General features: G+C 42.4%; 2 protein-coding genes across 3 annotated transcripts; both read left to right on the top strand.

Annotated features, from left to right (window-relative positions):
• Positions 1-48543: 48543 nt before the first annotated feature.
• Positions 48544-55205, top strand: LOC139374328 (S-adenosylmethionine-dependent nucleotide dehydratase RSAD2-like). The gene is made up of 6 exons (XM_071115359.1): positions 48544-49151; positions 49312-49473; positions 50397-50626; positions 50771-50920; positions 52704-52736; positions 53257-55205. The coding sequence occupies exons 1-6, from the start codon at positions 48806-48808 to the stop codon at positions 53419-53421; spliced, it is 1086 nt and encodes a 361-aa protein (XP_070971460.1). The 5' UTR covers positions 48544-48805; the 3' UTR covers positions 53422-55205.
• A 13464-nt stretch (positions 55206-68669) lies between these two features.
• LOC139375368 (probable E3 ubiquitin-protein ligase RNF144A-A) lies at positions 68670-136665 on the top strand. 2 transcript variants are annotated; one of them, XM_071117089.1, is made up of 8 exons: positions 68670-68870; positions 106372-106522; positions 112580-112684; positions 117912-117972; positions 121843-122062; positions 128640-128787; positions 129433-129522; positions 132675-136665. In XM_071117089.1, the coding sequence occupies exons 2-8, from the start codon at positions 106388-106390 to the stop codon at positions 132804-132806; spliced, it is 891 nt and encodes a 296-aa protein (XP_070973190.1). In that variant the 5' UTR covers positions 68670-68870; positions 106372-106387; the 3' UTR covers positions 132807-136665. The 2 variants fall into 2 exon arrangements, with proteins under 2 accessions (XP_070973190.1, XP_070973191.1); XM_071117090.1 differs by lacking the exon at positions 68670-68870 and adding an exon at positions 68902-69519 and having other exon boundaries at positions 132675-136659.
• Positions 136666-144179: the final 7514 nt, after the last annotated feature.

Here is a 144179-nt window from a genome sequence, read left to right as displayed (position 1 = left end):
TGACCACCCCCCTGTATTGTGGTTAGCGTGCCAGGTGGTGCTAAAGGTTAGGTAAGTAGTGGGAAGGCTGGTAAGGTAGGAGAGGGGACTCTAACTTTGACTTTCTTTGCTTTGGTTCTGTCCAGCCCATTTTCCCTACTTTACAGTGTTTACAGAATAATAAATTCCCTGTAAACTGTATTTTCTCTGCCTCTGTCGTCCTTCCCCGCACCTACAATCACATACTTTGACATGGAGAAATGTAAAACTAAGACATGTAGACACTAAGAAATGGAGACACTAAGACATGGAGACACTAAGACATGGAGACACTAAGACAAGGAGACACTAAGACATGGAGACACTAAGACATGGAGACACTAAGACATGTAGACACTAAGGCATGGAGACACTAAGATAGTAAGACATGGAGACACTAAGATAGTAAGACATGGAGACACTAAGACATGGAGACACTAAGGTATGGAGACACTAAGACATGGAGACACTAAGACATGGAGACACTAAGACATGAAGACACTAATAAATGGAGACACTAAGGCATGGAGACACTAAGACATGGAGACACTAAGGCATGGAGACACTAAGACATGGAGACACTAAGATACTAAGACATGGAGACAAAAATACATGGAGACACTAAGACATGGAGACCCTAAGACATGGAGAAACTAAAACATGGAGACACTAAGACACGAAGACATGGAGACACTAAGACGTTTAGACATGAAGACACTAAGACATGGACACACTAAGGCATGAAGACACTAAGACGTTTAGACATGAAGACACTAAGACATGGAGACACCAAGACGTTTAGACATGAAGACACTAAGACATGGTCACAGTAAGACATGGACACACTAAGGCATGAAGACACTAAGACGTTTAGACATGGAGACACTAAGACATGGAGACACTAAGACATGGAGACAATAAGAAATTGAGAAAATAAGACATGGAGACACACTAAGACATGGTCACAGTAAGACATGGACACACTAAGGCATGAATACAATAAGACATTTAGACATGGAGACACTAAGACATGGAGACACTAAGATACTAAGAAATGGTGAGACTCAGCCATGGAGACACTAAGACACTAAGACATGGAGACACTAAGGCATTGAGACAGTAAGCCACTAAGACACTAAGACATGGAGACACTAAAATACTAAGACATGGAGACACTAAGACCCTAAGAAATGGTGAGACTCAGCCATGGAGACACTAAGACACTAAGACATGGAGACACTAAGGCATTGAGACAGTAAGCCACTAAGACACTAAGACATGGAGACACTACAATACTAAGACATGGAGACAGTGAGACACTAAGGCATGGAGACAATAAGAAATTGAGAAAATAAGACAGGGAGACACTACGACACTAAGGCATGGAGACACTAAGATATGGAGACAATATGACACTAAGATATGGAAACACTAAGACACTAAGGCATGGAGACAATAAGACATGGAGACAGTAAGACACTTACACATGGAGACACTAAGGCATGGAGAAACTAAGACATGGAGACACTGAGACATGGACACACTGAGACATGGAGACACAAGACACTAAGACACTAAGACATGAAGACATTACACCACTATGACATGGAGACACTGAGACATGGACACACTAAGATATGGAGACACAAGACACTAAGACACTAAGTCATGGAGACATTAAACCACTATAACATGGAGACACCGAGACACTAAGGCATGGATACACTAAGACATGGAGAGAATATGACACTAAGACATGGAGACACAAGACACGAAGACACTAAGTCATGGAGACATTAAACCACTATGACATGGAGACACCGAGACACTAAGGCATGGAGACACTAAGACATGGAGACAATATGACATTAAGACATGGAGACACTATAACATTAAGACATGGAGACACTGAGACACTAAGGCATGGAGACACTAAGACATGGAGACAATATGACACTAAGACATGGAGAAAATAAGACATGGAGACACTAAGACACCTAGACATGGAGACACTGAGACATGGACACACTAAGAAATGGAGAAACTAAGACACTAAGACATGGAGAGACTAAGACATGGAGACAATAAGACATGGAGAAACACTAAGACATGGAGACAATATGACACTAAGACATGGAGACACTAAAACACTAAGACATGGAGACACTGAGACACTAAAGCATAGAGACACTAAGACATGGAGATAATAAGACATGGAGAAAATAAGACATGGAGAAACACTAAGACATGGAGACAATATGACACTAAGACATGGAGACACTAAAACACTAAGACATGGAGACAATATGACACTAAGACATGGAGACACTAAAATACTAAGACATGGAGACAATATGACACTAAGACATGGAGACACTAAAACACTAAGACATGGAGACAATAAGACATGGAGAAAATAAGACATGGAGACACTGAGTCATGGACACATTAAGACATGGACACACTAAGACATGGAGACAATAAGACACTAAGACAATTAGACATGGAGACAATAAGACATGGAGAGACTGAGTCATGGACACATTAAGACATGGACACACTAAGACATGGAGACACTAAGACATTTAGACATGGACATTAAGACATAAGTCATGGAGACACTAAGGCATGGAGACACTAAGGCATGGATACAGTAAGACATGGAGACACTCAGAATTGGAGACACTAAGTCATGGAGACATTAAGGCATGGATACACTAAGACATGGAGACACTAAGACGCTAAGACATGGAGACACTCAGAATTGGAGACACTAAGTCATGGAGACACTAAGGCATGGATACACTAAGACATGGAGACACTAAGACGCTAAGACATGGAGACACTCAGAATTGGAGACACTAAGTCATGGAGACACTAAGGCATGGAGACACTAACATATGGAGACACTAAGACATGGAGACACTAAGACATGGAGACAATATGACACTAAGACATGGTGACATTAAGACATTGAGACACTAAAACATGGAGATACTAAGACATGTAGACAATAAGACTCTAAAACATGGAGACACTAAGACATGGACACATTAAGACACTAAGATATGGAGACACTAAGACACAAAGACATGGATAAACTGAGGCACTAAGATATGGAGACACTAAGACACTAAGACATGGAGACACTGAGACACTAAGGCATGGAGACACTAAGACATTAAGACATGGAGACACTAAGACACTAAGACATTAAGACATGGATACACTAAGACACTAAGACACTAAGGCATGGAGACACTAAGGTATTGAGACACTAAAACATGTAGACACTAAGACATTATGAGAAAAACAATATTTAATTGATATTTAACCTGCAGCTCCCCAGGTTTAGCAGAGGTTTCAGACCTCTGATGTTCCAGGAAAGGATTTATACTAGCCTGTGATGGATACCTACAGTTCTTATTAGCCAGCCGTGTGGAGTTAACCTCCAGAGGTGTTCATTGGTGCATCAGTCCTCAGAATTATGGGCTACACAGTACTTTTATTCTGCTGTGTTGAATGAGTTTGAATTTAAAGTCACTTCAGATTGCTGTAAATTAAAAAGGGGGAAAGGGGGGAATGCAGCAAACAACCTTCAACGTGTTACTAGGCTATCCTAGAAAAGGAAAAGCAGGAGTATTCAGATGTCTGCATAGATTTTGAAGTATATCAGAAAAGGCCAGAATGCTCCAAGGCAGACGTGTGCTCTTTCCTACTGATCCCATAAACTGAACTGACCTGTATTCCTGTAGTCCCTTGACTCTAACTCTACTGTGATATTCAACTTAGATCATTTTTAAAAGTAATTACCGAAAACGGAAAAACGAATAATCGGCAAGTTTATACCTACTGCTAAAGGCTGGTGTGATCTTTGCCATTCTTTTTGCTGATAGAGAATATCTCAAGATTAGAGGAAATGTTGTTGCAATAGTTCATTTTCTTGTTCCATCACTCACAAGTGGTAGCCATTACAATTTTGCTTGGCTCTGGGGGCAACTCAACTCTACTCTCACCAGTATGAAAAGCTTTAAAGCGCAGGCCCAGCTCACCCAACTCTGGCTGAAAATGAGTCTCGCTGCAAACGCTGCTGCATTTTTTATGAGAACATCTGCTGCCCCACTCCTCTGGTAGAAAGCAAGGCTTGCTAAATCACACAGTTTATCCCTCTAGTCCCGCTGACTGGGACAGAGAAGGCAGAGCGATTAGGTAGCTGACTAGCCACTTCACAGACGACCAGGGGAGGAGGGATATTTGATATCTGAACCTTAAACACGTCGGATGACAGTTGAAAGGGGAAAAGAAGGAGGCGGTGGTAGAGTGGAGGTGGGGAAGAGAATGGATGTGTGAACATATAGAGAAGCTCGGCTGCAGGTGTTGGTTTCCCTGAGACTGTTTGGAGTGGAGGGGAAGGGAGGGGAGGGCCGGACATGGTTCTAGACTGCAGCTGGGAGACGTGTGCCCCTGGACCCTACCTCTGGGAGAGGGTGGGGTTGGTTTGCTCCTCCTCCTTTTAAGCCTCAGGAATCACAACCTAGATAAAATGAGAGATTTAATTTCCTCTGTGGGTTATCTTATGTCCTCTGTAGTACCTTTGTGAAATATTGGAATAGACTTCATAACAGATCATCATATACAATAAATCTGTAGGTAATAGGTATGACTCTAATTCTTCCCTTCCTATTTCACCCTGATGAAGGAAATCTGAGGAAAACGCGACAGAAAATCTATCAACACATCTCCTGTGCTACACGTGCATCATGTACCCTGGATCATTGCTACTCTCTCTTCCGGGGTAGCTACAAGGTCCTCCCCCACCTTCCCTTTGGCAAATCAGATCATGGCTCCATTCTGCTCCTTCCCACCTATAGGCAGAAACATAAACGGGAAACAACCGTGGTAAGGACTGGTCAACATTGGTCTGACCAATCAGAATCTATGCTTGAATATTGTTTTGATCATGCGGACTGGGATATGTTTCGGTCTCGTTTGAGAATAGGATTGACGTATACACTGACTTGTGACTGGATTCATCAGGAAGTGCATAGAGGATGTTGCTCCAACTGTAACAATTACCACTCATCCAAACCAAAACCCGTGGATAGACGGCAGCACTTACGCTAAACTTAAAGCTTGAGGTAGTATTGCATTTAACCATGGAAAGATGACTGGAAGCATGGACGTTTACAAACAGACTGGCTATGACATATCAGAGAGGCTATCAGAGAGGCAAACAACAGTACAGGGACAAATTAGAGTTGCAATTCAACGGCTCAGATACAAGACGTATGTGGCAGGGACTCCAGACAATCACGGAATAAAAACGGAAAATGAGCCACGTCGCGGACACCGACGCCTCGCTCCCGGATAAACTAAACATCTTCTTCACCCACTTCGAGGAAAATAACATTGAGCCGGCGATGTGGGCCCCCTACGCTCAATGTGTTCTCTCATTCTCCGTGGCTGACGTGAGTAAGTCATGTTAACCCTTGCATAGCTGCCGGCCCAGATGGCATCCCAAGCTGGGTCCTGAGAGCATGTGCAGACCAGCTGGCTGGAGTGTTTACGGACATATTCAATCACTCTATATCCCAGTCTGTCGTCCCCACTTGATTGAAGATGTTCACCATTGTTCCTGTACCCAAGAAAGCGAAGGTAACTGAACTAAATGACTATAGCCTCATAGCACTCATAGCACATAGCATACTTGTCATCATGAAGTGCTTTGAAGCACTAGTTAAGGACCATATCACCTCCACCTTACCCGTCAACCTAGACCCTCTATAATTCGCCTACCGCCCCAACAGATCCTCGGACCATGCAATCGCCATTGCACTGCACAATTCTCTATCCAATCTTGAGAAATACCTATGTAAGAATGCAGTTAATTAACTACAGCTCAGCCTTTAACATCGTACTAGCCTCCAAGCTCATCACTAAGCTCAGGGTACTGGGTATTAACCCCTCCCTGTGTAGCTAGGTCTTCATGATGGGCCGACCCCAAGTGGTGAAGGTAGGCAACAACATCTCCGCCATGCTGATCCTCAAGACTGGGGCCCCAAAAGGGTGCGTGCTCTGCCCTCTCCTGTACTCCCTGTTCACCCATGACTGCATGGCCATGTACGTCTCCAACTCAATCATCAAGTTTGCTGGCGATACAACAGTGGTAGGCCTAATTAGAAACAATGATGAGACAGCCTACAGGGAGGAGGTGAGAGCCTTGGCGGAGTGGTGCCAGGAAAATAACTTCTCCCTCAACATCAACAAAATGAAGGAGCTGATTGTGGATGACAGGAGACAGCAGGGAGAATATGCCCCCATCAACATCAGCTGGGCCGCAGTGGAGAGGGTCAAAAGCTATTCATGAAGCCCTTTTTAAAACAGCCCATGACACAAAGTGCTCTACAGAAACCCAGTCTAAAACCCCAACAGTAAACATTGCAGATGTAGAAGCACAGTGGCTAAGAAAAACACCCATGAAAGGCAGGAACCAAGGAAAGAAACCTAGAGAGTAACCAGGCTCTGAGGGGTGGCTAGCAGGGCCAAACAATAATTATCACAGTGATTTTAGAGGGTGCAACAGGTCAGCACCTCAGGAGTAAATGTCAGTTGGCTTTTCATAGCCGATAATTCAAAGTTAGAGACAGCAGGTGCGGTAGAGAGAGAGAGTTGAAAACAGCAGGTCCGGGACAGGTAGAACATCCGGTGAACAGGTCAGGGTTCCATTGCTGCAGGCAGAACAGTTAAAACTGGAGCAGCAGCAGGTGGACTGGGGACAGCAGGTGGACTGGGGCAAGGCGTCATCGGGCCAGGTTGTCCTGAGGCATGGTCCTAGGGCTCAGGTCCTCCGAGAGAAGAGAAAAAAGAGAGAAAGAGAGAAAGAGAGAGTTAAAGGGAGCATACTTCAATTCACACAGGACACCGGATAAGACAGGATAAATACTCCAGATATAACAGACTGATCCCGCCCCTTGACACAAACTATTGCAGCATAAATACTGGAGGCTGAGACAGGAGGGATCAGGATACACTGTGGCTCCGTCCGCGTTACCCTCGGACAGTGCCAACCAGGCAGGATATAACCCCACCCACTTTGTCAAAGCACAGCCCACACACCACTAGAGGGATATCTTCAAACCACCAACTTACTACCCTGAGACAAGGCCGAGTATGGCCCACTCAGTGTATATACTGTATTCTAGTCATGGCTCATCCTACAGTATATTATTATTTCTGTACACATTTTCTATTCGTATACTGTCCGTATAGAATATACACACCATTATATATTTATATTCCGGACACTGACATTTCTCATTCTGATATTTCATCATTTCTTTCTTTTGACTTTTTGGATTATGTGCATATTGTTTTGTATTGGTGTGTATTATTACTACACTGTTGGAGCTAGAAACACAAACATTTCGCTACACCTGCAATAATTTATGCAAATCTGTGTACGCAACCAATAAACTATGGCTTGATTTGGTTATGCAGTTATGCATAATGCATTACACTCTTAGAAAAAAGGAGCTATATAGAACCTAAAAGGGTTATTTGGCTGTCCCCATAGTTAGAACCCTTTTCGGTTCCGTGTAGAACCCTTTGTACAGGGTTCTACCTGGAACCAAAAATGGTTCTCCTAAGGGGACAACTTTTTTTCTGAGAGTGTACAGTAACAATTAGACTTGGTCTCCAGAGCAACATGTACAGTACAGTAGCATAGCACAGAGGGCAGATTAAACAAATGCGAACATTAACAAGTGTGTAGCGCAACCAGATAAAATCATTAGAGAATGAAGCATGAAAACATGGACTGGCTGATCCTTTTACAGCGGGAAAATCATTAGAGAATTAAGCATGACAACATGGACTGGCTGATCCTTCTACAGCAGGAAAATCATTAGAGAATGAAGTATGACAACATGGACTGGCTGATCCTCATGTAGAGGGAAAATCATTAGAGAATGAAGCATGAAAACATGGACTGGCTGATCCTCATATAGAGGGAAAATCATTAGAGAATGAAGCATGAAAACATGGACTGGCTGATCCTCATATGGAGGGAAAATCATTAGAGAATGAAGCATGACAACATGGAGTGGGAAAACTCAGCCCCAGCTTTTGAGTAGTAAGTATTAAAAAACAGTGCTCTGGAAAGAGAGAGGGTAGTGTGTGTGTGTGTGTGTGTGTGTGTGTGTGTGTGTGTGTGTGTGTGTGTGTGTGTGTGTGTGTGTGTGTGTGTGTGTGTGTGTGTGTGTGTGTGTGCCTCTGTGTTTCTGCGTGTGCGTGTTTTTATCAGAGAGCGACTGCAGTGAAATATGAGCTGGTGAAACAAGTGAGACTACTAGCCTTTTGGTGACCCTCTACTGAGGCCCACCTCCTACCCAATGAAATAGTTCAGGTAATGCACCCTGAATGATGCTCTGCGCCTGGCAGGTATTTAACCATCCTCCATGTCTCAGGATGAGACACCAGGCTCTGCTGCTCCACACTGGGGGAGAGTTAACGCAAAGAGTATGGATCAGGAACTTATATACACACACACACATTCGCGCTTGCGCACACACACACAAACACACACAAGAAACGCATGTAGACACACACACACACACACACACACACACAAATCTGCTCTCCCACCACAAAACCCTTCCTGTCGGTGAATGTTACACCCATTACACCCCATAGTGCTCCCCACTACATTATCTTATCTGGTTACTGAAAACTGGCCCATGCAGACTTGCTGGAGACGGTGTAGTGTTAAAAAACATACCTCCATATGACTTGTGGTTGATACATGAGATATGCAACCACCACATATCACACAGCTGGTAATATCAGACCTGCCTGACAGCTTCATTGTTCAGTATCGTATACAAGTGCGAGGCCCAGACAGACAGGCATATCAGTGTTGTGGCTTTGGCCCATAATCATGCCGTAAATCACAGTGACTCCTACCGCTGCTGTCTGTTGTTTGTCATTAGAAGTACTCCAAATGAAATCAGCACAGATATGTTATGTTGAGTTGCAAATACACAAATAAAATAATGTATTTCGTTTCTGATGTTCTATACCCACAGTATCATAACAACTACTCTAACTAGAGTATAGTAACAACTACTATGTCATAACAATTACTCTACCCTACAGTATCACACCAATTACTCTACCCTACAGTATCACAACAACTACTCTACCCTACAGTATCATAACAACTACTCTACCCTACAGTATCATAACAACTACTCTACCCTACAGTATCACAACAATTACTCCGCCCTACAGTATCATAACAACTACTCTACCCTACAGTATCATAACTACTACTCTACCCTACAGTATCATAACAACTACTCTACCCTACTGTATCACAACAATTACTCTACCTACAGTATCACACCAATTACTCTACCCTACAGTATCACAACAACTACTCTACCCTACAGTATCACAACAATTACTCTACCCTACAGTATCATAACAATTACTCTACCCTACAGTATCATAACAATTACTCTACCCTACAGTATCATAACAACTACTCTACCCTACAGTATCATAACAACTACTCTACCCACAGTATCATAACTACTACTCTACCCTACAGTATCATAACAACTAGTCTACCCTACAGTATCACAACAATTACTCTACCCTACTGTATCATAACAACTACTCTACCCTACAGTATCATAACAACTACTCCATCCTACAGTATCACAACAATTACTCCACCCTACAGTATCATAACAACTACTCCACCCTACTGTATCATAACAATTACTCTACCCTACTGTATCACAACAATTACTCTACCTACAGTATCACACCAATTACTATACCCTACAGTATCACAACAACTACTCTACCCTACAGTATCACAACAATTACTCTACCCTACTGTATCACAACAATTACTCTACCTACAGTATCACACCAATGACTCTACCCTACAGTATCACAACAACTACTCTACCCTACAGTATCACAACAATTACTCCACCCTACAGTATCACAACAATTACTCTACCCTACAGTATCATAACAATTACTCTACCCTACAGTATCATAACAATTACTCTACCCTACAGTATCATAACAACTACTCTACCCTACAGTATCATAACAATTACTCTACCCTACAGTATCATAACTACTACTCTACCCTACAGTATCACAACAATTACTCCACCCTACAGTATCATAACAACTACTCTACCCTACAGTATCATAACAACTACTCTACCCTACAGTATCATAACAACTAGTCTACCCTACAGTATCACAACAATTACTCTACCCTACTGTATCATAACAACTACTCTACCCTACAGTATCATAACAACTACTCTACCCTACAGTATCACAACAATTACTCCACCCTACAGTATCATAACAACTACTCGATCCTACAGTATCACAACAACTACTCTACCCTACAGTATCATAACAACTACTCTACCCTACAGTATCATAACAACTACTCTACCCTACAGTATCATAACAACTACTCTACCCTACAGTATCATAACAACTACTCTACCCTACAGTATCATAACAACTATTCTACCCTACAGTATCATAACAACTACTCTACCCTACAGTATCATAACAACTACTCTACCCTACAGTATCATAACAACTACTCTACCCTACAGTATCATAACAATTACTCTACCCTACAGTATCATAACTACTACTCTACCCTACAGTATCACAACAATTACTCCACCCTACAGTATCATAACAACTACTCTACCCTACAGTATCATAACAACTACTCTACCCTACAGTATCATAACAACTAGTCTACCCTACAGTATCACAACAATTACTCTACCCTACTGTATCATAACAACTACTCTACCCTACAGTATCATAACAACTACTCTACCCTACAGTATCACAACAATTACTCCACCCTACAGTATCATAACAACTACTCGATCCTACAGTATCACAACAACTACTCTACCCTACAGTATCATAACAACTACTCTACCCTACAGTATCATAACAACTACTCTACCCTACAGTATCATAACAACTACTCTACCCTACAGTATCATAACAACTACTCTACCCTACAGTATCATAACAACTATTCTACCCTACAGTATCATAACAACTACTCTACCCTACAGTATCATAACAACTACTCTACCCTACAGTATCATAACAACTACTCTACCCTACAGTATCATAACAACTACTCTACTCTACTGTATTTTTAATTTGTTTAAATTTTACCTTTATTTATCCAGGTTTTTTCTCATTGAGATAATATCTATTTTCCAAGAGAGACCTGGTCCAATAGCAGCAAGGGGAACAACGTTTCAGACAAAACAACTTACATACACTAACACAACATTAAACAAAACTATAAACACACATACAGTACAACAAAAACATTTTACATTAAAAACACAAACGTCTTGACTAAAAACAGCTGGCCTAAAAACAATTACACTCTTCTATGATATATACATCGATCAAGTGTTTAAACTCCACCAACGAAACTAGATCATCACATTTTAAAATGTTCAGGGGAGAATTCCAGGACCACGGAGCTAAGTCACTAAAACTATTTCTACCATGACCTGTTCTAATTTTTGGTACTGTTAGAAGCAAATCAGAATGGGACAGTAATTTATATTTATTTACTGACCTGACTAAAAATATCAGTGTATACCAGTGTTTAAGCCTACGCAAGGTCAATGACAACCAGCCAACAGCGCTGTAGAGAAATTATGTGTTAGACGTTTCTGATTTGTAATGAACCTGAGGGCTGCATTATACACTGAATCAAGTGCTCTCAGGATAGTGGCGGAGGCCTGCATATATATAAGATCACTAAAATCTTAAACCGACAGTAATGTACATTGTACCAGCTCCTTCCTGGCCTCAAAAGAAAAACAAGCCTTATGCCGGTAATAAAAACCTATTCTCAGTTTGAGCTTCCTTATCAAGTTCTCTACATGTACAGTGAAGCTCAGCTTATCATCAACAAACACACCCAAATATTTGTACACTTTAACTTTCTCTATAGTTTGTCCAGCCAATGTAGCAATGATATGATTTGTAACATGCCTGGCATTTGAAAATACCATGCATTTTGTTTTACCCGAATTTAGAATCAGCTTTAAATCATACAGATTCTGTTGTATGATGTTAAATGCTCTTTGGGCATTTTCAAAAGCTAAAGATAAACTACTACCACTTGAATAAAGAACAGTATCATCTGCATAAAAATTAACATCTGCTGTTTCAATAAGATCCCCAATGTTGTTGATATACAAAATGAACAACATTGGGCCCAAAATAGAACCTTGCGGAACATCTAAGCATACATCTATGGACTCAGATTTACAACCATCCGCCATTACACATTGTGTACGATTTGATAGGTAATTTATAAACCAATCTAGAGCATGACCAGTGTAACTTTTAACAACTACTCTGCCTACAGTATCATCACAACTACCCTACCTACAGTATCATAACAACCACTCCACCCTACAGCATCATAACAACTATTCTAGACTACAGTATCATAACAATTACTCTACCTACATTATAATTAAACTACTCAACCTACACCATCATAACAAATACTCTACCTACAGTATCAAAACAACTTCTCTACCAACAGTATCATAACAACTACTCTACCTACAGTATCATAACAACGGCTCTACCTACAGTATCATAACAACTTCTCTACCAACAGTATCATAACAACTACTCTACCCTACAGTATCATAAAATATACGGGTCGAGTAATTCCACAACATTTTAACCTTTGCACTAACACAGCATGGTCCACGGTGTCAAAAGCCTTCGACAAATCAATAAAAACAGACACACAATGTAACTTCTTATCAAGAGCACAGTGGATGTCATTTAAAACCTTCAATGTTGCTGAAACAGTGCTGTGGCCAGACCTAAAACCTGATTGCATTCCATTGAAGATGTTGTTTTCTTGGAAGTAGACCTTTAGTTGCCTACTAACTAAGGACTCCAGTACCTTTGACAGTACAGACAATTTTGATACGGGTCGATAGTTGCCAAGTAGCGAAGGATCTCCACCTTTCAGGAGAGGCCGTACAAAAGCAGATTTCCATAACTTGGGGATTTCCTTTACATCAAGCGTGAGGATAAAAATACATGTTAAGGGGGAGCAATGATATCTGCAACTAGGTGGAGGAGGCGGGGGTCTAGTTCATCAGGGCCAGGGGATTTTTTACCATCTATTTCTTTCAGGGCTTTACACACTTCTGAAACAGAGAATGATGAAAAGGAGAACCTGGTGAAGGAGTGTACAGGGGTGTCAGGTAAATTCATAGGGGGCTCAATAATACCTTTGACCTTTTCAAATAAACTGCCTGCATCTAAAAAATGCTGATTCAAGGCTTTCAGAATAGAGGTTCTCTCAGTTACAATCTGTGTATCAACCAACAATTGTTTGGGAAGCTGTGTATCTTTTAACAACTACTCTGCCTACAGTATCATCACAACTACCCTACCTACAGTATCATAACAACCACTCCACCCTACAGCATCATAACAACTACTCTAGACTACAGTATCATAACAATTACTCTACCTACATTATAATTAAACTACTCAACCTACAGTATCATAACAAATACTCTACCTACAGTATCAAAACAACTTCTCTACCTACAGTATCATAACAACTTCTCTACCAACAGCATCATAACAACTACTCTACCCTACATTATTATAAAAACTACTCTACCCTACAGTATCATAACAACTACTCTACCTACACTATCATAACAACAATAGTATCATAACAACCACTCTACCCTACAGTATCATAACAACCACTCTACCCTACAGTATCATAACAACCACTCTACCCTACAGTATCATAACAACTACTCTACCCTACAGTATCATACAACCTACTCTACCCTACAGTATCATAACAACTACTCTACCTACACTATCATAACAACAACAGTATCATAACAACTATACTACCCTACAGTATCATAACAACCACTCTACCCTACAGTATCATAACAACCACTCCACCCTACAGTATCATATCACCTCTAGTGGTGTGGGGGATGTGCTTTGGCAAAGTGTGTGGGGTTATATCCTTCCTGTTTGGCCCTGTCCGGGGGTGTCCTCGGATGGGGCCACAGTGTCTCCTGACCTCTCCTGTCTCAGCCTCCAGTATTTATGCTGCAGTAGTTTATGTGTCGGGGGGCTAGGGTCAGTTTGTTATATCTGGAGTAATTATCCTGTTCTATTCGGTGTCCTGTGTGAATTTAAGTGTGCTCTCTCTAATTCTCTCTTTCTCTCTTTCTTTCTCTCTCTCGGAGGACCTGAGCCCTAGGACCATGCCTCAGGACTACCTGACATGATGACTCCTTTCTGTGCCCAGTCCACCTGGCCATGCTGCTGCTCCAGTTTCAACTGTTCTACCTTATTATTATTGGACCATGCTGGTCATTTATGAACATTTGAACATCTTGGCCATGTTCTGTTATAATCTCCACCCGGCACAGCCAGAAGAGGACTGGCCACCCCACATAGCCTGGTTCCTCTCTAGGTTTCTTCCTAGGTTTTGGCCTTTCTAGGGAGTTTTTCCTAGCCTCCGTGCTTCTACACCTGTATTGCTTGCTGATTGGGGTTTTAGGCTGGGTTTCTGTACAGCACTTTGAGATATCAGCTGATGTACGAAGGGCTATATAAATACATGTGATTTGATTTGATTTGATTTGATATCATAACAACTTCTCTACCAACAGTATCATAACAATTTCTCTACCTACAGTATAATTATAACTACACTACCTACACTAGCATAACAACTACCCTACCAACAGTATCATAACAAAAACTCTACCCTACAGTATAATAACAACTGTTTTACTACCAAATCTTTCTACCCTACGGTATCATAGCATCAACTCTTCCCTACAGTATCATGGCAACTTCTCTTTCCTACAGTATCATAACAACTACTCTACTCTACAGTATCATAACAACTACTCTACTCTACAGTATCATAACAACTACTCTACTCTACAGTATCATAACAACTACTCTACTCTACAGTATCATAACAACTACTCTACTCTACAGTATCATAACAATTACTCCACCCTACAGTATCATAACAACTACTCTACTCTACAGTATCATAACAACTACTCTACTCTACAGTATCATAACAACTACTCTACAGTATCATAACAACTACTCTACTCTACAGTATCATAACAACTACTCTACTCTACAGTATCATAACAACTACTCTACTCTACAGTATCATAACAATTACTCCACCCTACAGTATCATAACAACTACTCTACTCTACAGTATCATAACAACTACTCTACTCTACAGTATCATAACAACTACTCTACTCTACAGTATCATAACAACTACTCTACTCTACAGTATCATAACAACTACTCTACTCTACAGTATCATAACAATTACTCCACCCTACAGTATCATAACAACTACTCTACTCTACAGTATCATAACAACTACTCTACCCTACAGTATCATAACAACTACTCTACTCTAATGTATCAAACCAACTACTCTACCAACAGTATCATACAACCTACTCTAAATTACAGTATCACAACAAATTCTCTACCCTACCGTATCATAACAACTACTCTACCCTACAGTATCTTAACAACTACTCTACCTACAGCATCATAACAACTACTCTACTCTGCAGTATCATAACAACTACTCTACCCTACAGTATCATAACAACTACTCTACCCTGCAGTATCATAACAAATATTCTAGCCTACAGTATCATAACAACTACTCTACCCTACAGTATAATAACAAATACTCTAGCCTACAGTATCATAACAACTCCTCTACCTTACTATCATGTTTTAGGGAAGACGTAGATGAGGACAGTGTCAAAGTAACAAAAGTTTATTACTAGAACTTGGGGCTGGCAACACGTCAGGTCAAGGGTAGGCAGAGGTCAGCAATACAGTGTGGTGGGACACGGTACAGGATGGCAGGTAGGCTCAGGGTCAGGGCAGGCAGAGGTCAGTAATACAGAGTGGTGGGACACGGTACAGGATGGCAGGTAGGCTCAGGGTCAGGGCAGGCAGAGGTCAGTAATACAGTGTGGTGGGACACGGTACAGGATGGCAGGTAGGCTCAGGGTCAGGGCAGGCAGAGGTCAGTAATACAGAGTGGTGGGACACGGTACAGGATGGCAGGTAGGCTCAGGGTCAGGGCAGGCAGAGGTCAGTAATCCAGAGTGGTGGGACAAGGTACAGGATGGCAGGTAGGCTCAGGGTCAGGGCAGGCAGAGGTCAGTAATCCAGAGTGGTGGGACAAGGTACAGGATAGTAGGTAGGCTCAGGGTCAGGGCAGGCAGAGGTCAGTAATACAGAGTGGTGGGACAAGGTACAGGACGGCAGGCAGAGTGGGTCAGGTCAGGCTGATTGGTCAAGAACCGGGAAAACTAGAAAACAGAAACTTAAGAAAAGACAGGAGCAACAGGAAAAACGGTGGTAGGCATGACGAACAAAACAAACTGGCAACAGACAAACAGAGAACACAGGTATAAATACACAGAGGATAATGAGGGGAGATGGGAGAAACCTGGTGGGGGGTGTAGACAAGCACAAAGACAGGTGAAACAGATCAGGGTGTGACTCCCTACAGAATCATAACAACTACTCTACCCTACAGTATCATATCAACCACTCTACCCTACAGTATCATAACAACTAGTCTAACCTACAGTATCATAACAACTACTCTACCCTACAGTATCATAACAACTCCTCTACCCTACAGTATCATAACAACTCCTCTACCCTACAGTATCATAACAACTACTCTACCTACCGTATCATAACAACTCCTCTACCCTACAGTATCATAAAAACTACTCTACCCTACAGTATCGTATAGATAAGAGAGACAGTGGAACAGAGGAATTCGATTTTCAAGGCTATGGTATCTCTACCTCGTCAACTGACAGATTACTTATCCAGACATCGTGTTAAAAAGACTGTGTCTATGTAACTTAATATTCCTATCCTCATAAACTCTATGGTGGACTCAATGGCCTGTGTGGGCGTGAGCTGAACTGTCATGAAACACATGGTTTGCAATCCAACACACCCTAATCCCCAAATCATGCACTACTTTTGCCTATGGCCCTGTTCAAAAGTAGTGCATGATACAAGGGAATAGTGTGTCATTTGGGACTTATCGAGCTCCATGGTTATCAAGCTCCGATAGCATTTCAGTTAGGTTGTCATGATGTTTAAACAGGTGCCATCTAACAAGGGCTAGATGTAATAAGAACCAGAGTGCTTAGAATTCAGCTGCAAGGCACAAATGCAATTTCTCTTTATAGTGCATCCAAATGATATTACTGGTGATGGTCTACTCTACGCTACAGTATCATAAATTCTACTCTACCCTACTGTATCATAACAACTACTCTACCCTACAGTATCATAACAACTACTCTACCCTACAGTATCACAACAATTACTCCACCCTACAGTATCATAACAACTACTCGATCCTACAGTATCACAACAACTACTCTACCCTACAGTATCATAACAACTACTCTACCCTACAGTATCATAACAACTACTCTACCCTACAGTATCATAACAACTACTCTACCCTACAGTATCATAACAACTACTCTACCCTACAGTATCATAACAACTATTCTACCCTACAGTATCATAACAACTACTCTACCCTACAGTATCATAACAACTACTCTACCCTACAGTATCATAACAACTACTCTACCCTACAGTATCATAACAACTACTCTACTCTACTGTATTTTTAATTTGTTTAAATTTTACCTTTATTTATCCAGGTTTTTTCTCATTGAGATAATATCTATTTTCCAAGAGAGACCTGGTCCAATAGCAGCAAGGGGAACAACGTTTCAGACAAAACAACTTACATACACTAACACAACATTAAACAAAACTATAAACACACATACAGTACAACAAAAACATTTTACATTAAAAACACAAACGTCTTGACTAAAAACAGCTGGCCTAAAAACAATTACACTCTTCTATGATATATACATCGATCAAGTGTTTAAACTCCACCAACGAAACTAGATCATCACATTTTAAAATGTTCAGGGGAGAATTCCAGGACCACGGAGCTAAGTCACTAAAACTATTTCTACCATGACCTGTTCTAATTTTTGGTACTGTTAGAAGCAAATCAGAATGGGACAGTAATTTATATTTATTTACTGACCTGACTAAAAATATCAGTGTATACCAGTGTTTAAGCCTACGCAAGGTCAATGACAACCAGCCAACAGCGCTGTAGAGAAATTATGTGTTAGACGTTTCTGATTTGTAATGAACCTGAGGGCTGCATTATACACTGAATCAAGTGCTCTCAGGATAGTGGCGGAGGCCTGCATATATATAAGATCACTAAAATCTTAAACCGACAGTAATGTACATTGTACCAGCTCCTTCCTGGCCTCAAAAGAAAAACAAGCCTTATGCCGGTAATAAAAACCTATTCTCAGTTTGAGCTTCCTTATCAAGTTCTCTACATGTACAGTGAAGCTCAGCTTATCATGAACAAACACACCCAAATATTTGTACACTTTAACTTTCTCTATAGTTTGTCCAGCCAATGTAGCAATGATATGATTTGTAACATGCCTGGCATTTGAAAATACCATGCATTTTGTTTTACCCGAATTTAGAATCAGCTTTAAATCATACAGATTCTGTTGTATGATGTTAAATGCTCTTTGGGCATTTTCAAAAGCTAAAGATAAACTACTACCACTTGAATAAAGAACAGTATCATCTGCATAAAAATTAACATCTGCTGTTTCAATAAGATCCCCAATGTTGTTGATATACAAAATGAACAACATTGGGCCCAAAATAGAACCTTGCGGAACATCTAAGCATACATCTATGGACTCAGATTTACAACCATCCGCCATTACACATTGTGTACGATTTGATAGGTAATTTATAAACCAATCTAGAGCATGACCAGTGTAACTTTTAACAACTACTCTGCCTACAGTATCATCACAACTACCCTACCTACAGTATCATAACAACCACTCCACCCTACAGCATCATAACAACTATTCTAGACTACAGTATCATAACAATTACTCTACCTACATTATAATTAAACTACTCAACCTACACCATCATAACAAATACTCTACCTACAGTATCAAAACAACTTCTCTACCAACAGTATCATAACAACTACTCTACCTACAGTATCATAACAACGGCTCTACCTACAGTATCATAACAACTTCTCTACCAACAGTATCATAACAACTACTCTACCCTACAGTATCATAAAATATACGGGTCGAGTAATTCCACAACATTTTAACCTTTGCACTAACACAGCATGGTCCACGGTGTCAAAAGCCTTCGACAAATCAATAAAAACAGACACACAATGTAACTTCTTATCAAGAGCACAGTGGATGTCATTTAAAACCTTCAATGTTGCTGAAACAGTGCTGTGGCCAGACCTAAAACCTGATTGCATTCCATTGAAGATGTTGTTTTCTTGGAAGTAGACCTTTAGTTGCCTACTAACTAAGGACTCCAGTACCTTTGACAGTACAGACAATTTTGATACGGGTCGATAGTTGCCAAGTAGCGAAGGATCTCCACCTTTCAGGAGAGGCCGTACAAAAGCAGATTTCCATAACTTGGGGATTTCCTTTACATCAAGCGTGAGGATAAAAATACATGTTAAGGGGGAGCAATGATATCTGCAACTAGGTGGAGGAGGCGGGGGTCTAGTTCATCAGGGCCAGGGGATTTTTTACCATCTATTTCTTTCAGGGCTTTACACACTTCTGAAACAGAGAATGATGAAAAGGAGAACCTGGTGAAGGAGTGTACAGGGGTGTCAGGTAAATTCATAGGGGGCTCAATAATACCTTTGACCTTTTCAAATAAACTGCCTGCATCTAAAAAATGCTGATTCAAGGCTTTCAGAATAGAGGTTCTCTCAGTTACAATCTGTGTATCAACCAACAATTGTTTGGGAAGCTGTGTATCTTTTAACAACTACTCTGCCTACAGTATCATCACAACTACCCTACCTACAGTATCATAACAACCACTCCACCCTACAGCATCATAACAACTACTCTAGACTACAGTATCATAACAATTACTCTACCTACATTATAATTAAACTACTCAACCTACAGTATCATAACAAATACTCTACCTACAGTATCAAAACAACTTCTCTACCTACAGTATCATAACAACTTCTCTACCAACAGCATCATAACAACTACTCTACCCTACATTATTATAAAAACTACTCTACCCTACAGTATCATAACAACTACTCTACCTACACTATCATAACAACAATAGTATCATAACAACCACTCTACCCTACAGTATCATAACAACCACTCTACCCTACAGTATCATAACAACCACTCTACCCTACAGTATCATAACAACTACTCTACCCTACAGTATCATACAACCTACTCTACCCTACAGTATCATAACAACTACTCTACCTACACTATCATAACAACAACAGTATCATAACAACTATACTACCCTACAGTATCATAACAACCACTCTACCCTACAGTATCATAACAACCACTCCACCCTACAGTATCATATCACCTCTAGTGGTGTGGGGGATGTGCTTTGGCAAAGTGTGTGGGGTTATATCCTTCCTGTTTGGCCCTGTCCGGGGGTGTCCTCGGATGGGGCCACAGTGTCTCCTGACCTCTCCTGTCTCAGCCTCCAGTATTTATGCTGCAGTAGTTTATGTGTCGGGGGGCTAGGGTCAGTTTGTTATATCTGGAGTAATTATCCTGTTCTATTCGGTGTCCTGTGTGAATTTAAGTGTGCTCTCTCTAATTCTCTCTTTCTCTCTTTCTTTCTCTCTCTCGGAGGACCTGAGCCCTAGGACCATGCCTCAGGACTACCTGACATGATGACTCCTTTCTGTGCCCAGTCCACCTGGCCATGCTGCTGCTCCAGTTTCAACTGTTCTACCTTATTATTATTGGACCATGCTGGTCATTTATGAACATTTGAACATCTTGGCCATGTTCTGTTATAATCTCCACCCGGCACAGCCAGAAGAGGACTGGCCACCCCACATAGCCTGGTTCCTCTCTAGGTTTCTTCCTAGGTTTTGGCCTTTCTAGGGAGTTTTTCCTAGCCTCCGTGCTTCTACACCTGTATTGCTTGCTGATTGGGGTTTTAGGCTGGGTTTCTGTACAGCACTTTGAGATATCAGCTGATGTACGAAGGGCTATATAAATACATGTGATTTGATTTGATTTGATTTGATATCATAACAACTTCTCTACCAACAGTATCATAACAATTTCTCTACCTACAGTATAATTATAACTACACTACCTACACTAGCATAACAACTACCCTACCAACAGTATCATAACAAAAACTCTACCCTACAGTATAATAACAACTGTTTTACTACCAAATCTTTCTACCCTACGGTATCATAGCATCAACTCTTCCCTACAGTATCATGGCAACTTCTCTTTCCTACAGTATCATAACAACTACTCTACTCTACAGTATCATAACAACTACTCTACTCTACAGTATCATAACAACTACTCTACTCTACAGTATCATAACAACTACTCTACTCTACAGTATCATAACAACTACTCTACTCTACAGTATCATAACAATTACTCCACCCTACAGTATCATAACAACTACTCTACTCTACAGTATCATAACAACTACTCTACTCTACAGTATCATAACAACTACTCTACAGTATCATAACAACTACTCTACTCTACAGTATCATAACAACTACTCTACTCTACAGTATCATAACAACTACTCTACTCTACAGTATCATAACAATTACTCCACCCTACAGTATCATAACAACTACTCTACTCTACAGTATCATAACAACTACTCTACTCTACAGTATCATAACAACTACTCTACTCTACAGTATCATAACAACTACTCTACTCTACAGTATCATAACAACTACTCTACTCTACAGTATCATAACAATTACTCCACCCTACAGTATCATAACAACTACTCTACTCTACAGTATCATAACAACTACTCTACCCTACAGTATCATAACAACTACTCTACTCTAATGTATCAAACCAACTACTCTACCAACAGTATCATACAACCTACTCTAAATTACAGTATCACAACAAATTCTCTACCCTACCGTATCATAACAACTACTCTACCCTACAGTATCTTAACAACTACTCTACCTACAGCATCATAACAACTACTCTACTCTGCAGTATCATAACAACTACTCTACCCTACAGTATCATAACAACTACTCTACCCTGCAGTATCATAACAAATATTCTAGCCTACAGTATCATAACAACTACTCTACCCTACAGTATAATAACAAATACTCTAGCCTACAGTATCATAACAACTCCTCTACCTTACTATCATGTTTTAGGGAAGACGTAGATGAGGACAGTGTCAAAGTAACAAAAGTTTATTACTAGAACTTGGGGCTGGCAACACGTCAGGTCAAGGGTAGGCAGAGGTCAGCAATACAGTGTGGTGGGACACGGTACAGGATGGCAGGTAGGCTCAGGGTCAGGGCAGGCAGAGGTCAGTAATACAGAGTGGTGGGACACGGTACAGGATGGCAGGTAGGCTCAGGGTCAGGGCAGGCAGAGGTCAGTAATACAGTGTGGTGGGACACGGTACAGGATGGCAGGTAGGCTCAGGGTCAGGGCAGGCAGAGGTCAGTAATACAGAGTGGTGGGACACGGTACAGGATGGCAGGTAGGCTCAGGGTCAGGGCAGGCAGAGGTCAGTAATCCAGAGTGGTGGGACAAGGTACAGGATGGCAGGTAGGCTCAGGGTCAGGGCAGGCAGAGGTCAGTAATCCAGAGTGGTGGGACAAGGTACAGGATAGTAGGTAGGCTCAGGGTCAGGGCAGGCAGAGGTCAGTAATACAGAGTGGTGGGACAAGGTACAGGACGGCAGGCAGAGTGGGTCAGGTCAGGCTGATTGGTCAAGAACCGGGAAAACTAGAAAACAGAAACTTAAGAAAAGACAGGAGCAACAGGAAAAACGGTGGTAGGCATGACGAACAAAACAAACTGGCAACAGACAAACAGAGAACACAGGTATAAATACACAGAGGATAATGAGGGGAGATGGGAGAAACCTGGTGGGGGGTGTAGACAAGCACAAAGACAGGTGAAACAGATCAGGGTGTGACTCCCTACAGAATCATAACAACTACTCTACCCTACAGTATCATATCAACCACTCTACCCTACAGTATCATAACAACTAGTCTAACCTACAGTATCATAACAACTACTCTACCCTACAGTATCATAACAACTCCTCTACCCTACAGTATCATAACAACTCCTCTACCCTACAGTATCATAACAACTACTCTACCTACCGTATCATAACAACTCCTCTACCCTACAGTATCATAAAAACTACTCTACCCTACAGTATCGTATAGATAAGAGAGACAGTGGAACAGAGGAATTCGATTTTCAAGGCTATGGTATCTCTACCTCGTCAACTGACAGATTACTTATCCAGACATCGTGTTAAAAAGACTGTGTCTATGTAACTTAATATTCCTATCCTCATAAACTCTATGGTGGACTCAATGGCCTGTGTGGGCGTGAGCTGAACTGTCATGAAACACATGGTTTGCAATCCAACACACCCTAATCCCCAAATCATGCACTACTTTTGCCTATGGCCCTGTTCAAAAGTAGTGCATGATACAAGGGAATAGTGTGTCATTTGGGACTTATCGAGCTCCATGGTTATCAAGCTCCGATAGCATTTCAGTTAGGTTGTCATGATGTTTAAACAGGTGCCATCTAACAAGGGCTAGATGTAATAAGAACCAGAGTGCTTAGAATTCAGCTGCAAGGCACAAATGCAATTTCTCTTTATAGTGCATCCAAATGATATTACTGGTGATGGTCTACTCTACGCTACAGTATCATAAATTCTACTCTACCCTACAGTATCATAACAACTACTCTACTCTACAGTATCATAACAACTACTCTACCCTACAGTATCATAACAACTACTCCACCCTACAGTATCATAACAACTACTCTACCCTACAGTATCATAACAACTACTCTACCCTACAGTATCATAACAACTACTCTACCCTACAGTATCATAACAACTACTCTACCCTACAGTATCATAACTGTTACTCTACCCTACAGTATCATAACAACTACTCTACCCTACAGTATCATAACAACTACTCTACCCTACAGTATCATAACAACTACTCTACTCTACAGTATCATAACAACTACTCTACTCTACAGTATCATAACAACTACTCTACTCTACAGTATCATAACAATTACTCTACCCTACAGTATCATAACAACTACTCTACGCTACAGTATCATAAATTATACTCTACCCTACAGTATCATAACAACTACTCTACCCTACAGTATCATAACAACTACTCTACCAACAGTATCATAACAACTACTCTACCTACAGTATCATAACAACTACTCTACCTACAGTATCATAACAAATACTCTAGCCTACAGTATCATAACAACTAATCTACCTACAGTATCATAACAACTACTCTACCTACAGTATCATAACAAATGCTCTGCCTACAGTATCATACAAACTTGAATATCACTTGATACTAGCCAAGCGAACTGAAATGACCTGGGAGACGACGAAAAATGAATCTATGCGTTAGACACATCTCATAGGGTATTATAATGCACTTGTAAAACATTATGAAGAGGGTGTTAGTAGGAAGTCCTGCCATGAATCCTTTTGTCAGTCAATTGCAGCAGCACGGCCTTAACTTAAGTGGTGGGTGACAGGGCAGGATACAGTCTCCCATCCGATCCACTTTGGATGTCTATATCTCATCTCCTAAATGATTTCCTGAGCTGTCACTCTAGTTAGGAGACCTCAGCGAGAGGAAGAGTGATTGAAGTTCAGACAGAGCGTAGCATGGTGATTGGGGACGAGAGGGAGAGAGAGAGAGAGAGAGAGAGAGAGAGAGAGAGAGAGAGAGAGAGAGAGAGAGAGAGAGAGATGGTTGTTTGTCTTTTGTCTTTTAAACATAGATAGATAGAAAAGAGAGACAGGGGACAGGAGTCTCAGCCAACCTGACCCATCTGTCCATGAGCGAGAAGAGAGAGAGAGAAGAGAAAGAGAGAGAGAGTCACAGTGTGTTTTCACCAGGATCACGGTGTCAGATTCTCTGACAGCAGTGTTGTCCCTGAGCAGTCAGTCAGGAACAGAAACCGACCAATAGAACAGTAAGGAGAGCCGAGTAGACTTTTTTTATATTACAATGTTGCGCTGTACATATTCATCACACAAGTCAGCCAACTACTCCACTCTAGTAGAGTTTGTTTTTGGGGAGCTCAGCTCTCCTATTGTCTTTGACCATTTTACCTCCTCACTCAGTCTCAACAATGTTATCGATGTCATGGGTTGTGGGGCTCTCACTGACTCAGAAGTGCTGTGTAGGATAACCTTGTAATAATATCTTCAGCTTTTGTCGCTAACTCTCCTTAAGGGGGGACCTATAGGTCACAGTTTGTCAGATGTTTTTGAGATTTGGCAGTTGTGGCGTCTCTTTTTGGGTGAGAGTTACTACACTGGCATTGAACACATCATTTGAGTAAAACTGTAAACAATGGTTATCATTTGATTACATCTCAATGGGATGTATACGGAATGTTCAAGATCCTTTCCTCACGATACATTCTCATTATGTCAGGCTTCCAAACATAAAAGTCAATCAAACTTTAAAAAACAATTGCGAGATGAACTGTATGTCCTCTGGTCATTAAGGTTTGAATAAAAATGTAACAAAGACTCCCCACTTTTAACGTTTATGGGATCTCCATCATACTGCTATTCCAGTACACCAATGGTTAGACGGAATGAGAACACTCTATGCATGCAAATGCATACAATTCTTAATTTTGTGGCAAACATTATCTCAGCATTTACATTACTCCTCCACAAATACCCTTAAAACATTTCAGAACAACAAGTCATTCTAATGGGAGGTTATCCTCCATTGGCTGTTTATTCTCTTCTGTTGCTATGCTTACAGGTTCCTTTAAATGACATGAGGAAGTCTACACCTACAGAGGTGAGTAGTGTGTAGCAAACCACTTAACATCATTACCACTGGGTTACTCACACAAGATTGACCTTTAACTTTGTGAAACAAAATCAGAGTCCATGTAGTCCATGTACTACATAGTAGCACATACTGTAAGTAGCTAATAACTGCACCATCTTCTGTGAACGTTGGGCCCAGCTTTTCCTTCTCAGGTAATTGTAAGGTCACGGGTTCGGGAAGAATTCACGGCCCCACTTATAACACTACAAGCCTGATGAATATACACACACGCATGCTCGCCCACATACACACAAAGACACACACACACAGAAATGCATGCATGCACGCACACACACACACACACACACACACACACACACGGACACGGACACGGACACGGACACGGACACGGACACGGACACGGACACGGACACGGACACGGACACGGACACAGACACAGACACAGACACAGACACAGACACAGACACAGACACAGACACAGACACAGACACAGACACAGACACAGAAAGACACAAAAGTACACACATCATGCGTGCCCACAAACACACACACACAAAGACACGCACACAAAGAAACGCACGCATACACACACACAGAAATGCACGCATACACACACACAGAAACACAATCAGACACACACACAGAAACACAATCAGACACACACACAGAAACACAATCAGACACACACACAGAAACACAAACAGACACACACACAGAAACACCAATCTGATTCACCTTTTCTCTCTCTCTAACACAGTAGCACAATGAACCACCCCAGCCTGATATAGTAGTACAGCTGTTATAATATAAACACCATACTGCAATATGCATTATTTCACAGTGGGATTAATCAGTGGGCTTGGCATGGGATAGCTCTGCCAGGAGACATCAGACAAACCCTGCCTGGCTGGCTGGCTGGCAGGCATTATACCCTGGAAAGCCAGCCAGGTAAGAGAGGAAACAACTTGCTTCAGGTGCCCGATCTCCCAGCGGAATCCATATTGATTACACCTTCTACAGCACGTGCACAATCTCGCAGCGGAATCAATATTGATTACACCTTCTACAGCGCTTTCAGTATCTCTGCACTCTGACAGTGCACCGGCGAGGAGAGATGGATAAACGCTCTATCATTGATGTATAAAAGGATGTTTGGAAGGCAAGTTGGGGAGTTCTTTTTACGGGTGTACATACATTGTAGGGAAGTGTTATTGGGTGTCGTGTGGAAAGATACTGTATCTAGGAAACCTAGAATGTTATATACTCGTTTATTATTTGACAATGTTTTTTGGCAACAGACTCATCTGGAGAAAAAAAGTTTTTAAATGAAAATGTATCTGAGATTGACAGCACTCGCAGCAATGCGAAGAGGGAGTCAGACTCGGGGAGGTATATTTCCAGAACACCTCCAAGGGCTGTTCACTTCTTGACTGTTGCTTCTGAAGAGTAGTAGAGGAGGAAGAGGATGGAAAGCCTAGCTTCTTCATGCTGAGCTCCCAGAGGTAAAGGCTGGTGGGTATATGGAGCTGTTGATTATTGAGATGAACAGCTATAAACTCAATATTTTCAGAGGGAGCGGTGAGAGGACTGTAAAGTAGGCAAATAGCTGCTCTCTGGCTCAGGAGAGCTGCAGGGTGAGCCAGGTAAATGGGTGGAGGGGGATTCAAACGGGTTAGTCAGGATAAGGAACTAGAATCTAGCAGTGGAGATATTTTTTTTAATCCACAGCCCTGGGGCTTTTCTTTCTCTCTCTCTCTCTCTCTAGCTCTCTCTCTCTCTCTCTCTAGCTCTCTCTCTCTCTCTCTCTCTAGCTCTCTCTCTCTATCTCTCTAACTCTCTCTCTCTCTCTCTAGCTCTCTCTCTCTCTAGCTCTCTCTCTCTCTCTCTAGCTCTCTCTCTTTCTCTCTCGCTCTCTCTCGCAGTTTTCACAGTCTGCGACAAAGGCGGTGAGAGAGCGAGATTGAAATGTGATCTATACGCACAGTCCCAGGTCATTTGGAACGATAAATTGTACTCATTAAACATGTACATGTAGCTTAGCACCTTGGCAGCCAGTAAACATGCTGCCTCACCTTATGCAGAAGTTATAGTGTAATAATTGAGTACAAGTTTCATGTATGTGGTAGAGTTTTGCGTGTGCAAACATTATCTAGTGATTGATTCATATTGTGCAGTATTCTTTGGAGATCTCTGTTACTCTGTGCACTGTAATTTCTTCTCCTCTCTCTCTGAAAGCAGTCTACCACTGTGGTAGTAGCAGCGTCTTAAAGAGGATTAATCAGAGAGGAGTCTCTCCCCTGACACTGTTACAAGAATCTGGGATCGGGTTGCTCTACTTTTATTTAGGTGTAGTGGTGGATTTTTAAATATTTTCGCTATCTGAGAGCTTAGTTTGTTTTGACCTCGCCATCAGGGTGGCTTGTCTCACAGACACTCAAAAGAGAGAGAGAGAGAGAGAGAGAGGGAGAGAAGGAGAGAGAAAAAGAGAGAGAGACAGAGGGAAAAAAGAGCGAGGGAGAGAGAGAGAGAGGGGGATAGAGATCAAAAGTATCCAAACAAGTAGCGAGCTCCTCTGCTTTCTGGTGACAGTTGACACTGATGAATTTGGAGACATGCCTAAGCATTAATGGCACTGAAACAAAAATAAACCATCTCCAAGTATAAAATGAGACACACACAGCTACGGAGGAGAGAAGACGGCAGCGTTGTCTTTGATTTATCCCTCTGGGAGAGGCAGGACGATATGTGTGGAAAGAAGAAGAACAAACTCCACAGTGCACAGGGAACATTCGCTACTCACCACAGGAAATCAATTTATTTGAGAGGGCAGCCTGAACTAAAAATAGGGAGCCCCTAACAATACGCAGAATTAATTGCCCAGATTTTGTAGAGAGAGCGCAAGAACACGGAGAAGACTCTAGAGAGCCAAAGTTTATTCTCTGTCTTGTTTTTGTGTCTGTGTTATGGAAATATTAGTGCAGTCGGTCTGTCATGTTTTTGTTTAGTGTTTTTCTACTTGTCGGCTGATGTCAGAGCTCCGCTGTAGCGAAGACTTCCTCATTTGACAGTGAAAGAGGATGTGTGTATGCCTGTCCGTCTGTGTGCAAGCGTTTGTGTGTGTGAGCACTGTGTGTAAATGTCTGTGTGCATGTGTGTGAGGGAACACCGTCTGTGTGTGGGGCCTAAAGTGAGCCGACGTGAAGCTTTTAATGAGATCTCACACCGTGTTTAAATATTTAACAACGCCTTGTGTAGCCCCTCCAACAGCCGACAGGGAAGTCAACCGGCGAGGTTTCATTCCATTACCCCCCACCATCCATCCCCACAAAATATGAAAACTAGACTAGGTCTGGAAATGAGATTGGTATTTACCATATGCACCCACCCTCTACCTGAGAAATGATATGTACACAGAGCTGTAGGTAAAGTGATGAATTATGCATTCAGAAATGTCAAATTAGCTTTTTCATGTGAAAGATATTCAAATGTGTTGAGAAAGGAAAAGAGGTTAACTGAGAGTCGTAAAGTAGGACCAAAATCTAGAAACGCAAAGAAAATGTTGTAATTTACAGTACAATATCAAGACACACTTGTTTCTATCCTTCAATCAATGTCAAAACACTGTCCCTTGATCCACTGCTTCACTATTTGTCTCTCCATATTGAGGTGTTTGGAGGAGCTGTCCCCCACTGATCCTGTTGGTGCTGGGGGAGGAGCTGCGGCTGCCACCCTCCCACTGTGTTCAGAGGGCAGAGTGGGGGAGGAGGAGGAGAGAAGGGGGAGGCAGGGCCTATCTGCCAGCTGGAGGAGTCTGAGGAGAGCTGGAGGATTGTGGAACCACCGAAGGAGTCCCGCCTCCCCGTTCCAGCCTCACTTCCACCTTACCCAGACAGACAGAGCCCATCCCTGCCTGTCTGCATGGGCGAACTTGGCCCCACCCCTTTCACCGACTCCATATCACTTCATCTGGCAGCCAAGTCACACCCATTGGAAGGGTCCATGCCAGGGCACCAGACTTCCCCCTCTCCCACCCCTACTACCACCCCCATGTCCTCCCACTCCCCTCCAAACCCTGCTGCCCCCATCCCTCCTCTCCACACCACACTCATTATTCATGTTCTGAGTGACAGCTTTCATTTGATCTATTACTTAGAATGGGACCAGGGCTGCTGTGCTGCCGCGTCCTGTCTGGATCTTTCATTATTGCAGGGAGGGTTTTCTCCGGCTGGGTCTCTGTTGTGCAGATGAAATATTGAAGGGAGTAGTGTAGTGGAAAGGGCCTCCATGCAGGGTGAGGTAAGGGCCAATGCTGGGCTATAGCTGTTCTTCTCAGACAGACCTCTCCTTCCTTTATCCAGAAGGTGGGCATTGAGCTTCACCTTGATCTTAACCCTGTGCTACCTTCATGGATTTATAATGTCCCCTTGAATTTACTTCTAACAAATGTTCAACTTTTTTTGTTATAGTGTCATCTTGTTTGGATTGTTTGCACTTAATGCTGACATGTGTCAGCCCTCATTTACGTGCATTTACCGGACCGGTCTGTCAACATTTACCGGACCGGTCTGTCAACAATTACCGGACTGGTCTGTCAACATTTACCGGACCGGTCTGTCAATATTGCAGAGGAAAGAATGGGCAATTGGTTTGGCCCTTTTGACAAAGGACTGTGTTCACCTTGACAAAGTACCAGGCCTTCAACTAATAAAAACCAATAGAAAGTTCTTAATTGGACATTGAGCTGTACGGTTGCTTTGGTATACCGAGTTGAAGTGGATCATTATTTGTTTACTGTTTAAAATCTTCATTAGCTAATCAATCGTAAACTACACCTGTCGTAACGACTACTGTATTGTGTATTTAATGCATGTACGATGTATGTGTTTGGGTGCAGATGTGGATCTGAATTTGATCACCCAGTTGCAGGTGAACTGTCATGCAATACAGGACATTATTTTACTGCATTTCAGGATTTTCATTGCCTGTATTTTAGGTTTAAAAAGGCTTCTGAAGTTTGTAATTTCTACTTTCAATATCAGACTTGAATTCCCTTTTGAAACATGTATCAACCCCTACAAAAATGTCTGTTAATTATAATCCACATAATAATTCACATTTCCTGTTTCTGCAGGATTATTCTCCTGTTGTAGCAAACTGCCTCAAATTTAGATCCTACAACTGTGGGACTTCATTAAGCCTTAGGGTAGAACATTTAGTTACGTCACTCAGAAATGTTCAGCTGTGCAGAATGAAAAGACATGATCACATTACTGGCCCGTGGCATTACTGGCCCGTGACATTACTGGCCCGTGGTATTACTGGCCCGTGGCATTACTGGCCCGTGGCATTACTGGCCCGTGGTATTACTGGCCCGTGGCATTACTGGCCCGTGGTATTACTGGCCCGTGGCATTACTGGCCCGTGGCATTACTGGCCCGTGGTATTACTGGCCCGTGGTATTACTGGCCCATGGTATTACCAGTATTACTGGTATTAAGTCACTCTGCTTTCCTACAACATCCTTTTATTGTACTCTTGAGACACTGTGTTGCAAATTTTTACATTTTAGATTTAAAAGGAATGTCTATAAAGAGCTTTTTACTGGCATTACTGGCCCGTGGGATTACTGGCCCGTGGCATTACTGGCCCGTGGCATTAATGGCCCGTGGCATTACTGGCCCGTGGCATTACTGGCCCGTGGCATTACTGGCCCGTGGTATTACTGGCCCGTGGCATTACTGGCCCGTGGCATTACTGGCCCGTGGCATTACTGGCCCGTGACATTACTGGCCCGTGGTATTACTGGCCCGTGGTATTACCAGTATTACTGGTATTAAGTCACTCTGCTTTCCTACAACATCCTTTTATTGTACTCTTGAGACACTGTGTTGCAAATTTTTACATTTTAGATTTAAAAGGAATGTCTATAAAGAGCTTTTTACTGGCATTACTGGCCCGTGGCATTACTGGCCCGTGGCATTACTGGCCCGTGGCATTAATGGCCCGTGGCATTACTGGCCCGTGGCATTAATGGCCCGTGGCATTACTGGCCCGTGGTATTACTGGCCCGTGGCATTACTGGCCCATGGTATTACTGGCCCGTGGCATTACTGGCCCGTGGTATTACTGGCCCGTGGTATTACTGGCCCGTGGTATTACTGGCCCGTGGTATTACTGGCCCGTGGCATTACTGGCCCGTGGTATTACTGGCCCGTGGCATTACTGGCCCGTGGCATTACTGGCCCGTGGTATTACTGGCCCGTGGTATTACTGGCCCGTGACATTACTGGCCCGTGGCATTACTGGCCCGTGGTATTACTGGCCCGTGGCATTACTGGCCCGTGGCATTACTGGCCCGTGGTATTACTGGCCCGTGGTATTACTGGCCCGTGGTATTACTGGCCCGTGGTATTACCAGTATTACTGGTATTAAGTCACTCTGCTTTCTTACAACATCCTTTTATTGTACTCTTGAGACACTGTGTTGCAAATTTTTACATTTTAGATTTAAAAGGAATGTCTATAAAGAGCTTTTTCTCTGAGTAACTGCTTATATTCAATAAACTTTTAGTCAGACTTACAGTAAATAAGTGGAAACCATCTACGCTCTAGTGATACTGTATATAAAATGCATGGATGCAGATACATTTCTCACTTCATCAGGATTTTAGCCAAGGACATTCAATTTTCACTCCTTGTAAAGCCAATTGATTTGGCCTATAGTAGACACCTTTGACTTATTTGAATAATTTCAACAAACAACGTAATTCCATGGATATATGATATATCCCTAATGATAGAACCTCTCGGGTCACTGGAAACAGTGAGTTACAGTAATTGAAAGAAGATGTCCATGCATGTGGCTTGTGCTGTGCTGGAGCAAGTAATGACATTGATATAGAGCGCTCCATTAATTGCCATATGAATAAGGTCCACAGCCGTTGCCTCTCTGCTGATGCATCCCTGTAGAAGAGATGGGTCACTCTGTCTTCTCCGGCCCATAGCCTTGCCAAGCTCATAATTACTAAAACCTCTAATTAATCTTCCCATCACCGGCAAAATACAGCTTCCTACTATATAAATGAGTTAATGTACCTGTATGTGTTTAAGTGTGGGTGGGTGTGTGCATGGGTGATAGAGAGAGAGAGAGAGATGGTTGTCTTGTGTTTCAATTCCTGGGTCCATATCGATACTTCAAAAGAAAAACACAGAACTAGCTGTGGCGGCCTGTTTAACTGAAATAGAAGTGATTGATGAAAATACAAACCCTCCCTTTCATTTCCTGAATTTCAGGTCTAATAAAAATGGTTGTCACTGTGGGCAGTCTGGCTGCATATCCCTAAGTATCACTACTGACGGATTACAAGGGCATTCATAATAACGTTCCTCCTCAGCTCACTGATGGCAGTCGGACAGAATAGGACATGTCATGACACTCTGGTCAGGGTCTTGGCTCTGTGCGTGTGTACGTGTGCAGGCATGCTTGTGTGTGTGTGTGAGAGTGTGTAGTACTGGCCCTTTGCCATATAAGGCTTATCCCCAGTCCATACACTCTACACCAAAGTTCTCCAACGCTGTTCCTGGAGAGCTACCGTCCTGCAGGTTTTCACTCCAACCCTAATCTAGCGCAGCTGATTCTACTAATTAGCTAGTTGATAAGCTGAATCAGGTTAGTTACAACTGGGATTGTAGTGAAAACCTACTAGGGGGTTCTCCTCCAGGAATGGGGTTGGAGATCCCTGGTCTACACCCTGCTATTTTCTCACTAGCCCTGCATGTCTGTGTCAAATCAATGGCACTCTACTACCACCTAGTGAAACACAATGGAACAGCAGCCACCCGGGGCAAGACTGGGAGAGGAGGAATGGAGCTGTTCACAAGTGGCATTTGCCCCTAATTAAAAGCAGAACTTGTTGGAGCACTTGGTCTGCAAAAGGACTGGAATCCACTGTGACGCAGGCAAAGCCCACAATCTGGTGGCAAGCCTCCTCCACTCTGCAGACGAAGTGAATAAGCAATTACAGTATGTCTCACAAATCACCACAGCACTTACAAACTGGATCAGCAGAACTTTTGAGATGGTGTACCAAATTAATTGTTTTTCCTGATCACATGACCCTACCTGGAAAAATGAAAAACTCAGGGCCCTTTGGATGAGTAATGCTGTAAAATTATGGTCACAATGGTTTTCTATACTTGTATGTCCATTTTAGACTGCAAATTTATATGCCTTTGCCTAGTCCATCTATATAATGTAATATATTTCACACAATAAGTACCAAAACATATGGCAGCCCAAGTGGACATTGAGCAACAGTAAGAACGATAGTCTACAAGATTATAGCACACAAATACACATTCATATTATAGGGTATGGACAGGTGATGGACTGAGTCCCAGAGTCCAGACTGTCAAGAGTGATCAACAGTGGTCTTCCTTGAGGATAATTACTGCTGGTTGAACATCTGGTGAGCCCATGTGGAAAGCATTTGTCCCAAATGGCACCTTATTCCCTATATAGTCCACTAATGTTGACCTGCTCATAAGAAGTGCACTATGTAGGGAATAGGGTGGCATTTGGGATGAAACCCATGATGTCAGTGGGGAGGATGAATGAAAGTTGTCATCGACCAGTCTGACTAGTAGCAGTGCGTTTAGACCAGCTTAATGGAGCAGACCAGCTCAGCAACTAATCACTTGTTCTTTCCTCATCAGCTGGTTGCCCTAGGGATGGTAAATGATTGTAAAATGTTTGATGGGTCAGGCCTAAAACCAAGCGGACCTGACATACTCACTCAATGAGGTACAGTTGTGTGTGTGTGTGTGTGTGTGTGTGTGTGTGTGTGTGTGTGTGTGTGTGTGTGTATATGTGTGTATATGTGTGTGTGTGCGTGCGTGCGTGCGTGCGTGTGTGTGTTTTTACGCGTGGGTGTGTGTATTTACGTGTGTGTGTGTGTGTGTGTGTGTGTGTGTGTGTGTGTGTGTGTGTGTGTGTGTGTGTGTGTGTGTGTGTGTGTGTGTGTGTGTGTGTGTGTGTGTGTGTGTGTGTTTTTACGCATGTGTGTGTGTGTACTTACGTGTGTGTGTGTGTGTGTGTGTGTGTGTGTGTGTGTGTGCGCACATATACAGTCCACGGTTAGTTCTGCTCATCTCACCATTTCAATACAGCAGTGTGTAAGGTACTGTGTGTTATAAACGGCTGTACAGCCTCTGTTCCAGTATCTATACACACAGTACATTGAAGCAGTGGGTAATGTGTCAATGCATTGGAGTGGAATGTGCTCTGTCTATTTACTGTAATGAAATAATATGAACTACTTAACAGTTGAAGTCGGAAGTTTACATACACCTTCGCCAAATACATTTAAACTCAGTTTTTCACAATTCCTGAAATGTATTGCTAGTAAAAAATTCCTTGTTTAAGGTCAGTTAGGATCACCACTTTATTTTAAGAATGTGAAATGTCGTGAAATGTGAAATTAATAATAGTAGAGAGAATTATTTATTTCAGCTTTTATTTCTTTCCTCACATTCCCAGTGGGTCAGAAGTTTACATACACTCAATTAGTATTTGGTAACATTGCCTTTAAATTGTTTAACTTGGGTCAAATGTTTCGGGTAGCCTTCCAAAAGCTTCCCACAATAAGTTGGGTGAATTGTGGCCCATTCCACCTGACAGAGCTGGTGTAACTGAGTCAGGTTTGTTGGCCTCCTTGCTCGCACACGCGCTTTCAGTTCTGCCCACAAATCTTCTATAGGATTGAGGTCAGGGCTTTGTGTTGGCCACTCCAATACCTTGACTTTGCTGTCCTTAAGCCATTTTGCCACAACTTTGGAAGTATGTTTGGGGTCACTGTCCATTTGAAAGACCTATTTGACACAAAGCTTCAACTTCCTGACAGATGTCTTGAGATGTTGCTTCAATATATCCACAAAACTTTCCTCCCTCATGACGCCATCTATTTTGTGAAGTGCACCAGGCCATCCTGCAGCAAAGCACCCCCACAACATGATGCTGCCACCCCTGTGCTTCATGGTTGGGACGGTGTTCTTACGCTTGCAAGCCTCCCCCTTTTTCCTCCAAACATAGCGATGGTCATTATGGCCAAACAGTTCTATTTTTGTTTCATCAGACCAGAGGACATTTCCCCCAAAATTACAATCTTTGTCCCCATGTGCAGTTGCAAACTGTGGTCTGGCTATTTTATGGCGGTTTTGGAGCAGTGGCTTCTTCCTTGCTGAGCAGCCTTTCAGGTTATACTTGTTTTACTGTGAATATAGATACTTTTGTACCTGTTTCCTCTAACCTCTTCACAAGGTCCTTTGCTGTTGTTCTGGGATTGATTTGCACTTTTCACACCAAGGTACGTTCATCTCTAGGAGACAGAACTCATCTCCTTCCTGAGCGCTATGAAGGCTGCGTGGTCCCATGGTGTTTATACTTGCGTACTATTGTTTTTACAGATGAACGTGGTACCTTCAGGCGTTTGTAAACTGCTCCCAAGGATGAACCAGACTTCTTGAGGTCTACAATTGTTTTTCTGAGGTGTGGGCTGATTTCTTTCGATTTTCCCATGCGGTCAAGCAAAGAGACACTGAGTTTGAAGGTAGGCCTTGAAATACATCCACAGGTGCACCTCCAATTGACTCAAATGATGTCAATTAGCCTAACAGAAGTTTCTAAAGCCATGACATAATTTTCTGTAATTTTCCAAGCTGTTTAAAGGCACAGTTAACTTAGTGTATGTAAACTTCTGACCCACTGGAATTGTGATACAGTGAATTATAAGCTAAATAATCTGTCTGTAAACAATTGTTGGAAAAATGACTTGTGTCATGCACAAAGTAGATGTCCTAACCGACTTGCTAAAACTATAGTTTGTTAACAAGACATTTGTTGAGTGGTTGAAAAACTAGTTTTAATGACTCCACCCTATGTGTATGTAAACTTCCGACTTCAAAAATGGAGGAGGCTGGTGGCAGCGGGAGGAGGTAGGGAACTGGTCGGTCTGCCCAATATAATGAATCAAAACTGGAGGAGGAATAAAAATAGCATAAATAGGAAAGTATACCAGTTTCATTTGAGGACCAGGATGTTGACAACTGTGCCATACAGATTGTAAAATAGTTGGGAAGAGATTTTTGATGTATCGATTCCATATGAGTTGATATATAAAACAACGCAAGATTCAAGACTTCATGCTTTTCAGCTAAAATTATTATATAGAATTCTTGCCACCAACAAAATGTTGAATATTTGGGGCATAAAAACATCGAAGCTCTGCAGATTTTGTTGTGAGGATACAGAATCAATAGACCATGTATTTTGGTATTGCCATCAGGTAGCCTGTTTCTGGTCTCAGGTTCAGGAATGGCTGAAAATGCATAGCATTGATCTAAAATTGACACTAGAAATAGTGGTGTTAGGAGATCTGGAGAGACCGGCTCAGTCAATTACTAATATACTAATAGTCTTAGTAAAAGTATTTATCTTCAACACGCAATCTGTAGATTCTAATAGATAGATTCAAATTGTACATTAAACATCATAGCGTAGTTGAAAGATATGTGTTGCGTAGAAACACGAAGTGGGTGGCCAGCAGAGATAGATGGGATGGGCTGAGGGAAGCTGAGGGGTGGTATGTGGAATTGGAGACAAGTGGGAGTGAAGTTGCTGTGTGAGAGACTGATTGTCAAAAGATAAAGGGGGAAAAAAGTTAAAATAAAACATAATTAAAGTACATTTGAATGACACTAAGTGGCAGTGTTTTTACAACTAATGCCGGTTTACCTGAGGCTGATGCAGTGCAGGTGTTTGTACACATATGCACACACTCTCATTCAAATAAACACATACAGGAACACACACATACATGTAATAGTGCCAGACATGCACACAGACATATAAAGTAGGCATTGCTGTTATGATTTCAGTTGTCCTTGATGTCCTGTTTTAAATGTATTGTTATTATAATGTTGTTGTTTTTTGCATTGTTGTTTGCTGTTTTCTTCTGTCTTTTCCTTGTTTCTCTTTAGTTCATTCTCTTGGTTGTCGGTGCATTGGGGGGTTCTTGGGGGTGGGGAATGGAATTCATTGTTTTGTTTTATTTTCCGGGCGGAGAGGACTGTGGCAGGGGTCTAGAATGGTTGAGGGACAGCTATTGGGGAACTGTGGGGGGATCTTGGAGGGTTCAGGTTTCACAAGATTGTGATCATGAAAAAGGAAACTATGACATATATTTTATATCACTATCATGCACACGCACCCTCACACATAAGGATGGCTCTGTTGCAGAAAGACTGATACATGTTTGATAGTAGTAGTAGACACCCTCACACATAAGGATGGCTATGTTGCAGAAAGACTGATACATGTTTGATAGTAGTAGTAGACACCCTCACACATAAGGATGGCTCTGTTGCAGAAAGACTGATACATGTTTGATAGTAGTAGTAGACACCCTCACACATAAGGATGGCTCTGTTGCAGAAAGACTGATACATGTTTGATAGTGTCTTGATGCTGTATTGTTTTTCCTTCATGTTCTAATACTTTAATGTTACCCCTTCCTTGTGTTTTTTGTAATAAATAATAATATATAAATATATATATATATATACTGTATATATTTTTTCACTTCCGCCTTCAACTGTATGTCTACTCACGTCAGTGAGGGGGGTCACCCTTGCTGTATCATACTCTGTTACAGTTGTTAACTGAAGTACAGTTTGGTCAGAATTTCAGTAATCTTACTCTTTTGGTTGAAGTAGAGGAGGGATAGATGAAGAGGAAACACTGTAGGAAGGTTGGACACAGGGATCAAACCCCGGCCTCTGGGGGTCAACATGTGTTACCACTAAGAGTGTGAATGTTTAAACATTAAAACATTTTAACTAAATTGGGACCATTTAAATTAAGAAAATTCAGGACATACAAAAAAATTATAAATAATCTCTAGCCAATTAAATGAAATTTTCACAAAACCTATTACTTTCTGTGTTATAGCCAATAGGCTATAAAGGCATTGGAAAGTTGTGTAATTCAAATAAAACCAGAGAGTGAATTTGGTGAATTTGCAAGGCGTGCAAGACAAGAATTGCGAGATGCAGATTACCAACACATATGAGCATGTTTCTGCCTGTCCCTCTCCTCTCCCTCCCGCTGGCCTGCTCTGTCTCTTTGCTAATGATGCAAGTGTGTGTTCAGTCTTCGGTCTGTTGCACGTTGAATGTCCTAGTCTATTCATGGCACCGATGTCAGCGAGATAGAGAGGATCTTTGGGCCAGTCTAGAGAACACGGGGTAGCCTACCCTTCATTTTTGCCTCATAATATGAAATTACACTACATTACCGGTAGTCTTTATTGCCCTCCAAACAATCCATGATAATCGGAAATTTCAATAAGCATTTCTCTACGGCTGGCCATGCTTTCCTCCTGGCTACCTCACCGTACCAATCCCACCGTACCTTCTCCGCTGTGCAATCCGGTTTCTGAGCTGGTCATGGGTGCACCTCAGCCACGCTCAAGGTACTAAACAATATCATAACCGCCATCGATAAAAGACAGTACTGTGCAGCCGTCTTCATTGACCTAGCCAAGGCTTTCGACTCTGTCAATCACCGTATTCTTATCGGCAGACTCAATAGCCTTGGTTTCTCAAATGACTGGCTCGCCTGGTTCATCAACTACTTCGCAGTGTGTCAAATCGGAGGGCCTGTTGTCCGGACCTCTGGCAGTCTCTATGGGGGTACCACAGGGTTCAATTACCCGCCCGCCCAACTAGCATTACTACCATGGACGGTTCTGACCTAGAATATGTGGACAACTACAAATACCTAGGTGTCTGGCTAGACTGTAAACTCTCCTTCCAGACACATATTAAACATCTCCAATCCAAAATCAAATATTGAATTGGCTTTCTATTTCGCAACAAAGCCTCCTTCACTCACGCCATCAAACTTACCCTATTAAAACGGACTATCCTACCGATCCTCGACTTCGGCGATGTCATCTACAAAATAGCTTCCGATACTCTACTCAGCAAACTGGATGCAGTCTATCACAGTGCCATCCGTTTTGTTACCAAAGCCCCTTATACCACCCACCAATGCGACCTGTATACTCTAGTCGGCTGGCCCTCACTACATATTCGTCGCCAGACCTACTGGCTCCAGGTCATCTATAAGTCTATGCTAGGTAAAGCTCCACCTTATCTCAGCTCACTGGTCACGATAACAACACCCACCCGTAGCACGCGCTCCAGCAGGTATACAGTGCCTTGCGAAAGTATTCGGCCCCCTTGAACTTTACGACCTTTTGCCACATTTCAGGCTTCAAACATAAAGATATAAAACTGTATTTTTTGTGAAGAATCAACAACCAGTGGGACACAATCATGAAGTGGAACGACATTTATTGGATATTTCAAACTTTTTTAACAAATCAAAAACTGAAAAATTGGGCGTGCAAAATTATTCAGCCCCCTTAACCTTAAGTTAATACTTTGTAGCGCCACCTTTTGCTGCGATTACAGCTGTAAGTCGCTTGGGGTATGTCTCTATCAGTTTTGCACATCGAGAGACTGACATTTTTTCCCATTACCTCCTTGCAAAACAGCTCGAGCTCAGTGAGGTTGGATGAAGAGCATTTGTGAACAGCAGTTTTCAGTTCTTTCCACAGATTCTCGATTGGATTCAGGTCTGGACTTTGACTTGGCCATTCTAACACCTGGATATGTTTATTTTTGAACCATTCCATTGTAGATTTTGCTTTATGTTTTGGATCATTGTCTTGTTGGAAGACAAATCTCCGTCCCAGTCTCAGGTCTTTTGCAGACTCCATCAGGTTTTCTTCCAGAATGGTCCTGTATTTGGCTCCATCCATCTTCCCATCAATTTTAACCATCTTCCCTGTCCCTGCTGAAGAAAAGCAGGCCCAAACCATGATGCTGCCACCACCATGTTTGACAGTGGGGATGGTGTGTTCAGCTGTGTTGCTTTTACGCCAAACATAACGTTTTGCATTGTTGCCAAAAAGTTCAATTTTGGTTTCATCTGACCAGAGCACCTTCTTCCACGTGTTTGGTGTGTCTCCCAGGTGACATGTGGCAAACTTTAAACAACACTTTTTATGGATATCTTTAAGAAATGGCTTTCTTCTTGCCACTCTTCCATAAAGGCCAGATTTGTGCAATATACGACTGATTGTTGTCCTATGGACAGAGTCTCCCACCTCAGCTGTAGATCTCTGCAGTTCATCTAGAGTGATCATGGGCCTCTTGGCTGCATCTCTGATCAGTCTTCTCCTTGTATGAGCTGAAAGTTTAGAGGGACGGCCAGGTCTTGGTAGATTTGCAGTGGTCTGATACTCCTTCCATTTCAATATTATCGCTTGCACAGTGCTCCTTGGGATGTTTAAAGCTTGGGAAATATTTTTGTATCCAAATCCGGCTTTAAACTTCTTCACAACAGTATCTCGGACCTGCCTGGTGTGTTCCTTGTTCTTCATGATGCTCTCTGCGCTTTTAACGGACCTCTGAAACTATCACAGTGCAGGTGCATTTATACGGAGACTTGATTACACACAGGTGGATTGTATTTATCATCATTAGTCATTTAGGTCAACATTGGATCATTCAGAGATCCTCAATGAACTTCTGGAGAGAGTTTGCTGCACTGAAAGTAAAGGGGCTGAATAATTTTGCACGCCCAATTTTTCAGTTTTTGATTTGTTAAAAAAGTTTGAAATATCCAATAAATGTCGTTCCACTTCATGATTGTGTCCCACTTGTTGTTGATTCTTCACAAAAAAATACAGTTTTATATATTTATGTTTGAAGCCTGAAATGTGGCAAAAGGTCACAAAGTTCAAGGGGGCCGAATACTTTCGCAAGGCACTGTATCTCACTGTTCATCCCCAAAGCCAACACCTACCTTTGGCCGCCTATCCTTCCAGTTCTCTGCTGCCAGTGACTGGAAAGAGTTGCAAAAATCTCTGAAGCTGGAGTCTTATATTTCCCTCGCTAACTTTAAACATCAGCTATCTGAGCAGCTAACCGATCGCTGCAGCTGTATGTAGCCCATCTGTAAATAGCCACCCAATCTACCTACCTCATCCCCATATTGATTTATTTACTTTTCTGCTCTTTTGCACACCAGTTGTCACGTTCTGACCTTTATTTCCTTTGTTTTGTCATTATTTAGTATGGTCAGGGCGTGAGTTGGGGTGGGCAGTCTATGTTTGTTTTTTCTATGATTTGGGGATTTCTATGTTTCGGCCTACTACGGTTCTCAATCAGAGGCAGGTGTCATTAGTTGTCTCTGATTGAGAATCATACTTAGGTAGCCTGGGTTTCACTGTGTGTTTGTGGGTGTTTGTTTCCGTGTCTGTGTTTTTCACCACACGGTACTGTTTTGAGTTTCGTTCATTCCACGTTTATTGTTTTTTGTATTCAGTTGTTCATGTGTACTATTTCGTATTAAAAGAACCATGGACACTTACCACGCCGCATATTGGTCCTCCGATCCTTCTCGCCTCTCCTCTTTGGAAGAAGAGGAGGAAATCCCTTACACCAGTATCTCTACTTGCACATCATCATCTGCTCATTTATCACTCCAGTGTTAATCTGCTAAATTGTAACTATTTCGCTACTAAGGCCTATTTATTACCTACCTCCTCACGCCATTTGCACACACTGTATATAGACTTTCTTTTTTTCTATTGTGTTATTGACTGTACGCTTGTTTATTCCATGTGTAACTCTGTGTTGTTGTTTGTGTCGCACTGCTTTGCTTTATCTTGGCCAAGTCGCAGTTGTAAATGAGAACTTGTTCTCAACTAGCTTACCTGGTTAAATAAAGGTTAAATAAAAAATACAAAAATGGATTACCCTTTTCAGACATTTTGGAATGTGGCCCCTTGAAAGCGACTCGGCTACGGCATATCTGTTTGCCTGTCTGTTAGGGTAGGCTACACTACGGATTTTTAAATGCCGACAAGAAACATTCTCTGGAGAAATGAATGGGCATTTTACATGGAAAGGAATGAGGTTGCTGAAGCGGGACAAACAATCATCACTAGACGACCAGCACTGCCAATCAAATAATCTTGAGCTGCTGCTCGCAGATTGTCTCCCTGCTGTCTGGGCAGAGACCAATCTCTCCTAAAAAAGTACTTTAAAGTTAGTTAAATACCGTGATTTACCAAGACATTTAGTAGAAATAAAACTCAGCTAGATACCATACCATAAAATACGTAATAAAAAGCAACACAACAGCACATCAATCAGCGACGTTTATTGTTGTCAGAGAAACAATGCAGAACATTTAATGCCAGAGCAGAATTCTATTGTGATTAGTTTTTTTTGTCCAGGGCCATAACTTGGGTTTGAGTTTCAGTGAGGTCCGGAAGGGGGGGGGGGGGGGGGGGGGGGGGGCAACTATTTACCAGTTATGCACTCATTCTCCGAGAGTCGTTTTTTGTTTGTTTGGGAGATATCTGTAGACACGGCAAATGTTTAAAATTGCCTTTTGTCTGGCATCTCGCAAACACACTGTCAGCAGCATCTCAAGTTGACTACTGAGCCGACTGTGAGCTGGGGTAATTCCTTTCTCACGCCCTTGGCCACTACCACGAGACGGCAAGAGAGGTGCATTTGCTGCTAAAAAGGCAAATCCGGGAGGCTAATTCAGGGGACACAGGTGAACATAATGAACAAACCACTGTTTACGATTCCACTCATTCGCAGAGGTAGACGCGATTAGAACTCAGTCAGATTGAGAATATAAGCATTCTGAGCTTTGATCAACGCTGGGAGAAATGTTTACCAGCAATTTATTTTATTTTTGTACAAAACATATATTTGAATTATTATTTATTTTTTCAAATTATACAACATTACAGAGGTCCGGAACTCGGTGTGCTCATATGTAGTTACTGCCATGACCGCCATGGCTATGGCATAGGCTGCTCTGTTGTGCCACAGTGCCAGTACCTGGGAGAATGGAGAGTACAGGGAAGTAGTGGGTTATAGTGAGCCTCAAAGACCAGCGACTACGCCTGGTGACTACTTGTGGTGTTTGGTGGTTATTGACAGCTATATTTACCAACTTCAGGTTTCATTTCGTTCCAGTTAAATAGCAGAAAACAAATAATTCACTCGACATTCATCCCGGCTTTAGACTATACGAATGGAGCTGCCACAGTGTTGAAGCCTTTGCAATACGCTTAAATACGGGTGATAGGTTAAGTACACATCACCACATTCTATATCAGAAAGTAGGCTGGCCCTCTCTAAAGTCTCGTAGATCAAGGCGCTGCTCTCGTTTTGTTACTAAAACCCTCTTGTGCAAACTTCTGCCGTACCTTACTTCATTGTTAAATTAGTCCAGACCTGATCACAGGGATGGTCAACTCTCCACTGAGTTAAGTAGGTCTGTATATAGATTTTTTTTGCACCTTACTTGTTGAATGATCTCCAGAGCTCTCAAAGGTTGGATGTCTCCGTGCCACTAGGACAGTTCAGACAGCTGATTGGTGACTTTTACTGAGGAATGTGTTTATTTTCATGATGTGTTTTGTAAGTTACTTTTCTTCAATTGCTTGTGTCATATTGTACGTTTTTATTGCGTTGGAATTGTGAATATGATTGTGTGCAGGGCTCCCTTGCAAGAGGCCATGGTCTCAATGGGATTCCCTGATTAAATACATTTTAATAAAATAGTGACATAATATGAGCCAGTGTAAGGACAAATTGCTACAAACAGGGAGCACTTCACATTTTAAATAAATGATCCATTAATGTCATTGAACAACGTGAACAATGCACATGAGTTGAAGTTATGCACATGATCCCTACCATACAGAAACGATAACATATCTTTCAGAAAGAATAACATATCCCAACTCATCAAACTTTATCCAACACCAAAACTCTTTGATGCTGTCCTCACCTGTCTACAATGACAGGTGCTTGTTTGGCCTCCTGGCCTACCTGTCCAGCTGTCAGGTAATTCCAAAGGGTGTAGAAAGCCCTGTGGATGAGGGGAGGGAGAGGGGGGGCTCAGCATCGAAGCGGCGCTCCATGGGGACAGAGCCTGGGGAGGGGACTCCAGGGCCTCCTTCAGAGGTTTTACCAGAAGAGGAGTGAGAAGAGAGAAAACTGAAGCATTGTAACTGACTAAAAGACCACTCAGAATTGTATGTCCTGATTACTGTGACAGCATTCAGTATTGTATGTCCTGATTACTGTGACAGCATTCAGTGTTGTATGTCCTGATTACTGTGACAGCATTCAGTATTGTATGTCCTGAGTATTGTGAGAGCATTCAGTATTGTATGTCCTGAGTATTGTGACAGCATTCAATATTGTATGTCCCGATTACTGTGAAAGCATTCAGTATTGTATGTCCTGAGTATTGTGACAGCATTCAATATTGTATGTCCCGATTACTGTGAAAGCATTCAGTATTGTATGTCCTGAGTATTGTGACAGCATTCAGTATTGTATGTCCTGATTACTGTGACAGCATTCAGTATTGTATGTCCTGAGTATTGTGACAGCATTCAGTATTGTATGTCCTGATTACTGTGACAGCATTCAGTATTGTATGTCCTGATTACTGTGACAGCATTCAGTGTTGGATGTCCTGATTACTGTGACAGCATTCAATATTGTATGTCCCGATTACTGTGACAGCATTCTGTATTGGATGTCCTGATTATTGTGACAGCATTCAGTATTGTATGTCCTGATTACTGTGACAGCATTCAGAATTGTATGTCCTGATTACTGTGACAACATTCTGATTAATAGGACGAGGAGTGTTCCCTGATCAGCATGTGAGCTGACCTGGGAAAACTCCTGGCCCTACTGATAACCTTATAGTAAATAGAATTGCTAGGACAATAGTGAAGTAGAGATGATGTTAATCTGTAGCATCTAATCCCTCCACGACAGTAAAAGGAAAGATCCAGCACTGCCTTGGACTTTGGGAGGATGTCACCACACTGCAGATGAGAAGCAAAGGAGATAGAGATACAGAGATTCAGTTTCAGTAAGCCCAGTTTGAATATCATGTTATTCCTCTGTCCACCACTGGAGTGTGACATTGCTGGGCTTTTGTTCATGTTATTCCTCTGTCACGAAGTATATAGGCCTATACTAAATATATTTATTGTTTACTATATAATGACAACTACTCAAATACATGGCACCATACGCCAACTGATTTGAAACATGAACGTTTCACTGTTCAAACCTGTTGTAGAACTTTGAAGGCATCCTCAAAACTGTGGAACATATCAGAGTTGAAGGATGACACTCCGGCTTTTCAGCAGGTTAGCCTGTCCTCTCCCAGCACAAATAGAAGCATACATATGCTGCTTTCAAGACAACTAGGAACTCTGAAATAACCGAGGTCTAATTATGAAGTTGGTGATCTTTAGGTCGGAATGTTGGAGCTCTAGAAAGATGTCAGAGTTTCCGACTTGGAATTCAAAGTTAAATGACCGTTAAAAAATGTTTTTCCCAGTCGGAGCTCATATTTTTTTTGTTGAGTTCCCAGTTGTCTTAAACACACTAAAGTCGGAAGTCCGAGATTTCTGTGTTCGAAGTTGTTTTGAACACGGCAATAGACTGGGTCAATATGAAACAGCTTGCCCAATAATCCTTCAGTCACTGAGGACTTAGATGCGTAGGGTACCGGGGGGGTAACTAGCCCCATGGGGTAACTGCCCCCCCCCCCCCCCCCCCCCCCGGTAATACACACGAAGACCATAAGATGTCACCAAATGGTTTCCCCAACATTTTCCTTGGCTGCCACTACTCTTGCTCAACAAAATGTCCTCTTTCTCATCACAACTTTTGGAGATATAAAAATAAAATAAAGTTGTTGATATATTCCAATTAAGTTAGATCTATAATTGGGGGCAGCCCCTCCTTATGGTTATGAATGTGTTTCTACCTGTCATATAGACAATGACTAGCCCAATTAGCACTAGTTTGTGCTAACTTGCTAGCTGACAACTTCACTAGCAGTAAATGCTAGCCAGTTAGCTAGTTAGCATAAGCTGCTAGGAGTGCTAGCTAGCAACCTTACTACCAGATCGATCGTCTGAGATAAAATACGTAAAAAAGATAACATAACTTAATGCGGTTAGAAATGTTTCCACTAGTGACTGATATCTTTACAGCTGATGTTACACTGTTGTGAAACCTTATGCCATAATATTCAGATAACTGTCACCACTGGGGGAGTCATCCCATGGGGGGTGGCAGTTACCCCAGTTCTTAAAAAAAACAAAAAAAACGTCCCTTTTCAAAAAACAGCATTTCATGAAAGAACTAAAAAAGTGTAAACTGTAGCCATTTTTTGCCTTTATAGTTTAAGCCAAAGCAATACCTTCATCCACGTACAATTTCTTCCAAACCTTGCTTTTTTTGTGTCAGAAATTAAGACGGAAAATATTTAGGAAATTATCATTTGATAACAGTATCTTTTACATCAGGCTGAAATGCTGACATTTCAAAACCTTACATTTGGTAACCCTTATGATAGTATTTTTTTGCTCTCCTTTGCTCTTTGAATTGTGTTATCGCTGTGGACATGGAGTGAGTAGCATCTTTCATCAGAATCGAGGAAATTTCTGAACATTTGTGGCACCTCGTTGCAATGCTCGGCTTGTAGTGCGAAATAGATTGGGTCCGATTTCGTATCGAATTAAACTGCTAACGCATAAAAATACCAACCACTAACCAAACCCGGACATTATGCGTCTTCCAATATTTAATCAAAGGCCGAGCAAAGTGCATTTCAGGTGAATCACAACTCACGCGCACGGCTAATGATTTTGGAAACTGAGGGGGAAATGAAACTTGAAGTGCTGGACAAGCAATCCGAAACTTTAGCCAATTTGAAACTTGATGCAATGTCGTACGGAGATGATGTTACGTTCTCATAATGTCGGAAACCGGGACCTACGAATTATGCCGCGTCCTCAACCTAGTCTGAACTAGGAAACTCGTAAATGTCCGATTTGCTATCTAGTTGTAGTAATACACATGCTACGTTCAACGAATTAGCATGTCGAACATTTCAGAGTTGACTAGTTCCGACTAGCATTTGAACGCGGCATTAAAATTAATGATTTGTATTGAGCTTCCTATTGTTTGATTCGGATACTTCCCAAATGTATAACTTGGGATCCGAGTCTTCCGTCTATGTTACAAGGTTGGACATTACCGGGCTTCCGACAGCACATGAACGCGGCATAAGTGCGCCTGTAGCTGTCACGTTCTGTTCGATACATTAAGCAAACACAGAGGATCACCTCATTTGCATGGTACTTTAGGACATGACAGCCTTTTTCCATGTAGGCATGTAGGACTGCATATGAATAAGGTTAGGATTTTATATTCAACATTGTAACTTTCGTTTTCCTTATTTGCAAATAGAAACTGTTTTGACCAAACGTCATGAGACGCGTCACTTAGGCCATTGCGGTAAAAAGGGATTCAAGCTAATCCTACATCAGAAGTTTCAACATGACAGATAGCTGGAGACTAGCAATGTCGTTCTCTACTCAAGTCGTGTTTGTGAAGATGTCCCTGCAGCTTTGCATAAGTAACATCCAGCACATCTTTGCAACTGTCCTGGCATGGATAGGTGTGCGCGGTCCGCATGTGCGGTTGACATCTACAGGAAAAGTCAATCTAGTCAAGGTGTTGGAAAATAATATATCTCAAACAGCGACAACTCCAAGCAGTGTCAATTATCATTTTACTCGACAGTGCAATTATAAATGCGGTTTTTGTTTCCACACGGCAAAAACGTCTTTTGTCCTGCCCATTGAAGAGGCAAAGAGAGGTTTACAGCTTCTGAAGCAATCAGGTAAATTTGCCAAAATTAGCCAATGTATTTATGATATCGCAAAATCCCTATATAAATTCACATGACATGTTATTACATTATTATTACATCCTATTTCTAACTAATAATTTCTTATTCAGTGTTTAGAATTCTGAATTTCATTTTTTTTTTTTTTTTGCAGGACTGGAAAAGATGAACTTCTCTGGTGGAGAGCCTTTCTTACAGGACAGAGGGGATTTCTTGGGTAAATTAGTCCAGTACTGCAAACTAGACCTCCATCTCCCAAGTGTCAGTATTGTCAGCAATGGCAGCCTGATCAGAGAGAAGTGGTTCCAGAAATATGGTAAGAGGGTTTTCATTTGAAATAAATAGTACCAACATTACGCTACTTACTGGTCGTCATTATATCGAACAGCCACCATAAACGCGGTGCGGCAGGGTAGCGCGGTGGACTAGTAACCGGAAGGTTCCAAGTTCAAACCCCCGAACTGACAAGGTACAAATCTGTCGTTCTGCCACTGAACAGGCAGTTATAACCAACTAGGCCGTCATTGAAAATAATAATTTGTTCTTAACTGATTTACCTAGGTAAATAAAAAAAACAGAGTTTTTAAACCCATCGCAAGACTGCCCGGAACCCCGACCAAACAGGTTTATAAGTCAATTAGATAAATGAAGGCACAACCTAGATTCGAGACATGTTATTTACCTCGTGAAAGTGTCAAACAGGATTTTCTAATTTTCTTCAAAAACAACATGCGCAGTTTGGCGTGTGACAATCGTGTCACGATATAGGCACGATGACGTGTTTCTATTAAGAGCCTTGCTCTGACGTCACCTACAAGTGTGATCGGGGATTTCTATTGGAGAAGCAGTTTTAGCCAATCTTCATACTTTACTGTCTGCTTGAATCTTCATTATTCTCATGCAAAGTCTGGTAAATAAGTTCATTTTATTTACACTAGATGTCAGCACCGGGTTAGTTTTGATATGAGGTCACAGAGAAACATTTCACTCTTTAAAATGTTTCCCAGTTGAGTTATAAAATGTTTGGACACATTTTCAAATGCATGATTTGATCATCACAGTGTTATTAAAAACTACTTATTGATTTTTATCTCAATAAATCTTAACTATCACATGTTCTAGGCTATGTCATAAATTGTATGTCTAGATGTTAATACATTTTGAATACATGGGTGTTTCAAAATACAATTCTTTGAGATTATGTCAGTTTTAATATCAGAACTCTTCTTGTCCTCACAGGCCAATACCTGGACATTCTGGCCATTTCCTGTGACAGCTTTGATGAGGACACGAACCAGACTATAGGCAGAGCCCAGGGCAGAAAGAGCCACCTTGACAACCTCATCAAAGTCCGGGAGTGGTGCCGGGACTACAAAGTGGCGTTCAAAATCAACTCTGTGATCAACACATTTAATGTGAATGAAGACATGAGAGAAAACATTTCTGAACTCAACCCTGTACGCTGGAAGGTAAGGGTGTTCCAATGCATTTACATTACTCACCAGTAATACTGTATCTGTGTTGTGAATAGTGGTTTCTTCTCCTACCATAGATGTAAGAAATTATTTGTATGGCCTTGACTTTGTGTGTGTGTGTGTGTCTACTGTGTCTAGGTGTTCCAGTGTCTACTGATCGATGGGGAGAATGCTGGGGAGAACAGTCTGAGGGAGGCAGAGAGGTTTGTCATCAGCGATCAGCAGTTTCAGGACTTCCTGGATAGACACAGCACCATCAGCTGCCTGGTACCTGAATCCAATCAGAAGGTATGGGACTGAACTGTTATTGATATTATGATGATTGAACAACTACTATTCCTTGTAGTTTCAGAACGCTATTAATGTGTAGAGTAGGCCTAGTGTAATCTACTAACTCAATTAATCACGTACAGAGCATTCGGAAAGTATTCAGACCCCTTGCCTTTTTCCACATTTTGTTAGGTTACGGCCTCATTCTAAAATGGATTCAATAATTTTTCCCCCTCACCTACACACAATTACCCATAATGACAAAACGAAAACAGGTTTTTAGAAAATAAATACCTTATTTACATAAGTATTCCGACCCTTTGCTATGAGACTCGAAATTGAGTTCAGGTGCATCCTGTTTCCATTGATCATCCTTGAGATGTTTCTTCAACTTGATTGGAGTCCATCTGTGGTAAATTTAATTGATTGAACATGATTTGGAAAGTCACACACCTGTCTATATAATGTCCCACGGTTGACAGTGCATGTCAGAGCAAAAACCAAGCCATGAGGTCAAAGGAACTGTCCTAGAGCTCAGAGACTGGATTGTGTCGAGGTACAGATCTGGGGAAGGGTACCAACAAATGTCTGCAGCATTGAAGGTCCCTAAGAATACAGTGCCTCCATCATTCTTGAATGGAAGAAGTTTGGAACCAACAAGACTCTTCTTAGAGCTGGCCGCCCGGCCAAACTGAGCAAACGGGGTAGAAGGGCCTTGGTCAGAGAGGTGACCAAGAACCCAATGGTCACTCTGACAGAGCTCCAGAGTTCCTCTGTAGAGATGGGAGAACCTTCCAGAAGGACAACCATCTCTGCAGCACTCAACCAATAAGGCCTTTATGGTAGAGTGGCCGGACGGAAACCACGCCTCAGTAAAAGGCACATGACAGCCTACTTGGAGTTTGCCAAAAGGCACCTAAAGACTCTCAGACCATGAGAAACAAGATTCAACTCTTTGGCCGGAATGCCAAGTGTCACGTCTGGAGGAAACCTGGCACCATCCCAACGATGAAGCATGGTGGTGGCAGCATCATGCTGTGAGGATATTTTTAGCGTCAAGGACTGGGAGACTAGTCAGGATTGAGGGAAAGATGAACGGAGTAAAGTACAGAGGGATCCTTGATGAAAACCTGCTCCAGAGGGCTCAGGACCTCAGACTAGGGCAAAGGTTCACCTTCCAACAGGACATCGACCCAAAGCACACAGCCAAGACAATGCAGGAGTGGCTTCGGGACAAGTCTCTAAATGTCCTTGAGTAGCCCAGCCAGTGCCATGACTTAAACCCAATCAAACATCTCTGGAGAGACCTGAAAACAGCTGTGACCCTCCCCATCCAATCTGACAGAGCTTGAGAGGATCTACTGAGAAGAATGGGAGAAACTCCCCAAATATCGGTGTGCCAAGCTTGTAGCGTAAGACACAAGAAGACTCAAGGAAGTAATCACTGCCAAAGCTGCTTCAACAAAGTCCTGAGTAAAGGGTCTGAAAACGTATATAAATGTGATGTTTCATTTCATTTTATAAATTTGCTAAATAATCTAAAAACCTGTTTTTGCATCATCATTACGGCATTTTGTGTGTAGATTGATGAGGATTGATTGAATCAATTTTAGAATAAGGCTGTAACGTAACAAAATGTGGAAAAAGTCAAGGGGTCTGAATACTTTCCGAATGCACTGTATATCAGACCTATCAGACGCAATATTGTCCACAAAAAAAAAACGATAGTCTGTGACAATATTGTACATAATACAGAATAGTTGTGACATTAACATGTTTCCTTGTTGTCTTATCTTGTCAGATGAGAGATTCCTACCTCATCCTGGATGAATATGTAAGTCCTTTTCATCAATCTGTTATTTTACGTGATACACACACTACCTTCCAAGTCTTAGCAAGCCCTTTAAAGTAGACAGTCCTTATCCATCCGTCCTCATCCATCAGTCCTCATCCATCAGAACTATTGAACAGCCATCTAAATGCTCTCATCGATTAAGATGTAAAGACATGCACCTTCCCATATTAAGTCCCAGAGTAGTCTAGGACTTCCCATATTAAGTCCCAGAGTAGTCTATGACTTCAATCTTTAATCAGGGGATTTACAGGCTTTGAGATGGGTGAAAGGAGATGTGGATTTGCAGATATTTATGTTAGTATTAGACATGAGGTTTCATAGTAGTGAATTACTTTGATAATGAACGACCGTGTTAAGATTCTCTTTTCTGAGCCGTTGGTAACACTTCATAATAACTTTCCTTAATAAGCCTTTATAAATGCTTATACATTCTTTATAAATGATTATACATTTTCTAAATGCTTATGAATTATATGTTTTGATGTGCTTTTTGTTTTAGATGCGTTTCCTGGATTGCAGAGAGGGGAGGAAGGATCCATCCAAGTCCATCCTTGATGTTGGCGTGGAGGAGGCCATTCAGTTCAGTGGCTTTGATGAGAAGATGTTCCTAAAGAGAGGAGGGAAATATGTGTGGAGCAAAGCTGACATGCGGCTGGAGTGGTGATCCACACATTGTAATCAATTCCACTTTTTGTTTGTACTTGTGTGTGTTTTTATTTGTTTAGACAGTTGTATTTAATGAATAACATAAATAGGAAAACAAATAAAATAATAACTGTAGGCTACACCAACATTAGTTTCCATTCATACAAAGTGTCAGGTAAATTGCCACAGTAGATTTGTAGTGGTAAGCCAGGAAATACTTGTATTCAATTGTATGGAATGCTTGTCAAATAGATAAATTGTCCTTAGTTCAAAAATGGACTACATTGTTCTGATGATAATACCAACCAGAGGGTGAACATATCTTTGTTTGCAAGCAGGACTAAGGTAGCACCAACATCGTTTAGGGAGTGGCAATAAGGTGACCAATAATGGTTGCAGTTGAGATCAGCTGTGTGGGCAAATTTAGAACATATTGATAGCTGGTGATAATCTAGTGACGTCGATGGTTGCAATAGACCCCTTGTTATTTGATTATATTCCAATACATTCTTTAGGCTATCCATTAGCCTATCCATTCTCACATAATGATAACAGTTTCCCTGGCTGAGCTAATGAGATCATTTGGGCCATCAGTTGATTGACAGCTAATTGAACAGCTTGTTGAACAGCTGATTTCACCATCCCCACTCCTGCAACTCGCTGCGATAATGATTTGGTCATTATCATTCAAGAATCTGGCACTTTGCCGCGACCAATGTGTTAAAGTTCAAATCTTCCTCCCACTGCTAAATGGCATATTATTAGGCCTATATCGTCATCATACTGAATCATACAGTACATATGATCATTATATTACACAAGCCTATTATTATTATTTATTAAATTGACAGTCTCACTCCTTTTGTATTTTTTTTTTGCTTTCATTGAATAGATAGAACAGTGTTGGGAAGATAGGGGGAGGCGGAGACAAAGGGCAGTGGGCCAGATTCCAACCCATGCCGACTCTGGCATGTGTCTGGACAACACAATCTCACACGCAAATATGTCCGAAAAGTATTTAATCAGATTTCATGCTTTTCTCTGTGGCTTAATTCTTGTGAAAATACACATTTTTGTGTGACTTAATTCATAGGAAAATACATTTTTGGCAGGCAAACTTCGGGAACAATCTTTTGAAAGCATTCTGTTTTTCAACATTGTGTTAGGTGTAATTACATGGATGTATCTAGTGAACAATGGATGAGCAACAATGGGAGTGAGGGATAGAAGTAGTCACGACAGGTGTAATCAAGCCTTACATCAAAGTTGCCTGAAGCTGAATGGAAAGTGCCATGCTCTGACCAGTTATTCAGAAGAAAATCCTCTGTGACTGTCTAATTCACATATGTTAGCTTACCAATTTGGACCCAAAACAAACACATTCTACACATTTACAAATGACCTGTTTAAAGTATTATTACAACCATGGTGTTATTTTGTTACTGAAGCTATCAGCAGAGCCTTGTCTGGCAGCGAAACAGTTCATTCAGCCTCATTTATTACCTTTAACCCTTGTGTGGTGTTTGTATCTGGGGGACCTATTTTCAATGTTTACTAAAAGAAAAGTGATACAATGAATTATTTTTTCAACCTGAGACTCATTGGCTCATTTTCTGTGAAGAACATGTAAAAGAACCCATTTTCATTGAGTGCACACTGTGCACCCTCCTACACATTTATATTACATATGTGGTGTTCTGGTCTTACTGAACCCGAGGGTAATGAAAGTGTGGAAAAGTGTGTGTGTGTGTGTGTGTGTGTGTGTGTGTGTGTAGGTGAAAACAAGTAAAATTGAAACAAAAAGGTTTGCTGTGTGCCTTCACTCTTGTCTTCCTCCTCCTTGGGCCTGCTGTTTCAACACAGCACCTGCCTGTCTCCCGCTTTTCTCACACTCTTTACCCTTTGTGGTGTGTGAAACTACACAATGTCTTACGGGAACCTGCACAATGTTATTACAATACATTATTACAATACATTATTTCGATACATTGTAAAAAATGCAGTATTTTCCCACACTACCCAAGCCAAATGCAAATTGGGGGAGGGACACAACAAATAAATAGCTTTGCATGTGTGGCTCCTTACCACAATCAATCAGTACGGCAAAAATAATCTCTACTCAGAGGGCCTTAGACATTTTTTTTGCAGAGAGAAGGTAGTGTGGTTTGAGCGTCTTCTATGTCAATTCGGAGTCTGACAGTGAAATGGAAGAGGAGGTTGAGATTGACCCTCAGCCAGCCCCAGGACCATCCCATCAGCAGCCAGCTCCAGGAAACTGCCAGAGAACTTTTCCGTGCAACAATGTCTCTGGAAAACTTCCACATTATTTCCAGGATTATCCGCTTCGATAACCGAGACACCAGACCAGCTCAGCGGCACAGAGGCAAGCTAGCTGCAATCAGGTCAGTGCAGAGAGACAAGCTAGCTGCAATCAGGTCAGTGTGGGACAAGTGGGTGGACCGCCTTCCCCTGTTTTACAACCCTGGGCCCAACGCTACTGTTGATGAGCAGCTTATGACATTTAGGGGCCTCTGCCGCTTCAGGCAGTACATACCGCAAAATATGGAATGAAGATCTGGGCTGCCTGTGATGATGCTTCATCATATGCGTGGAACTTGAAGTGTATACGGGGAAGCCAGAGGGAGAAGTCCGTGAGAAGAACCAAGGGATGCGGGTTGTCCTGGACTTGACACAAGAACTCTGTGGCCACAACATCACATGCGACAACTTTTTTGCTTCGCACAAGCTCGGACAGGAGCTCCTCAAGAGGAAGCTGACGATGGTAGGAACAGTACGAAAAAACAAGCCAGAGCTCCCACCTCAGCTGTTGAATTCCATATTCCTCTAAGTTTGTGTTCACGGCCGACACGTCCCTAGTGTCCTACGTGCCAAAGAAAGACAAAAATGTGGTACTCATGAGTACGCTGCATAGAGATAGGATAATCTGTGGCCAGGAACATCAAAAAATAGAAATCTAAATGGTTTACAGTGCCACAAAAGGAGGGGTGGACAATTTAGACAAGCTGGTGACTTGCTACAGCTGCAACAGAAGAACCCTACGCTGGCCACTTGGGATATTCTTCAACATCTTGGACATCTCGGTGAACAACGCGTTTGTCATCTGGATGGCATTGAACCCAGATTGGAAAAGAGGTAAGCTCCAGAGGAGACTGCTTTTTCTCGAGGAGCTGGGCAAAGCGTTGGTAAGACCTCAAATCCAGTGGAGGCAACATATCCCTAGGACCCCAGCTTCTGCAGCCATGGTGAGGAGGATTCAGGAGGAGAATGCTGGTGGCCCATCCGCCTGACCCACAGAAACAACAACTCCAATACCGGAAGCAAGTGTGTGTGATTTTGTTGCTTGTGTGTGTGTCTGACTCTCCTACCTTGGCCCGCTGTAACTAAATATGTGAGTGAGTGAGTTGTTAGTAAAATTCCTGATTGCAGCTGGTAGCAACAAGAAGAAGCGCTGCAATGTGTGTGGACCCAAGATGGAGGTAGCAGAGGTAAATATTAACCATGTACACTGTCTATATTGCTTGTAATTGAAGTCAACAACTAGGTATTAAGTATTTTTACGAAAATTGTTATGGCTGTATTGTTTTAAAAACCCAATAATGTGGTAGGTCCATCAGACCTGCGAACATTGGGTGAATAACAAAAACATGAACACCATACAAGGGTTAAAAAAAACATAGCTGATATGGCTGACTTGCTTAAACAAATGTGGTTTCTACTGACAATTGAGATGTACAAACCATGGCATAAGGGGACGACAGCGGATAAGACGCAATCTGTAATTTCGATTAAGACATTAATGAGCGAGATAGGACGGACGTAGTCAATATAACTATTTGTTCAGCACTTTTGAAATGAACAGCGACAGAATTCAGAACATGGGCCATTCTCACAGTATTCTCCCTGGACACCAAGTCAGAACCATAGGATAAATAAATGGGGCACATAAGCAGACAATGAAAGCTCTTACAATATTTGATGATAACATTTTCTCTAAAACAGGCTATAGGCTACATGTGCACCACCAAGTCAGAACAGTAGGCTAAGTTATGAAGGGGAAAGGGACCAAATTATTAGGGTGAGGTACATGGGCTACTAACAACTTACTACACAACATACACTTAGTATTACTTTCTTAGCTACAGAATGCATATCTCACTGGCATAGTACATCCTTTCTGCAGCAGCATACAATACATTTTTGGACTCACCTTGTTGTGAGGTGCTCACTGGTATTCTCTGGATTTATAGTGCTTTCAAGACAACTGGGAACTCAGAAAAAAATAAGGTTGAATCATGACGTCAGTGATTTCCCAACATGGAATTCCGAGTTGGATGACTGTTCAAAACGTTATTTTCCCAGTCGGAGCAAATTCTTTCCCGAGATCCCAGTTTTTCTGAACTCGCTGGAGTCTGAGATTTCCCAGTTCAGAGTTTACAGTTGTTTTGAAAGCCGCAGAAATCATGCTGGATTGACAGCATGGCCAGTGTATTCAACCTTTTCTGGCCCATGGTGTTGCATGTGATTGTTTACACTTTTAAGCTTGGAAAAGAGACTCTTAAACTCAGACCACACACCCTCTCCACTGAATAGCAGGCTAATGAGTGCTTTGCAATGCTTGCAGTTAAACACTGATTACCTCAAAACCCCTCATTGTTGAATTTGAGATTTCAAACTTGTTGCGTAAAGTTTATGTCCAATGGCCGATGAGCACTGATACGTCTTATTGGCCTTGGCATTTCTCTTCATATGACAAGGATTGAAAAGGATTTGCCAGTAGATTGTCGACTTGATTCATGATGATGACTGCTTCTCTAGCTTGCTAGCTATGATTTTGAAAGTATGATCATTCCAATCAAAGCTACTGTAGATATAACGTGATTTGACGTCTTTTTATCTGTGGCCAATGACAGGAAACCACTCACCCAGAGGCGGCTCTCCTAGTGGTCGGAGACTTTAATGCGGGAAACTTAAATCAGTTCTACCAAATCTCTATCAACATGTGCAACCAGAGGGAAAAAAAATTCTAGATCACCTGTACTCCACACACAGAGACCGTACAAAGCTCTCCCTCGCCCTCCATTTAGTTAATCTGACCACAACTCTAGCCTCCTGATTCCTGCTTACAAGCAAAAATTAAAGCAGGAAGCACCAGTGACTCGGTCTATAAAAAAATGGTCAGATGAAGCCGATGCTAAACTACAGGACTGCTTTGCTATCAGACTGGAACATGTTCCGGGATTCTTCCAATGACATTGAGGAATACACCACATCAGTCACTGGCTTTATCAATAAGTGCATTGAGGACGTCGTCCCCACAGTGACTGTACGTACATACCCCAACCAGAAGCCATGGATTGCAGGCAACATTCGCACTGAGCTAAAGGGTAGAGCTTCCGCTTTCAAGGTGCGGGACTCTAACCTGGAAGCTTACAAGAAATCCCGCTATGCCCTGAGATGAACCATCAATTGGGCAAAGCGTCAATACAGGGCTAAGATAGAATCATACTACACCAGCTCCGACGATCGTCGGATGTGGCAGAAATTGCAAACTATTACAGACTACAAAGGGAAGCACAGCCGCGAGCTGTCCAATGACACGAGCCTACCAGACGAGCTAAATCACTTCTATACTCGCTTCGAGGCAAGCAACACTGAGGCATGCATGAGAGCATCAGCTGTTCCGGACGACTGTGTGATCACACTCTCCGTAGCCGACATGAGTAAGACCTTTAAACAGGTCAACATGCACAAGGCTGCGGGGCCAGACGGATTACCAGAACGTGTGCCAAGAACACAAAGACAACCTGCCTAAATGACTACAGCCCCGTAGCACTCACGTCCGTAGCCATGAAGTGCTTTGAAAGGCTGGTAATGGCTCACATCAACACCATTATCCCAGAAACCCTAGACCCGCTCCAATTTGCATACCGCCCAAACAGATCCACAGATGATGCCATCTCTATTGCACTCCACACTGCCCTTTCCCACCTGGACAAAAGGAACACCTATGTGAGAATGCTATTCATTGACTACAGTTCAGCGTTCAACACCATAGTACCCTCAAAGCTCATCACCAAGCTAAGGATCCTGGGACTAAACACCTCCCTCTGCAACTGGATCCTGAACTTCCTGACAGGCCGGCCCCAGGTGTTGAGGATAGGTAGCATCACATCTGTCACGCTGATCCTCAACACTGGAGCTCCCCAGGGGTGCGTGCTCAGTCCCCTACTGTACTACCTGATCACCCACGACTGCATGGCCAGGCACGACTCCAACACCATCATTACATTTTCTGACGACACAACAGTGGTAGGCCTGATCACCGACAACAACGAGACAGTCAGAGACCTGGCCGGGTGGTGGCAGAATAATAACCCTATCCCTCGACGTAACCAAGACTAAGGAGATGATTGTGGACTACAGGAAAAGGAGTACCGAGCACGTCCCCATTCTCATCACCGGGGCTGTAGTGGAGCAGGTTGAGAGCTTCAAATTCCTTGGTGTCCACATCAACAACAAACTAGATCAAAGCCCTTCTTATATCAGCTGATGGCTGATATAACGGTGGCTAGGAAAAACTCCCTAGAAAGGCCAAAATCTAGGAAGAAACCTAGAGAGGAACCAGGCTATTCGGGGTGGCCAGTCCTCTTCTGGCTGTGCCGGGTTGAGATTATAACAGAACATGGCCAAGATGTTCAAATGTTCATAAATGACCAGCATGGTCAAATAATAATAATCACAGTAGTTGTTGAGGGTGCAGCAAGTCAGCACCTCAGGAGTAAATGTCAGTTGGCTTTTCATAGCCGATCATTAAGAGTATCTCTTCCGCTCCTGCTGTCTCTAGGGAGTTGAAAACAGCAGGTCTGGGACATGTAGCACGTCCGGTGAACAGGTCAGGGTTCCATAGCCGCAGGCAGAACAGTTTAAACTGGATCAGCAGCACGGCCAGGTGGACTGGGGACAGCAAGGAGTCATCATGCCAGGTAGTCCTGAGGCATGGTCCTAGGGCTCAGGTCCTCTGAGAGAGAGAAAGAAAGAGAGAATTAGAAAGAGCATACTTAAATTCACACAGGACACCGGATAAGTCAGGAGAAGTACTCTAGATATAACAAACTAACCCTAGCCCCTCGACACATAAACTACTGCAGCATAAATACTGGAGGCTGAGACAGGAGGGGTCAGGAGACACTGTGGCCCCATCCGATGATACCCCCGGACAGGGCCAAACAGGAAGAATATAACCCCACCCACTTTGCCAAAACACAGCCCCCACACCACTAGAGGGATATCTTCAACCCCTGTCTGGGGTCGCCACCTCAGACAGGAAGATCACGTCAGTGACTCAACCCACTCAAGTAACGCACCCCTCCTAGGGACGGCATGAAAGAGCACCAGTAAGCCAGTGACTCAGCCCCTGTAATAGGGTTACAGGCAGAGAATCCCAGTGGAGAGAGGGGAACCGGCCAGGCAGAGACAGCAAGGGCGGTTCGTTGCTCCAGAGCCTTTCCGTTCACCTTCATACTCCTGGGCCAGACTACACTCAATCATATGACCCACTTGTAACGGGTATAGTCTTCTGAAGAGGAGGAATCAGACCAAAGCGCAGCGTGGTAAGTGTTCATGACTTTTTATTAAAAAGAACACTGAAACAAAACTGACAAAGTGAATAAACGAAACCGAAACAGTCCTGTCAGGTACTAAACAGAAAACAACTACCCACAACACAATGGAGGGAAAAAGCTACCTAAGTATGGTTCCCAATCAGAGACAATGATAGTCAGCTGTCTCTGATTGAGAACCATACCCTACCAAAACAAAGATATACAAAACATAGAAAAAAGAACATAGAATGCCCACCCAAATCACACCCTGACCAAACCAAAATAGAGACATAAAAAGCTCTCTACGGTCAGGGCGTGACACCACTGAAGAGATGAGTCTTCAGTAAAGACTTAAAGGTTGAGACCGAGTCTGCATCTCTCACATGGGTAGGCAGACCATTCCATAAAAATGGAGCTCTATAGGAGAAAGCCCTGCCTCCAGCTGTTTGCTTAGAAATTCTAGGGACAATTAGGAGGCCTGCGTCTTGTGTACGTGTGGGTATGTACGGCAGGACCAAATCGGAAAGATAGGTAGGAGCAAGCCCATGTAATGCTTTGTAGGTTAGCAGTAAAACCTTGAAATCAGCCCTTGCCTTAACAGTAAGCCAGTGTAGGGAGGCTAGCACTGGAGTAATATGATCACATTTTTTGGTTCTAGTTAGGATTCTAGCAGCTGTAATTAGCACTAACTGAAGTTTATTTAGTGCTTTATCCGGGTAACCGGAAAGTAGAGCATTGCAGTAGTCTAACCTAGAAGTAACAAAAGCATGGATTAATTTTTCTGCATAATTTTTGGACAGAAATTTTCTGATTTTTGCAATGTTACATAGATGGAAAAAAGCTGTCCTTGAAACAGTCTTGATATACTCGTCAAAAGAGAGATCAGGGTCCAGAGTAACGCCGAGGTCCTTCACAGTTTTATTTGAGACGACTGTACAACCATCAAGATTGGGACATAGAACAAGCTTCCCTGTTTTCTCCGAGCTTAAAGTAGAAAGTTTGCAGCCATCCACTTCCTTATGTCTGAAACGCATGCTTCTAGCGAGGGCAATTTTGGGGCTTCACCATGTTTCATTGAAATGTACAGCTGTGTGTCATCCGCATAGCAGTGAAAGTTAACATTATGTTTTTGAATGACATCCCCAAGAGGTAAAATATATAGTGAAAAATAGTGGTCCTAAAACGGAACCTTGAGGAACACTGAAATTTACAGTTGCTTTGTCAGAGGACAAACCGTTCACAGAGACGATCTGATATCTTTCCGACAGATAAGATCTAAACCAGGCCAGAACTTGTCCGTGTAGACCAATTTGGGTTTCCAATCTCTCCAAAAGAATGTGGTGATCGATGGTATCAAAAGCAGCACTAAGGTCTAGGAGCACGAGAACAGATGCAGAGCCTCAGTCTGACGCCATTAAAAGGCCATTTACCATCTTCACAAGTGCAGCCTCAGTGCTATGATGGAGTCTAAAACCAGACAGATGCATTTCGTATACATTGTTTGTCTTCAGGACGGCAGTGAGTTGCTGTGCAACAGCTTTTTGAATATTTTAATATTCAATAAAATTTGAATATTATCTGCTATGACTACAAGGTCTGATAGGAATTCAGGGAACTCAGTGAGGAACGCTGTAAAGTGATTGAGTAGGCTGCATAGATTACATGGCTAGAAGCTCAAAAATTGAAATTTGCTAGCAAATAAATGTTAGCAACACCTCCACCTTTGCGGGATGCACGGGGTTATGGTCACTAGTGTAACCAGGATGTGAGGCCTCATTTAACACAGTAAATTCATCAGGCTTAAGCCATGTTTCAGTCAGGCCAATCACATCAAGATTATGATCCGTGATTAGTTCATTGACTATAACTGCCTTTGAAGTGAGGGATCTAACATTAAGTAGCCCTATTTTGAGATGTGAGGTATCACGATCTCTTTCAATAATGGCAGAAATGGAGGAGGTCTTTATCCTAGTGAGATTGCTAAGGCGAACACTGCCATGTTAAGTTTTGCCCAACCTAGGTCGAGGCACAGGCACGGTCTCAATGGGGATAGCTGAGCTGACTACACTGACTGTGCTAGTGGCAGACTCCACTAAGCTGGCAGGATGACTAACAGCCTGCTGTCTGGCCTGCACCCTATTTCATTGTGGAGCTAGAGCCCTGTCTATGTTGGTAGATAAGATGAGAGCACCCCTCCAGCTAGGATGGAGTCTGTCACTCCTCAGCAGGCCAGGCTTGGTCCCTGAAAGAGGGCCAATTATCTACAAATTCTATATTTTGTGAGGGGCAGAAAACAGTTTTCAACCAGCGATTGAGTTGTGAGACTCTGCTGTAGAGGTCATCACTCCCCTTAAAACTTCTTGCTCCTACTTGAGACGCAGATGTCTCAAGTAGACACCTGGAAATGCAAATGCACTACGCTAAATGCTAAATGTACTCGTTAAAACTCAAACCTTTATCAAAATTCACATGCAGGGTATTGAATTAAAGCTACACTCGTTGTGAACCTAGCCAACAAGTCAGATTTTTAAAATGCTTTTCGGCGAAAGCATGAGAAGCTATTATCTGATAGCATGCAACACCCCAAAATGCCTGAATGCGATGTAAACAAAGATATAGCGTAGCCGGCGCTACACAAAACGCATAAATAAAATATAAAACATTCATTACCTTTGACGAGCTTCTTTCTTGGCACTCCTATATGCCCCATAAACATCACTATTGGGTCTTTTTTTCGTTTAAATCGGTCCATATATACCCAAAATAGCTTTCTATGGAAGCTGTGTCATTCAGAAAAAAACATTGTTTTTAAACGCTGCGTCATTTTTTAAAATTAAAAAAGTCGACGATAAACTTTCACAAAACACTTCGAAATACTTTTGTAATCCAACTTTAGGTATTAGTAAACGTTTATAATCTATCAAAATGATTACAGGGCGATGTATATTCAATAGCTCCTCGTCTGCAAATCAATGGCTGCCAATGTGCACATTCAAAACATCCTGGTGGAGACCGGAAGAAACGGAATCCAGTTAGTTGGATTTTCCAAGAAAAAACTCAATTGAAAATGACGACAATGGCGACATCGTGTGGAATCTGTATGAATTGCATGCAGGTCGATAATAAATGTTGTGCCCTTTTAACAACCCATGAAAGTGACTTATGGAAATTATTTTTAGCTTTCAGAGAGCAGTTTTTCTTGCGTTTTTCAATGAAACACACGATCTGTTATAGTCACAGCCGTGATTTAACCAGTTTTAGAAACTTCAGAGTGTTTTCTATCCACACATACTAATCATATGCATATACTATATTCCTGGCATGAGTAGCAGGACGCTGAAAAGTTGCGCGATTTTTAACAGAATGTTCGAAAAAGGAAGGGGTAGACTTAAGAGGATTAACTGGGAGGGGGCCAGAGACAATTACTCGATGCTGACACATCTTTCTAGCTGAATTACACGCTGAAGCTATGTTGCGCTTGGTGACCTCTGACTGTTTCATCCTAACATCGTTGGTGCCGACGTGGATAACAATATCTCTATACTCTCTAAACTCGCCAGTTTTAGCTTTAGCCAGCACCATCTTCAGATTAGATTTAACGTGGGTAGCCCTGTCCCCTGGAAACAGTGTATGATTGCTGGATGATTCGTTTTAAATCTAATACTGCGGGTAATGGAGTCGCCAGTGACTAGGGTTTTCAATTTGTCAGAGCTAATGGTGGGAAGCTTCGGCGTCTCAGACCCCGTAAGGAGAGGAGAAGAGACAAGAGAAGGAGAGGAGTAGAGACAAGAGAAGGCGAGGAGTAGAGACAAGAGAAGGAGAGGAGTAGAGACAAGAGAATGAGAGGAGTAGAGACAAGAGAAGGAGAGGAGTAGAGACAAGAGAAGGAGAGGAGTAGAGACAAGAGAAGGAGAGGAGTAGAGACAAGAGAAGGAGAGGAGTAGAGACAAGAGAAGGAGAGGAGTAGAGACAAGAGAAGGAGAGGAGTAGAGACAAGAGAAGGAGAGGAGTAGAGACAAGAGAAGGAGAGGAGTAGAGACAAGAGAAGGCTGGGGAAAACCGGTAGAAAGTTTCTTTCGGCTGAATGAATGACACCGGTTGAGCATTCCTACAGCATTCCTACAGCATTTCCTTCCAGAAGCCATGAGAAAGTTGTCCGGCTGCGGGGGACCGTGCGAGGGGATTTATTCTAAAGTTCCTATCTGTACTTACTGGTGGCACAGACGCTGTTTCATCCTTTCCTACACTGAAATTACCCTTGCCTAACGATTGCGTCTGAAGCTGGGCTTGCAGCACAGCTATCCTCGCCGTAAGGCGATCGTTCTCCTGTATATTATGAGTAAAGTGACTGCAATTAGAAGGCATCATGTTAAAGTTACTACTTAGCTTCAGCTGTTGGAGGTCCTGACGAACCATGTCCAGATAAAGCGTCCGGAGTGAAAAAGTTGAATGAAAAATAAGTTGAGTGAGGGAAAAACTAAAAACATAAACGGTAATTAAAAAGTAAAAAACGTAAAGTTGTCAGGTAGCAAAGTAAGGTTGGCAACAAAACGCACAGCAAGACTTAAGCAAGTCTGCAAGTTGTCACCGGAAATGACAAGCAGTGTATTCTCTATATATTGGTCCAAACACACCAAGACAGTCGTGAAGAGGGCACGACAAAGCCTATTCCCCCTCAGAAAAATAAAAAGATTTGGCATGGGTCCTGAGATCCTCAAAAGGTTCTACAGCTGCAACATCGAGAGCATCCTAACCGGTTGCATCACTGCCTGGTATGGCAATTGCTTGGCCTCCGACTGCAAGGCACTTCAGAGGGTAGTGCATAAGGCCCAGTACATCAATGGGGCAAAGCTGCCTGCCATCCAGGACCTCTACACCAGGCGGTGTCAGAGGAAGGCCCTTAAAATGGTCAAAGACCCCAGTCACCCCAGTCATAGACTGTTCTCTCTACTACCGCATGGCAAGCGGTACAGGAGTGCCAAGTCTAGGACAAAAAGGCTTCTCAACAGTTTTTACCCCCAAGCCATAAGACTCCTGAACAGGTAACCAAATGGTTACCTGGACTATTTGCATTGTGTGCCCCCCCAACCCCTCTTTTACACTGCTTCTACTCTGTTTACCTTATATGCATAGTCACTTTAACTATACATTAATGTACATACTACCTAAATTGGCCCGACCAACCAGTGCTCCCGCACATTGGCTACATGGGCTATTTGCATTGTGTCCCACCACCCGCCAACCCCTCTTTTTACGCTTCTGCTACTCTCTGTTCATCATATATGCATAGTCATTTTAATGATACCTACATGTACATACTACCTCAATAAGCCTGACTAACAGGTGTCTGTATAGAGCCTTGCTACTCTTTTTTCAAATGTCTTTTTACTGTTGTTTTATTTCTTTACTTACCTACACACACACATACCTTTTTTCCTCTTTTTCCCCGCACCATTGGTTAGAGCCTGTAAGTAAGCATTTCACTGTAAGGTCTACAGCTGTTGTATTCGGCGCACGTGACAAACAGCAAAAAGGAGACCATGTTTATATGCAGCTTTATTAGCACAAAGATAATTTGTTTCTCCATTGTTTGCAAACTGGTATGTGACATATATTAATGCCTGGGGTGTATTCATTCTGCCAATTCTGTTTAAAACCTTTCTTAAACGGGAGCAAACGGAACGAAATGGGGATAAACAATTTATCCAATAGAAACTCTTGTTTGCAACTGTTGGACTAATGATTATACCCTAGATCAGCTAGATGCAGGCAAGATTGTGCAAGGCGGTATTGAATGTGTTAATGTCTGTCACCTTGATTACTCAAATTTCTCCCGAACTGTGCACCTACGTTGTAAACTTTCATTCATAAGCTAGGTTGTATTAACCTCACGATGGGTATAGGGGAAAATGTTGTATCATGTAGTAGCCTAAACCTATCGATGTTACATTGAGCTGGATGAATGGAATATGAATTACATCTAATTTGCTGTAATAGAAATAAGGCCACCCTCATAGAATGAATTATCGTCCTCCCTCATCTTAAACAGCAGCGACCCCAGTCTGAGGTCCTGAGCAGGTTTTCATCAAGGAACTGTACTTTGTTCCGTTCATCTTTCCCTCGATCCTGACTAGTTTCCCAGTCCCTGCCGCTGAAAAACATTCCCACAGCGTGATGCTGCCACCACGCTTCACCGTAGTGATGGTGCCAGGTTTCCTCCAGATGTGACACTTGGCATTCAGGCCAAAGAGTTCAATCTTGGTTTCATCAGACCAGAGAATGTTGTTTAGGTGCTTTTTGGCAAACTCCAAGCAGGCTGTCATGTGCCTTTTATGGGGGAGTGGCGTCCATCTGACCATTCTACCATAAAGGGCTGATTGGTTGAGTGCTGCAGAGATGGTTGTCTTTCTGGAAGGTTCTCCCATAACCAGAGAGAAACCTTGGAACTCTGTTAGAGTGAGCATCTGGTTCTTGGTCACCTCCCTGACCAAGGTCCTTTCCCCCCGATTGCTCAGTTTAGCTGTGCGGCTAGCTCTAAGAAGAGTCTTGGTGGTTCCAAACTTCTTCCATTTAAGAATGATGGAGGCCGCTGTGTTCTTGGGGACCGTCAATGCTGCAGACATTATTTGGTACTCTTCCCCAGATCTGTGCTTCGACACAATCCTGTCTCGGATCTCTACGGACAATTCCTTCAACCTAGAAGCTTGGTTTTTGCTCTGACATGCTCTGTCAACTAAAATGGATTACACATCTCCACAGCATAATGCTGCCACCACCATGTTAGTAATCCATTTTAGAATAAGACTAACTTAACAAAATGTGGAAAATGTCAAGGGGTCTGAATACTTTCCGAATGCACTGTATAGGTGTGTGCATGAGTGAGTACATGTGTGCTAAGGTGCAGAGTCAGTGCAGGTGGTCAGTACAGTTCAAATGTTTACCAGTCTGATGGCCTGTAGATAGAAACGGTCTCTGAGCCTGTTGGTAGCTGTAAATGTGCAGTAAATGTGTAATGGGCTCACTCCAATCCCCACTCCAAAAAGGATTGTTCCCAGGAGCCCTATGACGAGGGGTTCCCTTGGATCTGACATAAATTCTATGTTTCCTACAGTATATTGTCATCATCTCGATCTTTGTCTCATTAGATCTGGAGATCGTCAATAGGCCAATAGTCAGTCCCCTGATAAAGCATCTTATATAAAGCAGACTTATATGCCTACATATGTTGCTACTGAAGCTGAATATGTATCAAGTAAAGCCAACATAGAAAACACAGAAGAAAATGAAAGCTAATACATACGCCTTGCTTGGTAGTACTATTCTGACCTGTTTATTTGCCTGTGGTGCAAAGCTGTCAAACTTTGTGCTTTTCTACAGTAAACAATCATTTTCCATTTATTGATATTGGGCCATAATGTCAATAAACAAATGTACAATTGTGAAATGCATCTCCTTAATTACAAAGGAATTGAACACAGTTAATGCTTGGATACATTTGTATAGACATGTAATAGGCCTATTGCCTTAAAGCTTTGTCTGTAATGGCATTAATATGAAATGTAATTTAGCCTTTGTCCTTGCTGAACTTGCATAATATAAATAGTTAATTTCCGACCAGGCCATTGATAAGTGCACATTTGATAGCGAATGTTCACTCATAGTACCCCCTTACAGTAGGAGGCAGTAATACACATTATGGGTGTAAACTCCCAAAAAGCCTTAAAGAAGAAGAATAAGAAGAAGGCGGCGCATAACACAACAAAATCGTTCGCTGACAAATGGCGTCTCTCCAGTGCGTCGCGCGGAGCAGCTGATTTTCCCCGTGTAGTTGCTAGGCATTTTCAAGGTAGGCACATCACCTTGGGATATTTACAACGTTATGCAGATGTAAGCTCGGTTTGTGTCTTGTGAATCACCGGTTTCGAGGCGGGTGAAAGGGACGTTGCTTAGTTGCAAAGGAGTCCTCAGACATTATTTTCATGATTTCCTCATGCAGCTAACGTTACTGTAACGGTCATTCGATACTGCTTGTCAGCTGTGGTTTTAATTCGCCTGCTTTCGTTATCCACGTAGTCGTATTTATATTGCATTGAATATCCTCTTCGTTTATTTCCAGGTGATACATGGTCGAATGTTTTAGCCTCTTCGTTTTGGACGGATACGTTTAAAGTCACTACCAAAAACAATCTGTAACCACGGGTGTAATCATTAGTCCAAACAGTTGCAAAACGGACTGAAACGAGAGTTTCTAGTTGACAAATTCAGGTTGGTCCCTCCCCGTTTCGTTCAGTTTGCTTCCCTTTAAGAAACGTTTTGCAACATAATAGGCGTAATGAATATACACCTATAACGATACTCTGTCTGTCACAATGCCTCTCGAGTAGCAGCAATCAGCCACCTACATTTTATCCAGTTGATAACCTTCTGAAGTTCTGCTTTCATCGCTCCTGAGGTTATTTTATAACCAAGAACACGGCGCTGTCACAAAACGCCAGGTAATTTGGTTTATTTCCAATATGTGCACCACCGAGTCGTTCACATGATAGTTCTGTCTGAGAACCTTAACACTAACTGCGTTTCCCATACAGTCGAGGCTACACTGTTGCTATAACGTTGTTGTATGTTGTTTTAAGCTGAGAAGGACAATTAGAACGGATTTGCTTTGTGAAATACAGGCTGATATTGTCAGCTGCCCTCCAGTCAGGTGCAAGATGTCACAATTTCAGATGAACCAAACCTCACTCTTTACATTGTACAGGTAGGCTGCTGTGACACTTTTTGGTGCAGGAAAATAGTGTTGCGGCCTACTGTAGGCTTTTTGTTACAATATTAGGCCTACTGAAAATTACATGAGGCATTATAGGAGGGTGCCAACATGATTGGCTGTAGTTCTGGAATTACCTGTTGTCAGTAGCAAGCTGTTTTGCATTTTGTCGTTTTCATGTCTAGTTGATACTCCGAGTTCTCCAAATTGTTTTGCCAAGACTATATGTTCATCAACTCAGGTGTACAACAGTGTTGATTTCATGAACTGCTGCTATTTGTGTTGCTGACACTGCAACCACATTATCATTATTCAAGAATAGTGGCTCTTCAGCAACCATGGGACTGATGCAGTGCTGATGTCAGATAGGCTGCTAGTGTTAATGTTGGATATATGATACACAGCAAGGTGACACCCAGAAACATTGAGAGTTGATTATTCCCCTAGGCTACTGTTCTAGTGAGTCATCAACCAGAATAAGGGAAATGTAAACGCTATGTAGTGATACTATACATATGAATATCAAAGATTCCAGGTCATGTGAATCCATGACATTCATCAAGGAAAACATATTGCAACAAAACAAAAGATGATACACCGTATAATACATGAGTACATCTCAATATTCATTTCAACCTGTTTGGACTGGTTGACTGCTCTCTCTCTGAGCTCTTAAATGTCATATGGTACCTTGCCATGGCATTTCCATTTGAAGCAGCCTCCCCCCAGGTAAAGTTTAGGCCTAGACATGAACAAAGAGCATGTCTGCACAGTCACCGTCAAAGCTGAGGACCCATGTAGTGATGCATACATACCCATTCTCTGTCGCATCACCACTTACTCATCTTGCCCATACTGTACAATTTGATTCTGTTTCGCTGAACTACATGTGAGCTGTAATAGCGTGCTGGGAAGATCTCACACTTGAAAGGTGAATAGAGCCTGGCAGGCAGTCAGACAGGCATGCAGTAGGGATGGAGTTTCAAGGGATGAGGCAGGCATTATTCCCATTAGGGAACAAAACAAAACATATCCTACTCTAGCTATACATGGCCAAAAGATTGTTCTGTGAAAATCGGTTGCATTGAAATGAATTCACAGAGTGACAAGCCACTCTCAGGGGAAATGGACCTGGATTTGCATGAGGGGAATAATGTTTTTCAATGGATGTGATATGCTGGTAATGAGAGGCAGGCTGGGAACACAGTGTACCTGCCAGCCTCTTGGGAACACAATTCCACATTACACTCCACAATCCCTCAGAACTGTGAGTCCTGCTCAAACATCCACCTGTACCATCAGAAAGCCCCAGTGAATAATACTGACTGACTGCAGCCTTGAGTATTTCTTTTAATTTAAACAGGCATTGAATGTACCTGGGTGTAGGAGTGTGTATTGTGGTGGCGTCAAACACCACCATCCCCCTTTTCAGTAATAAATACTTTGGCATTTCGCAATGTGCCTCTAAGCATTTTGTTTTTTGGGGCGTGGCTTGGCAACATGAACTGCTGTGGTTTTTAATACTGCTATTGAATGAAAAGTTGCTTGGATTTGAGAAAGGAACCTCCTAATTAGTGGTCGACCGATTAATCGGAATGGCCGATTTAATTAGGGCCGATTTCAAGTTTTCATAACAATTGGAAATCGGTATTTTTGGGCTCTGATTTAGCCGATTTTAATTTTTTAAGAACACATTCTTATTTTCAATGACGGCCTAGGAACAGTGGGTTAACTGCCTTGTTCAGGGGCATAACGACAGAGTTTCACCTTGTCAGCTCGGGGGACCCAATCTTGCAACCTTACAGTTAACTAGTCCAACGCTCTAACCACCTGCCTCTCATTGCACTCCACGAGGAGCCTGCCTGTTACGCGAATACATTAGAAGCCAAGGTAAGTTGCTAGCTAGCATTAAACTTATCTTATAAAAATCAATCAATCACTAGTTATAACACATTGTTGATGATATTACTTGTTTATCTAGCGTGTCCTGCGTTGCATATAATCGATGCAACGCTGGGGGATGATTTAACAAAGCGCATTTGCGAAAAAAGCACAATCGTTGGACGACTGTACCTAACCATAAACACCAATGCCTTTCTTAAAATCAATACATAGAAGTATATATTTTTAAACCTGCATATTTAGCTAAAAGAAATCCAGGTTAGCAGGCAATATTAACCAGGTGAAATTGTCACTTCTCTTACGTTCATTGCACGCAGAGTCAGGGTATATGCAACAGTTTAGGCCGCCTGGCTCATTGTGAACTTATTTGCCAGAATTGTATGTAATTATGACAACATTGAAGGTTGTGCAATGTAACAAGAATATTTAGACTTAAGGATGCCACCCGTTAGATAAAATACAGAACGGTTCCGTTTTTCACTGAAATAATAAATGTTTTGTTTTCGAAGTGATCGTTTCCAGATTCAACCATATTAATGACCAAAGGCTAATATTTATGTGTGTTATGTTATAATTAAGTCTATGATTTGATAGAGCATTCTGACAGAATTGTATGCATTTATTTAAACAGCACTTTCGTGCGCTTTGCCAGCAGCTCTTCGCAAGCACAGTGCTGTTTATGACTTCAAGCCTAATGACTATCAGCCTAATGACTGGTGTAACCGATGTGAAATAGCTAGCTAGTTAGCGGGGTGCGCACTAATAGCGTTTCAAACGTCACTCGCTCTGAGACTTGGAGTAGTTATTCCCCTTGCACTGCAAGGGCCGCGCCTTTTATGGAGCGATGGGTAACGCTGCTTCGAGTGTGGCTGTTGTCGATGTGTTCCTGGTTCGAGCCCAGGTAGGGGCGAGGAGAGTGACGGAAGCTATACTGTTACACTGGCAATACTATAGTGCCTATAAGAACATCCAATAGTCAGAGGTATATGAAATGCAAATGGTATAGAGAGAAATAGTCCTATAGATACTATATCAACTACAACTTAAAACCTCTTACCTTGGAATATTGAAGTCTCATGTTAAAAGAAACCACCAGCTTTCATATGTTCTCATGTTCTGAGCAAGGAACTCAAATGTTAGCTTTTTTTTTTTACATGGCACATATTGCACTTTTACTTCTCCAGCACTTTGTTTTTGCATTATTTCAACCAAATTGAACATGTTTCATTATTTATTTGAGGCTAAATTGATTTTATTGTTGTATTATATTAAATTAAAATAAGTGTTCATTCAGTATTGTGGTAATTGTCATTATTACAAATGAATACATTTAAAAAATCAGCCTATTTTTAAATCGGTATCGGCTTTTTTGGTCCTCCAATAATCGGTCTCAGCGTTGAAAAATCATAATTGGTCGACCTCTACTCCTAATGGTATTTTATTGAATGAAGGGATTCTTGGCTGCTGTACATTTAGGCTACTCAATCATAATGTATTGATCATTGTCACTAAATAAACATTAGGGCCAACTTTGCCATCTCCTCTGGTAGGCTAGTTCTATAAAGATATGCCATGTTGATGTTATACATGACTGGGCAATTCCAGCATGTTGAAATTGTTGGTAAGCTTATGCCATGCACTGCCCTACCCTAAGTCGTTTTTAAGGTTGCCACATTCGATCACAATGTAATCGCACAAGTATGGAGGTGGGAGTAACTTAAAAACACTGCTCACGCCTTGACACCGTTAATCCTTGCTCACTTTGGCAGTTTGAAGTGACTCAAATATATATATTTTTTTATCTGACTCGAATATGTTCTTTTTCCTACAGTCTAAACAGCCAAAAAGCACACAGAATCAGATATTGCAAGCAACATTTCACATTCGCAGATGGTTTGTAATCCGATACAAATGAGATTCCTGGCCATGTGACTTGTCTGAATGGTCAAATCTGATTTATTTGCCCTCAAGTAGTTTTAGACTGTTATTTGGCATATCCTGTTTCTTGTTACTCTGACATTTTTGACAAGAACATGTGTAGCTAACTAGCTTTTTAATTATTATTATTATTATTTTTTTACAAATGAATGAATGTGCTAGAAAGCCAAACAGCTAGCTAGATTGTTGTGGCTTGCCAAAAAGGAATTGTGATTTTGAACATTCAAAGCAACTGGTAAATGTCGTTGGCAGGCATTGTTGTCTCCTTAGCTTGCTACATAACTTCTGAGTGATAGGAAGCATGAGCACCACCACCAATCAACCTACACCACTGTATACACACCTATCGTTACTATGACAACTAGCGTAGCCAGATCAGCAAAATGACTGCTGTCTGAACGACTTGGTCACTTCTAACTTGCTGTTTGGACAGTCAGTATTCCAAAACTGATTTGACCATTAAGGCCTGCAGTGTGAACAAGGCTTTAGAATGCAATGAATCTGTCTAGCGCCATTGAACTTGTTAAACATGACAAGTTACTCATGTAAGTAGCTCAGGCTGCTTGTGACTGCATGACCATGCCAGAAATGTAACACCCATTCAGTTTAAACAGAAGCACTTACCCTGTTAATGAATGCCTACTCATTACCTTTTAAATCCAGTTAGGCTAGCTTCTCAGGGATGCGTATGTGACTCTCAAAGTCTGTGTTTTGCTGCATTGGAAATGTGGAGAAAATCTATTGTCACTCCTGGCTAGATGTTATAATAATTTGCAGTTATATGACTCTGTGGTGGGGTTAAAATTGTTTGTTCAAGTTGTATGAGGTTAGGTTACCTAATCGTTTTCAGTGTCATTCGCATTCAGCAGACTGCCGGGCCCAAGTGGTGGGGATCGTGGCGCGAGTCGGGAAACAAATGATTGAGTGTTTGAATGGTTCCTGAAATGTTTATTGCTCCAAGGGACGCTTTGCCTAATGGCCAGCATCCAGCCCAACAATCATAACAGGCATCCTTAATGGTATTGTACTGTAATAACTTTTTTCGACAGAGCTCGCTCGCTCACAGAGCTCGCTCCTCGCTCACAGAGCTCGCTCTGCATTTTGGAGTGCATGGCTCCCTCGGCTGTAGCTTGCTCGTCAGACAGGTTAGCCTTTGTGAAGTCAAGCAAGACTCATGCAATGAATGCAGTAAATGTATCATGATCCACAAAAGACTAGCATCTCTAGGTTTGTGTTTTAAATAGAGAACATAGTATGCAGTGCCATGAACACCCTCCAGGCCTAACTCTATAGCACATCGATAGTATGTTTACTCCCTGATCAAATTGTGCTCTGCAAAGGTTATACATTAATCTCTGTCAATAAGCCTCGGGCAGGCCTGACAAACACTGCAGCAGTGTAGTGTAAAGTAATAGTACCTCTTCAAATGGATACACGCTTTACACGTATGATCAGTAGAACTATAAACCCAGACCTTTAGAACATGATAGCCATATAGGCTTTGATTCTTGTGATTTGAGGCAAAAGGTCATAGGCCTGCAGCTCTGTAGGCTGGGTAATGATAAAGACCCATTAAGGGGTTCAGTGAACCTGTAGTGAGCAGCATACTGTACACTTATGTAATTTCACTGAAGAAAAGGGTGAAAATACTTTAAGTGCATGCATTAGTCATTAACTGGTCTTAAAGGCCATACTCGCTTCCTATTAAGCCAGTCCCCATGGTGTTTTGTCTCTCCTTTTTGACATGTTAAGTCGCATACCTTACTCGTTAGTGTTCTTTACCGTAAGTGGGTTCTTTACCGTAAGTGGGTTCTATCTAGTCTAGGGCCTCACTTTTCAGTGCATCAAACAAAGCAGGACGTGATTGTTTTCCTAGGTACACTACATGACCAAACGTTTGACAAGCAGGTGTCCACATACATCTCATTCCAAAATCATAGGCATTAATATGGAGTTGGTCTCCCCCCCCCCCTTTGTTGGGCTGTTTTTTCCCAAGATGACGTAGCAGTTCAGACGTCTTGCCGTGTCCCATGTATAGATCTTTTTTCTTCATGTATATATTTAGTATATTTATATAATTTTTTTAGCCTCAATTTCAACATACTCTCCTGCAACCTGCCTCACCCAATGTGGTATGGATCTGCTATTTTCTATACTTTAGAACCGGAACCCCTAACAGAAGCTAGCCAGCTAGTAGTCAGTTAGCCACTGCTAGCGGTCATCAGCTAACCTTAGCCTGTCAACTGCCAGTCTTCCCAGCGCGATTCAACCCAGAGCATATCCGACTGCTTTTTCTCCACCAAATCTCCACATCTCGGGATTCCTACCGCAAGCTCTGAACCTTTTCACCTGGGTCATCGCAGCTAGCTAGCTACTATCCGAGTGGCTACTCCTGGCTAACGTCTCTGTCCCGACGCAAGCACCAGTTAGCCTGGAACTAGCCTCGTGCTAGGCCCATCTCCCGGCTAGCTGAAGTGGTCCATCAGCCACTCCTTGGGCTACAATACCTATTTTGCCAATTGGCCTGGACCCCTTTTATTGCCGACACGGAGACCCGCCGATCCATCACGACTGGTCTACCGACGTAATCTGGCCGAGGGGGTTTCAACAGGCTCCTCCGTCGCAATGTCCCCTGAAGGCCCATCTGCTAGCCTGCTAGCCACTAGAGCTAGCTAGCTGTCTAGAGCATATCGGACTGTTAGCTGAATAGGTCCATCAGCCAATTTCTTGGGCTACAATACCTATTTTGCCAATTGGCCTGGACCCCTTTTACTGCCGACACGGAGCCCTGCCGATCCATCACGACTGGTCTGCCAACATAACCGTCCGAGGGGGCTACAACTGACTCTTCCATCGTGACATCCCCCTAAGGCCCTTCTGCTAGCCCCGGCCTGATAGCTGTCTGAATCGCAGTGTCTCCAGCTCGCCTAGTTACTCACTGGTCCCTATGATCACTCGGCTATGCATGCGTCTCCCTGATGTCAATATGCCTTGTCCATTGCAGTTTTGGTTAGTGATTGTCTTATTTCACTGTAGAGCTTTTGTTCCACCTCCCACACATGCGGTGACCTCACCTGTTTTAAATGTTGTCTCTAGAGACAAAACCTCTCATTGTCACTCAATGCCTAGGTTTAGCTCCACTTTATTCCCATCCTACCATACCCTTGCCTGGACAGTATGCCTTGAATCTATTCTTCTGCGCCCAGAAACGTGCTCCTTTTACTCTCTGTTCCGAACGCACTACACGACCAGTTCTTAAAGCCTTTAGCTGTACCCTTATCCTACTCCTCTTCTGTTCTTCTGGTGATGTAGAGGTTAATCCAGGCCCTGCAGCGCCTAGCTCCACTCATATTTCCCAGGCGCTCTCATTTGTTGACTTCTGTAAATCAAAGTTTGTCACGTGCCCCAAATACAACAGGTGTAGGTAGACCTTACAGTGAAACGCTTACTTACAGGCTCTAACCAATAGTGCAAAAAAGGTATTAGGTGAACAATAGGTAAGTAAAGAAAAAAAAACAGTAAAAAGACAGGCTATATACAGTAGCTAGGATACATACAGACACCGGTTAGTCAGGCTGATTTGAAGTAGTATGTGCATGTAGATATGGTTTAAGTGACTATGCATATATGATGAACAGAGAGGAGCAGTAGCATAAAAGAGGGGTTGGTGGGTGGCGGGACACAATGCAGATAGCCCGGTTAGCCAATGTGCGGGAGCACTGGTTGGTCGGCCCAATTGAGGTAGTAAGTACATTAATGTATAGTTAAAATGACTATGCATATGATAAACAGAGTAGCATCAGCGTTAAAGAGGGGTTGGGTTGGGGGGACACACAATGCAAATAGTCTGGGTAGCCATTTGATTACCTGTTCTGGAGTCTTATGGCTTGGGGGTAAAAACTGGAATAATGGTGTTGACCTGAGCCATTACCAACCTTTCAATGCACATCATGGCTACGGACGTGAGTGCTACGCGTCTGTAGTCATTTAGGCAGGTTGCCTTTGTGTTCTTGGGCACAGGGACTATGGTGGTCTGCTTGAAACATGTTGGTAATACAGTCTCAATCAGGGACATGTAACCTTAAAAGCCTTGGTTTCATGCATGTTAACATTAGAATCCTCCTCCCTAAGTTTGTTTTATTCACTGCTTTAGCACACTCTGCCAACCTGGATGTCCTAGCCTTGTCTGAATCCTGGCTTAGGAAGGCCACACAAAATCCTGCAATTTCCATCCCTAACTAACATTTTCCAACAAGATAGAACTGCCAAAGGCGGTGGAGTTAGCCTGCAGAGTTCTGTCATACTATCTAGGTCTGTGCCCAAACAATTCAAGCTTCTACTTCTAAGAATTCACCTTTCCAGAAAGAAGTCTTTCACTGTTGCCGCTTGTTATAGACCACCTTTCGCCCCCAGCTGTGCCCTGGACACCATATGTGAAGTGATTTCCCCCATCTATCTTCAGAGCTCATACTGTTAGGTGACCTAACTGGGACATGCTTAACACCCCGGCCATCCTACAATCTAAGGTAGATCCCCTCATTCTCACACAAATTATCAATGAACCTACCAGGTACAACCCCAAATCTGTAAACATTGGCACCCTCATAGATGTCATCCTGACCAACCTAACCTCTAAATACACCTCTGCTGTTTTCAACCAGGATCTCAGCGATCACTGCCTCGTTGCCAGCGTCCGTAATGGGTCTGCGGTCAGACCCACCTCATCACTGTCACACGCTCCCTAAAACACTTCAGTGAGCAGGCCTTTCTTATCGACCTGGTCCGGGTGTCCTGGAAGGATATTGACCTCATTCCGTCAGTAGAGGATGCCTGGTTGCTCTTTAAAAGTGCTTTCCTCGTCTTAAATAAGCATGCCCCATTCAAAAAATGGAGAACCAGGAACAAATATAGCCCTTGGTTCACTCCAGACCTGACTGCCCTTGACCAGCATAAAAACATCCTGTGGTGTACTGCATTAGCATTGACTAGCCCCCACGATATGCAACTTTTCAGGGAATTTAGGAACCAATATACACAGGCAGTTAGGAAAGCAAAGGCTAGCTTTTTCAAGCAGAAATTTGCATCCTGTAGCACAAACTCCCATTTCTCCTTCACACAAATCCAGATAGCTGATGTTGTGAAAGTTGCATAATCCGGACCCTGACAAATCAGCTGGGCTAGACAATCTGGACCCTCTATTTCTAAAATCATCCACCTCAATTGTTGCAACCCCTATTTACTAGTCTGTTCAACCTCTTTGGTATTGTGTGAGATCCCCAAAGATTGGAAAGCTGCCGCGGTCATCGCCCTCCTCAAAGGGGGAGACACTCTAGACTAGAGGTCGACCGATTAATCGGAATGGCCCATTTAATTAGGGCCGATTTCAGGTTTTCATAACAATCGGAAATCTGTATTTTTGGGCGCCCATTTGCCGATTTAAAAATATATATATATATTTTTTTTTATATACCTTTATTTATCTTGGCAAGTCAGTTATGAACACATTCTTATTTTCAATGACCTAGGAACGGTGGGTTAACTGCCTCGTTCAGGGGCAGAACGACAGATTTTCACATTGTCAGCTCGGGGGATCCAATCTTGCAACCTTACAGTTAACTTGTCCAACACAATAACGACCGGCCTCTCTCTCGTTGCACTCCACAAGGAGACTGCCTGTTAGGCGAATGCAGTAAGCCAAGGTAAGTTGCTAGCTAGCATTTAACTTATCTGAAAAAACAATCAATCATAATCACTAGTTAATTACACATGGTTGATGATATTACTAGATATTATCTAGCACGTCCTGCGTTGCATATAATCTGACTGAGCATACAAGTAAGCATTCATTCAAACAGCACTTTCGTGCGTTTTGCCAGCAGCTCTTTGTTGTGCGTCAAGCATTGCGCTGTTTATGACTTCAAGCCTATCAACTCCCGAGATGAGGCTGGTGTAACCAAAGTGAAATGGCTAGCTAGTTAGCGCGCACTAATAGCGTTTCGTAGTTGTTCCCCTTGCTCTGCATGGGTAACGCTGCTTCGAGGGTGGCTGCTGTCGTTGTGTTGCTTGTTCGAGCCCAGGGAGGAGCGAGGAGAGGGACGGAAGCTATACTGTCGTTACTGGCAATACTAAAGTGCCTATAAGAACATCCAATAGTCAAAGGTTAATGAAATACAAATGGTATAGAGGGAAATAGTCCGAAATTCCTATAATAACTACAACTTAAAACTTCTTACCTGGGAATATTGAAGACTCATGTTGAAAGGAACCACCAGCTTTCATATGTTCTCATGTTCTGAGCAAGGAACTGAAACGTTAGCTTTCTTACATAGCACATATTGCACTTTTACTTCTCCAACACTTTGTTTTTGCATTATTTAAACCAAATTGAACATGTTTCATTATTTACTTGAGGCTAAATTGATTTTATTGTTGTATTATATTAAGTTAAAATAAGTGTTCATTCAGTATTGTTGTAATTGTCATTATTACAAATAAATAAATACAAATCGGCCCATTAATCGGTATCGGCTTTTTTGGTCCTCCAATAATCGGTATCTGTGTTGAAAAATGATAATCGGTTGACCTCTACTCTAGACCTAAACTGTTACAGACCTATTTCGATCCTACCCTGCCTTTCTAAAGTCTTCGAAAGCCAAGTTAACAGATCACCGACCATTTCGAATACCACCGTACCTTCTCCGCTATGCAATCTGTTTTCCGAGCTGGTCATGGGTGCACCTCAGCCACACTCAATGTCCTAAATGATATCATAACCGCCATCGATAAAATACAATACTGTGCAGCCGTATTCATTGACCTGGCCAAGGCTTTCGACTCTGTCAATCACCACATTCTTATCGGCAGACTCGACAGCCTTGATTTCTCAAATGACTGCCTCGCCTGGTTCACCAACTACTTCTCTGATAGAGTTCAGTGTGTCAAATCAGAGGGCCTGTTTTCCTGACCTCTGGCAGTCTCCATGGGGGTGCCACAGGGTTCAATTCTCGGGTCGACTCTTTTCTCTGTATACAGCAATGATGTCACTCTTGCTGCTGGTGATTCTCTGATCCACCTCTATGCATACGAGACCATTGTGTATACTTCTGGCCCTTTGGACACTGTGTTAACTAACCTTCAGACGCGCTTCAATGCCATACAACTTCTTCCGTGGCCTCCAACTGCTCTTAAATGCAAGTAAAACTAAATGCATGCTCTTCAACTGATCGCTGCCCGCACCTGCCCACCCATCCAGCATCGCTTCTCTGGATGGTTCTGACTTAGAATATGTGGACAACTACAAACACCCAGGTGTCTGGTTAGACCCTAAACTCTCCAAACTTCAATCCAAAATAAAATCTAGAATTGGCTTCCTGTTTTGTAACAAAGCATCTTTCACTGCCAAACACCCTTGTAAAACTGACTATCCTACCGATCCTTGACTTCGGCGATTGTCATTTACAAAATAGCCTCCAACACTACTCAACACATTGGATGCTGTCTATCATAGTGCCATCCGTTTTGTCACCAAACCCCCATATACTACCCACCACTGCGACCTGTATGCTCTCGTTGTCTGGCCCTCACTTCATATTCGTCGCCAAACCCACTGGCTCCAGGTCATCTACAAGTCTTTGCTAGGTAAAGCCCCGCCTTATCTCAGCTCACTGGTCACCGTAGCAGCACCCACCCGTAGCATGCGCTCCAGCAGGTATGTTTCACTGGTCACCACCAAAGCCAATTCCTCCTTTGGCCGCCTTTCCTTCCAGTTCTCTGCTGCCAATGACTGGAACGAACTGCAAAAATCACTAAAGCTGGAGACTCATACCTCCCTCACTTAAAGCATCAGCTGTGAGAGCAGCTCACAGATCACTGCACCTGTACATAGCCCATCTGTAAATAGCTCATCTGTAAATAGCCCATCCAACTACCTCATCCCCATATTGTTATTTATTTTATTGCTCCTTTGCACCCCAATATCCCTATTTGCACATTCATCTTCTGCACATCTATCACTCCAGTGTTTAATTGCTAAATTGTAATTACTTCTCCACTACGGCCTATTTATTGCCTTTCCTCCCTAATCTTATTTGCACACACTGTATATAGATTTTTTATATTGTGTTATTGACTGTTTGTTTATTCCACGTGTAACTCTGTTTCTCTCATTGCTTTGCTTTATCTTGGCCAGGTCACAGTTGTAAATGAGAACTTGTTCTCAACTGGCCTACCTGGTTAAATAAAGGTGAAATAAAAAATAAATATAACAGCCTCCACTCTTCTGGGAAGGCTTTCCACTATATGTTGGAACATTGCTGGGGGATGTGCCCCCATTCAGTCACGAGCATTAGTGAGGTCGGGCACTGATGTTGGGCAATTAGGCTTTGCTTGCAGTCGGGACTGTGCAGGCCATTCAAGTTTTACCGTACCGATCTGGACAACTTATTTTTGTATGGACCTTGCTTTGTGCACAGGGGCATTGACATGATGAAACAGGAAAGCGTTGCCACAAAGTTGGAAGCACAGAATCATCTACAATGTTAGCGTATGTTGTAGCGTTTTTGATTTCCCTTCAGTGGAACCAAGGGGCCTAGCCCGAACCATGAAAAACAGCCCCAGACCCTTATTCCTCCTCCACCGAACTTTACAGTTAGCAGTAGGCATTGGGGCAGGTAGCGTTCTCCTGAAGTCTGCAACACCCAGATTCATCTGTTGGACTGCCAGATGGTGAAGCTTGATTCATCACTCCAAAGAATGCGTTTCCACTGCTCCAAATCAAATGTTATTTGTTACATGCCGAATGCAACCGAATACAACCTTACAGTGAAATGCTTACTTACAAGTTCTTAACTAACAATGCCGTTTTAACCTCTATAGCAGGTATTCCCAATCTGGGGTACATGCCATGCCGTCGAGGGTGCGCCCCCAAAAAATGTGATTCGCATAAGAAATACACTGCTCAAAAAAATAAAGGGAACACTTAAACAACACAATGTAACTCCAAGTCAATCACACTTCTGTGAAATCAAACTGTCCACTTAGGATGCAACACTGATTGACAATAAATTTCACATGCTGTTGTGCAAATGGAATAGACAACAGGTGGAAATTATAGGCAATTAGCAAGACACCCCCAATAAAGGAGTGGTTCTGCAGGTGGTGACCACAGACCACTTCTCAGTTCCTATGCTTCCTGGCTGATGTTTTGGTCACTTTTGAATGCTGGCGGTGCTTTCACTCTAGTGGTAGCATGAGACGGAGTCTACAACCCACACAAGTGGCTCAGGTAGTGCAGCTCATCCAGGATGGCACATCAATGCGTGCTGTGGCAAGAAGGTTTGCTGTATCTGTCAGCGTAGTGTCCAGAGCATGGAGGCGCTACCAGGAGACAGGCCAGTACATCAGGAGACATGGAGGAGGCCGTAGGAGGGCAACAACCCAGCAGCAGGACCGTTACCTCCGCCTTTGTGCAAGGAGGGGCACTGCCAGAGCCCTGCAAAATGACCTCCAGCAGTCCACAAATGTGCATGTGTCTGTTTCTGACCGTTTGAGCAGACTCCATGAGGGTGGTATGAGGGCCCGACGTCCACAGGTGGGGGTTGTGCTTACAGCCCAACACCGTGCAGGACGTTTGGCATTTGCCAGAGGACACCAAGATTGGCAAATTCGCCACTGGCGCCCTGTGCTCTTCACAGATGAAAGCAGGTTCACACTGAGCACATGTGACAGACGTGACAGAGTCTGGAGACTTTGTGGAGAACGTTCTGCTGCCTGCAACATCCTCCAGCATGACCGGTTTGGCGGTGGGTCAGTCATGGTGTAGGGTGGCATTTCTTTGGGGGGCCGCACAGCCCTCCATGTGCTCGCCAGAGGTAGCCTGACTGCCATTAGGTACCGAGATGAGATCCTCAGACCCCTTGTGAGACCATATGCTGGTGCGGTTGGCCCTGGGTTCCTCCTAATGCAAGACGATGCTAGACCTCATGTGGCTGTAGTGTGTTAGCAGTTCCTGCAAGAGGACGGCATTGATGCTATGGACTGGCCCGCCCGTTCCCCGGACCTGAATCCAATTGAGCACATCTGGGACATCATGTCTCGCTCCATCCACCAACGCCACGTTGCACCACAGACTGTCCGGGAGTTGGCGGATGCTTTAGTCCAGGTCTGGGAGGAGATCCCTCAGGAGACCATCCGCCACCTCATCAAGAGCATGCCCAGGCATTGTAGGGAGGTCATACAGGCATGTGGTGGCCACACACACTACTGAGCCTCATTATGACTTTGTTTTAAGGACATTACATCAAAGTTGGATCAGCCTGTAGTGTGGTTTTCCACTTTAATTTTCAGTGTGACTCCAAATCCAGACTTTCATGGGTTGGAAATTTGATTTCCATTGATAATTTGTGTGATTTTGTTGTCAGCACATTCAACTATGTAAAGAAAAAACTATTGAAAAAAATAAAAAATCTTCACATATTCAAACAGTCCATTAAGTAAGGCCCGCGTCCATAGAGCCGCGTACAAGCTCTTCTGGTAGTAGTGCTACTACCAGCAGTACTGCACCTGTCGACGACACAAGTTGCTTCTCTCCCTCGGTGCGCACTGTCACTGTCTTTTTCCATCTTGTCCAGCTGTGTCTAACATTTCATGTAACCCTGTTTCTTGTCTGCATCGAAGTAGCGGTCCTTGTACCTAGCATCGAGCATGGTTGCGGCACCGTAGAGGCTCATCGAGAATGCCACTGAATCGCTTGTTCACGGCCTCTACTAGAGTTGTTTTCCAAGTTAACCCCACGGTCTGTGTTGGCATTGAAACACCTGCTCAACTAAAATGCCATGACAGGTTATCACGTCTGCTGCAGATGCAGTTGAGCGGAACCCCTCGACAACATTCCGCTGAATAGGCAGCGCGCAAAATTCAAAAATATTTTTTTGAAATATGTAACTTTCACACATTAACAAGTCCAATACAGCAAATGAAAGAAACATCTTGTTAACTTCTTAATGCACCCATCCCGTTAGCGGGATCATTTGTCAACATCCACTGAATTGCAGAGCACCAAATTCAAATAAAATTACTAAAAATATTTAATTTTCATGAAATCACAAGTGCAATAAAGCAAAACACAGCTTAGCTTTTTGTTAATCCTCCTGGCGTGTCAGATAAAAAAATTTAAAAAAGCTTTTCAGTGAAAGTATACCAAGCGTTTATGTAAGGACATCTGTCTCAGCAGACAAAACATTACAAATAGCTAGCAGCCAAGTAGATTGGTCACACAAGGCAGAAAAGCAATAAAATGAATCGCTTACCTTTGATCTTCAGATGTTTGCACTCACGAGACTCCCAGTTACACAAATGTTCCTTTTGTTCCGTAAAGGTTATTTTATATCCAAAATACCTCCATTTGGTTGGTGCGTTATGTTCAGAAATCCACAGGCTCCAGCGGTCACGACCGGGCAGACGAACATTCCAAATAGTATCCGTAAAGTTTGCGGAAACATGTCAAACATTTTTTTTAATAATCACTCCTCAGGTTTTTACAATATATAATCGATAATATTTCAACCGGACTGTAGCTTCTTCAATAGGAGAGATAGAGAAAATGTCTGCTCCAAGCTGTTGCGCATGTAAAACGCTGCTGGCACCCAGCCATCCAATGACGCAATCTGATCTTTCTCGCTCATTTTTTTAAATAAAAGCCTGAAATGTCTAAAGACTGTTCACACCATGTGGAAGCCATAGGAAAAGGAATCTGGTTGATATCCCTTTAAATGGAGCATAGGCAGGCAATGGAACAGAGAGCATTCGGGAAAAACAGCACTTCTGGGTTGAATTTTCCTCAGGTTTTCGCCTGCAATATCAGTTCTGTTATACTCAGACAATATTTTGACAGTTTTGGAAACTTTAGTGTTTTCTATCCTAATCTGACAATTCTATGCATATTCTGGGCCTGAGAAATAGGCAGTTTCATTTGGGTACGTTTTTCATCCAAACATCAAAATACTGCCCCCTACACTCAACAGCTTAATCTACCCATCGTGTCCAATTTCAAAAATGCTTTACAACGAAAGCACCACATTTGATTGTTAGGTCATAGCCAAGTTGAAAAAACACCAACATTTTTCCAGTCAAAGAAAGGAGTCAAAAGCAGAAATATAGATACAATGAATCACTAACCTTTTAATGATCTTCATCAGATAACTCATATGTTACACATTACATGGATGGTTTGTTCGATAATGTGCATATTTATATCAAAAAATTCTGTTTACATTGGCGCGTTACGTGCAGTAATGTTTTGATTCCAAAACATCCGGTGATTTTGCAGAAATACTCATAATAAACATTGGTAAAAGATACAAGTGTTATTAACATAATTAAAGATACTTCTCCTTAATACAACCGCTGTGTCAGATTTCAAAAAATCTTCACGGAAAAAGCATAATCTGAGAACGGCGCTCAGAACCCGAAACAGCCAGAGGAATATCAGCCATTTTGGAGTCAACAAAGTTAGAAACAACACCATAAATATTCACTTACCTTTTGATGATCTTCACCAGAAGGCACTCCCAGGAATCCCAGTTCGACAATAAATGACTTTGTTCCATAAAGTCCCTAATTTATGTCCAAATAGCCACTTGCTGTTAGCGTGTTCAGCCCAATAATCCATCTTCATGAGGCGCAGGCACTTCGTCCAGACAAAAACTTGAAAAGTTCTGTTAGTCCTTTAGAAACAAGTCAAACGACGTATGGAATCAATCTTTAGGATGTTTTTAACATAAAACATCAATGTTCCAACCGGATAATTCCTTTGTCTTCAGAAAAGCACTGGAATGAGAGGTAACTCGGTCGTGAGTGCGCGTCATGAGACCAAGGCACTCTTCCAGACCACTGACACAGAGGTCTCATGAGCCCTTCCTTTATAGTAGAATCCTCATTCAAGTTTCTAAAGACGGTTGACATCTAGTGGAAGCCTTAAGAAGTCAACTTTGTCCATATCTCAATGTGTGGTAGGCCAAGCTTTGAAAAACTACAAACCTCAGATGTCCCACTTCCTGGCTGGATTTTTCTCAGGTTTTCGCCTGCCATATGAGTTCTGTTGTACTCCAAAATATCCGGAGTAATTACAGAGAGCCACGTCATATAACAGAAATACTCATCATAACTTTGATGAAAGATGTTTTACATATGATTGATTAAAGATACACTTGTTCTTAATGTAACCGCTGTGTCAGATTTTTTAGAAACTTTACGGAAAAAGCATACCATGCAATAATCTGAGACGGCGCTCAGAGGTACACAATATTTCTCCGCCATGTTGGAGTCAACAGAAATATGAAATTACATCATAAATATTCCCTTACCTTTGAAGATCTTTCATCAGAATGCAGTGCCAGGAATCCTAGTTCCGCAATAAATTGTTGTTTTGTTCGATAATGTCCATTACTAGTGCCCAATTAGCTGCTTTCGCTAGCACATGTCCAAATGCTGGTGGCAGTCCAGGCGAACTCGGACGAAAACTTCAAAAAGTTATATTCCAGGTCAAATTAAGTAGAGAATAAATCTTCAGGATGTTGTTATCATATATATCCAATAATGTTCCAACCGGAGCACTCGTTTTTGTCTACAGAGTAATGGAACGCATGGCGATATCATGAGAAATGCGCCTGACCAGGAACTGGCATTCTGCCAGACCACTGACTCAAATAGCTGCCATCCGATCACACTAGAGGATTCATTCAACGTTCTACTGACTTGACATCTAGTGGAAGGCGTAGGAAGTGCGAACAGATCCATATCTTACTGGGATGTGAATAGGCGATGAGTTGAAATTCAACCAGCCATAGAATTTCCACTTCCTGTTTGTAAGTTTGCCTGCCATACGAGTTCTGTTATACTCAGACATAATTCAAACAGTTTTAGAAACTTCAGTGTTTTCAATCCAATAGTAATAATAATATGCATATATTAGCATCTGGGATAGAGTAGGAGGCAGTTCACTATGGGCACGCAATCTATCCAAAGTGAAAATGCTGCCCCCTATCCCTAAAAAGTTAACTAATTATGTGACTTCTGAAGGTGATTGGTTGCACCAGATCTTATTTAGGGGCTTCATAGCAAGAAGAGTGAATACATATGCACGCACCACTTTTCCGTTTTAAATTTTGTAAGTAATTTTTTTTCACTTCACCAATTTGGACTATTTTGTGTGTCCTTTGAATGAAATCCAAATAAAATCCATTAAAATTACAGGTTGTAATGCAACAAAATAGTAAAAATGCTAAGGGGGATGAATACTTATGCAAGTAGTTCAGTGGTTCTCAAACTTTTTGACCCGCGATCCCCGCACATGCGTGCGCGCAAAATTGCTGCGTAAATGTAACCTGTCATTACAGCCATAAACAGTGAAGCATTTTCAAAACACACCACACAGAAATTAACTGTTTTACACCTGCATTTTGAGATGAAATTCATTCATGTTAGCAGGCAATGTCATGTCACATTGTCACTTCTCTGGAGTTGAGAGCAAGCAGGATAATACCTACCCTACCTGTATGCAGAGGTTGTTGCAGGAGATAAATGGAAAGCATGGTCTGTCACCACGCTGTCTGCCTGCAGAATGCTTGTTGCCAACTGGGTAGACCCTTTTTTCCTCACAAATATCGTAACATATTCTTGCTAATGTATTACCTTATCCCATAATATTGAAGAGCTCCAGACATGTGTGACCTGTTTCTGGAAACTAGGTGTATGTCGCGGGTCACTACTTCACAGGAGAGCTGTTTGAACGTAACCTTTTTTCTAAATCAAAATGCTTTTGTTTGGCAGAAATGCCTTCTCGAACATGTGGACTTTCATGTGCCTTAATAACAAACTTGTATGCCATCTGTAAATACAAATGAAATTGTTAAATTACGAGCCTAGTTGGTTTAGCCACAGAAAAAGCCAGCAACCTTCCCGCTAGCCATGATTGGTTGGTTAGCTACCTGCAGATTCAAGAGGGGTAGTAACATAATGAGTTGGAATTATGGTTCATTGTTTAGCTAGCGATCTACAAGTCTGAACAAAAGACTCCACTATGCAAGTATCCATTTCAATAGAATGTCACTGTGACAACTGTTGATATACGTTGGTTAGATACCTGCAGATTCATGCAGTGTAGTAACATGAGTTGTTGTTCATTATTTAGCTACCTAGCTACATGTCCTAACAGAATACTCTACTTATGTAAGTAACCATTTTGGGGTGCGTTAGTAAAATCAGTCTGACCATCCACTACGATTTCAGAGCACTCTCGTCTGAGTGTTCCAGAGCGCAGAATAACTGATTCACGTCGGCAAAAAAACGCGATTAAATTGTTGCCAGCAGTACAGTTAGTCACCAATGCTTTGGATAACATAACATCCTAAGCAGTCTGCTAGGGTGAGTAATGTTCCGTGATCTGTTCTCTCATTTGTGTCTGGAAGTATCTAGCAAGTTAGCTTGGGTGCTTGACTGTTATTTTTATTTTTTTATTATTATATACAAACAAGAGTACATAAACCTAACAGACTGGGTATTACATATCGAGATACATGTTCAATTTGGCAAAGTCTTATGGTACGTATTGCTGCTTTGTTTTAGCACTTTCTGATAATTTCAAAATAATGTCTTAACCCCTCTTCACGTTGTTTAAGAAATAATTTTGTTCTCCACCATCTTCATTTTATGGATTAAGAATCTGCAATGAAAAATAAAAAATGTAACAAGTTAAATCAGGGTCCATATAATTTTGATCAAAATAAGTCTTTCAAATTAACATTAGTAGTTTAAAAGAAAATAAATCTATTATCTCGCTCCAATCGGACATAAGAACAGTCCCAAAATCAATGGGCAAGAGTCTCGGTCACATCCACAAATACAGATTTGTTAAGAATCGCTATTTTGAATCTGTGTATAATAAAGGTCTTTACAGGAGTGCTTGACTGCTGCTGTTAGTACAGAATGCTTGGATCAACCCTTAAAGAGATGATGGGTCGGTCTAAAGCTTAAGAAGGTGTGAACGATGCTGAATGGGTGTAGAAGGGCTCTCCAGTAGTAGTACCAAAACATTCAAAGGCCATTTTCTCAAGTGAGTTTACAAGTTAATCAACTTTCAAAGCAAAAATGACTTTCCCATTGTTCCTCAAATGCAGTGTTTGATATACCATTTTGTAGCTCTGAGTCCCTACTTTTATCCAATGTAAAAAAAACTATTTTGCTACACAAGACCGAATTTGTATTTTATTTAGTTTTTTTGAGCCGGTCGGTCACATATAGCCAGTAGTCCTACTTTGGGTGCCTATCTGAAATATATGTAAATGATCAAAGAACTTGCCAGGTAGCCTAACCTTATTGTTTTGGCAAAGATTAGTCTGTAGTAGACTGCAAAACTGTATGTATGGATAATATAAAAGTAGGCATACTCTTATCAGGAAAAACCATAGAAAATTAAATGAGTGCTTTCTGGATATGCTCGCTCGCCTTTGCGAGACAACTGGTCACTGGTCACCAACAAGACATGCAACTTTTTGATCTGAAGCACGGATTAGGTTTTTTAGACAATTTGTTGCAATACCTTAGGTCTATGTTAGAAACCAGATCAAATAGACAAAGGTAGAAATATATAAAATACAAATGGTATGCATATGTAGTCAAGTAAATGTATTAAAAAGTATATTTTTCCTATTCAGTTTCATACTCCTTTTATTCTCCACTTTAAGAACGGCCCAACTCTGACCTTACCCCATTTGAAGGTGATATTTAAAATTGGTAAGGTAAGGGTTTAGGATTCCGTATAGAACTAACACTTTGGGAAATACTGCACCAGCTTACCGGACCTGTGATTGACAGTTTGCTGATCCAATCAGAGGGCAGAGTGTGCATTTCACTAGCCAATCCATTGCAAGTTTTTTTCTTTGCATGTGTGCTGCTGCTTGCGGCTTCTCTCTGTCTGCTTGGTGAGTAATCTATGGAGAATCTGCCACAAAATGAGTGATAAAACGTCTTGAGGCTCCAAGTCCAAATCAACTCAAGTTTTATTTTCTATTAAGTCGAGTCTCGAGTCCTCACATTTGTGAATCGAGTCAGACTCGAATCCGAGTCACATGACTCGGAGTCCGCACCTCTGCTACATACTATCTAAAAGACCTTTTACTTTCCCGTTGTTTATTGTGTTGCTGACCAGAACTGCTAAGTAGTTCTTGACTTGATGGCCTGGTGTGGCCTTGCTGGATCTTATTCAGACCACGTGGATGTGTTTAGCAGAAGGGACAGCTCAGTCAGACTCTGCCCATAGTCTGTCTGCACACTGATTATCCCTCAAGTGCTGCTGCAGGGATTTAGAAAATGCCTTAAGTGGCGGGCCCTTGTGCCGGGATGACACAATAGACGTCTATATGGAGGGACTGTGTCCTTTGTTTAAGAGGGATTTCAATGTCACTGCAGTTCTAGAAGTTAGAAATCTTCAAATTCTTGTCAATTTACTAAACTGCGTTACACTCGAGGAAATAACCCTGTGCCATGCCCTTCAGATTAGACTCTGTCAGTGTCTGTCAGTAACCCTCCCTCCCTCAGTGGCCATGGCCATTGTCCAGAGCTTTATGTGCAGTCAGGGTAGTCCTCTAGGTTAATTAGTGCTCTGATCTGAGTCAGTGATCTCTCACCCACTCCCCCCTCCTTCTCACACTCTCTCCCCTCCTCTCACCCCCCCCCCCCCCCCTATTGCTTTGGCTCCGTCTCCCCCCTATCGCTCTGGCCCCGTCTTCCCCCCCCCCTCTATTGCTCTGGCCCCGTCTCCCCCTCTATCGCTCTGGCGATGATAAAATAGCATAGTGCCTGCCTGCCCGGGTACTTCCTTCAGCCCTGCACCAGAACAGCTAGCTCAGTGTTCCGGGCAGTCAGGCACCTGTGGAATCCAGGTGTTGATGATGTAACCAGTTCTGTCCCTGTCTTGGTCTCTGAGCCTTGGCATGATGAGAGCCTCTCTCTCGGGACCCCGTTGAGAAGCTAGGCCAGAGAGATTTGGTTGTATGTATGCAAATTTCTAGCTGGCAAAATGCTAAGTAATCTGCAGCACCACATGACAAATTGGTGTAAGAAAAAACAAGTTACATTTGACATACACTATGCATCTCAAATACAGAGATTCTGAACTCTGGACCTAGTATGGCTATTTCTGGACTTTGTATCTTGATCCAATTGCCTTAATCCAATGTGTTTTGCTCTTGTAGATCCAGTCTCATCCAGCACTTTTCTCTAGCATCAGCATGTGGCCTAGCGTAGCATATTGGCTTTTCCAGCCTCAGAGGACACCGAGTCTGGAGGCAGAGATGATAGTTTTTTTATTGTAATAAAATCATCACATTTACATAAGTATTCAAACCCTTTACTCACTACTTTGTTGAAGCACCTTTTGTCAGCAATTATTGCCTTGTCGTCTTGGGTATGACGCTACAATCTTGGCACACCTGCTGTATTTAGAGTTTTTCCCCTTCTCTGCAGGATGCTCTGTCAGGTTAAATTGGGAGCATCGCCGCACAGCTATTTTCAGGTGTCTCCAGAGATGTTCGTCCAGGCCACTAAAGGACATTCCGAGACTTGTCCTGAAGCCACTCGTGCATGGTCTTGTCTTTGTCCTTAGGGTCATTGTCTGAATGCTCTGGAGCAGGTTTTCATCTTTCCTTCAATCCTGATTAGTCTCCCAGTCCCTGCTGCTGAAAACATCCCCACATGCTTCACAGTAGGGATGATGCCAGATTTGTTCCAGATGTGATGCTTGGCATTCAGGCTAAAGAGTTCAATCTTGGTTTCATCAGACCAGAGAATCTTGTTTCTCATGGTCTGAGAGTCCTTGAGGTGCCTTTTGGCAAACTCCAAGTGGGCTGTCACATGTCTTTTACTGAGGAGTGGCCTCCATCTGGCCACTCTACCATAAAGGCCTGATTGGTGTAGGGATACAGAGATGGTTGTCCTTCTGGAAGGTTCTCCCATCTCCACAGAAGCTCTGTCAGAGTGACCATCGGGTTCCTGGTCACCTCACTTACCAAGGCCCTTTTCCCCGATTGCTCAGTTTGGCCATTTGGCCAGCTCTAGGAAGAGTCTTGGTGGTTCCAAACGTCTTCCATTTAAGAATGATGGAGGCCACTGTGTTCTTGGAGCTTCAGTGCTGCAGAAATGTTTTGGTACCCTTTCCCAGATCTGTGCCTCGACACAATCCTGTCTCACACAATTCCTTCGACATCATGGCTTGGTTTTTGCTCTGACATGCACTGTCAACTGTGGGATCTTTTTATAAACAGGTGTGTGCCTTTTACAAATAATTTGCAATCAATTTAATTTACCACTGGTGGACTCCAAGTTGTAGAAACTTCTCAAAATGATCAATGGAAACAGGATGCACCTGAGCTCAATTTTGAGTCTCATAGCAAAGTTTCTGCTACTTATGTAAATACATTTGCAACCATTTATAAACCTGTTTTTGCTTTGTCTTTATGGGGTATTGTGTGTAGAAAAAATAATTTAATAAATTTGAGATTAAGGCTGTAACGAAATGTAGAAAAGGGAAGGGGTCTAAATACTTTCTGAATGTGCTGTATATACAGTACCAGTCAAGTTGACACACCTACTCATTCCAGGGTTTTTCTTTATTTGTACTATTTTTGACATTGTAGAATAATAGTGAAGACATCATGAAACAACACATGGAATCATGTAGTAACCAAAAAAGTGTTAAACAAATCAAAATATATTTTATAATTGAGATTTTTCAAAGTAGCCACCCTTTGCCTTGATGACAGCTTTGCACACTCTTGGCATTCTCCCAATCAGCTTCATGAGGTAGTCACCTGGAATACATCTCAATTAACAGTTGTGCCTTGTTAATTTGTGGAATTACTTTCCTCAATGTGTTTGAGCCAATCAGTTGTTGTGACATGGTAGGGGTGGGTATACAGAAGATGGCCATCTTTGCTAAAAGACCAAGTCCATAATATGGCAAGAACAGCTCAAATAAGCAAAGAGAAACGACAGTCCCGATTACTTTAAGACTTGAAGGTCAGTCAATCTGGAACATTTTAAGAACTTTGAAAGTTTCTTCAAGTGCAGTCGCAAAACCATCAAGCGCTATGGTGAAACTGGCTCTCATGAGGACCACCACAGGAAAGGAAGACCCAGAGTTACCTCTGCTGCAGAGGATAAGTTCATTAGAGTTAACTGCACCTCAGATTGCAGCCCAAATAAATACTTCATAGGGTTCAAGTAACAGACACATCTCAACATCAACTGTTCAGAGGAGACTCAGTGAATCAGGCCTTCATGGTCGAATTGCTGCAAAGAAACCACTTCTAAAAAAACACCAATAATAAAAAGAGATTTGCTTGGGCCAAGCAACACGAGCAATGGACATTACACCGGTGGAAATCTGAGATTTTTGCTTCCAACCACCATGTCTTTGTGAAACGCAGAGTAGGTGAACGGATGATCTCTGAATGTGTGGTTCCCATCGTGAAGCATGGAGGAGGAGGTATGCCGTTTTAAGGGTGCTTTGCTGGTGACATTGTCAGTGATTTATTTACAATTCAAGGCCAAGAGTGCGAAGCTGTCATCAAGGCTACTTTGAAGAATATAAAATATATTTTCATTTGTTTATCACATTTTTGGTTGCTACATGGTTTGATGTCTTTACTATTCTACAATTTAGCAAATAGAACAAATAACAAACAACCCTGGAATGAGTAGGTGTCAACTTTTGATTGGTTCTGTATGTGTGTAATAATGTATGTATGTGTGTAATGTATCATTGAAGTGTTTTAGAAAAGCTTTTTCAATGCATAGAAGTCTCCTAGCATTACAGTGAAATGTAAAGTTTCTACTATAAAAAGAACGGAAACCCCATTTTTAAAAAGTTATTCTCTGTCAGAGCAAATAGATGTGATTGTGATGCAGCTTGAGCAGTTTTGAGAAGTAGAGCTCAGAGCATTGAGAGACAACAGACTGTCAGCACAGTCAACCCTGGGCCCTTGCGCTCTGCAGCTGTCAATAAGGATATGCACATTGGAGTGCACACTCCGTCTCGTTTCTTCAGACACCAATATGTGCAAAGAGACTGGGGGGGACATCTAATGCTCGGTTTTAAGAGTATGGATTTTTTAAAATATTTTTTATTTATTTTACATTAAAAAAAAATCCTTCTCAAAATCAAAACAACCCAAGCCTTTGTTTGGTCTATGGTTGTCATTATCTCTAAGGCTGTGTGATGTTGTTTGGAATTCTCAAACCAGCACTAGTAGGTGTACAGCATCCAAAATGTCTCTATGGCAATCTGACTGTTGTTGACGTAGCAGTATGGATGAGTAAAAAAAAAGAGATATTACTGACGGTAACGCGTCCGTCTAGTTGAGGGTGTGCGCACTCGAGGTCGACTGATTAAAAAAAAAAATATATATATATATATTTTTTTTTATTATTAAAAAAATTAAATCAACGCCAATACCGATTTATTGGAGGACCAAAAAAAGCCGATACCGATTAATCGGAAAATAAAAATAAACATTTTTTGTTGAATTTGGTTTAAATAATGCAAAAACAAGTGTTGGAGAAGAAAGTAAAAGTGCAATATGTGCCATGAAAGAAAGCTAACGTTTCAGTTCCTTGCTCAGAACATGAGAACATATGAAAGCTGGTGGTTCCTTTTTAACATGAGACTTCAATATTCCAAGGTAAGAGGTTGTAGTTGATATAGTATCTATTTCTCTCTCTACCATTTGTATTTCATATACCTTTGACTATTGGATGTGTTCTTATAGGCACTTTAGTATTGCCAGTGTAACAGTATAGCTTCCGTCCCTCTCCTCGCCCCATCTGGGCTCGAACCAGGAACACATCGACAACAGCCACCCTCAAAGCATTGTTACCCATCGCTCCACAAAAGCCACGGCCCTTGCAGAGTAAGGGGAACAACTACTCCAAGTCTCAGTGAGTGACGATTCAAACGCTATTAGCGTGCACCCCGCAAACTGTCTAGCCATTTCACATCTGTTACACCAGCCTAATCTTGGGAGTTGATAGGCTTGAACAGCGCAATGCTTGAAGCACAGCGACGAGCTGCTGGAAAAACGCACTAAAGTGCTGTTTGAATGAATGCTTACGAGCCTGCTGGTGCCTACCATCGCTCAGTAAGACTGCTCATAGACTTAGTTATAAGTCTAAATATTGCTGTTACATTGTACAACCTTCAATGTTATGTCATAATTACGTAAAATTATGGCAAAATAGTTCGCAACGAGCCAGGCGGCCCAAATTGTTGCATATACCCTGACTCTGCGTGCAATGATTGCAAGAGAAGTGACACAATTTCACCTGGTTGATATTGCCTGCTAACCTGGATTTTGTTTAGCTAAATATGCAGGTTTAAAAATATATTATTCTCTGTATTGATTTTAAGAAAGGCATTGGTGTTTATGATTAGGTACAGTTGTGCAACGATTGTGCTTTTTTCGCAAATGCGCTTTTGTTAAATCATCCCCCTTTTGGCACAGTTGGCTGTCTTTGTTAGGAAGAAATAGTCTTCACACAGTTCACAACGAGCCAGGCGGACCAAACTGCTGCATATACTAGAGGTCGATTATGATTTTTCAACACCGATACCGACTATTGGAGGACAAAAAAAGCTGATACCGATTTAATCGGACGATTTAATATTATTTTTTTATAATAATAAAAATAATTGAAAAAAATATTTGTAATAATGGCAATTACAACAATACTGAATGAACGCTTATTTTAACTTAATACATCAATAATCATTTTAGCCTCAAATAAATACTGAAACATGTTCAATTTAGTTTAAATAATGCAAAAACAAAGTGTTGGAGAAGAAAGTAAAAGTGCAATATGTGCCATGGAAGAACTAACGTTTATGTTACTTGCTCAGAACATGAGAACATATGAAAGCTGGTGGTTCCTTTTAACACGAGTCTTCAATATTCCCAGGTAAGAAGTTTTAGGTTGTAGTTATTATAGGAATTATAGGACTTTCTCTCTCTACCATTTTGTATTTCATTAACCTTTGACTATTGGATGTTCTTATAGGCACTTTAGTATTGCCAGTGTAACAGTATAGCTTCCGTACCTCTCCTCACTCCTACCTGGGCTCGAACCAGGAACACAACGACAACAGCCACCCTCGAAGCAGCGTTACCCATGCAGAGCAAGGGGAACAACTACTCCAAGTCTCAGAGCGAGTGACTTTGAAACGCTAGCTAGCCATGTCACATCACATCGTTACACCAGCCTAATCTCGGGAGTTGATAGGCTTGAAGTCATAAACCGCAGAGCTGCTGGCAAAACGCACGAAAGTGCTGTTTGAATGAATGCTTACGAGCCTGCTGCTGCCTACCATCGCTCAGTCAGACTGCTCTATCAAATCTTAGACTTAATTATAACATAACACACAGAAATGCGAGCCTTATGTCATTAAATGGTTGAATCCGGAAACTATCATCTCGAAAACAAGACGTTTATTCTTTCAGTGAAATACGGAACTGTTCCGCATTTTATCTAACGGGTGGCATCCTTAAGTCTAAATATTCTTGTTACATTGCACAACCTTCAATGTTATGTCATAATTACGTAAAAATCTGGCAAATTAGTTCGCAATGAGCCAGGCGGCCCAAACTGTTGCATATACCCTGACTCTGCGTGCAATGAACGCAAGAGAAGTGACACAATTTCACCTGGTTAATATTGCCTGCTATCCTTCTTTTAGCTAAATATGCAGGTTTAAAAATATATTCTTCTGTGTATTGATTTTAAGAAATGCATTGTTTATGGTTAGGTACACGTTGGAGCAACGACAGTCCTTTTTTTGCGAATGCGCACTGCATCGATTATATGCAACGCAGGACACGCAACATTCATTACCAGCTCCTCTCCTCCCCCTTGTCTCGAGAATAGAGAAAAACGGCACCATGACTGCTCTGCAGAGGGATGGCGACGTGCCCAATAGGCATGAGACAGGCTTCATGCCCGGGTAACAAGGACAAAACCAATCTGACTGCCTCCATCCCAAACAGCACAACACTTAGCTTAGTCTACCCTTCTATCAAAGCTACAACTACATCTAGAGGGTGGTCTGTCTGTACAGCCATGTCTGTACAGCCATACCTTTACTGTCACACTTAACTAATCATCCAGTTCAGTCCCTCCACAGCATTAAAGGAAAAAATCCACCCAAAACCAGTCATTCATTTTAATTATATAGTTTAAAATAACTGAGAGAAGCATGGAAAATCTGCAGTTTAAGTCGACTACAAAATCCACAATGCAATGTGCTCTATGGTTTTGATTCTAAAACATCTGGTGATTTTGCAGAAATACTCATTAACATTGATAAAATATACAAGTGTTATTCACAGAATTAAAATGACTTCTCCTTAATGTCTCAGATTTTTTTTTTTTACTTTACGGAAAAAGCATAATCTGAGTATGGTCTTCAGCCCAATCCAGTCAAAGAAATATCCACCATGTTGGAGTCAACAGAGAAATAGTTAGAAATAAAAATTATAAATATTCACTTACCTTTTGATGATCTTCATCAGAAGGCACTCCCAGGAATCCCAGTTCAACAATAAATGACTGATTTGTTCCATAAAGTCCATAATTTATGTCCAAATAGCCACTGTCAGCCCAGTAATCCGTCTTCATGAGGCGCGAGCACTTCGTCCAGGCAAAAACTCAAAGTTCCGTTACAAGTCGTAGAAACAAGTCAAACGATGTATGGAATCAATCTTTAGGATGTTTTTAACATAAATCATCAATAAGGTTCCAACCTGAGAATTTCATTGTCAGAAGAAAAGCACTGGAAAGAGAGCGAACTCTGTCGGGATCGCGCGTCACGAGCCTGAGACACTGCCAGACCCATGACACTCAGCTCCCATTCCCCCTCCTTTATAGCAGAAACCTGAAACAAGTTTCTAAAGACGGTTGACACCTAGTGGAAGCCGTAGGAAGTGCAACTTGACCCCATAGACACTGTATTCGGTAGGCCAAGCTTTGAAAAACTACAAACCTCAGATTTCCCACTTCCTGGTTGGATTTTTCTCAGGTTTTCACCTGCCATATGAGTTCTGTTATACTCAGACGTCATTCAAACAGTTTTAGAAAACACTGAAGTTTCTATCTAATACTAATAATAATATGCATATATTAGCATCTGGGACATAGCAGTTCTCTCTGGGCACACTATTCATCCAAAAGTGAAAATGCTGCCCCCTATCCCAAAATTAGTTAAATTACACATTTCTCGTGGTAGGAATATCTGCAAAATATTATTCATTTTGTCTCATTTGAGAGAATACATCCTCCTGAGTTATGAGTTTGGCCAGTATTGAAAACTGTTTATGATGTTTTTTGTGATCTAAAAGTTGTATTCCTATTATCTTCCAGTGTAGTGAGAGTGACTTCATCACGGTGCTACATCATACCAGCCTGGTTTTCTGCCTGCTTGAACGCCAATAACTCAGAGAATTGATAGAACATCACTCAGAGATAAACAAAAACAATATATCATTCAAAGTGGGTGAACCTTTCCTTGTAAGGACAGAACCAATTGTTTGAGGCCTGGCCCGCCCTTCACTATACTACACTACACTCGGCATGTCACTTCAGATCCTCATTGAGGGGAAAGAAAGTGTGCCCCAAATAAAGGACCTCTGGATCCCTCTGGGTTATGAATTTAGGTCAGTTGGCTGGGGCAGAAGAGAACTGGAGAGCGGTGAAGAAGTGTGGCCTCCTGAGATCACTGGCTCTATATTACAGAAACGTTGGTGACGGTGGAATGGAAACCAATGTCCTACATTCTAAATTTGTGACCGGTGAGGCAGACGTTCGTAATATGCAGCTTTTCAGTCACAGCATTTTGTTTCGATAACGGCCGGGCCTGGCACAAACGTATTATTTGCATGGGTCACCAGCAGCAACAGTGTTCCATTCTTTGGATTATCTTATTGCTTTCATAATGTTGTGTTGAATCATTTGTGCCATATTTGAATCTTGAGCTAATATTTTGGTGTGTGCATGTTGGGGGGAGATGGGTAGAGAAATCAAGTAATCACTCTTGATTTACCTGAAAATAGTTAGAACAATACTGTCAGTGTTACTGTCGCACATTGCAACGTGCTTTTCACCTGCTCCTAGTCACGGTTTCCCACTCATCCAGAAACGGTGATTGCATGACTTCCATGGCAACCAGAAGTTCATGAATCATTGTGTTCTTGGCACAGGGCCAGGGGTGACCTTCACAGAGAGAGAGACTTCACAGAGAGAGAGAGAGAGAGACAGATTAGGAGTTGTTTGACACCACGCTGAGTCCACCAGGCCGGTGGCCCTTGTCCCTCAGAACAGCCTGGCGCACAGACACATGAATGGACACTATCATGCACACGGCCAAACATGCAGGCTGCATGAGAATGAGGCCTCTAGGTTATGGTGCATTTGATGAACTCAATCAGGAGAATATTCCTTCTTCATCTGCTCGTGTTGAGTAACTACTGCAAGCGTGGACAGCATTTAGCACGGTTAGTAAACATATGTGAATATATTGTTAATTAATTTCCTTTGTGAATAGGCTTGCAGCCTACAGTAGGTGGTTCCTGTCAGAATGTATTATGGTTAATTGTAGTTGAGGGAAAACACAAGATGACATCCTTTCTTTTGTAGTACGCCCAGGCTAGAAATGAAGCAACGTTTCTCAGGTCTTCGTGTTGTAGCTGGGATGTCTCCATTTGGGATTAGGATGTTTTTAAATCCTTGCATACAAAACATTCCTTGGCTAAGACGATGAAATAGCATTGACTTGTCCTCTGTCTAGCTTGCAACATCAAGGATATCACACTCTGACTGCCTCTCAGAGAAGTCGTTGTTCTACTTCAATCTGTCAACGCTGCTGTCATCTTGTTCTTTTATGATTCCAAGACATTGCAGTTGGGCACGTTCCTTTTTATGGCAATGTCAGTTTTGTAAATAACGGAAAAGCACTTGTCATTTGAAAATGTTCACAGCCATATGTCAAAGAACATGCAGGCTTCAAATCAACTGTTAGAAATATAATAGTGTCTGTCTTGTTGTTTGAAGGGCTTGACTGCTAACGGGTATACGTGTGCTCCGTCTGTCGTACAGCGTATGTCCAGTGGGAGCTACACAGCAAGGTGACAAACGGCAGCGCTGCCAAAAACCAGGTGACTCAGGAGACTGAGGATATTGGCAGATGGCCACGGTGTGACGGAAACACTGGACGCCGAGGAGACATGACACAAATGAGTGCCGAAGCCTCTCTTAATTACCTGTCTAGAGCAAGGAGTGCAGCGAGGGAGGAACATGATGATGGCAGGCCCACAAAGCACGTCCATTAGAGGCCTTGATCAGACTAATCACCCTGTGGACAAAATAGTGTTGTGATTGTTAGCCTAGCCTTTTAGCCTCAATTACCCTGGTAGCCTAGTCGGTTAACCTAGCTTTGCCTATTAGCATTGTGACTTTTGTTTTGTGGTTTGGACTTTTGAACTTCTATTAGGTTAAGATCAGTCTGTGTGTGTCATTTTGAGGAACTTACAGTAAGTGAAAGCTTAAGGAGGCTAAACGTTCAATGAGATTAGTGTGGCAGCTTTTGGTTGGCCAGCATGTGGTTTGATTGACTCAGCAGTCAGCCTCTCTGGTCGTCTTAGAGCTTCATTGATACGGTCCTTGAGCTTTGCATTTGCATAGAGAGCTAAAAAAACTTCTTATGATTTCACTGTAGGAATATTTATGTGAAACCATTTCCCTGAAGGTTAGGTCTTCACCATGGTTCCAACCATTTCAACTGCCATTCATTTCTCTTCTGACTGAATGCACACCAACGTTGAGTTGCCTCTTCACCATCCCCTCCGCAGTGGAAGTCAATGAAACACTCCCCTCAGAATGACAGCTTTCCTCACAGGATTAGATGCATCTTACATGCGTTGCTCCAGTGTTCACTTTAGTAGGCAGCACTTCCAGCAGCAATTGTATCACATCTCTGACCCATTTTTTTTCCCCCTTTTCTATTTTTGTTTCTTCAAAAAAGCTTTCAAACTTTCAAAGGTTGAATTGACCAGGGACAAGTCATCAGTTGTTTGACAGCGCTTTTGTCTCTTTGAGAAAGGTAAACCCTTTCCACCATCACAGCCCCTGCATTTTGCACTAACACACAAGGACGACTCGTGGTTTGGCCGCTTCACAAAAGGGAACCTGTGTTTTGGAGTGTGGAAAACAGAATGTAGAGATGGGCATTTTACATTTATTTACTATTCAAATAGACATTTTGTCCGAAAATTAATTGGTTGAGAGTAAATAGCAGAATGTCCGCTGTTAACCTCTACCATGTGTATTTGCGTCATTCTGATTGCTTTTTCTCTGGTAGCAACAGCAAAAGAAGACATTTTTGCCATGATAGGACTGATTCTGTTACAAAAAATACTTTCTGGGGACTTTTTGCATTTGTGTCGTATTGTGGAACTCTGTTAGATGAGCATCTGTAATTGCTATTTAAAGTAGGGAGAAATAGCATACCGATGTCAAGGCCGCCAAAAGGGCTAAATGTGCACCAGTAGCTTAACTCAACGTTATAAAAACTACATTCAAAAGTTGGTTTTATTAAATTAAGAATTTCAAATGTCACAAGGATCATTTAATTGAAAGTTTTTTTCATTGTTAAAATCGGCCTAAAAAAAATCAAACACTAACGTCTGTTTGGCTATCCAAATATTTGTTTAACCTTGCCCATCCCTAGTAGAGTGCATCCGCTCCGAGAGGAGCTTTGGTAGACTATAAATAGGTCTTACGTAATCAAGTTTGATATGACATTATGTAATTACAGAGAGCGCTGCTAGACCAGGTTCAAATGAGAGCCGTTCTTGACCAGAGTCTCTGTCTGCATCGTAGCCCAGGAGGTGTTGAATGTTGATATTAACGAGTGATGGCAGTGCTTATCACAGCGATTTAATGCAGGGCTCGGCTATGGTGTCATTTGAGCGGTAGGGTGCAGTGACAGACGGGGAGAGGGAAGGGAGGCTTGTCTAGGCCTTTATGATGACGAGTGGGACTGGGAATTGCCAGGGACCTCAATATGATATTGTCACGATACTTACAGTGCTTTCGGAAAGTATTCAGACCCCTTCCCCTTTTCCACATTTTGTTACGTTACAGCCTTATTCTAAAATGGATTAAATAAATACAAGTACACACAATACCCCATAATGACAAAGTGAAATGTTTGCAAATATATAAATTAATTGATACATTATTTACATAAGTATTCAGACCCTTTGCTATGAGACACTACATTGAGCTCCGGTGCATCCTGTTTCCATTGATCATTCTTGATGTTTCTACAACTTGGAGTCCACCGGTGGTAAATTCTATTGATTGGACATGATTTGGAAAGGCGCGAGCACACACCTGTCTATATAAGGTCCCACAGTTGACAGTCCATGTCAGAGCAAAAAACAATGCCATGAGGTCGAAGGAATTGTCCGTAACGCTGCACGACAGGGTTGTGTTGAGGCACAGATCTGGGGGAACGGTACCAAATGTCTGCAGCATTGGAGGTCCACAAGAACACAGTGGCCTCCATAGTCAATTTCTGCTTTTTTATTTTTACCCATCAACCAATAGGTGCCCTTCTTTGTGAGGCCTTGGAAAACCTCCCTGGTCTTTGGTTGAATCATTGTTTGAAATTCACTGCTTGACTGAGGGACCTTACAGATATTTGTATGTGTGGGGTACATACAGTAGATGAGTTAATCATTCAAAAATCATATTAAACACTTTTGCACACAGTGAGTCCATGCAACTTATGTGATTTATTCAGATTTTTTTTTACTTAGGCTTGCCTTAAAGGGGTTGAATACTTCTTGACTCAAGACATTTCAGATTTTCATTTTTAATTAGTCAAATGTTCTAAATGTTCTTTGACATTATGAGGTAGTGTGTAGGCCAGTGGCACAGAATATCAATGTAATCTTTTTAAAATTCCGGCTGTAACAAAACAAAATGTGGAAAAAGTCAAGGAGTGTGAATACTTTCTGAATGAGCTGTATATTTCTGCGTATCATAGTCCGGGTTATGGACTATACATGTGAAGATTACCCATTTCCTCTGATGGAAGATGAATTATGTAGAGATCCTGTAGTATACAGGATATGTCCATTTATAGTTACTTGGCTAGCTCCTCAAAGTACCACTGCCCCACTTTCTATACAGCCCTACTCTCTACTGTACACTTTCACTATCTAGGTTGCTCACGTAATGTGTTATGGAATAGTTCAATGTTGTACATTCATAGATGGATGTATACATTCTGTGCAGTTATAGCAATATAATTCTAGAACTGCTCTCAAATCCCCCAGGATACTACACAATGTGTACACACACACACACACACACACACACACACACACACACACACACACACACACACACACACACAAAGTGTTTTCTGACACCATTTACATATATTTGTATTATTATTGACAGGCTCTAACCCTGTATGTTGTCGGGAGCTTAGACTGCAAATCCGGAAGGCCAGACTCCGGCACTTATTTGTTAGTTAATCTATAAGATAAGAATGCAAACTTCCTTGTCTGTAGCCGTGGTTAACCACGTTGACTTACGGCCTCCAGCATATTGATTGCTGCCGTAATGTGTCGTGCCAGACATGGAGTAGGTCTATTTTTAAAAGCAGGGAGCCGAGATCATGCATTGTGTGTGTGTGTGTGTGTGTGTGTGTGTGTGTGTGTCACTGAGCGAAAATGGACCACCTGGTAAATAATGCAGTGACGGGAGAGCACCCTTTTGAGTTGCACCACCTTTTGTCATGAGAACTCTGCTCTCTCCTCTCCTCCGGCTCGCCTTAGAGAATCTCTAATTTGTCTTTGATTCTTATTTACCCCAGCCTAACCAATCCACAATACATAGAGGGAGCTTTATAGTGTACACGGTCTGTATTATGGCGGTCTATCCACCTTGTACTACACCTTGTACTACTAAATCTCAACATCTTCAATGAGGCTCTTGTTGTAAAGACAGCCGTATAATGCATATACCATTTCAACAATCATATGGCGATCTATAGTGCTAATGTGATTCCACTTGCTGCTGTGATGGCTGGTCCTGGCAGATTTTCACTCGGCAGCCAGTGAGTCTTGTCTTGGCACGTTTGATTGGTGTAGAGTAGACAGGCTTGTAGCGCTCTTGGCTAGCCTCCCACTGCTTGGCTTGATGAAAGCATGCCCAGTGTACTACACTAATGGATAGGAGGCTCTCCTCTCGCCCTCTCTCGCTCCCTCTTCCCCCCTCTCTCTCATTCTGCCTCTCTCGCGTCCCCTCAACCTGCCTACCTCCACTGAAGAGCTGAAGTCCACAAATCAAGGGGAATCACTTAATAGTCAGGAGGTGCCCATTTCAGTTGCTTTGTCACTAGATTAATAATTTACCACATCTGATTCCCAGGACTTCTCCCTGTCTTTTTGACACAGGTTGGTTTTGGTGACTCCCCATGCAGCACGTTGACCTTGACACAACCAGACAAACTACACTGTAAACGACTCACACTGACCAGTGTGTTGTCAGCTTGGCAGCCTTAGCACAGGTCAGGACATGTTCTCTCCCTGCAGCATGTGTAGACAGCATTGACTCATTCTCTGTCCCTATAGCAGCCCCTCCTTTTTTTTTTTTAGGGGGTAGATCAGCTTTAATATTGCAGATTGTGGGTTCTATCTATGTAATTGTCTGCATTATTTCCAATCCCCCATATGTTTTTCTTATTTTCCCCTGACCCTACCATCCCTCCCCTAATTGAAATAAACTAATGGACAACAACGCTTAGGCTTCTACTTCCAGCTTATACATTTTACAGACACAGTACATTTTACATTAGTTAACTAGCCACTCATCCTTTCTGCCTCCTTCCACTTTTTGGTCTCTGAGAGGGAAGCTATTGTGTTAGTGCTCACTGCTCAGACAAGTGAAAGCTATGTATCTGCCCGGCCCCTCCTTTTCTCCCTCGTCTCTCCCCAGTTGCCTAGCAGCGATGGGAGAGTTTGACAGTGTTGACATTTCCTGCACGGGGGCAGTTCCTGTAAACACTCAGAGACATTAAGTGACTGCTGTCTCTTCCTCTCCGGTCTCAGCCAGGGTGGATGAAAGGCAGTCAAAATCAGAGTTGAGAAGGCCCAAAATAAACCCTTTTCTCAGAAATTGAAGAGAGGAGATGACGGCGGAGGGAAAGTATTCTTTTAATACGACTGCTTTTATCTCCGGGCAAAAAGCAACAAGACGCTCGCTGCAGGATTAGAGATGTATTTATTCTGTCTGAGAGCATCCAGAAGGGAAGTGATTGTTACTGACAAGGTGCGTTTAGGCAACGAGCTGGTGTCACACTGCCTTTCTGACCAATGCAGAATGACACAGCAAATAACTGCATGTCTGGGACATGAGGACAGATCATGTAGATGCTCATTACTGAGCTATCTTCATTCACACATTGTGAATCTCATATCAGTTTTCCTTTGTCTGTGAAATGACAAACATTAGACATTCTGCGTCGTAAACCTATCATTAAAAATACCAGTTGCAGAGCTGGAAGAGCATCAAATTCTCGGATTCATCTCAGGAAATGTTTTTAACCAGGGCTCCTCTCTCTTGCTCTCAGCTCTGTGCCAGGCAAGATGACCACAGCCAGGTATCGGCCCACCTGGGACCTGGCACTGGACCCGCTGGTCTCCTGCAAATTGTGCCTTGGAGAGTTTCCCCTGGAGCAGATGACCACCATCACTCAGTGTCAATGTGTCTTCTGTACACTGGTGAGTGCACTTAAATCGTCTGTTCCCTATCTTGTCAATATGTCCTCTGTGTGCACCGTAGTGTGTATGTGTTGTGTTTTACACCGTCCTTGTCAATATGTCCTCTATGAAAGAGCCGTATCCGTGTTGCACATGTTAACGTCCTGAAGAATAGTGTTTGTTCACCCACGATGTCATGTGCTTTCTTCCTCCATATGTGGATAGTAAAGTACTTGCAGTGAATACTATGCAATTGTTTCTTCCATATAGATCCAGTGTTTACCACTGCCTTTGAATGCACAGATCAATGTAACAATATAACTGTCAACAAAGTGAAAGGAATTCTTACATGGCTGGAGGTTGTGAGCACATGCATCGCATACCTAGATCTAGGAGTGAGCAACTCCTATACATGTCAGTCCATGGTATTCCTCTACCTGGGTCAAACACTGAAACCTCAATGAGACCAACTCCCTTCTTGATCTTGTAATTTTGTTTGTAATGTATCTACAGAAATACAATACTGGTCGTAATTTAACTTAACAAATGTATCCTACAGTCATTGTGGACTGCTGTCCAGTTGCTTGAATTCACAGAGGAGAGGCACATTGACTTTTGACCTCTCCACAAGCTGGGACCACGGCCACGACTTTTCCAGCATGTGAAAGCCCGAAGATGCTTAAATTAAGCAGCATCCAACCCTGTTATCCCCTTCTTTCTTTTTAATCCCGCCATTTGACTCGCCCCTCAGTATATTTGGAGTGAGAGAAAGTCAAAACATGACTAACGATTTGTTTGCCGAACCATAGAAAATTATGCATTAAAAGTAAATAACTGACAAATATCTTAGTTATGACTTAAGGTGTCTTCCAGTCAGTGGGCCTACATCAAATGTATTGTGTTTTGTCTAATTGACATATTGAATATAAACTCAGTAGCAAGAGTCTGAATGTACTGTAATGGTTTGGTAGGGGATCTCTCAAACCAATCTGCTATCATTTATACTTTTGAACAGTGGGAACAACTGTCTGGCTGTCTTAGGGATGCACGATATATCGGTGAACATATCAATGTCAAGTTTAATGGTGATGTTAAAAACCGATGTCAAAGCTACCGTGCATACCTACAGTTGAAGTCGGAAGTTTACATACACTTAGGTTGGAGTCATTAAAACTTGTTTTTCAACCACTCCACACATTTATTTTTAATAAACTATAGTTTTGGCAAGTTGGTTAGGACATCTACTTTGTGCATGACACAAGTAATTAAAAAAAAAATGGTATACCGACGGATTATTTCACTTATTATTCACTGTATCACAATTCTAGTGGGTTAGATGTTAACATACACTAAGTTGACTGTGCCTATAAACAGCTTCGAAAATTACAGAAAATGATGGCTATTGAAGCTTCTGATACGGCTAATTGACGTAATTTGAGTCAATTGGAGGTGTACTTGTGGATGTATTTCAAGGCCTACCTTCAAACTCAGTGCCTCTTTGCTTGACATCATGGTAAAGTCAAAAGGAATCAGCCAAGACCTCAGAAAAACAGTTGTAGACATCCACAAGTCTGGTTCATCCTTGGGAGCAATTTCCAAAAGCCTGAAGGTACCACGTTCATCTGTACAAACAATAGTACACAAGTATAAACACCATGGGACCACGCAGCCGTCATACCGCTCAGGAAGGAGACGCATTCTGTCTCCTAGACATGAACGTACTTTGGTGCGAAAAGTGCAAATCAATCCCAGAACAACAGCAAAGGACCTTGTGAAGATGCTGGAGGAAACAGTTACAAAGTCTATATCCACAGTAAAACGAGTCCTATATCAACATAACCTGAAAGGCCGCTCAGCAAGGAAGAAGCCACGGCTCCAAAACCGCCATAAAAACTCCAGACTACGGTTTGCAACTGCACACAAAGATCGTACTTTTTGGAGAAATGTCTCTGGTTTGATTAAAGAAAAATATAACTGTTTGGCCATAATGACCATCATTATGTTTGGAGGAGAAAGGGGGAGGCTTGCAAGCCGAAGAACACCATCCAAACCGTGAAGCACAGGGGTGGCAACATGTTGTGGGGGTGCTTTGCTGCAGGAGGGACTGGTGCACTTCACAAAATAGATGGCATCATGAGGAAGGAAAATTGTGTGGATATATTGAGGCAACATCTCAAGACATCAGTCAGGAAGTTAAGTCTTGGTCGCAAATGGGTTTTCCAAATGGACAATGACCCCAAGCACACTTCCAAAGTTGTGGCAAAATGGCTTTCCCTCTCTAGGGTACGTTGGACGGTAGCGTCAGCCAGTGAAACTGTAGGGTGCCAAATTCAAAACAACAGAAATCCCATAATTAAAATTCCTCAAACATACATGTATTTTACACCATTTTAAAGATACACTTGTTGTAAATCCAGCCACAGTGTCCGATATCAAAAAGGCTTTACGACGAAAGCAAATCAAACGATTGTTAGGTCAGAGCCAAGTCACAGAAAAACAGCCATTTTTCCAGCCAAAGAGAAGAGTCACAAAAAGCAGAAATATAGATCAAATTAATCACTAACCTTTGATCTTCATCAGATGACACTCATAGGACTTCATGTTACACAATACATGTATGTTTTGTTCGGTAAAGTTTATTTATATCCAAAAATCTGAGTTTACATTGGCGTGTTATGTTCAGTAGTTCCAAAACATCCAGTGATTTTGCAGAGCGCCACATCAATTTACAGAAATACTCATAATAAACATTGATAAATGATACAAGTGTTATTCACAGAATTAAAGAGTTTATTCTCCTTAATGCAACTGCTGTGTCAGATTTCAAAAAAACTTTACAGAATAAGCAAACCATGCAATCTGAGTACGGTGCTCAGACGACAAATCACGCCAAATTGATATCCGCCATGTTGGAGTCAACCAAAGTCAGAAATAACATTATAAATATTCACTTACCTTTGATCTTCATCAGAATGCACTCCCAGGAATCCCAGTTCCACAATAAATGTTTTTTGTTCGATAATGTCCATAATTTATGTCCAAATTCCTCGTTGTTAGCGTGTTCAGCCCAGTAATCCAACTTCATGACGCACGAGCAGACAAAGTCCAAAAGTTCCGTTACAGTCCGTAGAAACATGTCAAACGATGTATAGAATCGATCTTTAGGATGTTTTTAACATAAATCTTCAATCATGTTCCAACCGGAGAATTCCTTTGTCTTCAGAAATGCAATGGAACGCAGGTAGCTCTCACGTGAACGTGCGAGACTGAGCTCGTGGCTGCTGGCAGACCTATGACTCATTCCCCTCTCATTCGTTCACAGTAGAAGCCTCAAACAACATTCTAAAGACTGAGGACATCTAGTGGAAGCCTTAGGAAGTGCAACATGACCCCATACACTGTGTATTCGATAGGGCAAGAGTCAAAACTACAAACCTCAGATTTCCCACTTCCTGGTTGGATTTTTTCTCAGGTTTTTTCCTGCCACAGGCAAAGTGGGTTCTGTTATACACAGACATCATTCAAACCTTTTTAGAAACTTCAGTGTTTTTTTTATCCAAATCTACTAATATATGCATATTCTAGCTTTTATGGCTGAGTAGCAAGCAGTTTCATTTGGGCACGCTTTTCATCCAAAATTCCCAATGCTGCCCCCTACCCTAGAGAAGTTAAGGACCACAAAGTCAAGTTATTGGAGTGGCCATCACAAAGCCCTGACCTCAATCCTATAGTTAATTTGCAGGCAGAACTGAATGAGCGTGTGTGAGCAAGGAGGCCTACAAACCTGACTCAGTTACACCAGCTCTGTCAGGAAGAATGGGCCAACATTCACCCAACTTATTGTGGGAAGCTTGTGGATGGCTACCTGAAACGTTTGACCCAAGTTACAAAATGTAAAGGCAATGCTACCAAATACTAATTGAGTGCATGTAAACTTCTGACCCACTGGGAATGTGATGAAAGAAATAAAAGCTGAAATATATAATTCTCTCTACTATTATTCTGACATTTCACATTCTTAAAATAAAGTGGTGATCCTAACTGACCTAAGACAGGGAATTTTTTATAGGATTAAATGTCAGGAATTGTGAAAAACTGAGTTAACTGTAAAATGTAGGTACATGACATAACACCACGTAAAATTGTGCGCTACACGTGCAACACGTCATTCCTAACCTAGCCCACACAATTTCTGCTGTGTGGATCGAGCATTCAACAAGTCAAGCAGTCATTTGAAAGATTAAGAACATTTCAGCGAGACAACTCAAAGGCGAAATCCATTAAAGCCAAGATAATGAAATTCATTGCCTTTGACAATCTACCGTTCTCTGTCGTTGGTGATGTTGGCTTTCACCAACTGGTCGAGCACCGGTACCCACTACCAAGTGCGCTATTTTTCAGATTTGCCCTACCGGAGTTACACAGTAATAGCGTCACTGCTATTAGCTTCACGACATGCATACTATGGAACGCCATTTGAGTTTTTGCGTGTCACAAAAGATACATTAGCACAGTCAAAGCTGTACAAAAAAGTCTGCAAACACCGGCCACGAACTATGTGTTTACAATACCGCGTTGGTAATAAAGTATCATTTGTTTGACCGCAACTTCTGGGGTAGCTAGCTTTAGCTTGGTGCCTAGCTAGCATCAATACAAACAGCCTGAAAACAATGACCAATAGAAACTGCAGTCATTTTCAGTTTTTCTTAGGACTGATTTAGGAATCATTGTGAGTAAGTATTATCTAGGTTGCCACTTGTTGTTTGCCTATTGTAATTGAACTTCAGATCATGAAAATAAATAGCTAGCCAGCTACTTAACCCTGTTGCCCAAGCAAACGTTTTAAGCAGCCAGCTAGCCTCATCTGGCTAGTGAGGCTCGACCGGATCGGGTTATGTGTTGTAAAGCTAGCCACAATAAGGATTAGGCACAGTAGTGGAATTTGCGGTTTGCTTTCAAAATAAAAGTATGCCATTGACAGTGATACAAATAGTCGAATTATGCATACTTTTATTTTGAGGGCTAACCGCAAAGTCCACTATTGGGGCCGACCACCATTAATCCGATAAGAACTGTTTTATAAATGAGGGTTATTTTAGATGATGACACCTAGCTATATAGTTATCTAGCTAACGAAACAGATTGTCGTTATTTGACACGTCAAATAGTGTTATTTGACATATACCTTTCTTGACATGCAAAGACCAAACTGCGTTCAATAGAAATCGTAGTTGAGAATGAAACAACTGAACAAATGAACAACAAAACAGCACAGCAAGTAAGTGAAAGAAATAGGTTTTGATTATGTTTTACCGGTAATGGGGACATGCATAAATGCCAACAAAATAACTTTTTGTGTGTGTGCATGTACTTTATTTAACTAGGCAAGTCGGTTAAGAACAAATTCTTATTCACAATGATGGCCCGACGACGCTGGCCCAATTGTGTGCTCCCCTATGGGACTCTCAATCACGGCCGAATGTGAGTCTGGATTCGAACCAGGGACTGTAGTGACGCCTCTTGCACTGAGATGCAGTGCCTTAGTCTGCTGCGTGTGTGTGTGTATTAACTATTTAATGTGTGTGTGTGTGTGTTTGTGTGTGTATTACAAGTCGGTCGTCGGTGGAGCTCAATCAGAGCTATGAAAGAGCAGTGGCTTTTAGTTTGGTAATGAACTCATGTTTACTGCAGTTGCTAATAGGGAATTGGCTGGATTTGTAGCACTATGCAATATTACATCTTGTAGCTGTGAAGAGCCTTTGTTTAGAAGGCCCTCTCACTGTCTCATTAGTTGAAAATAGTTTCATTGGGATGTTGTGGTTAGCATGCTTCTCTTCAGCTAACCAGACACAATCAAGAAACTTCTACTACGGGGTTCAAAGAGGGAGAGGCACATTGATTGTCGCACCATACAGTATGCCAGGGATGGGTAACTCCAGTCCTCGGGGGTCCTGATTGGTGTCGCACTTTTGCCCTGAGGACTGGAGTTGCCCATCCCTGCAGTATGCCTGCACATTTTCTGATTGACTGCATGGCCAAGGAGTGAGGTCAATTTCATACTCTTGGTTTTTATTTCAGTGCCTGAAGCAGTATGTGGAACTCCTTATCAAAGAGGGGCTCGAAACTGCTATTAGCTGTCCAGACTCTGCCTGTCCAGAAAGAGGACACTTACTGGAAAATGAGGTATTATTTACAAAAATGTTTAATTGTATAATTTGTTTCAGGGACATATGCAATTCAGATATTGAAGGGGCCAGAGCCTAATGTATTGTACCATCTTTTAGCTTGTACTTTTCAGTGTACAGTTGCTTACTTTTAAGAATATGATATTACATCTACACACACACACACACACCAGAATTCATGTGAGTGAATTCATGATCACAAAGTTGTGGTAAGTTGATAATGCCATTTGATTTTACTGGACTTGTTGCTTGCTGTTTTCAGCAAAACAGAATAAATGCAGAATTGACAGAAGTATCTTAAGTAAAATGTGTTCATATCAAGAAGACAAAAGGTAGGTTACACAGACATAACACAACTCAGTCGTGATGGTTGATGGGGAAACTAGACGGAATGGCAGTCTGTTTATGCTATCATTCCAGTGTGAGGCTAAAGTGAGGCTAAATGCATTGCATGCATACTATCAGATCATCAAGGAAGTCCAAAACACAAATTCCTATTATTAACCGTGTTAAATAGCACTATGTGAAACCGATTTATTTGGTTTTTGTGAACAAATGTTATAAGGACAAAATGAAAAGAGATTGGTAGAAATCTTTTTGGGAAATCTGTTGCAGCTCAAGTCTACTACAAAACCCGCAATGCAATGTTCTCGATCTCCCTCTCTGGGCTAGGTAGCTAGCTAGAAACTTAGCAACATACAATAATACCAAAGTGATCTGGTGCGCTGGTAATTGTTTTAGAAGCTTTATGATTTGTGATTGTCTGTGACGAGTTATATAAAGTGCATTTGGAAAGTATTCAGATCCCTTGAATTTTTCCACATTTTGTTACGTTACAGCCTTAGTCTAAAATGGGATAAATTAGTTTCTTCCCCCTCAAGCTATACACAATACCCTGTAATGACCAAACAATGTTTTTTGTAGTTTTTTTTTTTACATTTTTCAAATGTACAGTACCAGATAAAAGTTTGGACACTTACTCATTAAAAAAAAATGTAAACTATTTTCTAGATTTGACATCAAAACTATGAAATAACCCATATGGAATCATGTAGTAACCAAAAAATTGTTAAACAAATCAAAACATAGAATTTTGAAGAATATTTGAGATTCTTCAAAGTAGATACCCTTTGCCTTGATGACAGCTTTGCACATTCTTGGCATTCTCTCAACCAGCTTCACCTGGAATTATTTTCCAACAGTCTTGAAGGAGTCTCCATGTATGGTGAGCACTTGTTGGCTGCCTTTCCATCACTCCGCGGTCCAACTCATCCCAAACCATCTCAATTGGGTTGTGGTCGGGTGATTGCGAAGGCCAGGTCAACAGATGCGCCCAGGCTCTGTCGCAGCCAGCCGCGACCGGGAAAATTACAGGCCTCATCTTTTTAAGTGGGAGAACTTGCACAATTGGTGGCTGACTAAATACTTTTTTGCCCCACTGTAAGATGAGACATTCCTATCAATTTACTAGAAAACCAGTTTGGATTTAAGTGTAACTTTTGTATGACTGATGCCTTTAGTGAAAGGTCTAATGCTTTAATTTAATATTGAATAACTTCTGCCCTCCGAATTCATATTCGTTATAAATAGGCCCTTTTGATTTTCTCTGGCTTACCATTCCAAATAAAATTGAATATTTTTTTTTTCATATAATTTGAAAAGCAGGTCACTAGGTGTAGCACAGCTATTTTCAGGTCTCTCCAGAGAAGTCGATCGGGTTCAAGTCTGGGCTCTGGCTGGGCCACTTAAGGTCTTGTCCCGAAGCCACTCCTGCGTTGTCTTGGCTGTGTGCTTAGGTTCATTGTTCTGTTGGAAGGTGAACCTTCGCCCCAGTTTGAGGTCCTTAGCGCTCTGGAGCAGGTTTTCGTCAAGGATTTCTGCTCCGTTCAGCTTTCCTGACTAATCTTCCAGTCCCTGTTGCTCAAAAGCATTGCCACAGCATGATGCTGCCACCACAATGCTTCACCGTTGGGATGGTGCCACGTTTTCTCCAGCTCCATTAGCATGGTATTCAGGCCAAAGAATTCAATATTGGTTTCATCAGACCAGAGAATCTTGTTTCTCATGGTCAGAGTCCTTTAGGTGCTTTTTTGGCAAACTCCAAGTGTGCTTTCATGTGCCTTTTACTGAGGAGTGGCTTTTTGTTTTTACATAGGAGTGGCTTTTTGTTTTTACATAGGATCTGGCCAATTTACCATAAAGGCCTGATTGGTGGAGGTCTGCAGAGATGGTTGTCCTTCTAGAAGGTTCTCCCATCTCCACAGAGGAACTCTTGTCAGTGACCATCGGGTTCTTGGCCACCTCCCTGACCAACGCCCTTCTCCTCCGATTGCTCAGTTTGGCCGGGCAACCAGCACCAGCCAATCTTAGTGGTTCCAAACTTCTTCCATTTATAAGTGATGGGGGCCACAGTGCTCTTGGGGACCTTCACTGCTGCAGAAATGTTTTGGTACCCTTCCCCAGATCTGTGCCTCGACACAATCCTGTCTCGGAGCTCTACAGACAATTCCTTCGACCCAATGGCCTGCTTTTTGCTTTGACATGCACTGTCAACTGTGGGACCTTATACACGTGTGTGCCTTTACAAATCAAGTCAAGTTGAAGATACATGTCAATTATGATCAATGGAAACAGGATGCACCTGAGCTCAATTTCGAGTCTCTACAGAGTGTGAATACTTAGGTACATAAACTATTTTAAAAAAAATTTAAAAACAATTATACATTTGCCAAAATTTCGAAACCGGTTTTCACTTTGTCATTGTGGGGTATTGTGTGTAGATTGAGAAGGGATTATAAAAGTAAAAAAATATATATTTTAGAATAAGGCTGTAACGTAACAAAATGTGGAAAACGTCAAGCTGTCTGAATACTTTCTGAATGCACTTTGACACATTCCTACGCGATTTCCAGATTTTCACAGATGGCCCACGTAGAAGTTAAATCATGGGGGAGATTTTTATTTACCCTCTGATAGAAAATAGGCTTTCACAAGTTTCATTATTATTTTTTCTGGGGGTGGACTATCCCTTTAAGGCAGAGTAATGGCCAAAGAAGAGGATGTCCTGGGTGTTGTGTTGGATTAAGAACAGAAAGGGGTAGTCCGCTTTGAAGGTGTGTTTTTAGGGTTGCAAAAAGGAGCAGATAAAGTCATATTCTGCAAGCGTGGTGGGGGTAGCTGCCTCGGTGCCCATCTCCTGCACCTCTATAAAGGCCTTGGGAAAATCCAAGTTGTTGTTGGGCGACATGCCTGAGAAATCGCTCCTGGATGAGTTTAAGTTTCTTAAAGTTTCTTCTTCAGCTTCTCAACCCCAGTGGTGAAACTCCAGCTTTTTCAGCCCTCATCAGAGAGCATAATGAGCATGCCCTATGATGGGAATGATCTGAGAATCTTCAGAGTCTGGCAGTTGGCCTCAGGGATGACTGCCAATTGGAAATTGTACATTGAGTGTGCCGTGGAAATGATAACAATCTTGCTCACTTTGAACTGAGCTTCTCTGGTTTTGGCCTACTCAAATTCCTCTTTCCGCTGGCCCTTGAAGTAGATGGCACTCACCAACACTATTTGTGTTAGTTTACAGTTCCCTCCCACCATGTTATTGATTTTCCCCTCTGTTTCTCCACCTAGCTGTTTAAGTTCACCCTAGCAGTCTCTGCACTGGACTTGAAGGTGACAGACTCCAACTCTGCACCGTTGTACTACTTGGTTTCACTGAGAAATGCCTCAGCAAACTTGTAAGACTGGTCTCCTTGCAGGCGTTAAGCCAGGCTCAGTGCATATGGGGCTCCCTCCTTTGTTCAGCACAGACAAGAGTTTTCTGAACCTGTGATGGATGTCACCCTCAACTTTGAAAAGATCCAAGGAAAACATTTTTTGCCACAGACAGAGATGACATCCTTACTCTTGAGGCAGGAATGATTATGGCCTAATGGGGAACTGCATTTCGATTTATAAAGCAGGAAGTGGGAGGGGAATTCCAGCAAAGATGATTGCCACATGCACCGAGTACGTTGGCACAGATAAAAATGTACGCAATAAAAATAAAGTAACAAAGCACAATATAAGCATGCAGGTACATTAAATACAAATATATGCATTTATAAATAATGTTTCTTAGATACCGATCACTCATTCACATAGTTAATGTCTCTGTACCTTGACACTTAGCCTGTGGGCAAGCAACTTTAATTCACGTTTCAGATTTTTCAGTACTTAGCTCCTGCTAACAACTGCTGATATTAGCATTGATCAAACACAATGGAAGTGAAGGTGGTGTCTTGGATGTGAAGGGGACAGGTTTTAAAATGTCACTGAAATTGTTTTCTTTCATGGCCCAACTTTTATTGATATTTAGTCCTTTGGAACAACACTTACTATTAACATAGATAAGTATGTGAGTTGTTTGGATTAATTACATTTGTTCACATGTCTTTCAAAGATCTCCACATCCATTCCTAAGATCTGAAGCTGCAGAAGGACTGTTTAATTTGTTTTTCCTGCTGAGCAGACATTAGCCTTCCCCCAAGCTGTCTCCACACAGCAATCTGTCCTAGCTCTGGCTGCCTCTCCACACGGCAATCTGTCCTAGCTCCGGCTCCCTCTCACCACAGCAATCATCTACCCTAGCTCCGGCTCCCTCTCACCACAGCAATCATCTACCCTAGCTCCGGCTCCCTCGCACCACAGCAATCATCTGGCCTAGCTCTTGCTCCCCCTCTAAACGTGTCATCGTGCTTATACAAAGTGGATGGGCTCTGCTCTCCTGCATCTCTCTCCAATTTGAGGTCAATCCAAGGGCACCGCTCCTCGCCTCTCCAGGTCGTTTGCTTGATGGACTCACTCTCTCTCTGTCTCGGAGGTTTGTGGCACGGCTGTATGTTTCCAATCAATCAAAGTCACTGGCCCTTTAATAGAACCTGGCTTGTAACTCAAGTCAGACGGTGTACTCATCCAGCTGCTATGACAGCTACGTCTTTGATAACCCCCACAACCAAATGTTCTTTTCATCGTCTTGTAATGACCACATTTAACTCTCCGTATAGCTAGCCAGTATGCATATATTCCTCTCTTTAAAACAGGTGGGCTAGTTCTAATGATGCTGGAATTGAGTGGGGTTTAGTAATTGATAATATTGTGGTTTAACTGAAAGCATCCTGTCCGATATTCGCTTGGTAAGCTATCAAAAGCACGTGTTCCTAACTGTTCCTCTTCTCTTCCTCATTCAGATCGAGTGCATGGTGGCTTCAGAGGTTATGCAGAGACACAAGAAGCTACAGTTTGAAAGGGGTGAGTGGGAGAGGAAACGATCTGTGACCGCCTCACTACTCATAGCCTGATGTGTGTGTGTGTGTGCGTCCGTGTGTGTGCGTCCGTGTGTGTGCGTCCGTGTGTGTGCGTCCGTGTGTGTGCGTCCGTGTGTGTGCGTCCGTGTGTGTGCGTCCGTGTGTGTGCGTCCGTGTGTGTGCGTCCGTGTGTGTGCGTCCGTGTGTGTGCGTCCGTGTGTGTGCGTCCGTGTGTGTGCGTCCGTGTGTGTGCGTCCGTGTGTGTGCGTCCGTGTGTGTGTGTGTGTGGGTCCGTGTGCGTCCGTGTGTGCGTCCGTGTGTGCGTGTGTGCGTGTGTGTGTGTGTGTGTGTGTGTGTGTGTGCCGTGTGTGTGTGTGCCGTGTGTGTGTGCCGTGTGTGTGTGCCGTGTGTGTGTGCCGTGTGTGTGTGTGCCGTGTGTGTGTGCCGTGTGTGTGTGCCGTGTGCGTGCGTCCGTGTGCCGTGTGTGTGTCTCGCTCGCGCGTCCGTGTGTGTCTCGCTCGCGCGTCCGTGTGTGTCTCGCTCGCGCGTCCGTGTGTGTCTCGCTCGCGCCTGTCCGTGTGTGTGTGTGTCTCGCGCCTGTCCGTGTGTGCGTCCGTGTGTGTGTGCGTCCGTGTGTGTGTGCGCGTCCGTGTGTGTGCGTCCGTGTGCCGTGTGTGTGTCTCGCTCGCGCGTCCGTGTGTGTGTCTCGCTCGCGCGTCCGTGTCTCGCTCGCGCGTCCGTGTGTGTCTCGCTCGCGCGTCCGTGTGTGTCTCGCTCGCGCGTCCGTGTGTGTCTCGCTCGCGCGTTCGTGTGTCTCGCGCCTGTCCGTGTGTGTGTGTCTCTCGCCTGTCCGTGTGTGTGTGTCTCTCGCTCGCCCGTGTGTGTCTCGCTCGCCCGTGTGTGTCTCGCTCGCCCGTGTGTGTCTCGTGCCCGTCCGTAGGTGTCTCGTGCCCGTCCGTAGGTGTCTCGTGCCCGTCCGTAGGTGTCTCGTGCCCGTCCGTAGGTGTCTACTCTGGTCACAGGAGCCCCACCTGTGTCCCTTGTCTCCCCACACCATTTTAAAGTGATCTGGAGGACAATGACAACCCTCTACCTTGTCATTTATGTACAGCCTTTTTCCACTCTCTCTACAACATCTCTCATTCTTTACCTGGACTCTCACAGTCTCCAGTCCAGGATTATCAGAAGTGTCATCCCCGAATCAGAATGTTTGTCCTGTTGACCTATCGTGTCCTGGCTTCGAGCCTGTCTCTGTCCCAATCAAATTTGAACACAAGTCGCTATCAAAGAGAGGAAAGAGGGCTACAGTGCTTTCGGAAAGTATTCAGACCTCTTTCCTTTTTCCACGTTTTGTTATGTTACAGTAGGACTGGGCGACATATCAATAATTATAGAGGTAATTACATCCCTCTAACGATATAAAAACGTTTAGATTCATTTTTCGATAATGTCGATATAGAATAATTAGGTACAGCAGTCCATTTCACCTCTGACGCAGCAGGAACGTGCGGCGGAGAAGTGACAATATGCACGTGGAGAGGTATATGCCGACTTAAAACCACTTAGCACCTCGGGTGATGGAGTAGCCACTATTAACCACGAAAAATGTGTGATGTAGTCACAAACAGTGGCAGTGATAGCCATGGAGAAGGAACAGCTTCCAACATAGAAATTATTGATAAAAAGGGTTCAACTGTTTCAGTTATTTGGAAGTGGTTGGGCTTTTTGAAGTCCGACAAAGAGCAGAGCAATGTGCAAATTCTGCCGTACACAGGTGGCCAAGTCACCATCTGAAGAAAAATCACTATTTGGCACATGCAGAAAGTTTGAGTTTGCACCTCGGATTGATAAACTCCCCTCAAGAATCAGCCAATCTAGGGATGTTCGTCCGAAGCAGTCAACACTGACAGCGTTTATGCCCTACGAGCAAACATCTAAAAGACACAAGGACATCGCAAAATATCTTATGCATTGCATTGCCAAGGACATGCGACCAATTAGCGCAGTCGAAAAGGAAGGTTTCAAGAGACTTATCAATTTAATGGACCCAAGGTACGTGCCCCCTGACCGCAAACATTTCTCTCACACAGCACTGGAATCTTCCAAATAAATGCCTTCAAACATCATACTTTCCCAACGACCACACGGGTAAAGCAATAGCAGAGTGGCTCATTGACGGGGCTCATATAGCAGAGGGTACTCAGTCAAGACAGACAGGTCTGCATTACAACGGATAGTGGTGCGAACGTGGTGAAGGCCGCTCACATCAACAAATGGACCCGACTGCAATGTTTTGGACATCGTCTGCACTTGGCCATTCCTAAGTAACCTTGTCAATTGTGTATATTGACGTGATTGGTTAGATGAAGTTAAATGAGTTAAAATGCATATTGACTTGCAGTATTTTTTTCTTTCTTTCTCAAGACTTGTAAGGGTTTACAGCTTAAAAAAAAAGTGGAGTTAAAATGTTACTTGTGAGTTCTACTTCTGACAATAAATAAGAAACATTAAAGCCTTTGGTTTGTTCAGGCATTCTTGAGTCTGAAGCAGATATGAACCTTTTTTAAACATTATTTGATTATTGTGATAATTATCGTTATCGAATTAAAAAATATATATATATTGTGATGATTTATTTTCCATATCGTCCAGTCCTACGTTACAGCCTTATTCTATAATGTATTAAATAAAAAAATCTTCCTCATCAATCTACACACAATACCCCATAATGACTAAGTGAAAAGTTTTTTTGACTATTTTTTTTACAAATGTATGTGCTGCAGAGGGACAAGAGAGACATGTGAAAATGAGTTTTGATCAGTCATCAAAATAAAAGTGCTATAAACAAGTTGGCTGAAAAAACGTATGAATGAAAAAAAACTGTAGTTTTTGTGCAGGTACAGCCAACTAGCGCAAAAACATATTGTCAGGGACTGGGAGATTAGTCCAGATTAAGGGAAAGATGAACAGAACAAAGTAAATGTTTTATTTTATTTTTTTACAATTACATAAGTCCTCCATTGCTTTGGAATGACACGTCCGGTTTTGTCTGGAAATACTTGGGAGAAAAGGGATTTTTTTCTCAGGATGGAACGCTTTGTAAAATGTCAGGAGAATATTCAACCCTAGTGTGCATGCTTACACATACAAGAACACACACAAAATATGGTGACCGTGGCCACATTAGATCCCCATAAATGGGTAAAAATATTTAAGAAAAGCCAGGGAGAAGAGTGGGTAAAGGCAGTCAGCCATCTCATCAACGTTCCAGGCCAGCGAATCAGAATAGTGTCTGAAACTGTTCCATATTTGGCAGAGCCCAAGACTGCATGTGGAATTGTGTGCAAGCAAGAGGCTGTTGCATTGGACACAAGCATTGTGTGTTTTTGATTGGGACAGGATGATCAGGTTTGTTTTGTAGCGACAGACCAAACATTGAGCATCTGCCAGTTTTGTTCGGTTGATGCTAATTTAAATAGAGAAAAATAGAAGTGCATTTAGCTGCCCTGTTATGGACCAACTGAAGGTGATTTTGTGTATGTCAAATTAGACATGATTGGGAGTTTGTTTACGTCAGTCACAATTGCGATTTGGTTTGGTACACATACAATCTCACTATACACACAGACATGAAAGATGACAGTCAATAATAAAATAGTAAAAAAATACATGGAATTATTGTATTTGGATTGTTTTTGCTATCATTAATATCACTAATTTCTGCAAAAAGTAATTGCGTTGAAAGTGTGTTACCACATGTAACGACATAGGCACTACAATCACTTATGAACTCAGGTCACTATGCCACTACCACACAGGCAGGCTGGGGTTACAGTACAGTCTTTTGGTGACACCTTGTTTTGTGCCACCACAGAGGTGCTTCTGGACCCGTGTCTGATGTGGTGCCCGTCGTCGTCGTGCCAGGCAGTGTGCCAGCTGAAGGAGACTGAGGTGGCGCTGCCCCAGCTGGTGCAGTGTGCCGTGTGCACCCTGGAGTTCTGCTCTGCCTGCAAGGCTAACTGGCACCCCGGGCAGGCCTGCCCACCACCGGAGAACAACCTGCCCATCACCGCCTTCCTACCTGGAGAGACCAGGTATGGAACTAGACGGGAAGTTTTTACAATTGTCAATACCGTTTATTAAACGATTTATTTTGAAGTTTTTTTTAAATAAATGGGTATTTTTGCTGCTTTTTAAGTAAATACATGATGTCAACTTGTGCAATATGTTCGGAGATAAAGAACAGCGAGTTCTTCATTTCACCCGTCACATTGTTATGAAGCTTATGGTAGACCCCAGTCACGTGGCGCCTGTTTACAAGCACACAACGACGGTAGACCAGAGCCTTGTGAGTCATTCGTTGTTGTGCGGCATGCACCAGGTGATCTAGTTAAGGTATGGAATTCACAACTAAATGTTTGCCAGCTAGAAATCTTTAACTATTTTAAGTTAACTGTCTAAAATGTGATAAATGCTCTGCAGCTGTGCGTTTGGTTTGCTAATTTAGTAGGTAGTTAGCTATCTAGCTAACGTTAAGTGCTTAGCTTCTTCCAAAATTAAGCATTCGCTTGGTAACCGCAGAGAATCCCCTCCTTGATCAGGAGCCTTGCAGGCTAATATTTGTTTTGTGCGTGCTGAAAACTGTGAGTATAATTTCTTTGTTACTTGTTTAGGTCAGAAACTGCACAGTGTTTGCAATGTGTTTGTTAGCATGTAGTTAACATGTGCTTGTTAGCATTGCTAAACTTTTGGATTACAGAGTATCAGTGAACCTTGTGTTCAGTGCCGGTATTCCTGAATATCCCAGTATGGAACAAAGTCTGTATGAAGGTATGACCATCTAGATACCACCCAAGAGTCTTCTTTTTTTTTCTTCGTCTCAATCACTTCCTATCCTCCCGGACACATCCTTCCTACCCGTAAGAGACCAGGTATAGAGCTGGAGTTTTGTCCTCTTCCTCCTCCTGTCTTCACCATCTTTAAGATGCCCTCCAGCCATCTTAACTTTTTACTGTTGAAAAGCGATATCCCAAGTATAAATATATTAGAGAACATACACTAAAGGGTAAAAAAAAAAATCTGTTTTGAGCAAAAAGTTTACTGCAGACTTCAAGGTGTATAGGGCATTCAAGCCAGAGTTGGTCTGATGGCATGTCGTGATGTCATCAGCCTCCCCCTTGTTTGAGGGGCAATAGAGAACAAAAGAGGGAAGGCTTGCCACTTTAACACACTCTCCTTCCCATCACCTCAAACTAGTTGAATAGGGTTACACTCGTGACAACTGAATGACATTTCATCCCAAAAAGCAGCACATGGGGCCTTATTCAATCAACCTGCTTAACTGGCTTTCCCCAATAAATGACACTGTAAGCATTGTTTTGTTGAGAGCATAAACATACATTTGTTCTTATTTTGGAAACCCTGGTGCAGTGATCCACGTACATACATGCATTGTATTTAGCTGTCATTGTTTCCTTCTCATGTTGATCTGTCCTCTACCTAGGACACAGCCTCTGTCCTCTCTACTGAAGACACTGTGAGGACACAACCTCTGGTCCCTGTGGGAACCTGTATTTACAATCCAGCCAGCTCTCTGTTTCTGGATACCAGCCTAGCTACTGCTATCTCAAGGCCATCAGACTGTTAAACAGCCACCAGTAACACTGAGTGGCTGCTGCCAACACACTGACACTGACTCAACTCCAGCCACTTTAATAATGGGAATTGATGGGAAATGATGTAAATATATCACTAGCCACTTTAAACAATGCTACCTTATATAATGTTACTTACCCTACATTATTCATCTCATATGCATACGTATATACTGTACTCTATATCCTTATGTAATACATGTATCACTAGCCACTTTAAACTATGCCACTTTGTTTACATACTCATCTCATTTGTACATACTGTACTCGATACCATCTACTGTATCTTGCCTATGCTGCTCTGTACCATCACTCATTCATATATCCTTATGTACATATTCTTTATCCCCTTACACTGTGTACAAGACAGTAGTTTTGGAATTGTTAGTTAGATTACTTGTTATTACTGCATTGTCGGAGCTAGAAGCACAAGCATTTCGCTACACTCGCATTAACATCTGCTAACCATGTGTATGTGACAAATAAAATTTGATTTGATTTGATGGTTCCAGGAAGCCTGCTGCTCTCATGCGTAACACTATGGCATGAATCATGTAGTAGTCTCTAGTCATCTAGTACATTTTTGTGGATATTTAATATGACCGAGTGTATTGGCTGGAGCAGATTGCCTGACGGTAGTGCTGAGACCCATGGGGTCAGTTAAGGCTACCCGGGGTTGACTAAAGTCATCTGATGAAAGTTGTACCGGGAGCAAGTAGATCAATTTATGATCGTAACTCATAGCCAATTTGGATGAGTTGTCTACTTAAAATTATAGAATATGGTGGCCCAGTATTAAAGCCATCTGAAAGTAGAGTGAAGGGGAGAGTTGTTGAGTTGTCCTCAGATGTCACGAAAGGCACCAGTGTTAAAGGGACTGTTCAGGATTTTACAACTTCAGTAGTCTGTGGGCCAGGAGAAACTGATCCATGGTTCGGTTTTCTCTTAACAGCCACAACAAACTTTCACCATGGCCAAATCAATTCTCATCAACTCCACATTTAGTTGCTACTTAAACATCATTTCCCCATACAATAAAAAATCAAAAACATGCCCCATCACTTCCATTGATTGTTAGCTAGTGGTGGCTAAAGTTAATGTTTTTTTTTAATTCTTCTTAGGGGTGGATCAGCTCAATATTGCGGGAAGATTGTTGCTTCCATCAATGTAATTGTCTGCATCATCTCCAATCCCCCATATATATTTTTGGGGTAAATATATCCATATACAGCTGTGGCCAAAAGTTGAGAATGACACACATTAATTTTCAGTCTGCTGCCTCAGTTTGTATGAAGGCAATTTGCATATACTGCAGAATGTTATGAATAGTGATCAGGTGAATTGCAATTAATTGCTAAGTCCCTCTTTGCCATGCAAATGAACTGAATCCCCCAAAAACATTTCCACTGCATTTCAGCCCTGCCACAAAAGGTCCAGCTGACATCATGTCAGTGATTCTCTCGTTAACACAGGTGTGAGTGTTGACGAGGACAAGGCTGGAGATCACTCTGTCATGCTGATTGAGTTCGAATAACAGACTGGAAGCTTCAAAAGGAGGGTGGTGCTTGGAATCATTGTTCTTCCTCTGTCAATCATGGTTACCTGCAAGGAAACAAGTGCCGTCATCATTGCTTTGCACAAAAAGGGCTTCACAGGCAAGGATATTGCTGCCAGTAAGATTGCACCAAAATCAAACATTAATCGGATCATCAAGAACTTCAAGTAGAGCGGTTCAATTGTTGTGAAGAAGGCTTCAGGGCACCCAAGAAAGTCCAGCAAGCACCAGGACCGTCTCCTAAAGTCGATTCCGCTGCAGTATCGGGGCACCACCAGTACAGGGCTTGCTCGGGAATGGCAGCAGGCAGGTGTGAGTGCATCTGCACGCACAGTGAGGTGAAGAATTTTGGAGGATGGCCTGCTGTCAAGAAGGGCAGCAAAGAAGCCACTTCTCTCCAGGAAAAACATCAGGGACATACTGATATTCTGCAAAAGGTACAGGGATTGGATTGCTGAGAACTGGGGTAAAGTAATTTTCGCTGAATCCCCTTTCCGGTTGTTTGGGGCAACCTGGAAAAAAGCTTGTCCGTAGAAGACAAGTTGAGAGCTACCATCAGTCCTGTGTCATGCCAACAGTAAAGCATCCTGAGACCATTCATGTGTGGGGTTGCTTCTCAGCCAAGGGAGTGGGCTCACTCACAATTTTGCCTAAGAACACAGCCATGAATAAAGAATGGTACCAACACATCCTCTGAGAGCAACTTCTCCCAACCATCCAGGACCAGTTTGGTGAAGAACAATGCCTTTTCCAGCATGATGGAGCACTTTGCCATAAGGCAAAAGTGATAACTAAGTGGCTCGGGAACAAAACATCGATATTTTGGGTCCATGGCCAGGAAACTCCCCAGACCTTAATCCCATTGAGAACTTGTGATCAATCCTCAAGAGGCGGGTGGACAAACAAAAACCCACAAATTCTCCAAGCATTGATTATGCAAGAATTGGCTGCCATCAGTCAGGATGTGGCCCAAAAGTTAATTGACAGCATGCCAGGGCGGATTGCAGAGGTCTTGAAAAAAGGGGTCAACACTGCAAATATTGACTCTTTGCATCAACTTCATGTAATTGTCAATAAAAATCCTTTGACACTTATGAAATGCTTGTAATTATACTTCAGTATTCCATAGTAACATCTGACAAAAATATCTAAAGACACTGAAGCAGCAAACTTTGTTGAAATGAATTTGTCATTCTAAAAACTTTTGGCCACGACTGTACATACACTTACATACATATGCATACATAAACACATACCTATATACAGTGGGGCAAAAAAGTATTTAGTCAGCCACCAATTGTGCAAGTTCTCCCACTTAAAAAGATGAGAGGCCTGTAATTTTCATCATAGGTACACTTCAACTATGACAGACAAAATGAGAAAAACAAATCCAGAAAATCACATTGTAGGATTTTTAATGAATTTATTTGCAAATTATGGTGGAAAATAAGTATTTGGTCACCGACAAACAAGCAAGATTTCTGGCTCTCACAGACCTGTAACTTCTTCTTTAAGAGGCTCATCTGTCCTCCACTCGTTACCTGTATTAATGGCACCTGTTTGAACTTATCAGTATAAAAGACACCTGTCCACAACCTCAAACAGTCACAGTCCAAACTCCACTATGGCCAAGACCAAAGAGCTGTCAAAGGACACCAGAAACAAAATTGTAGACCTGCACCAGGCTGGGAAGACTGAATCTGCAATAGGTAAGCAGCTTGGTTTGAAGAAATCAACTGTGGGTGCAATTATTAGGAGATGGAAGATATACAAGACCACTGATAATCACGTGGATTTCAATTTGACATATTTTTTTAAATGTGATGTTTCACAAAAGTACTGAACCTTTCTATTCTCATAGCTTCTGCAGATTGTAAATTAAAATGTTTGCTAAAATAATTATTATATTATTTATTGATTGATTGACTATGGCTTTTTAAATCACCCAGTATTGCTATCTGCAGCGTTAGTTCTAGGCGAATGTTGCAATGCTTCAACCATTCCTGGAACATTCTATTGGTTGTAATTTAAATAGAAAAATTTGACGTTTTGAATCCGGCATTGTTTTGTGTGTCAATTCATTAACCATGTGCCATGGAATGGGTACAACGAAAATCTCTTCCCAACTATTTTGCAATTTATACAGCTGTCAGTTTTTTTGGTCCTTAAATGAAATTGATACGTTTTATTTGCCACACTTTTCTTTAACCATTTGTTAGCTTGTCAGCTAATGGTTGTATTGTTTGTATTGTCTGTTTAAGGAAAACCATGGATTACAGTTTCCCATGGACTAACTTCAGGATGAGGAACCAACTAACACCCAGTTGTAAAATCCTGAACAATTCATATTTTAACGCGGCAATCAGCTGTTGAATAATACCAAATCGTACTTCCCGCCTCTGTTTGGGTAAAAAGCTGAGGAATGGGGCTGGAGACCTGTAGCCACTATAATATTCATAGACAGAGCTATGGATGCAAGGATTGACCATCCATGATTTCCAAATGGAAATTTTAACAACGTTTTGAGGCTTTACATTGTTTACAAACAGGGTAAAACAGGCATATTTTGGTTTCTCATGGGGTACTAATTTCATGAGGCATTTATAATTCAAATTACTCAAGGGGTACATATAATTCATTTTTACGTCCCAAAATGGATGTAGGAGCTGCAGATTGCCCTTTTACTACTACTCTCTCCCCACTGTCAAGACTTCAATTATGGCTTGTATGGCTCTTACTGTGATGCTTCAGTTGTCTCAACAGTGAGCTCTGGAGTACATTCTTCCTTCTCTCTCTCCTTGAAGAGGGGAGGGGAAATTAGTCTCCTTATTTGAATGGCCTCCTCTTACACTATTAGCCCGTTCTGCAACCAGCTGACATATGAAGGCATTATCACAAAGGGCAAATGTTATCCTCAGTGGACCGATCCCATTTTGCACGGAGCTTTCTGCCTTTCACTGATATTTGTTTTAGTTTCTCTCTGTTGCCATTGCTCATATGAAACAGACACTCTCCTCAAACCTCACAGTGATCCATGTATTTTACCTTCTGATCTTGAAGCTGTATTACATTACATTCAGGCCTCCATCACTTTCCTTCCAAAGTAGATGCTAGAATCAAGTCATTTTTTGTTACAAAATTGCTGTCAGGGTATCAAATTAAGGAGGAAGTAAGAGGTGTGCCTTAATTCACTCTGGCTGTATGTGATCAATAGCTGGATAATTGGCTCAAGAAATTAACATGCTTGTTCTGTGTCCAGTTTATTGCAAGCTTGGGTCTATTGTGCACTTAGAAAGGCTATAACAGCTCTGTGGCATGATAAGCTGTATGGGTGGAAAATCTCTGGGTCTCTGATGTATCGTGGTCTTTGTAAGCATAATTCAGAATAAACGCTTGTTTCAAACAGAATTTGTTTAAGAAACGTAACACACACTGAACGTTGCTCTCTCACTGTCTCCTCAGCTCCTTTTACAAGAGTGACGACGATGACGGTCCCATCAAGCGCTGTCCCAAGTGTAAGGTGTACATCGAGAGAGACGAGGGCTGTGCCCAGATGATGTGCAAGAACTGCAAACATGCCTTCTGCTGGTACTGCCTGGAGTCACTGGACGTGAGTAGAGAACCCTGTCTCACTCACACACACACGTCTTTCTGCTGGTACTGCCTGGAGTCACTGGACGTGAGTAGAGAACCCTGTCTCTCTCTCTCTCACACATACACATGCCTTTCTGCTGGTACTTTCTAGAGTTCCTGGACTTGAGAAGAACGTTGTCTCAATGTTTGCCTGAAACACCTCTGCTCGCATGCTGCTACAACATGCTGATGTTCCTATAGAATAATGCACACGTATCTTTGCCAAGGATTTTTAAATTCGCTGTACAGAGAATGTTGCACCTGACTGCAATACAGCAGTCTGAAATCTGTATAGAATTCACTCCGTCTGGTGTTAGCAGTGATTCAATGTGTTACATGGGGAGTAATAGCACTACAGGAGGAGTGATAAAGGCTGCAGGCCAATGTCTTTCCAAATCCATGACGTTTGATACAAGGCAATGGAACTGAAACAACCGTTTTTATTTATTTGTCATCTGTGCTTGTAGGAAGCTTTACTGGCAGTTTCTTAAGTAAATCCTAATTTCAGACCACAGGCAATTTAGACTGCACTGGTAATTTAAAAGCAATTTTCTCTTTCTTTCTGAGTACTAATGATAGATCATTATTCTCTCTCTCTGGTGTGTGTGTGTGTGTGTGACAGGATGACTTCCTCCTGATCCACTTTGACAAAGGACCCTGTCGAAACAAACTAGGCCACTCCAGGTCGTCTGTCATCTGGCACAGAACACAGGTGAGTTACAGTATGTTAGCACACTCACTGTTCTCCTTCATAACTTTCTGTCTCTCGCTCTCTTTCACACACTGGACTTCGTGTTCAACATGAATACACATGGACGGTGCTATGTAAAAACACTGGTCGGTAGGAGAGCACAGGTTGGTTCATGTGCTCTAGATGTTGGCCCATTGTTGGTGAGAACATGTCTGACATTGCTATCTTCTAGGTAATGTCCTTTGTATGTGTACATTTACTAGTCAATGGGTAATGGTACATCTTTTAGTTTGGCACAAATGTGACCGGCTGCTCAATATCTTGCGTTACAACATGCATAACCATGTTGTAACTGACTGGCGCAGTGATCTAAGGCACTGCATCTCAGTGCTTGAGGCGTCACTACAGACACCCTGGTTCGAATCCAGTCTGTATTAGAACCCGCCGTGATCGGGTGTCCCATAGGGCGGTGCACAATTGGCCTGGTTTGTCTGGTCAGTCGTCCGGGTTTGACTGGTGTAGGCCATCATTGTAAATAAGAATTTGTTCTTAACTGACCTGCCTCGTTAAAGGTTCAAACATAACACTTGCCATACATTGGGAAATCAAATGAAAGTCCATGTGTCCTTTAGAATTGTTATTTTAATATTCATTTAATGCAACAACAAAACAATTTCATCTTACATCACCAAGTCATTTTTCAGCTATAAGTACAGTAACTTCGAGCACATATCTATTCATAGACAAGCACGTTTCCCGTGTTTTAATAGTGTTGTGACTGCTAGCTTACACACTGGCATCTGTTGCCCAATGGGACAGGCTGAGTCATTTGAGCATGGTTACAGCTCGTGTACTGCACCTCCTGTACCCAGCCCGTACAACCTCGCTGCTTCCTACCCAGCCCGTACAACCTCGCTGCTTCCTACCCAGCCCGTACAACCTCGCTGCTTCCTACCCAGCCCGTACAACCTCGCTGCTTCCTACCCAGCCCGTACAACCTCGCTGCTTCCTACGCAGCCCGTACAACCTCGCTGCTTCCTACCCAGCCCGTACAACCTCACTGCTTCCTACGCAGCCCGTACAACCTCACTGCTTCCTACGCAGCCCGTACAACCTCACTGCTTCCTACGCAGCCCGTACAACCTCACTGCTTCCTACGCAGCCCGTACAACCTCACTGCTTCCTACGCAGCCCGTACAACCTCACTGCTTCCTACGCAGCCCGTACAACCTCACTGCTTCCTACGCAGCCCGTACAACCTCACTGCTTCCTACGCAGCCCGTACAACCTCACTGCTTCCTACGCAGCCCGTACAACCTCACTGCTTCCTACGCAGCCCGTACAACCTCACTGCTTCCTACGCAGCCCGTACAACCTCACTGCTTCCTACGCAGCCCGTACAACCTCACTGCTTCCTACGCAGCCCGTACAACCTCACTGCTTCCTACGCAGCCCGTACAACCTCACTGCTTCCTACGCAGCCCGTACAACCTCACTGCTTCCTACGCAGCCCGTACAACCTCACTGCTTCCTACGCAACCCGTACAACCTCACTGCTCCCTACTCAGCCCGTACAACCTCACTGCGTCCTACGCAGCCTGTACAACCTCACTGCTTCCAAGGACCTTGTCGCTCTCTCAAACTCCTCACGAACACCTAACACATGGCCCTTATTCACAAAAGGGGTGCTGATCTTGGGATCTAAAAGGCTAAACTGATCATAGATCAGCACTTTTTATGAATAAAGGCCCTGATTTGATAGGGCAAATCCTGCCTTGATGAAAGCTCAGCCTCTGTCTGACTTCAGATCAGTTATTGGATTGTGTCCACTAGGGATGCTATAAGAGGAATGAAGGTCACCTCTCCAGGCTTACTGTTCTCAGACCAGACATGGTATATTCTATACGATAGCATTGTCGGGGTTTGTTCTTATGGGCACACAGGATATCATGTTAATACAGGTATACCGGCACAACTAAAGGTTAATGTGGTGCTCGTCTGGGGAATTCATGTAAATATTAATACCTCCACAAGAGGAACTGAAACACCCAAGAGTGGATCTCAACTATGATATTTACCCATGCTTGGTGATCTTTAATTAAAATGTTTTTGTCAAAGGATATTATGTTAAACCATCTAGCTGACTGTCAAAATGGTCTGTTTGCAGTTATTTTTAGATAACTATATCTCACTCTCTGCCGTCTTGTCCTTCACAGACCTACCCTGAGGTGATCCCCAAAATTACTCTTGCTCTGAAACTGGCAGAATTGCATTATGTTATTTTCCCTGTAAATGCATGTTTTGTATGCCATTTTGTTGCTGAGGAGATGTTGGGCTGGAATCAGATGCCACCATGTGGTGGGATAGGTGACTTGCACAACAAAGATTGAAAATAAAAGGGATGCCCAGCACTCACAAGGGTTTATGTTCAATAAGGCCAAACGAGAAAATGATTTGAGAAGAAAAGTGGAAATAGCTTGGAGTCTAATTATCATGTTAAGGGATTTCGCAGATGCTAGTCCTCTTTAAAGTGGTTTCTCTATAGTGTGGCATGTGTTGTCCTTTTGATATGTTTGCTATGTATCTAAACAAACAGTGTCTTCTCTCCTGGTGCTTCGGTCTTGTTGCAGTCTCTCACCCTCTTACTTTCTCTCATCCCGTCTCCCCCTCTCTCTCCCTCCTCTCTACTTTCTCTCCCCCTCTCTACTTTCTCTCCCCCTCTCTCTCCCTCTCTACTTTCTCTCTCCCTCTCTACTTTCTCTCTCCCTCTCTACTTTCTCTCCCCCTCTCTACTTTCTCTCCTCCCCTCTCTCTCCCTCTCTACTTTCTCTCCTCCCCTCTCTCTCCCTCTCTACTTTCTCTCCTCCCCTCTCTCTCCCTCTCTACTTTCTCTCCTCCCCTCTCTCCCTCCTCTCTACTTTTTCTCCTCCCCTCTCTCCCTCTCTACTTTCTCTCCTCCCCTCTCTCCCTCCTCTTCTTTCTCTCCCCCCCTCTCTCCCCCTCTCTCTCCCTCTCTACTTTCTCTCCTCCCCTCTCTCTCCCTCTCTACTTTCTCTCCTCCCCTCTCTCCCTCCTCTCTACTTTCCCCCCCCCCTCTCTCTCTCCCTCTCTACTTTCTCTCTCCTCCCCTCTCTCTCCCTCTCTCTTCTTTCTCTTGCTCTCACTCTCTCCAGGTGGTGGGGATCTTCGCTGGCTTTGGCCTGCTCCTGCTGGTGGCCTCTCCCTTCCTCCTCCTGGCCACACCATTCATCCTCTGCTGCAAGTGCAAGTGCAGCAAAGGAGATGATGACCCCTTTCCCACCTAAACCTCACCCCACCAACACAGGCGGGTGAAGAGTCCGCCCCCCCCTCCCCCGCCATGGACCATTTTTTTCCTTGTTTTCCCCTATTGCCTCCCTCCAACCTTGGAGTGCTGCTTTATTTAATGGGACTTGGGCCTAGCCACTTCCCAATCATCACTCCACAGTGTCATGGTGGGAGTGGAGAAGGAGGAGTTGACCCCATGCCCACTGGCCTGGTAGATGAGGTCAAAGGTCACGGGTCAGACTTTGAGGAGGACAATGATGCCCCTCTGTGTGGATTTGGGGGCTTGTGTAACTATACTGTAGCAGGGCCACTCTGAGGCCTCGGCTGTGCTTCAGGCAGTACAAGACAAGAGGAGGGTGTTTTATCAAGATGAAGGATAAACACATTAGGATGTCTTGGTCAGGGTTGGGCTCAATTCTAATTGAAGGCAGTCCATTTAGGAATTAAACAAAAATTAAATAATTGATCAAATTGCATTTATTTTAAATTACTTCTCAATAAACTTAACTGTAAACTTTTTATTTCACAAGTTTTTACATTTCAGAATTTAAATTTCAAATCACTTCCATGAATTGACTGCCTTCAATTTGAGTTGAGCCTCCCTGTTCTAGAACCATGCAGGAACAGCTTGAATCGGAGGACCTTTCACTTGAACTCACTTTAATCAAGTTTTGTTCATTTGTCAAACACATAGCTCCCCCCCCCCCCCCACTCTCTGTGTAGCTGTCAACATACAGGAAGTAGCACTGGAGTTACGTGATGACCCACGTTTTGTGTTCACTGTTTGCACATGTGACTCCCGTTTGTCACTTTAAGGACCGGGGCGGGAGTTCAGACGTTTTCTCTCTCACTCCCCTGTACAGCACGTTCTCTTGTTGATGTCAGTGTTTTTGTAATCTTTCGCTATGTTCCAAACTATCAGCAAGAAAGTATTCATTTTACAAACTGGATTTGAACTCTTATGTGTCTACAGGTATTTTTGACGGTGTCCCAAACTCACTCTCACGTCCCAATAAGATAATCATGGGCCTGTATTCACAGTCTCAGAGTAGGACTGCTGATCTAGGAAAGACTAAACGAATCCTAGGTTAGCATTCTTACTCTGAAACACTTTGTGAATACAGGCCCTGAACCTTAGTGTCGTCATCCACACAGACGGAAACAAACCATTTGGAATCAACAGAAGCGACTTCTGTTGTCAAATGGAATACCTGAATATAGATGTCCTGACGTTTTAATTCCGAGTTCCTCTGAACCCAGATAATCATATTGCTTAGCCAAATAGAACAAATGGTTTTAAATCAATTAGAAAAGTAGCCAAAAAGCCACCTTTAGTTTCCAGAAGAAAAAAAACATGGCTTTTGTCCAGTTCCGTCCTTGTGAAAGCACACTTAAATAATGAATTTGTTTAATGCATCACAATCAGTCATTAAAACCTGTTTATTGTCAGGTAGAACATAAGAGATGAATTCATGTCTCTCTGATACAAAGATGTCTCTTCATATCCATATCACATTGATGTTGGTCATATATATCCAACTACTGTAATGAACAATAATCCTATACAAGTGTTTTTTGTTGTGAACTAGTGGACAACTTACATATGTTAGTGGTATGGTTGTCAATGTTTTCATTGGGAGAAAGTTGAGATCTCACACTCTCTACATGCAGCTAACGTTTGCAGGGCTATCAAAATGTCAAGAACTTCACTAGACTGTTTTGGACACATCCGAAAGCTGCTCTACACATCACTGTATCTATGCAAGTTCGTGCGTTTCCAATCTTACTAGGTCTTGCTAATAGTGTGGTCATATCAAGTGGTCCAGTATGTTATACCAGATTCCCTGTGCCATCTCTTCATACGGTAGTGTTTTACAACAGGGGGGTTGACTTGCATCAGATGTAACATGGGTTTGATTTGACCTATCTGGGAAGCCATAATCACCGTCATTTGTCCTCATGTTGTTCCATAAGATTGTGGTGAGGATGCATGTACATGTTACATGTAGCTACACCGTTTCTCACTCTGAAACACATCTAAAAGGGCAATCTGCTGCATCCATTTTTTGACTTTTTAAAGTCATAATATATAGCCATTGATTCATGAAGAATATAACGGTCTCATGAGCTTAGTTCAACTGTATAAACCCATTAGAAACCAAACTATAAGCTTGTTTTACTCATTTGTAAACACTAATAATTCTATAGCCTCAAAATGGTTAACTATAGTTTTGATATTTAATGGATGGTCAGTCCTTGCATCCATAGCTGTTTTATGAATTTCTACATCTACTGTTTACCAAAACAGTGGCAGGGTGCCCACTCTTTTTATTGCTTGAACTGAAGATTGACCCTAAACTCAAGAGATGAGTCATTATCATTCCGTCCATCACTTAGCTACTTTGGAACACATACAGAATACTGAGAAACTCTTCAGAGAAGTCCCTGATTTTTAATGTTGCTCTCCTCGTAGCATTCAAATAGGGGCTATGGCAGTTAATGGAACTAGTGTCAGAGGGGCTATGGCAGTTAATGGAACTAGTGTCAGAGGGGCTATGGCAGTTAATGGAACTATCATCAGCAATCACCTTACCTCATGGTAGCCATTCCTTTAAAAACAAAGATAATGTTAGCCTAAATGTTTGAGTACCTCGCCTGTAGCCTCATTTTCTTCTAACCCTTAATGCATCAAAGCCTGTAATTCCCAAAAAATTCAGTTGATCTTATTGACCCTTTTCTGTCAGTAAGGAATATAAAGGTTTCAACTGAACATGTGGATCACTGAGCTGACCATGTCTTTGTATGACAATCGTGCCAAGAAGGTCTCGTGTGTGTGTGGCAATGGTGAAATTGAATGGTGTAGAGTGAATAGTTTGAAGCGTCTAAGAATTTGTCAAATTAAATCTGCGATCTTGTTTCCGTATGGTGTGGATGTTAATGTTGGAGGTTGAGCCTTGGAATACTCTATGGTATGACGTGTACTATTGTTTTCGTTTTCAAGATGTAGTATGTTCATTAAATACTGTTTTTTTGAATGGGTTTGGAGATCAGAAATGTATCCGCTATTTCCAGATTTCCGCAACTCGGAGACATGGAAGGATGGCATTGCAGGACTATAGGAAATGTAACACTCAACTTGTTTCCACTTCTCTTATCATCCATTTGGTATAGTTGGGATGTTGAGCTGAGAAGAAATCCTGAATATTTGTTCTCTGCCTCAACTGATTTAGGTTGCTGGCTTTTCATATGGTTACACAGTATCTACCAATCAACCTCCAAGGACTCGTTCAGTCATTGGTGTCATCTGGTTTCATTCAGCATTATGCAGCAAAGGGCCAAAAAATTTACATTTTAAACGCTGTTCACCTTGAGGTGATGCCATGCATGTTGCACAATTATTTTCTAAGATTTGATACTTCTATTGCTTTGTCCACATTTCTACTGAGATGTATGTAGGTTGTCCAAAAAAAATCCATTGCTCTTGTTTTTAAAATGCATGTTGTACTCTACCATTACTATGCGTTTTAAGAACCCATACTATGCCTCTTCATTTTAGGGACTGAAACAAGTCCTTAAATTTCTGTCATGACATACTCTATCCTGGCTTTTGAAGTTTGCCTTTTACACTTAAGATACTGTACGTAGGTTGCCTTTGTGTTATACTTGTTCTGTTGGCTTTGATGCAGTTGATCATACATTTCATTACTTTCAACTATTTTCAACTTTTCAAAAGATGGAACCTTTTTAAATTGGCATGTGTGGTGGATATCCTTCGATAAACCAACATTGTACTTCTCCCATGTATCTACAGTTTCACGAACACTGTGACATGGAATAAATGTGGTTCTTTTTTTGTGACTCGTGTCTCCTTTGGACATAAATGCATCAAACATATTCACATTAATGTCTGATTCACAGTATGGTCATCCAGAATTGTACTGCGCTGGTCCTTTTCAGCAACTATGGGGGATGTGTAAGCAGACCAGTACAACTTGGTTTGTCCGTACGATGTGAATAAGGGAATACGTTGAGCATAACGTTGAAAGCGGTGTTTTCAACTTCTTTTCAACCAAAAAGTTGTATTTTCAACATCTTTTGCTCATAATGAAGTTCTCACTAGTCCTCATCGGTCCCAGGAATATGACTGGTGTAAGTGCGCCCACTGGTGTTGAAAGATGGATGGTACGTTTGTCTTCCTCAAACACAATAGGATATTTTCATTCCAGTCGGCTTAAATATCACTGAAAAGAGATGTGCAAATGAATTGAACAACCTCCGTCAGTGTGTTGGTCTTATTTGAAGGGAGACCTATCCAGTAAACCTTGGCTTTTCCAGTGGTGCACATGACTTATTGTATGTTCCTTCTAGGACATTCAATCAAATCTATTCATAGTGTTGCTGCTGACCTTCCCCTCTCTGCCAGTTCTTGGCTTTGCACTGTGACAGGTTCTCAGAATAAGCCAAGTGTACCTATAATCAGAATAGTCAACATTAATTTCCTGGCACCAGCTCATAAATAAAAGTTGTACCATTCATATCAATTAAGTATGTTTGTATGGTACCATTTGCAATGTTTTGGTCTAAAGGTATTGTATAGCTTTTGGGTTAAATGCATATAGAGTTGAATGTATGGAGGCTATAAAAACTACAAGAAACTATAGAGTACATTGGCTTGTGAAAGTATTCACCCCTTTCTTCGAAGGAAGAACTGCTCCAGCTCCTTCAAATTGGATGGGTTCCGCTGGTATACAGCAATCTTTAAATCATACCACAGATTCTCAATTGGATTGAGGTCTGGGATTTGACTAGGCCATTCCAAGACATTTAAATATTTCCCCTTAAACCACTCAAGTGTTGCTTTAGCAGTATGCTTAGGGTCATTGTCCTGCTGGAAGGTGAACCTCCGCCCCAGTCTCAAATCTCTGGAAGACTGAAACAGGTTTCCCTCAAGAATTTCCCTGTATTTAGCGCCATCCATCATTCCTTCAATTCTGACCAGTTTCCCTGCCAATAGAAAATCATCCCTACAGCATGATGCTGCCACCACCATGCTTCACTGTGGGAATGGTGTCTCAGGGTGATGAGGTGTTGGATTTGCACCATACATAACCTTTTCCTTGATGACCAAAAAGCAGAATTTTAGTCTCATCTGACCAGAGTACCTTCTTCCATTTGTTTGGGGAGTCTCCAACAACAACTTTTGGTGAACACCAAACGTGTTTGCTTATTTTTTTTTCTGTCGTCTCGTCCGTAAAGCCCAGGTCTGTGGAGTGTACGGCTTAAAGTAGTCCTATGGACAGATACTCCAATCTCCGCTGTGGAGCTTTGCAGCTCCTTCAGCGTTATCTTTCGTCTCTTTGTTGCCTCTCTTATTAATGCCCTCCTTGTGTGGTCCTTGAGATTTGGTGGGCGGCCCTTTCTTTGCAAGTTTTTTGTGGTGCCATATTCTTTAAATGTTTTATAATGGAGTTAATGGTGCTCTGTGGGATGTTCAAAGTTTAGGATATTTTTTTATAACCCGACCCTGATCTGTACGTCTCCACAACTTTGTCCCTGACCTGTTTGGAGAGCTCATTGGTTTTCATGGTGCCGCTTGCTTGGTGGTGCCTGTTGTGTACAGTGCCTTGCGAAAGTATTCGGCCCCCTTGAACTTTGCGACCTTTTGCCACATTTCAGGCTTCAAACATTAAGATATAAAACTGTATGTTTTTGTGAAGAATCAACAACAAGTGGGACACAATCATGAAGTGGAACGACATTTATTGGATATTTCAAACTTTTTTTAACAAATCAAAAACTGAAAAATTGGGCGTGCAAAATTATTCAGCCCCTACTTTCAGTGCAGCAAACTCTCTCCAAAAGTTCAGTGAGGATCTCTGAATGATCCAATGTTGACCTAAATGACTAATGATGATAAATACAATCCACCTGTGTGTAATCAAGTCTCCGTATAAATGCACCTGCACTGTGATAGTCTCAGAGGTCCGTTAAAAGCGCAGAGAGCATCATGAAGAACAAGGAACACACCAGGCAGGTCCAAGATACTGTTGTGAAGAAGTTTAAAGCCGGATTTGGATACAAAAAGATTTCCCAAGCTTTAAACATCCCAAGGAGCACTGTGCAAGCGATAATATTGAAATGGAAGGAGTATCAGACCACTGCAAATCTACCAAGACCTGGCCGTCCCTCTAAACTTTCAGCTCATACAAGGAGAAGACTGATCAGAGATGCAGCCAAGAGGCCCATGATCACTCTGGATGAACTGCAGAGATCTACAGCTGAGGTGGGAGACTCTGTCCATAGGACAACAATCAGTCGTATATTGCACAAATCTGGCCTTTATGGAAGAGTGGCAAGAAGAAAGCCATTTCTTAAAGATATCCATAAAAAGTGTTTGAAGCCTGAAATGTGGCAAAAGGTCGCAAAGTTCAAGGGGGCCGAATACTTTCGCAAGGCACTGTATATTTGTGTGTGTGTGTGTGTGTGTGTATATATATGTGTGTGTGTGTGTGTGTGTGTGTGTGTGTGTGTGTGTATGTACAGTATGCGTATGTATGTTTGTGAGTGTCTATTTTTTTTAAATATGTGTTTGTATAAGTGTGTGTGTGTGTGTGTGTGTGTGTGTATATATATATATATATATATATATATATATATATATATATATACACACTGCTCAAAAAAATAAAGGGAACACTAAAATAACACATCCTAGATCTGAATGAATTAAATATTCTTATTAAATTCTTTTTTCTTTACATAGTTGAATGTGCTGACAACAAAATCATGCAAAAATTATCAATGGAAATCAAATGTATCAACCCATGGAGGTCTGGATTTGGAGTCACACTTAAAATTAAAGTGGAAAACCACACTACAGACTGATCCAACTTTGAAACAAATCAAAATGAGGCTCAGTAGTGTGTGTGGCCTCCACGTGCCTGTATGACCTCCCTACAACGCCTGGGCGTGCTCCTGATGAGGTGGCGGATGGTCTCCTGAGGGATCTCCTCCCAGACCTGGACTAAAGCATCCGCCAACTCCTGGACAGTCTGTGGTGCAACCACTGGTGGATGGAGCGAGACATGATGTCCCAGATGTGCTCAATTGGATTCAGGTCTGGGGAACGGGCGGGCCAGTCCATAGCATCAATGCCTTCCTCTTGCAGGAACCGCTGACACACTCCAGCCACATGAGGTCTAGCATTATCTTGCATTAGGAGGAACCCAGGGCCAACCGCACCAGCATATGGTCTCACAAGGGGTCTGAGGATCTCATCTCGGTACCTAATGGCAGTCAGGCTACCTCTAGCGAGCACATGGAGGGCTGTGCGGCCCCCCAAAGAAATGCCACCCCACACCATGACTGACCCACCGCCAAACCGGTCATGCTGGAGGATGTTGCAGGCAACGTTCTCCACGGCGTCTCCAGACTCTGTCACGTCTGTCACATGTGCTCAGTGTGAACCTGCTTTCATCTGTTAAGAACACAGGGCGCCAGTGGCGAATTTGCCAATCTTGGTGTTCTCTGGCAAATGCCAAACGTCCTGCACGGTGTTGGGCTGTAAGCACAACCCCCACCCTCATGGAGTCTGTTTCTGACTGTTTGAGCAGACACATGTTCATTTGTGGCCTGCTGGAGGTCATTTTGCAGGGCTCTGGCAGTGCTCCTCCTTGCACAAAGGCGGAGGTAGCGGTCCTGCTACTGGGTTGTTGCCCTCCTACGGCCTCCTCCATGTCTCCTGATGTACTGGCCTGTCTCCTGGTAGCGCCTCCATGCTCTGGACACTACGCTGACAGACACAGCAAACCTTCTTGCCACAGCTCGCATTGATGTGCCATCCTGGATGAGCTGCACTACCTGAGCCACTTGTGTGGGTTGTAGACTCCGTCTCATGCTACCACTAGAGTGAAAGCACCGCCAGCATTCAAAAGTGACCAAAACATCAGCCAGGAAGCATAGGAACTGAGAAGTGGTCTGTGGTCACCACCTGCAGAACCACTCCTTTATTGGGGGTGTCTTGCTAATTGCCTATAATTTCCACCTGTTGTCTTTTCCATTTGCACAACAGCATGTGACATTTATTGTCAATCAGTGTTGCTTCCTAAGTGGACAGTTTGATTTCACAGAAGTGTGGTTGACTTGGAGTTACATTGTGTTGTTTAAGTGTTCCCTTTATTTTTTTGAGCAGTGTATATGATGTGTGTGTATATACAGTGGGGAGAACAAGTATTTGATACACTGCCGATTCTGCAGGTTTTCCTACTTACAAAGCATGTAGAGGTCTGTAATTTTTTATCATAGGTACACTTCAACTGTGAGAGACGGAATCTAAAACAAGTATTTGATCACCTACCAACCAGTAAGAATTCCCGCTCTCACAGACCTGTTAGTTTTTTGAAGCCCCCCTGTTCTCCACTCGTTACCTGTATAAAAGACACCTGTCCACACACTCAATCAAACAGACTCCAACCTCACCACAATGGCCAAGACCAGAGAGCTGTGTAAGGACATCAGGGATAAAATTGTAGACCTGCACAAGGCTGGGATGGGCTACAGGACAATAGGCAAGCAGCTTGGTGAGAAGGCAACAACTGTTGGCGCAATTATTAGAAAATGGAAGTTCAAGATGACGGTCAATCACCCTCGGTCTGGGGCTCCATGCAAGATCTCACCTTGTGGGGCTTCAATGATCACGAGGAAGGTGAGGGATCAGCCCAGAACTACACGGCAGGACCTGGTCAATGACCTGAAGAGAGCTGGGACCACAGTCTCAAAGAAAACCATTAGTAACACACTACACCGTCATGGATTAAAATCCTGCAGCGCACGCAAGGTCCCCCTGCAGTAGATGGTATACAGTATATCCATATGAGATGAGTAATGTTGGGTATGAAAACATTATATGAAGTGGCATTGTTTAAAGTAGCTAGTGATACATTACATCCAGATTGCAAGATGTAGTAGATGGTATAGCGTACAGGATATACATATGAAATTAGTAATGTAGGGTAAGTAAACATTATATAATATAAAGTGGCTAGTGATAAATTGATTACATCATTTTTCCATTATTAAAGTGGCTGGAGTTGAGTCAGTATGTTGGCAGCAGCCACTCAATGTTAGTGGTGGCTGTTTAACAGTCTGATGGCCTTGAGATAGAAGCTGTTTTTCAGTCTCTCGGTCCCCGCTTTGATGCACTTGTACTGACCTCGCCTTCTGGATGATAGCGGGGTGAACAGGCAGTGGCTCGGGTGGTTGTTGTCCTTGATGATCTTTTTGGCCTTCCTGTGACATCGGGTGGTGTAGGTGTCCTGGAGGGCAGGTAGTTTGCACCCGGTGATTCGTTGTGCAGACCTCACTACCCTCTGGAGAGCCTTCCGGTTATGGGCGGAGCAGCTGCCGTACCAGGCGGTGATACAGCCAGACAGGATGCTCTCGATTGTGTATCTGTAAAAGTTTGTGTGTGTTTTTGGTGACATGCCGAATTTCTTCAACCTCAGGAGCCATTTCAGTTTGTCCGTGATGGACCATTTCAGTTTGTCCGTGATGTGTACGCCGAAAAACTTAAAACTCTCCACCATCTCCACTACTGTCCCGTCAATGTAGATAGGGGGCTGCTCCCTCTGCTGTTTCCTGAAGTCCACGATCATCTCCTTTGTTTTGTTGACATTGAGTGTGAGGTTATTTTCCTGACACCACACTCCGAGGGCCCTCACCTCCTCCCTGTAGGCCGTCTCGTCATTGTTGGTAATTAAGCCTACCACTGTAGTGTCGTCTGCAAACTTGATTGAGTTGGAGGCGTGCATGGCCACGCAGTCGTGGGTGAACAAGGAGTACAGGAGAGGGCTGAGAACGCACCTTTGTGGGGACCCAGTGTTGAGAATCAGCGGGGTGGGGATGTTGTTTCCTACCCTCACCACCTTTGGAGGGTACTATGGTGTTAAATGCTGAGCTGTAATCGATGAACAGCATTCTTACAGAGGTATTCCTCTTGTCCAGATTGGTTAGGGCAGTGTGATGATGACTGTGTCATCTGTGGACCTATTGGGGCGGTAAGCAAATTGGAGTGGGTCTAGGGTATCAGGTAGGGTGGAGGTGATATGGTCCTTGACTAGTCTCTCAAAGCACTTCATGATGACAGAAGTGAGTGCTACAGGGCGGTAGTCATTTAGCTCAGTTACCTTAGCTTTCTTGGGAACAGGAACAATGGTGGCCCTCTTGAAGCATGTGGAGACAGCAGACTGGGATAAGGATTGATTGAATATGTCTGTAAACACACCAGCCAGCTGGTCTGCGCATGCTCTGAGGACGCGGCTGGGGATGCCGTCTGGGCCTGCAGCCTTGCGAGGGTTAACACGTTTAAATGTTTTACTCACTTCGGCTGCAGTGAAGGAGAGCCCGCAGGTTTTTTTAACGGGCCAGGTCAGTGGCACTGTTTTGTCCTCAAAGCGAGCAAAAACATTTTGTTTAGTCTGTCTGGGAGCAAGACATCCTGGTCTGCGACGGGGCTGGTTTTCTTTTTGTAGTCCGTGATTGACTGTAGACCCTGCAACATACCTCTCGTGCCTGAGCCGTTGAATTGCGACTCCACTTTGTCTCTATACTCACACTTAGCTTGTTTGATTGCCTTGAGGAGGGAATAGCTACACTGTTTGTATTTGGTCATGTTTCCGGTCACCTTGCCCTGATTAAAAGCAGTGATTTGCAAGTTCAGTTTTGCACGAATGCTGCCATCAATCCACGGTTTCTGGTTTGGGAATGTCTTAATAGACGCTGTGGGTACAACATCACCTATGCACTTGTTAATAAACTCGCACATCGAATCAGCGTTCGCCGCAATGCGGAACATATCGCAGTCCACGTGATCGAATCTTGAAGCGTGGAATCCGATTGGTCGGACCAGCGATGAACAGACCTGAGCACGGGGAGCTTCTTGTTTTAGTTTCTGTCTATAGGCTGGGAGCAACAAAATGGAGTCGTGGTCAGCTTTTCCCGAAGGGAGGGAGGGGGAGGGCCTTATATGCGTCGCGGAAGTTAGAATAACAGTGGTCTAGGGTTTTGCCAGCCCTGGTAGCGCAATCGATATGCTGATAGAATTTGGGGAACCTTGTTTTCAGATTAGCTAGTTAGTTAAAATCTGGGATCATGTGACACTTAAATTGCACACAGGTGGACTTTTTAAAACTAATTATGTGACTTCTGAAGGTAATTGTCTATACCAGATCTTATTTAGGGGCTTCATTGCAAAGGGGGTGAATACAATTTTTTTTTTTAAACAAGTAATTTTTTTCATTTCACTTCACCAATTTTGACTATTTTTTTGAATGTCCATTAAATTAAATACAAATATTTCAATTACAGGTTGTAAT

The sequence above is a fragment of the Oncorhynchus clarkii genome, chromosome 19, assembly GCF_045791955.1.
Source record: "Oncorhynchus clarkii lewisi isolate Uvic-CL-2024 chromosome 19, UVic_Ocla_1.0, whole genome shotgun sequence".
Taxonomy (NCBI): domain Eukaryota; kingdom Metazoa; phylum Chordata; class Actinopteri; order Salmoniformes; family Salmonidae; genus Oncorhynchus; species Oncorhynchus clarkii.
This window is presented reverse-complemented; position numbering and strand designations above follow the sequence as displayed.

Excerpts from the sequence above, each read along its gene's own strand:
- LOC139375368 (XM_071117089.1), top strand. The coding sequence starts at position 106,388 with ATGACCACAGCCAGGTATCGGCCCACCTGGGACCTGGCACTGGACCCG. Across the intron at positions 122,063-128,639 it reads TTCCTACCTGGAGAGACCAG|CTCCTTTTACAAGAGTGACG; the intron begins GTATGGAACTAG and ends CTGTCTCCTCAG. Across the intron at positions 128,788-129,432 it reads ACTGCCTGGAGTCACTGGAC|GATGACTTCCTCCTGATCCA; the intron begins GTGAGTAGAGAA and ends TGTGTGTGACAG.
- LOC139374328 (XM_071115359.1), top strand. The coding sequence starts at position 48,806 with ATGACAGATAGCTGGAGACTAGCAATGTCGTTCTCTACTCAAGTCGTG. Across the intron at positions 49,152-49,311 it reads ACAGCTTCTGAAGCAATCAG|GACTGGAAAAGATGAACTTC; the intron begins GTAAATTTGCCA and ends TTTTTTTTGCAG. Across the intron at positions 50,921-52,703 it reads TACCTGAATCCAATCAGAAG|ATGAGAGATTCCTACCTCAT; the intron begins GTATGGGACTGA and ends TTATCTTGTCAG.